The sequence below is a fragment of the Garra rufa genome, chromosome 22 (assembly GCF_049309525.1).
Source record: "Garra rufa chromosome 22, GarRuf1.0, whole genome shotgun sequence".
Lineage (NCBI taxonomy): Eukaryota > Metazoa > Chordata > Actinopteri > Cypriniformes > Cyprinidae > Garra > Garra rufa.
The window spans coordinates 6,295,495-6,439,673 of record NC_133382.1 but is presented as its reverse complement, the minus strand read 5'-3'; the positions used below and the strand labels follow the sequence as shown (position 1 = coordinate 6,439,673).

The 144,179-nt window shown below is 37.1% G+C and overlaps 5 protein-coding genes and 2 long non-coding RNA genes across 12 annotated transcripts in view; 5 read left to right on the top strand and 2 right to left on the bottom strand.

Moving 5' to 3' along the window:
• LOC141297905 (KAT8 regulatory NSL complex subunit 1-like) overlaps nt 1-18,165 on the bottom strand; it is a 43,971-nt gene extending 25,806 nt beyond the window's left edge. For all 3 annotated transcript variants that reach the window (XM_073828373.1, XM_073828374.1, XM_073828375.1), the window contains exons 1-2: nt 17,818-18,165; nt 11,672-13,024 (exon numbers count right to left, since the gene is read on the bottom strand). In XM_073828373.1, the coding sequence (XP_073684474.1) occupies nt 11,672-12,954 (1,283 nt within the window). In that variant the 5' untranslated portion in view covers nt 12,955-13,024; nt 17,818-18,165. The remainder of the gene's footprint in view (nt 1-11,671; nt 13,025-17,817) is intronic.
• On the top strand, nt 17,945-18,487 carry LOC141297906 (uncharacterized). Its single transcript, XR_012341484.1, has 2 exons — nt 17,945-18,080; nt 18,159-18,487. It is a non-coding gene; the product is annotated as an uncharacterized lncRNA (long non-coding RNA).
• A 1,940-nt stretch (nt 18,488-20,427) lies between these two features.
• On the top strand, nt 20,428-24,099 carry LOC141298331 (uncharacterized). The gene is made up of 3 exons (XR_012341561.1): nt 20,428-20,587; nt 23,496-23,598; nt 23,802-24,099. It is a non-coding gene; the product is annotated as an uncharacterized lncRNA (long non-coding RNA).
• Nucleotides 24,100-28,889: 4,790 nt separating this feature from the next.
• On the top strand, nt 28,890-70,253 carry brsk1a (BR serine/threonine kinase 1a). 3 transcript variants are annotated; one of them, XM_073828466.1, is made up of 19 exons: nt 28,890-29,823; nt 29,914-30,008; nt 33,254-33,339; nt 33,450-33,590; nt 35,624-35,740; nt 38,700-38,733; nt 38,834-38,902; nt 39,094-39,240; nt 50,686-50,717; nt 50,936-51,100; nt 51,995-52,092; nt 52,848-52,998; nt 53,096-53,155; nt 57,328-57,911; nt 59,968-60,016; nt 62,041-62,164; nt 62,574-62,781; nt 65,411-65,500; nt 65,555-70,253. In XM_073828466.1, exons 1-19 carry the CDS (start codon nt 29,739-29,741, stop codon nt 65,755-65,757), a joined length of 2,538 nt encoding a protein of 845 aa, XP_073684567.1. In that variant the 5' UTR covers nt 28,890-29,738; the 3' UTR covers nt 65,758-70,253. The 3 variants fall into 3 exon arrangements, with proteins under 3 accessions (XP_073684567.1, XP_073684569.1, XP_073684568.1); XM_073828468.1 differs by having other exon boundaries at nt 53,096-53,156; nt 57,632-57,911; XM_073828467.1 differs by having other exon boundaries at nt 53,096-53,156; nt 57,338-57,911; nt 65,576-70,253.
• A 5,915-nt stretch (nt 70,254-76,168) lies between these two features.
• On the top strand, nt 76,169-101,112 carry prr12a (proline rich 12a). Of its 2 annotated transcripts, XM_073827731.1 has the most exons (16): nt 76,170-76,861; nt 76,993-77,180; nt 80,054-80,211; nt 80,982-81,143; nt 82,930-87,470; nt 88,137-88,322; nt 88,413-89,103; nt 89,266-89,762; nt 89,861-89,977; nt 91,553-91,686; nt 92,145-92,590; nt 94,463-94,585; nt 94,681-94,778; nt 97,869-98,000; nt 99,591-99,686; nt 99,768-101,112. In XM_073827731.1, exons 2-16 carry the CDS (start codon nt 77,098-77,100, stop codon nt 99,900-99,902), a joined length of 7,599 nt encoding a protein of 2,532 aa, XP_073683832.1. In that variant the 5' UTR covers nt 76,170-76,861; nt 76,993-77,097; the 3' UTR covers nt 99,903-101,112. The 2 variants fall into 2 exon arrangements, with proteins under 2 accessions (XP_073683833.1, XP_073683832.1); XM_073827732.1 differs by having other exon boundaries at nt 76,169-77,180; nt 94,466-94,585.
• A 4,288-nt stretch (nt 101,113-105,400) lies between these two features.
• Nucleotides 105,401-123,431, top strand: irf3 (interferon regulatory factor 3). Its single transcript, XM_073828066.1, has 11 exons — nt 105,401-105,586; nt 108,845-109,047; nt 115,911-116,088; nt 116,174-116,205; nt 116,337-116,379; nt 116,479-116,541; nt 118,515-118,793; nt 118,888-118,987; nt 119,091-119,356; nt 120,080-120,201; nt 122,824-123,431. Exons 2-11 carry the CDS (start codon nt 108,883-108,885, stop codon nt 122,935-122,937), a joined length of 1,362 nt encoding a protein of 453 aa, XP_073684167.1. The 5' UTR covers nt 105,401-105,586; nt 108,845-108,882; the 3' UTR covers nt 122,938-123,431.
• A 152-nt stretch (nt 123,432-123,583) lies between these two features.
• Nucleotides 123,584-141,626, bottom strand: LOC141297636 (chaperone Ric-8A). Its single transcript, XM_073828065.1, has 14 exons — nt 141,470-141,626; nt 140,268-140,353; nt 140,060-140,107; nt 138,164-138,181; nt 136,000-136,086; nt 135,315-135,910; nt 133,360-133,495; nt 129,639-129,827; nt 129,379-129,473; nt 128,036-128,186; nt 126,518-126,613; nt 126,280-126,424; nt 124,418-124,697; nt 123,584-124,341 (listed from the first exon to the last, which is right to left on the bottom strand). Exons 1-14 carry the CDS (start codon nt 141,477-141,479, stop codon nt 124,212-124,214), a joined length of 2,067 nt encoding a protein of 688 aa, XP_073684166.1. The 5' UTR covers nt 141,480-141,626; the 3' UTR covers nt 123,584-124,211.
• Between the last annotated feature and the right edge of the window lie 2,553 nt (nt 141,627-144,179).

Here is a 144,179-nt window from a genome sequence, read left to right as displayed (position 1 = left end):
GGGGGAAATTTACACATGCACCACTGAGCCCTATGAACCACCATCACACAGGAGATATTCAATATGATCACACTGCTCTCTGGAATACTTCGCTCTGATTGGTCAGTCTCAACTCAAATGTTTTTGTATTGTACAGGGTTGTTATAGATAACTAAAACACTAAACTTGAAAATAAACTAAACTTATTTCAGCTGATCTACTTGTCAAAGCAACCTCTTATTTCATTTAGTTTAACCTGAAATACTAAAAAAAGTACTAAAACCAATCTGGTTTCTGGCTTCCGGTCTCAAACGTGCAAGTTATTTTTAGAAAACCAAACAACTCATTTTGCTGCTTGATATGGCAAATTGGTGCGTCTTACCATATTATTTTAATGTATTATCTTAATCATGAACACACTGGTTTGTAGTGCAAACAGTTTTACGGTTTACTGCGCATTGTTACTCTTCTCCTTATTTCCCTATAGTGGCTAAAAACTGCAGAACTGACATAAATCATACTACTAAATTACTACAACTTTACCTGAAATTAAAGTGAAAACAGGAAACCAAAAAAACAGTAAAAAAAAAACAGTCTAGTAATCATTAAAACAACACTGTTGTATAATGACTGTAAAATTCACTGAGTATCATGTGTTGTCTCTTTCTTCACACAAAATGCATTCATTTAAACTCAAATCAACTTCTATTTAGATAATTACTCAATGAGTATGGGGATAATGTAGTTAGGTCATCATATAACATTTATTTTGTATTAATGGTCAAAGTGTACACTTCCATGTAGTATAATTTCAAGAACCAGGCCTACAGAGGGCAACATTGAGTCCTGCTATAAATGAAGTGACCAAATTATTCATGCTAGTTTATTGAAGCAAATTTTCATCATGTGATGCTCTCCGGCGTATTTAAAAAACAAACAAATTTAAAGCTGTCACTAATGATTATTTCGGTAATTGAGTAATCGGTCGACTATTTTGACGATTAATCGAGTAATCGGACAATTATCATTCGATTTTTTTTTATGTGCGTGTGGTAATAAAAATAGACCTAAGCGAACAACAGTCTTTTAAAAGTACCTGAATTCTGTAATAATTAACGATTAACTACATTATCACTTCCATCTAGTATAATTTCATAAGCCAGAACTACAGAGGGCAACACGGATTCCTGCTACAAATAAAGTGACCAAATTATTCATGCTAGTTTACTGAAGAACATTTTAGTTGTGTGATAACGTCTCGCTCTCTGGTGTATGTTTAAAACAAATTTAGAGCTGTCACTAACAATTATTTTGGTAATCGAGTAATCGGATATTCTAATATTTTATTTTGTTTGTTTGTGGTAATAAAAATAAACCTAAGCGAACAACAGTCTTTTAAAATTACTTTAAATCTGTAATAATTGACGATTATTACGATTGTACATTATCACTTCCATGTAGTAGAATATCAAGAGCCAGGCCTACAGAGGGCAACATCGAGTCCTGCTACAAATGAAGTGACCGAATTATTCATGCTAGTTTACTGAAGCAAAGTTTAGTTGTGTGATATAACATCTCGCTCTCCGGTGTATTTAAAAAATTTTTTTTTGAGCTGTCACTAACAATTATTTTGGCAATCGAGTAATCTGTCGATTATTCTAAAGATTATTCGAGTAATCGGATCATTCTAAAATGTGTGTGTGTGTGTGTGTGTGTGTGTGTGTGGTAATAAAAATAGACCTAAGCGAACAATAGTCTTTTTAAAAACATAAAATTAGAGCTGTCACTACCGATTACTTTGGTAATCAAGTAATCGGTTGATTATTTTGATGATTAATTGAGAAATCAAATTTTTATAATTCAATTTTTTTGTGTGTGTGCATGTGGTAATAAAAATAGACCTAAGCGAACAATAGTCTTTAAAATTACCTTAATTTTGTAATAATTGACGATTAACTGTACATTATCACTTCCATGTAGTAGAGTTTCAAGAGCCAGGACTACAGAGGGCAACACTGAGTCCTGATAAAAAATAAATTTACCTAATTATTCATGATAGTTTACTGAAGCAACTTTTAGTCGTGTGATATAATGTCACGCATTTTTAAAAACATAAATTTAGAGCCATCACTAACAACTATTTTGGTAATCGAATAATCTGCCGATTATTCTAATGATTAATCGAGCAATCGGATATTCTAATATTTAATTTTTTCTGTGTGTGGTAATAAAAACAGACCTAAGCGAACAATAAGCCTTTAAAATTACTTAAATTTTGTAATAATTGTTGATTAACTGTACATTATCACTTCCATGTAGTATAATTTCAAGAGCCAGGCCTACAGAGGGCAACACCGAGTCCTGCTACAAATAAAGGGACAGAATAATTCATGCTAGTTTACTGAAGCAAATTTTAGTTGTGTAATATGTCACGCTCTCCGGCGCATTTTAAAAAACATAAATTTAGAGCTGTCACTAACAATTATTTTGGTAATCGAGTAATTGCCGATTATTCTAATGATTAATCGAGTAATCGGATACTTATAATAATTTGTGTGTGGTAATAAAAATAGATCCAAGCAAACAATAGGCTTTAAAATAACTTAAAATATATATACAATTACAGCGAGGCAATAATAATTAGTTCAAATGAAGTATCAAAAGCAAGTACTCATGGTTTTATTAAAGAAAATTGTTAAAATAAAACAGAACTAATGTACATTATGAATTAGAGCAAAATACTGCAGGCCGCGTCAGCAGCCTGACGATTGATTTTACACTTAACAGCGCAATCTAATCCTTGTTTAATATTAACTAAACATTTAATTCAAGTGTCTACTTAATCTTTAATATTTGCTTATTTCTTTATGACAGAAATGCTATAGCCACTGTAATTTCTTTAATATGTGGACATCAAAATGTGCAAACTCAGAGTGAGGGTTTGAGCTTTTATTTGGAACAGTTAGCATGTTTAAAAAGGTATTGATATTAGATATTATCAGCAACTATATTTACTATATAGACCAGGGGTCTTCAACTAAAACGGCTTGAGGTCCAGTAATGAACCCTGCTCACCAGCCGAGGTCCGGACAATTATATATAAAAAAACTATTTATGTTTTTTGCAAGACCAGGGTATCTGCAGCATATTTTATCTTAAATTCTAGACATTTAAATACCTTTTTTAAAGACCTGAACAATAAATAAATAAATAAATAACTGTAAAAAAAAAACATGATTTACAATTTAGATGCAGGTTTCACAAAACAAAAAAGATTTCTTAAATTATAAACTTCACATTCCAGCCTTCAAGAATCAAAAGTATCAATTCTTATATTAATTTAAACAATTATTGTCAATCAAGTATTTAACATATACATATATTTTACTGCCTTAATTGTTTAAATTTGTATAATACATTATCTTGTCGATCCATCAGCTTACATTTACAACTCTGCATGTTTGCTACTTAAAACCATGGATTGATTTTTTTTTACATTTGTCTTTTTGACAACAGCAGACGTACAAGCTGATTAAAAATGGCAGATCATTCTCTTCCAGCAGGAGGCGCTATCAGAATGGTACACAAAGCAGCGCCGCAGCTGACTTTCAAACGTGCAGCGCTCACATTTATTCAATGGATAGCCGTTTAAAGATTCATCGCAATTCTTGCCTTTTAGTCCCCAATTTAAGACAACCTGAAATCATAATTAAGACTTTCTTACCAACTAATAATAATCATTAATGAAAATTAAGAGCTTTATTTTAAACACCGACTTTCAAAAACAACCCTTAGCCTTCACAAAATACGTTTCTTTTTATTTTTTCCCCACTGTGTTCGGCGCACAAGAGAAATATTAGGAAGTAAATTAATATCAGCATATGAAGTATATTCGTCTATCATTGTCTCTGAGAGAATGTGCACGTCAGATGCTGAAGGCGCTGTTTTTACTTTCACTTTAACATATTGCGCAGTTTTCACTTTGCTTGTGTGATATCCATTGGCTCACCTTCATGGTTTAAAACATAAATATGTATAAAAATACAGTATAAAAAGATATATTTACAATATTTTGCGACGTTAACGCCAACATAATGCGTTTGCCATCAACATTTTTCACTCACTGAAAGCTACATCTGTCTGCACGCAAAGCGCAGATCTCTGCCCTCATCACTGCACGGAAGATTGCACCCAAACGCTGACCCTGGTGTGCTTGATATACATTTATTTATTAGAAATTAGCGTTTGGCATTTTTTAATTTAATTATGTCAAAAGCTTTCACGGTCCGCATGGACGCATCTTGCAGTCCGGATCCGCCAGTTGACGACCCCGGATATAGACTATATTCAACAAACAGTTGACGGTAGCCATTGACTTCCATACTATGAAAGCCAATGGCTACCGCCAACTGTATGGTTGCCAACATTCTTCAGAATATCTTCTTTTGTGTTCAACAGATGAATGACACTCATACAGGTTTGAGGGCGAGTAAATGATAACAGAATTTACATTTTTGGATGAGCTATTCCTTTAATTGTTGTCATCTGTCCATCCAAACGTGCACGTGTGCGTTTGGACGACGGGGGGAGCGACAACAAAGGAGCCGTCCTCCCTTACTGCGCCTGCTGTGAAGTGAATCATCTCGTAATTGTGTTTCATAAATCACATTGGGCTGATGGAGGGAGTACAAAGACAGAGTCGTTTAGCATAAATGTTCTGCTGCCTTTGTTCTTGGGTTTCAGACTGTGAGACGGAGGGACTGGATGAACCAAAACACCGATAAATACCAGCCGACTGACACACTGGCTTAGCAAACTGTTTTATATGGAGCCCTGCCTGTTATTTTTCACTCATACAGATCAAGGGCTACACTGTATTTTAGGTTAAGGAGAAAATGAAAGCAATTATAACAGGGAAGAATGAACTTCTATGATATGATAGTGTGTCTACTGACTGCATAAGCAGTTGGCTTTCAAGGCAGCATGCTAACTGAAATAAAAGCTGAATAAATGACAGACTCTGCATGGGAGACTTGACTTCCAAGTGATTATGATATTTAACATTAGCAAATAACTCGATTCTGGAACAGAGCTGCACGCAGGGCTGCAAAAATGAATCACTGTGTTCATTTACACGTGAGCTGAATTTAAATTTTAATATTATTTATTACTATATTATATAGTTTAAATATATCTTTTCGATATTACAGATATTACAATAGCTATAATTCTTATTTTGCTTTTATTCAGTAATTTTTATTTAGTAGTAGTCATTATATTGTTATTTTATTAAACTTTAATTGTAATATTTTCATTATTTATCATTCATTTATTATTAGTTTACAATACATTTTAAATCACAATTTGTAATCTGAAAAATCACTTTTTTGTATCTATGTTCTTTCTATATTTGGGGAATTATTATAAATTATAATTATAAATAATATATTTTTAATTGTACAGTTAAATATTATTCTTATTATTCAATTCTTATGCTTTTATTTAGTCATTTTAATTTTACAATTATTTGCATTATTTATTACAGGTATTATATTGCTTTACAATAAATTTTTAAATGCCAATGTTTAATTAGAAAAAAACATTTTTGTATATTTCTATATTTGAGGAATTATTATAAATTATACATTATAATTATAAATAATAATAAATATGTTTTTAATTGTACAGTTAAATATTACAAGTAACAATTCTTATGGTTTTATTTAGTAATTTTAATTTTACAATTATTTTTATTATTTATTACAGGTATTTTATTTTATTACTTTTCAATACATTTTAAAATCCAAATTTTTAATCGGAAAAATCAAAAAACATTTTTGTATTCATGTTCTTTGTATATATTAAAAAATTTTAAGGAATTAAATATAATTATAAATTGTAACAGTTAATAATAATAATAATAATAATAAGTATTTTTTATTCTTTAGCTAAATATTACATAGTAGTAATAGTAGTAATTCTTATTTTGCTTTTATTTACATTTTTTAATTTATTAGTAATAATCAGTAAACATTTTATTAAATTATAATTTTAATATTTGTATTATTTATCATTAATTTTATATCACAATTTTTAATAAAAATAATCGTATTTTTATTTACTTATTTTTTGTATTTATGTTCTTTGTATATTTCTATATTTGGGGAATTAATTGTAAATATAAATTGTAATAGTTAAAAATAATAAATATATTTTAATTCTACAGCTAAATATTACAATATTAGTAATACTTATTTTGCTTTTATTTAGTTTTTTTTTTATTTAGTAGGAATAATCATTAGATTGTTTTAAAATTGTAATATTTTATTATTGATCATTTGTTTTCTATTACTTTATAATTAATTTTAAATCACAATTTTTAAATTGTTTATTTATTTATTTGTATTCATGTTCTTTGTATATTTCTATATTTGAGGATTTTACTTCCCCAAATACAGACCAAGCTGTAAGTTTAGGCTCGTAGTATTTGCAAATATATGAATCAGAAAGAATCCACGCAAATCGGATGCATATTTTCTATGGGGGTCGAAAGCACAGCTGTAATTCTTGAGTCATGACGCGAAGCAGAGCAAAGACGAGAGCAAGAATGGAACAGATGGATGGAGAGAAAGAGAGAGGGGGATAAATAGAGAAGTATGTGAGGTGGTTAGGCTTGGCAGAGAAATGCAGAGGAATTATGGGGGAAAGATGGTGAAAAAGGGGTGGAGGAATGCAAGACGAAAAGAAAGAGTGAGTGAGAGAGGAAAAGGTTACGTAACATGAGTGGGCTCGGCTCAGACGGCGAGAATGGGAGGAGGAAGAACATAAGAGGACAATAGTGAAGAAAGACTAGAATGAAGAGAGAGACAGACATAACAAAGGAGACAAAAGAACAGAAAAAAGGAAAATCCTGAAAGTCCTAACAAGTGTTTATGATGGTTTCCAAACATCTAGGGGCATGCATACCCACATAATCCCGGACGAGCCCCCACTTGTTACGCGCCCCTTTTTAAATTTAAGGGTAAGAAATGGTGTGTAACTAAAATAGGTCCCAGGGAAAATCCACAAAAATGCTCAGCAACATGAATTTTAAGAAAAAAAAGAAAGAAATTTTAATAAATGGACTGTGGGAAACAATGAAACAAAGGCTTCAGGAAGGGGAAAGGCCAAAACAATAAACAAAAAGTATATTTTTCTACCAAAATAAAATACAGAGATCCTTCCCTGACTCCCTCTCTGATTTGAATGAAGCTTTTGTCAAAGGCCAACAGCAAATATAGGGATATTATGAATAGCTGAATTATTTTTGTCCACAGTTTGTGCATGAAGGACTGAATCTGGTTAATATTTCTCAAACACAAACATACTTGTCTTTATCAGATCGAAAAGACACTTCCTGATCAGCTTGTCGTTTCTCACATACATGCGTGAATCTAATGGAAAGAATACGTTGGGTTAACTTTTAACAACATTTTAAACTCTTTTGTATTTTTTATTTAATGGTAGAAAAATGGCACTGGAAACATTTATGACTTTCTTTCTTCTGTAGAAGGCAAAAAATAAATATTTTGAAGAAGTTTGTGACCACTGACTTTTTTATTGTAATTGACATTTCTCAAAATTTCTTCTTTTAGGTTCCACAGAAGAAAGGCAGGTTTAGAGTTACATGTGTATGAGAAAATGATGACCAAACTTTCATTTTTGGTAGCCCTTTATACACTACCAAAAGATTTGATATTTTTTAAAGAAGTCTCTTCTGCTCACCAAGCCTGCATTTATTTGATCCAAAGTACAGCAAAAACAGTAAAATTTTGAATTATTTTTACAATTTAAAATGGCGGTTTTCTATTTGAATATATTTTAAAATGAAATTTATTCTTGTGACCTCAAAGCTGAATTTTCAGCATCATTACTCCAGTCTTCAGTGTCACATGATCCTTCAGAAATCATTCTAAAATGCAGATTTTCTGTTAAAGAAACATTATAATAATAATAATAATAATAATAATTATATTTAATCCAAAGTACAGCAAAAACAATAAACAAAGAAATATTTGTACTATTTAAAAAATGTTTTCTATTTGAATTTTTAAATGTAATTTATTCCTGTGATTTCAAAATTGTATTTTTAGCATCAAGTCAGTCACATGATTCTTCAGAAATCATTCTAATATTCTAATTTGCTGCTCAAAAACATTTATTATGTTAAACAGCCAGGTCGAACTTTTTCAGGTTTCTTTGATGAGTAGAAAGTTCAGAAGAACAGCATTTATCTGAAATACAAATCTTTTGTAACATTATAAATGTCTTTATCATCACTTTTAATCAATTTAAAGCATCCTTGCTAAATAAAAGTATTCATTTCTATAAATTCAATAATGATCTTTCTATTCAAAGAATCCTGAAAAAAAAAAAGTACTCAACTGTTTTAAATATTGATAATAATAGAAAATCCGCATATTAGAATGATTTCTGAAGGATCATGTGGCACTGAGAACTGAAGTAACGATGCTAAAAAAAATTCAGCTTTGATCACAGGAATAAATTAATTTTAAAATATATGCAAATAGAAAGCAGTTATTTTAAACAGTAAAAATATTTCACAAGATTACTGTTTTTGCTGTACTTTGGATCAAACAAATCCAGGCTTGGTGGGCAGAAGAAACTTCTTTAAAGTCCAAAAACTGGTAGTGCAAGTCGTATTTGCTTTATGCAAATGTATTCTTATTTATTTCATTCTGATTTTGAAGTGAAACGTGACCAACATTGTTTTTGAGAGATTCAGCCACATTATTATGTCTTTACTAGCCAATAACTGTTCCACAATCCATCAACATACTCGTAAAAGAAAAATAAACAATTGTGTTCTCAATATTTTTAGCGACTTTTTGAGCACAGACCATTAAAAAACCCCATCTCTGGATTAAAGTGCTCTTTAAATTGCAGTAAAAGTAAATCTTCCATTTGCATAGCAGCTGTGTTCCATTAAAAGCCTCCAATAATGAGTGTGGGTGTTTGGGATCAATGTCCCTGGATGCACAAAGTTTAAATTCATCTTGATTTAACTGCAGTCAGAGGTCAACAAGCAGCAGTTCCTCATTCTCTAATTTCCCAACCATCACAGCGTGATGTCATGAACAAGTGCCGAGAAAGATTAGTCAGAGAGCGCTGCGAAGGACGAAACGGAGCTGAACAAAAATCACTTATTTAGTAGAGCAGGATCATCACAACACACACCCTGAATGGATTCAAGTGTGTGATAGGAGAAACTGGAGCTTGTTTCAGTGCGCTCGAATTTGACATCCAAAATCTGCATTCACGGATGCCTGATTATTTAGGTCAAAGGTGCAAAACTAAGTCAGCAAGCTGCTAAATGGCTCCTTTCGAACAGCTTTCATTAATAAATCAACCTAGAATCTTACCTGCCACGTATCTCCCTAAATTTTAAATCAGCAAAAATGCTCATTGTGCTAAACACCAAAGGAAAATGTGAAAAATCTAAAATGCATTCTGTTAAGCAAGAGCTCACAATGTTGCTCAGGAAGTAGGAACAAGAATTACACATGAAAGTGAAACAGCGTTTATTTAGCAAACTGTATTTTTTTTTTTAAATCCCTCACCTGTGGTTTACTTTGATTTTAATATTAACCTAAACATCAGGGTTCTCGGTTTCACCCTCTCTATTTTCACCTACGATGAATCAGACTCTCCCTCGGGGGCCGAACAGGAAATTTAACCTCGCTGAAGTTTTCAAATAAGACCACAGCCGAGGAGGACAGCTGAAATGACTTTAGACTAGACTGCGTTATGACAACAAGATCTATGATCTCACAGCACAAACAAGGTCGGACTGGAAATTAACAGTGACTCTCTACAAGGTTCAGGGCATGAACACACAGGCCTACAGTCACAAACATGCCCCCACACTCCCTTGGGACTCCTGTGAACAGCCCACATAACGTGCCTGCTTCACCATAGCAATGCTGTAATGGCTTAATAAGACTAAATCAAGAAGTGCGTCCCACATCACATACTTATGCATTTTTGCAATGAGTGCGAGTAAAAAAAATAACACGTGTACTTCAAATATCTGGAGGGTGTGCTTAGTTAACCAAAAATGCTTTGTGTGCTCAACTGTTGCAGCTTTCTTTACCTCACAAAAAGGGAGGGATATCAGATTTTTGGTGCTAGATGACAAAATAGCTTTATATAATTCACACACTACAGGGTGGAGTACATTGTGTAACATTTTTACACTTTTAAAAAGGATTTTTTTTTCACACCAATGCCATTGAAGAACCATTTTGGGCTCCCTAGTTTTTAAATGATTTTTTTTTTTAGTGTGAAGAACTTTCTCTCACTTGTGGAATGGAAAGATTCCAGGGATATTAAAGGCTCTTGATGGAACCACAGATGATAATAAAGAAGCTAGTAGTGTATATAGGACATCTAGGGACATGATAGTTGACACAAAAATGAAAATTCAGTCATTAATTACTCACCCTCGTGTCGTTCCAAACCTGTAAGATCTTTGTTCATCTTCAGAACACAGATTAAGATATTTTTTAATGAAATTGTTGAATAAAGTTGTTATTTTAGTTTTCTTTGAGCACAAAGTTTTCTCATAGCTTTGTAAAATTAAGGTTGAGTCAGAAAGCTCTCGGATTTCATCAAAAACATCTTAATTTGTGTTCCGAAGATGAATGAAGGTCTTTTGGATTTGGAACAACATGAGGGTGAATAATTAATGACAAAATGTTCATTTTGGGGTGTACTATCCCTTTAAAAGTACGCCCACTACCAGTCAAGAGTTGAATGTGTTTTTTTTTTTAAGTCTCTTCTGCTTACCATGCCTGCATTTATTTAATCCAAGGTACTCTTTGAAATAAAATTTTGAACAAGGTAATTTTTCTATTTAAAATAACTTTTCTATTTGAATATATAAGTCATTCCTGTGATTACAAAGCTGAAATTTCTTCAGTGTCACATGATCCTTCAGAAATCATTCTAATACTCTGATTTGCTGCTCAAAAAACATTTATTATTATTATTATGCTGAAAACAGCTGAGTAGAATTTTTTTCAGGTTTCTTTGATGAATAAAAAGTTCAGAAGAACAGCATTTATCTGAAATAGAAATCTTTTGCAACATCATAAATATATTTATCATCACTTTTGATCAATTTAAAGCATCCTTGCTACATAAAAGTATAAATTTCTATCAATAAATACTGACTAAAAGGCTTTTGAGCGGTATAGAGTAATAATGTTACAAAAGCTTTTATTTCAAATAAACGCTGATCTTTGGATCTTTCTATTCAAAGAATGCTGAAAAAATGTACTCAACTGTTTTAAATATTGATGATAACAGCAAATCAGAATATTAGAATGATTTCTGAAGGATCATGTGACTCTGAAGAGTTGAGTAATGATGCTAAAAATTTAGCTTTTTTTAAATACTAAATATATTTTACAATGTTACTGCTTTTGCTAGATTTTGGATCAAACACATGCAGGCTTGGTGAGCAGAAGTGCAACAGATTATCATGAAATTAAATATTTTGGGTGGGACACGGCTATTAATTGGATTTTGAGGTGTGGGCGCAAAAGTTGAAGCAGATAATGAGCCTGCTGGACAGGGTTTAAGGAGACTTAATGTTAAAAAACAAATCGCATATAAATACTTGGCTTACAGTTTAATGTGACGCTGTTCAACATCCGCCCTGGCCAGCTCCTCCTCCTCGACATCACTCTCTCCTCCCGAACTGCTCTCTGTGGCGTCCGAGTCGAACTGAGCCTCCGTCGCTCGCAAATGCGTGGATCCACTGAGATGCAGTTGCTCCAGCTCTGTCGCCACCCTACCGCCCTTCAAAAACCGACTCAGATGATGTGCATGGGTGTCCACGGAAGCGCGGGACCCTCTCCATGCCCCTGGATCCGCCCTGCGGCTAGATGTCGGGGTCAAAGAGCGGTCCAGAAAGCCAGAGAGCTGCTGTTTGAAATGCCGTTCCACCTGTTTGGCCTGCACCACCTGCAGCCGCTTGCGCAGACGCAGCAGGCGGCCTTCGATGTCTGTTTGCCTGTGTTGGCTCTGCTGAGCCCGATCTCGGAGCAGAGTCTCCAGGTTGGGAGCCGAAAGGGACGAGTCATCAGGGACTGGGGAAGAGCTAAGGGACGAGGGACAGTCAACGATGGTGTTACTGTTTGTTTCAACCACCATTGCATCAACAGGACTCTCCGATTCTGTTTTAACCTCTGCGCTTTCAGACAAAGCTGTGAGCTCCCTATGTGATGACACACCGTTCTGTCCACCGGTCGTAAAGGTACCGAAAGACTTGGAGGACACCGATAACAACGCTTCCCCATTGGTGGAAGGCTGGTTGCTGTCTCCGTTCACGGTGGCCACGCTGCCTTTCTCAGCCACGGCGGCACTAGGTACGGCCACTTTCTTAGAGAGTCCGTTCACAGGCACCATGGTGCTCCCAGCGTTGACAAGGCTCTTCAATTGACCTCCGGTCAGCTCGAGTGCGTGGCGCTTGCGCAGCAGGAAGTCGCTGCCCGCAGCAGCGCTCGGGAATATGGAGCCGCTCAGCAGGCCGTGGTTTTTCAGCACCGACTGCTTGATGAGGACACCTTGCAGCTTCAGCGACTCCTTGACTTTGGCGGACGATGGTTTGACATCAGAGCACAAGTAAGGTGCCAGCTTGCCCAGAGATGGGGCTTTGGACAGGGGGTCCTGCTCCTGACCCTTGACGCTGTGGTAATGGGCGAAGCTCTGTCCGTCGTCGGCGTTGACGTGACACTTGCCGTTGGTGTGGCTGCCGGCAGAGTCCGAGTCGGAGATGAGGATGTTGCTGGCGTTGCTGTTGTTCTCGGTGCTGCCGGGGGACAGGGTGGATGAGGGAGAAGCGAGTTTGAAGCGGATGTGGCGGGCTTCGGCTGGGGCGTCGGTCAAAGCGGGCGCCATCGCAGCCATGCAGGGCCGAGGAATGGGCACGGCAGCCTGCACCTCCAAACCTTCACTCCAGCCCACCTACACAGCCTGGCTACAGAAGAAAAAAAGAAAATTAATAGATTGCAAATATACAGAAGATAATAAAAATGAAGATAATTAACATAAGTTTTAAATCTGAGAAAAAAGCCATTTAAACACTTTTACCAGAAAACACTAAAATACACAGTTTGCAACCCATTGCACTTGTGCAATCATCAGATGTATGATTAAAACAGGATATTCAATGGGAGGAGCACGATTTTATCCATTTATATGGGCCATTCTACAGAATTGGTGCAAACTGCTGTCCCACAACCAAAAAACACATTTAAAAAGCTTTTAAGTATTCAAATCTTAGCTGTTTATTAAAGAGCTACTTCACCCCAAAATGAAAATTGTCATTAATCACCAATGTCGTTCCAAACCCGTAAAAGCTTTGTTCGTTATTTTGAATGAAAACCAGGAGCTTTGTGGCCGTCCCATTGACTGCCAAGTCAAAAACACTGTCAAGGCTCAGGAAAGTATGTAAGACGTCATCAAAACAGTCCATCTGCCATCAGTGGTTCAACCATTTTAACGTTTATTTACATTTTGATTCGAACAAAAACAGCGTACCCCCACATGACGCAGCTGACAGAGAACAGCGTACGCCAAAATGGCGCTACGGTGGCACGGAGGAGACTAAATGTTGAATAAAGTTGTTACTTTTTTTTCTTTGCATACAAAGTATTCTCGCAGCTTCGTAAAATTATGGTTGAACCACTGATGGCAGATGGAGTGTTTTGACGACGTCTTTTATACTTCTCTGGGCCTTGACAGTGTTTTTTACTTGGCAGTAATGGGACAGCCACAAAGCTCCTGTTTTTTTTTAATCCAAAATATCTTAAATTGTGTTCCGAAGACGAACAAAGCTTTTACGGGTTTGGAACGACATGGGGGTAATTGATTAATGACAAAATGTTCATTTTGGAGTGGAGTAATCCTTTAAGATCCTTCTGTTACCTATTGAAACCCACAATAATATTTAAAATATTAGGAAGGAGCCCATCCCTAACCCCTAAATTTCACTAAAATTCATTGAACTTATGAAAATTATATTGAAATACCTTTTGTATTTTTTTCCATTGTTGATTTTAGAAGTATCCTTTTGATTATTTTATCAAAATATATATTTTTTTCTTTGTAAGTTATAAAACTTCATTTTAAAAAATGTGTCCCGCATTTTTCAAGTCACTACCGAAACGGTTTATATTTTCAGTCTGTTGGCTGAGACTGATTTTAACTAAACCCATACATTTATGATCATGTGTGGGAGAGGACAAATTTCCCAAAACTTCTGATAAATACAATATGAGAATAAACTGCAATTACTAGAAATGTGTACCTTGGATATTATACAATTTCTGTGCATACATATTTTTTGGAAAAAGACATTTTATTTCAAGCTGTTTCCAACGCCGTTCTGTAGAATGGCCCACAAAGCCCAGAGTTTCAGCAAACCTCCTTTTGTGCCTCAAAATTTGGGAAATAAGCAAACATGAAACATAAATTCAATCCAGAAAGGCCTTCAATAAGATTTTTTGTTCCCTAGCCTATTCATTAAACTTTAATAATAGTCTGGTGAGACAAGCTATTTAGTCCACTTACTGTCTAATAATGAAATAACCATTGCACTTGTGTAATCTGCCTATTTATGACTGTAACAGGATATTCAGCGGGTGGGGCTTTTTATTCATTTTTCCACATGGATTGTCTAAGGAGCTTTCTTATCTTTAAGGTTTTCTTACAACGGCCCATTTCAAGGCATTCATGAGTAAAACACCTGAAACACAACTGCAATCTCTGTCTGATAATCCTTCTTCAAAATTTAAGACAGAAGGCCTCCAATAGGATTAGTTTTTGGGATAGGGAATATTGTCTTGGGAGGGAAACTCCCTGGAATAAAATGCGCTGTTGAATCATTTACAGTATAACCAAGAACGTACATTACACCATATTGACTTTTATTTTAGTCACAATACACTGAATAAACAAAAATAAACACACCAGAAAATAACTAGTGATCGAGTGAGTGGACACAAACAGGAATCTGCATTATCAGTATTTCCTGAACACGAAGGCTCTTCGAATGCTCAAAGCAAAAAAGGGACTGAGAACTCATTGACCTCAAGTGAGCGGGGACCATTTCCATAGTCATTAGTAGGGAAAGACCTACTCTATTCAAGCTTACGTAACAGCAAGCCTCCTCATTGTCCCCTCCTCCTCAGCAGACCATCTGTGTCAACGGAATTAGGGATATGCCTTTAGGCCTCAACAGATAAGAGACTATCTTTTCATAAGTACATGTAGATGGTTCGACTCGTGAGTTACCAAGATACAAATACCATACCTCAGCTCCAAGGAAAACAGCTGTAGAGTGTTTTACTACTAACTAAACATCTCAGTGTGGCTTCATAACTATTTTAACAGCCATAGCGACATCAAAGGAAGTATACTGATACATTGACAGAGCGTGAAGGATGATATTTCATTTTACTGATGATATATTACTTGCCAGGAGTCTTACATGAAAAGTACACTCAATAAGGTTTAAATTGAGCTAGCTTTTGTCGCAATAGAGTGTTTTCACAATGGAACTGATTGTAAACTATGCCACTGAACCAAACGAAACTCTCATATTTAGCTGATTATCACTGCTGAAAATGATCAATTGTCATCATGTTTTGGGCTGTACTAATCGGTTGGACCAGGAAAAACATTTGGAGTACTACAGACTGCCAAAGGTTAAAACAAATCAAGGAACAAACGGTGTTTGTGTTTGGCCAAACTGTACCAGGATTTCCAGGTCAAGAATCTTGACAACATTTGTGTCTGTTCTTACCATTTCCAGTCAGGCGAGTGAAATATTAGGCTAATAATTAATACTGCTTGTATGTATCTTTACCCCCTATTGATTTTAGTTTGTCAAAATATTGCACCCTTTCCTGCTTACAAAGTCCTTCTCTATATGTTTTAGCAGCTTCCACACATTTTTTCTAGTGGTTTAGACTGCATAAATTTGCAGAACAACATATTCAGTAGTACATTAACCATGCAATCCGAGTATCACCAATATGGCCATGCATTCGGGTAACTGACCAAACCTTAAGTGCAAACCCTCTACCAATGGTGACAAATTATAATAGAGGGTTTGCACTTATGCCACGGTTTGGTCAGTTACCCAAATCCCCGGCCATATTGGAGATAATTGGATGTAAACAACAGCAAGGGTTGCACGGTTAATGTACTACTGTTTAATGTACATGTTTATGCTATATATGGAAGCTGCTAAATCATATAGAGAAGGACTTTGTAAGCAGGAAAGGGTGAAATATTTTGACAAACTAAAGTTAATAGGTGGTACAGATACGTATGAGCAGTATGAATTAAAATATTAGCCTAATATGTCACCTAAATGACCAGAAATGATAAGAACAAACACGAATGTTGTCAAGATTCTTGCCCTGGAAATCCTAGTTCAGTTTGGCCAAACACAAATGCATTTTTGCACTCTTCCCCTTGACTTTTGGCCGTCTATAGTACTCCGGTCCAACCGATTAGTACAGGCCAAAACATGACAGTAATTGACATAATTGAAATAATCAGCAAAATATGCAAGTTCTGTTCGGTTCAATGGCATTGTTTACGTTTTGTGAAAACACTATTGTTTACTAACTGCTGCAACTTCACACAAAGGCGTTTTGTTTTTGTCCCTGCTGTTAATATATTATTAATAAATGTATTATTAGTAGTAACTCGGTCAACTGCATTACGAAATGACCTGGTCATGTGATCACAACACTTTTTTAGAACACTGACGTTTTAATTTCAAAAAGTAGTGTTCGATTTTTTTAATTAGCAATTAAGTAATATAATCTTTAATCTAAAAGATTAAAACAAACCACCGTGTCTGTTATCAGACAGTTAAAGATTTAGAAAAGCCTAACTAGGTTAATATGTTAAAGGTAAGGGTTAAGGTTTAACAAAAAACGGTCGAAGGTAGCGTAAAGAACGTTTTGCGTAAATAAAAATCAAACAATCGCGCGTTTTCTCCGCATGACTGCGATAACAAGCTAAGTCCTCCAGTACACACAATACAGGAAATACCGGTATAAATACGCACTTTAGATCTACAGCAGCTAATGTGCATTGGGTTAATGTTAAATTCGTTCACACAGATGCCTAACGTTAGCTGCTTACAACCATAACGCACAAGTGCAATTTTCCGCTTTAACAAACATATGCTGAACAGACCACATGAACATTCACACCACTTCCGTGCATAAACGAAGGAGCTTTTCAGCTCAGACTCGAGGCTAGACGTAGAAGCTCATAAAATCCACTGTATGTCGTTTTTAATGCATTGCTAAATGCCTCTCAAGTCTCATGCAGTAAATAGAAGCATTACAAATCTCGTAGCATGCTCTCAAACGGCCTTGCTTGCGTTATGCAAGTCATTTTAACCACCAATTTAAACTAGAACCGGCTTTAAACGGAGTTAGTAACGTTACTAAGTAAGGTTGCGAGTTGTATTATCAAAAACGAGGAAGATAGGCTATATAACGTAGTTAAATAGAGGGGGGGGGGGTCATAAATAAGCAAGCGAGTTTATTGCATGGGAAAGTAAACCGACCACAAGCCTTCAAACCAGCATAAATAAAATAAACATGGAATGATTTCAAATAGATCAGTTTACGGTAAAATGAGTTAAACTGGGAGTTCAAACAGGTTTGCAGGATTAGGTTTATGTAACATAAGTGCTGCTGCTAGAGATCGTCCACTAACAAAGAAAAAGGAGGAACCTACCACGTGACGGGCGCGCGATCCGAGGGAATTTCAGCAACTATTCCACCGACCTTTGGCTTCAATAGCACAATAATGTCACGAAAGCACGAAATAAGCCGTTTGGTCAAGCAGCCCCGCCGCCTTTGCCATATCCGTGTCCGCTTGGTGAAAAGCAGCCCGGTTTCAGGAACCCTTTTCGTTATCGGCTCCGGAATCACGAAATGGGCGATACTAGACAACACCTTGCTGCTGCTGTCCCCTTCAGTGGATTATGGATAGCAAATGTATATTTTTTTTCTGTATATTATGAGTCGATGTTTTGCTCGGGTACGAGTTCTTTTCATATACGCCTTTATTTACAGATTGGAGGTGGCGTAGACCACCGGTTTCGAGATCATTTTCTCATCGTTGCAGGGAGAAACGCACGAAAGATGGCGCCTCGTTCGTCTCCCTTGGATTTGAGCCTGACAAATACAGATGCAGAGCGTGTAGCGAGAAGCCTGTAGGCAGGAGACATTCTCACGCCCGCCGCTAGAGCGAACGCAGAGCAGCCGTTCACCGACCGGACACTAGAGGGAGACTGTCAATGCACTCAAATGTAACAAAAACGTGGTAGACGTATTTTTTTGACAAGCTCGGTCGTACTGAAAGAAAATTATTTGAACAAATAAAATATTTAAATATTGTTTTATTTATTCTTAATTGTTCTTATAAATAATTAAATATGCATAATATTGGAGTTTAATGTCACATTTTCTAAAAATAACTCACAACAGACTTCATGTAGGCGTACTTCCTGTTCTTGACAGAGCTGCATGTTGTCAGTGAGTCTCTCTCTCTCTCTCTCTCTCTCTCTCTCTCTCTCTCTCTCTCTCTCTCTCTCTCTCTCTCTCTCTCTCTCTCTCTTGTTTATGTTTTACTGTTTTCTCTTTCTTTCTAGGTACTGGAACTGGTTTGCTATAGTTTATTACTAGTTTTAAAACCCATTCATGTCAATTTACTTTACAAAATGTGATTTTTCTAAAAAAAAATAAACAAAATAAAATAAAAATAGAATTACAAGGCAGACCTTCTGTAATAACAATAATAATAATAATAAAGAAATAAAGATGAAAATAAAGTTATATCAAATATTAAAATGTTTACAGATAACACATTTTGCAGCTTTTTATTTTTCAAATTTAAAATTGTTATTATTTTTTTAATAAGTATTTTTAAAACTCTTTAAAATGTATATATAAAGGCAAATAATTATATCTGAGATGTTAAATTTCTATATTTCATTTTGCAGTTTGTTCTTGTTCCTAGTGACCCTTGTAAAGCTGCGCCATCTAGTGTTTGTTTGGGGTCTTTCCTACCATGTCCACATTATATGTTTTAATACTGTATATTTGAAGTCAAAAATGTAAAAAATTCTATTTATTAAACATAACAGTAAACAAATATATAATCATTTCTGCTTCAGGTTGAGAATGTCTCTGGGGACTATGCATTTCTAACATAAAATTGACAATTGAAAAGTACAGATAACAAAAAAAATATTATATAATACTATTTTTTTTGTAATAAACACTAGAAATATTAAATATGGAAAACATTTTGTAATATTTTTACCAAATCATACCAGGAAACAACATGAAAATACACTACCAAGTTTTTGAACAGTAAGATTTTTAATGTTTTTAAAGAAAGTCTTTTCTGCTCACCAAGCCTGCATTTTTACTATTTAAAATAAGTGTTTTCTATCTGAATATATGTTAAAATTTAATTTATGATTTCAAGTTATTATTCTGATTTGCTGCTCAAGAAACATGTATTATTATTATTATCATCGTCATCATTATCAATATTTTAAACAGTTGAGTAAATTTTATCAGGATTTTTTGATGAATAAAAACATCCAAAGATCAGCTTTTATCTGAAATAAAAAAAGCTTTTGTAACATTATACACTATACCATTCAAAAGCTTGGAGTAAATTATTTTCTTATTTTTTAAATTAAATTATAGAAATGATCGCTTTTATTTAGCAAGGATGCTTTAAATTGATAAAGTGATTAAAGTGATGATAAAGGCATTTATAATGTTTTATCATATAAAAGATTTCTATTTCAGATAAATACTGTTCTTCTGGACTTTCTATTCATCAAAGAAACCTGAAAAAAATTCTACTCAGCTGTTTTCAACTTAATAATGATAATAAATGTTTTTTGAGCAGCAATATTTAAATGATTCCTCCTCCAAAAATTCAGCTTTGAAATCACAGGAATAAATTACATTTCAAAATATATTCAAATAGAAATTAGTTATTTTAAATAGTAACTATATTTCAAAATGTATGTTTTTGCTGTACTTTGGATCAAATAAATGCAGGCTTGGTGAACAGAAGACACTTCTTTAAAAAAAAAAAAAAAACATTAAAAATCTTACTGTTTAACAACTTTTGACTGGTAATGTATATGCAGTATTTACCTTTTTTATTATTATTTAAACTCATCACAGACTACTTTCACATAGTATATTGAAAATGCTCTGAGACTGTGTTCAGGATAATTTCGTTCCGAGTCACCTTTACTTTCATTCCTGCCCTCCCTGACACTTTTGCAACCTGTTTCTCCTCCCTCTCTTCCTCCTCCTTCCCGCACAGACTGGGAAGTAATCCTATATATGTTCGTTCACCCTGTACTTCCTTAAAGACTCTTCTCAGCTCACCGACATTGTGTCACACAAAGAAAAATGCCAAAAGAAGTTCCTGCTCAGTGCAAGGTTCCCAAAGAGGAGCTGGACAAATGGTGAGTCATATTTTAACAAGGAAATAGTGCATTAATGCAACACTGAGCTTTAAATACTTCAAACATCCGGTGTTTCTTTTTTTTATTTAACTGTTGCATGTTTTATACCTCAGCATGAATTTGTTTTAATTATAACATCTGTATGTATGTTATCTGTAGTGGTTTGTGAATGAAACTATGTGAAAGACTAGTTAAAATGTGTGTTGGATACAGGACTGAGCACATGGTTTGGGAAGTGATGATGCATGTGGAAAATTACCCATGTTAGCCATCATGTTGCTAAGTTTAAGCATGTCTCTGGAACACACACTCCCCTTGGTGCTTGCATTTGATGTCAACAGAGCTTTGGAGAAACCTATTACAACAGTTTCGTCATTTTCCAGCATCGTAGGCTTTCATGCACAAATGATGAACCTCCATCTATCATTGATAACAAAGCAAAGTGCTCTCTTTCTAGGTCAAAAGGTCAGAGGTCAATGCACTCACATAATGACACAATATTGTTAACTTTACGGTGGGTTGCACAAGTTGTACCATTTACAAGAGAAGCGCTATCTACTTGCTATCTATCTCTTAACTGATTTAGTCAAGAGGTTATCATTTGTGGTGCATCACTTTTGGCTTAGTTGCTTGCACATAAAATGTACCAAGTATTGCGTTATGTATTAAATTAATTAAATAATCATTCAGAGATCAACAAAATGAACAATGCATGAATGCATACAAGTCAAAATATAATTATAAAACATGCCTCATATTTGTATGCACCATTCAAAGCTATATGCCAAATGCCAAATATAGCATGCACTTTAGTAATGTAAAGCTGTGATGTAAATATAGCCCGGTTTAAAATAGGCTCACACATGGAATGGGTGAGGGAGTGGAGGTGTGCTCACAGCTCACATTACTTCGCCTGTATAGCAATGACTGTGTTATTTATGAGGGTAATATTTGGCATCACGTGCAAATCTGGTCTAGACTTTAAAGTCACCTAGTGTGTGAGAATTATATATTGTCTTTTTTTATAAGATCTTAGCTCAGTGAGAGACTTCAAACTAGTGAACTAAGCTAGCAATAGTTCTTCCAAAATTGAAAATATGTTGACATTTACTCACCCTTAGACCGTCCAAGATGTAGATGAGTTTGTTTCTTTATCAGACTTGGAGAGATTTAGCATTCCATCACTTGCAGTGAATGGGTGCCATTAGAAAGAGAGTCCAAATTGCTGGAGATAGATAATAAAAACATCCACATGTAATCCACATGAATCTAGGCTAAAATACAAGCCCTCAATCCATAATATTGAAAAAAAATGATGGAAATAAGTGAAAAAATGGTCTCATCTGAATCAGGGGAGAAGTATGCTCAGATAAAGTATTGTTTATAACAGTCCAAAAAACAAATATGGGTTGATTTTGATGTGAGAGAATAACAGTGGAAGGCCACCGAAGGAAGGATTATTATGAATTAGAGACCATATTTTGGCCAGAAGCAACAGTTTTGTAGTTGAAACACCTTTATGATAGATTTGTTTCTCAGAAACAAGCAGCTTTTCACTTCAAAAGATGTTAATTGGTGGATTGGAGTCATGTGGACTACTTGTGGATTATTGTGATGTTTTTATCAGCTGTTTGGACTCTCATTCTGACGGCACCCATTCACTCCAGAGAATCCATTGGTGAGTAAATGATGTAATGCTAAATGTCTCCAAATCTGATTTGATGAAGAAACAAACTACATCTTGGTTCATTTTGGGGTGAAATATTTCATCAGTGAGGTCCTAAAAGTATCATATTTTTACAACAATTAAAAAATACAGTTTACAACAGTTTTAGTTCACTTTCTAAACTAAAGTAGAATCTGCAAAATGATAAATATTTTACCAAAATAAGAGGGATCATACAAAATGCATGTTATTTTTAATTTAGTACTGGCCTGAATAAGATATTTCACAAAAATATGTTTACATATAGTCCACAAGAGAAAATAATAGTTCAATTTATAAAAATGACCCTGTTCAAAATTTCACATAACTTGATTCTTAATACTGTGTTGTTACCTGAATGATTTTTTTTTAAGTAATAGTTGTTCATGGGTCATTTGTTTGTCCTGAACAGTTAAACTGCCTGCTGTGCTTCGGGAAAAATCCTTTAGGTTCCACAAATTCTTTGGTTTTTAAGCATTTTTGTATATTTGAACCCTTTCCAACCATGACTTCAGATTTTGAGATCCATCTTTTTACAAAACCCTAACTGGTGCACTTATATGCAACTATTACAGAAGCTTCAAACGATCACTGATGCTCCAGAAGGAAAAACGTAGCATTAAGAGCCAGGGGGTGAAAACTTTTGAACAGAATAAAGATGTGTACATTTTGCCTAAATATATATATATATATATATTTTTTTTTTTTTCATTTATTACTGGCCTATAGAAGCTACAGAAGCTACATACATATTTCCCAGAAGACGAAATAAGTTCAATTTACCCTGATCTTCAAATTCAAAAAGTTTTCACCCCCTCGGCTTTTAATGCATTGCTTCCTTCTAAAGCATCAGTTAATATTTGAACCTTCTGTAATAGTTGCATATGACTCCCTCAGTTGTCCTCAGTGTGAATAGATGGATCTCAAATCATACAATAAGTTGAAAAGGGTTCAAATACACAAAAATGCTGAAAAAAACAAACAAACAAACAACTATCTCTTGTGGACTATATGTGATAGTCTTTTATGTAAAATATCTTTCACTATTTTATGTGATGAAGTAACAACGCCCTTTGACTCCAAAGAATGTGTCCCTTAACATGAGAAAAAGCCAATGCACTGAGACATTGCACAGCAGAATCATATTCTCATAGGTGTACACTATTTCATTGCTAGCACTAAACACACTGTATATGTGTCCAGTGTTCAAGGGAAGGGTGCAGAGGGCTGTAAGGAGCTACTGGAAGCTTTTGAGGCCTGTGTGAAGAAGGCCACGGCAGCCTCTTGAGGGGTCATGGATTTACACGTAAATATCAAATAGTGTTTATAATAATGTTTTTTAATTTTAACTTTATTTTTTTTTATTCCCTTTGAAATGTGTCTGCTCGGAATGTTTCATTACAGTAGTATTGTGAAGTGATTGTGTGTATGTTTGTCCTCTGTCTGGATGAATGCATTGATTTGTTGATTCTGATATTGTCTGATTTTCTTCTGCTATTTTTATCTTAGGTCCATCCTTTCTGGGTCCTCCAATGTCCTTGCATTCCATCACATTGCACTGGACTAAACCATTCAAAGGACAGTGAAAGGGGTGCAAGTGCTGGAAAGCAGTGGAATTGTTTATTTTTATCCTGGGCAGTCTTGTTGGTGCTTCTCATGTTGTCCATGTTATCTGTAGAAGTTGTGGAAGAAAGAAGAACCCAGTTTTATTATTACTATGATTATTATTTTCCAGATTTAACACTGTAAAACAACAGTGCATTTTATTTGAGTTTGAATAAAGTACTGTTTGTTTATTTTGCCTTTACTACACAGTCTGACAGATTTTAGCACATCAACAAAAAACATGACAATTAACAGGCAGACTACATAACTGTGATCACTAAATAACTGACACTAAATAGCTTCATAATATTTAATTGCTTGCAATGATTGATTGACCTTTAACTGCAGTGGTCTGCATACTACATTACTAATGCCGAGCACATTGGCAGCGCTGCTCAAGCGGTTTCCTGAAAGTGGGCCTGTAGACACAGCAACTCACTGTCAGCACCATCTATTGAAGAAATTCTGATGGTGTTGACAACCATTTTTATACTTTTCATCACATATTAATCATGCATTTGTCATGACAGTTTTATAGTACTGCTAGCTAGGACCAACATGTGACAATGGTTGTGACAAAAAAATAATAATATTAATAACAACTATATATATATATATATATATATATATATATATATATATATATATATATGCACAATTGTGTAAAAATAAATGCATAAAAATAATTATAATTAAATATTTTCAGTTTTTATGTTGGGATGATATATCACGGCTGTGACAGAAAATATAAGCACAGTGACATAAAATAACAACAATAAAAAAAAAAAGAAATATAAAAGTAATAAATAAAAAATAACAAGAAATAATAAAAACCTGTGTGACATTGATGAACTCATTTTATTTTTGTATTTTTTTGTACCAAAAGATGTGAATGCTTATATAAATAATTTTCAATGAAATAAATAATAATTTTTATTGTTCAATATTTTATTTTTTATGGTGGGGTTGTGACAGAAAATATAAGCACAGTGGCATAAAATAACAACAACAATAAACTATTTAAAAAAAAAAAAAATATATATATATATATATATATATATATATATATAATAAAATAAAAATAAAAAAATGAAAAATAACAAAAACTCATCCAAGCCTGCGTGAGTAAAACTTTGATATTGTTAGATTTTTTATTTCTATTTATTAATTTTATTTTTGTAATTTTTTTAATGCTGACCAAAAGATGTGAATGCTTACAAAAAAGGTAAATTGCCAAATAATTTTTAAATAAATAAATGAATAATAAAATAAATTAAATTATTAGAATTATTAAATATTTTCTTTTTTTATGTTGAAGTTAATGTATCACGGTTGTAACATAAAATATAAGCAGTGGCATAAAATAACAACAACAATAAAAAATCAAAAAAAATAAATAAATAAAGTAAAATAATAAATGATAAAATAAAACTCATCCAAACCTGTGTGACCTTGATGAATGTCACACCCCTGGACTATCTAAGTTGGTTTCTCTCAGAGTCTCCCCCTGCTGTACTGTGTGTTTCGGTTCCGCCCATCATTAGCGTCATTCCCTACACCTGTCATTGTAATTATGCTGCGTTCCAGGCAGGTTTTTGAGCTTGTAAATCACGACTTCAAATCATGACTTCGTAGCGTTCCAGGCAAGTCACCCCAAAGTTCCTGAGCGCATGTATTATTATTACATTATTATTAATTTGTTTGCAACGCTAGATTGTCCTGAAGTCTATTTTTTCACTGTGTACCACTTGCATAAACACCACACCCGTAGGTGCTGACATAGTGGTTTCGCGGGCTATGTCACGTCAGAACTCGGAACTGGGAGTACATCGATCTAATACGAGTTCACGAGTGGGAAGTCACGGGTTTGACTGCCGTTCGGGTGCACTTTCACGGGTAGAAGGTTGGAAAAACACGAGTAACGGGTTGCCTGGAATGCAGCATTAGTATGTCTTTATAAGATGGTGTCTGTTCTCTGCAGTTTGTCGGACATTGTTGTTGCTACCCTGTGTTCCCTGTTCTCACTATGGATTATTAAAGATTTTTCGTTTATACCACGTCTTTGTTTGTCCGTTCCTCATCTCCAGCGTGACAGTATGTCCGACCAAAACAGTTCTCCGTGTTTTTCCCCGTTTTTGTTTATCGTTCTTTTTTTAGTCTTTTTGTTTCCGTTGTGTGTTCACTATGAATCCCCTACTCCATCCGGAATTCCTCCTCCTAAGACTGAGGCAGGGGGATATACCACTCAAGGGCTACTCTAGAATGTTCCAGCTAATAGCTCACACCACCAGCTACCCGGACGACGCACTCTGTGCGTTTTATGATGCAAGTTTAAATGTGGCATGCAGACCGTCGTCGTCCGAGGAGGGCCCTCGAGCCAATTTCGCTGCCTTTGTGGAGTGGACACTGGCAAGAAATAGATCCTCGTCCCATGCCTGTTCCTTGGAGAATCTTGCCAGTGTCACTCTGGACCCAGAGCCCAGCCAGCCATCACCCCGACATATGGGATACGAGCCAGAGCCCACCGACGATGGAGAGCCTAAGCCCACCGCGACCATCGAGCCATCGCCAGGAGCGACAGAGCTGTTCTTCGCCGCCAAGCCAGAGCTACACGAGCCATCGGACCAGGTGCGTGAGCCGGCCACAATGCCCGCGATGGTGGAAGTGTCAGTGGGGCGTGAGGATGCTGAGGACAGCATTGCCCACTGCACCATCACTGAGGGTGAGCTAAAACTGGACCTGGGACAAACAGTGACGAAGATTTGAATTTTTCTGAGGATGTTGTTATTGATCTCCCTGTACACACTGAACTGTCTGTCTGTGTTAATTTCCCACCCACCCTCCCTCAGTTAACACCTTCTAACAGCCATGCTAGTTCAACCCTGCCACCGTTGTCACCTGTCAGCCCCCCTGCTCACCCTCAGCTCACCATCCGGTTCGCCGCGGATCTGCCAGTCTCCATCGGCTGGAGGATCCCTCACCTTTGCCTTCAGCCTCAGAGTCCTGGACTCCGCCTCGGCCCTCCGACCCTGCGGCTCCACCCCGGCTTTCAGCCCCCTCGTCTCCACCGTCGCCCGTCGGTCCACCAGCTCTACCAGGCTCCATCGTCCTTTCGGCTCCGCCCCGGTCAGTCATCATCCCACCTTCGCCTCAGGACTCTACTCCTCCGGCTGCGCCTTGTCTTTCCGTCCCACCGGCTCCGTGGAACTCCTCCCTCCCTCTGGCACAGCCTCAGTCCTCTGTCGCTCCAGCTCTGCCACGGACCTCCGGATCTCCGCCTCCGCCTCCGCTTCGGTCGCCAGAGCCTTGGGGTCTGCCTTGGCTGATGATTTTTTATGCTATTATGATTTTAATTCCTTTTATGTACAGCACTTTGAATTACCATTGTGTATGAAATGTGCTATATAAATAAACTTGCCTTGCCTTGGCCTTCCGGATCCTCTGTTTCGCCCAGGATCATCGGCTCTCCGTCTCCGCCTCGGACTCTACCGCCACCTGCTCCGCCTCCATCGGTCGGCCCCCTGGAGTCGTCAGCCTTTCCTCCACCATGGCTCCTCCCTCCATCGGCTCCACCGTGGGTTTCCATCATGGCTGCGGTCTGGGTCTCACCTGGCTCCTCCTGCTCCAGCTCCCTCCTGTCTCCTCCCTGGCTCCTCCCTCTGTCATCACCTCCCTGGACTGTTCCGTCTCCACCCTGGATCCTGTTGATCGCCCTCCTCCCAGGAGTCCATTCTCCACCGAAGCCCCTTCCTGACACTTTCTTCAGTTCTTTTTTCCTGTTTGTTGGCGCGAGGACGTGCCTACTGGGAGGGGGAGGTAATGTCACACCCCTGGACTATCTAAGTTGGTTTCTCCCAGAGAAACATTCCCTACACCTGTCGTTTGGAATTAGTATGTCTTCATAAGTTGGTGTCTGTTCTCTGCAGTTTGTCGGACGTTGTTGTTGCTACCCTGTGTTCCTATGTTTCCTGTTCTCACTGTGGATTATTAAAGACTTTTCGTATATACCACGTCTTTGTTTGTCTGTTCCTCGTCTCTAGCGTGACTATGAACTTGTCAAGTATTAAAGCTATGATATAGTTTATAGAATGATATTGTCTATAGCTTAAGGAAAAGATGAATTGGCAAATAATTTTCAAATAAATTGGTATATTGATTGATAATTAAAAAACTTATTATTATTAAATAGTTTCTTTTTTATGTTAAGGTTAATGTATCATGTTTGTGAATGAAAATATAAGCACAGTGGCATAAAATAAACAATTTAAAATAAAATATTAATAATAAAAATAAATAAAAATAATAAAAATTCATCCAGGCTTAAAACTTTGATATTGTTTTATTTTTTGTTAATTATTTAATGCTGACCAAAAGATGTGAATGTTTATAAAAAAAAGATAAACTGGCAAATAATTTTCAAATAAATAAAATTAATATTATTAAATATTTTCTTTGTTTTATGTTGGAGTTAATGTATCACGGTTGAGACAGAATTAAAATTAAAATAATACATTAAAATAAATTAATAAAAAATAAATAAAACTCATCCAATAATGTGTGATCTTGTTGAACTCAAGTACTTGTCAAGTATTAAAATGTTGATATTGTTGAATTTATTATTTTCATTTGTTTATTTTATGTTATTTTTTAATTTTGACCAAAAGATGTGAACGCTTATAAAAAAGATAAATTGCCAATTAATTTTCATAAATGAATAAATACATGCATAATAACATACATACATCAATTTTTTTCTATGACCTGAAACATATATTTGGACAAATGTACCATGCACCATTTATTCTAGATGCTTATGATTCAGTGTCATATATATAATGTTTCATTCCACCATCTGATAGCATGACTGTATCGTACTTTCCTGTGAGGGACAGATCTGTGGCGAGAGGTGCAGTGGGGGAGTGTGTTGGGAGGGAGGGTTGATGATGATGATGAGGAGGAGGGTGTGGGACCCGGATGCTGATGCGAGGAACCAGAACGGAGAAAATAACGCTTTACAACGCAAATAAACCCTCAGGACCCGCAAAATATCAGGGATTAGCGCGCAACGTATCAACCACAATCAAAACGCAAAACCCCTTCAACAAAAGTGCGCAGCGGGCGCGAGCGTGCGCGGGACCGGCGAGCGAGGACACACGGCGGAGACGAGCAGGATGAGGATGCTGCGGTCCGTGCGGCAGGATGGAGCTCAACATCAGCAGCAGAGATGAAACAGATCTGCCAGATCCGCTACAGTGATGATGCTACAGAGGACACAGAGCGACCTGGATCTCCTCACAGCCACAAACTAGTGTTTTGGGTCTTGCTGAATGTGAAACGGAAATAGATTTACCTGTTCGTTTAACAGTAAATGGTAAGATTCTGGCTCATTTACCTGAGATTTAGGCCTAGCACAAGTGTACTAAAGGCTTGTGGTTACTTATATGCTACAAACACAGTTAGGAAGAGGTGTTTTTGTCATGAGATGATGGCCAGCTATTAGATACATCTAGAAACACAGGACCTGGCTTTCTGTTCTGGGAATGAAAAGTCTGATCGATTGACTTTGATTGGCAAAGCTATGAATTAGGCTGCTTCTATGGACTTAACTGTGTCTTTGCATTGCCCTCAGCATCTACATGACAAACAATACAAGTCTGAAAGAGTTTAGAGTAATAAAAGGGCCTGAATGACAGATACTAGGCAGCTCCAAACTCAGCATGGATATTTTTCCGGGTTGTTGCAGACCCTTGGGAGACTATTTTAGACAAACTCAACTCAGAAACGGTACGCTGTGATAACATTGCATGCAGTAGCAAGTTTAACAGGAACCAGGCCGCCACTATGTCTAAGGAATTGTCAGTGACCCAAGCAGCTCAGTATGTGGGGCCGTATCGACTGGAGAAGACGCTCGGGAAAGGCCAGACAGGTAAGTATACGTTGTTTATGTATATTAAATTGTCTTTAAAGAGCGTTTGTCACTGATGAATTGTTTTGTGTATATCTGTGATGTCAATAGGTCTGGTGAAGCTCGGGATTCACTGCATCACTGGTCAAAAAGTAGCCATCAAAATAGTCAACAGAGAAAAACTCTCAGAATCTGTGTTGATGAAGGTAAAGAAAGAATGTTAATGTACTTTTTATGCTGTATAGTTTTTATAAAGTTTCACTCCAACACTAATAATAGTCAAAATTAATATTCAATATTTAAATTAAGTTATAATAGCTGTTAAAAGTAATATGTGTCACTATCTTACGGTAATGTTTTAGATATTACGGTACTGTGTGATTACCATATTCCAGTGTTATTTCAGTATCACTGAGATACAATTAGAGCTGCATAACGATTAGTCGCGATTAATCAATTTAAAAGAAAATTTTATGTTTACATACTATATGTGTGTGTACTGTCTATATTTATTACATACAGTGTATATCACACACATGTATACATTTTGAAAAGTATTTGTATGTATTTGTACAGTCAAGCCCGAAATTATTCATACCCCTGGAAAATTCTGACTTAATGTCACTTTTATTTAGCCAGCAATTTTTTTTTTAACCGGAAATGACACAAGCTTCTCCCAAAAGATAATAAGATGATGTACAAGAGGCATCATTGTGGGAAAAAATATTTCTCAGCTTTTATTTACATTTGAACAAAAAGCGGCATTTCCAAAATTATTCATACCTTTTACAAACTGTCACAGTCTATGGGAAAATCCAAAGTTCTATACCATTCCAAATAGTCCAAGCTGTTCTAAAGCATCCTAATTACCCTGATTCATTGGGAACAGCTGTTTTAATCAACTCAACAGGCTAAAAACAAAAGCTCTCTGCTGTTGGTTTGTGGACAATCATTGCTAATACAAAGGAGCTCACTGAGGACCTGTGGCTGCGCATTGTGGCTGCTCACAAGTCAGGAAAGGGCTATAAGACCATATCTAAATGTTTTGAAGTTCCAGTGGCTACAGTGCAAAGTATTATTAAAAAATACAAAACATTTCCGCAATGTGAAAAATCTCAGAGGACGTGGTCGGAAGCCAAAAGTGACACCTGTGCTGGCCAGGAGGATAGTAAGAGAGGTAAAAAAGAATCCAAGGATCACCACCAAGGCCATCCTGATGAATCTGGGCTCTGCTGGTGGCAACATCTCAAGGCAGACAGTCCAACAGACAACCGCTGGGTTCCATGGACGCAGACCAAGGAGGACACCACTTCTCCAGATAAGGCACACAAAAGCCTGCTTGGCTTTTGCAAATCCTCATCTGGACAAAGAAGAAGACTTCTGGTCTTCTGTTTTATGGTCAGATGAAACAAAATTTGAATTGTTTGGCCACAAAGATGTAGCCTTCATTTGGCGTAAAAAAGGAGAAGCTTTCAACCTTAAGAACACCATCCCCACTGTCAAACATGGTGGTGGGAACCTAATGTTTTGGGGGTGTTTTTCAGCCGGTGGACCAGAAAACCTAATCACAGTAAACGGCTCCATGAAAAAGGAGCAATACATCAAAATTCTCAACAGCAACATCAGGCAGTCTGCAGAGAAACATGGCCTTGGGCACCAGTGGACATTTCAGCACGACATCTGACTTAAAAAGTCCTGACTTAAATCCAATTGAGAATCTGTGGAGGGAGCTAAAGATCAGGGTGATGGCAAGCTGACCCTCTAACCTGAAAGAGCTGGAGCTCATCGCTAAAGATGAATGGGCAAAAATACCAGTGGAGACATGCAAAAAGCTGGTCAGCAATTATAGGAAGCGTTTGATTGCTGTTATAGCCAATAAAGGCTTTTATATTGATTATTGAGAAGGGTATGAATAATTTTGGACATGCCACTTTTTGTTCAAGTGTAAATAAAAGATGAGTATTCATTTTTTCCACAATGATGCCTCTTGTACATCGTCTTATTATCTTTTGGGAGAAGCCTGTGTCATTTCCGCTCAAAAAAATATTGCTGGTTGAATAAAAGTAACTTTAAGTCAGAATTTGCCAGAGGTATGAATAATTTCGGGCTTGACTGTATGTAAACACTTTTTACATTTTACATATAAATATGATATATTTTTCCTCAATATATACATAATACATATACACAGTACATACATGTAGTATGTAAACATACACTTTGAATCAATTAATCATGACTAATCGTTTTGCAACTCTAGATACAATTATAGTTTTCAATAATTTTTTTTGTTTTTTATTTTTTTTAATTATTTTTAGTTATGTTTTTGCCCTTTTTACTAGTTTTTTTGTCTATACAATTCTTTTACAATTTTTTATGCATTTCTATTTCAGTTTTAGTTATTTTACATCAAGTTAAACTAAATGAAAATAGTGCTGGGCAATGATTAATCGCATCCAAAATAAGTTTTAGTGTATATATGTGTGTGTGTATATTAATTATGTATATATAAATACACACACGTATGTATATATTTAAGAAAAATATGTTATGTTTATATATTAAATATATTTATATATAATATGTGACCCTGGATCACAAAACCAGTCATAAGGGTCAATTTTTTGAAATTGAGATTTATACATCATCTGAAATAAATAATAAATCCGTTAATGTATGGTTTGTTAGGATAGGAGAATATTTGGCTGAGATACAACTATTTGAAAATCTCAAATCTGAGGGTGCCAAAAATCTAAATATTGAGAAAATCGCCTTTAAAGTTCTCCAAATAAAGTTCTCAGCAATGCATATTACTAATCAAAAATTAAGTTGTGATATATTTACTGTAGAGAATTTTCAAAATATCTTCATGAAACATGATCTTTACTTAATATCCTAATGATTTTTGGCATAAAAGAAAAATCGTTAATTTTGACCCATACGGTGTATTGTTGCCTATTGCTACAAATATACTCATGCGACTTAAGACTGGTTTTGTGGTCCAGGGTTACATTTAAATTACATTAATAGAAATATATACATGTAAATACTGTATGTGTGTGTCTTTATATATACATAATAAATATACACAGTACACACACATATACTGTAGTATACAAACAAAAAAGTTTCATTTTGGATTTGATTAATTGCGATTAATTGTTGCCCAGAACTAAATTAAAATAATCAATAACAATTATTTTTTATCATTTTTTTAATTTTTAAGTAACAAAAATGTTTTCATGGTTTTAGTTTTAGTTAACTATAGCCAAAAATATACTATAGCCAAAAAAACTTAGTATTACCAAGGTATATGTGTAAAGAAATGGGAACACCATGGTACTTTTTTTGTATGTTAATGTAAAACTACTTTTATTGTGCGTCATACACAGTTTGTTATTTATGAAGGAAGAGTGGTAAATATAATCTTTTCTTTTTCTCCTTCAACCAGGTGGAGAGAGAAATTGCTATTTTAAAACTAATCGAACATCCACACGTGTTGAAACTCCATGATGTTTATGAGAATAACAAATACCTGTGAGTTACCATGCTTTCTTATAGACGTTATTCAATGCATTGTTCTTTCTGCGTGTCATTTGTCCCTTCTTGAATCGTTTATTTTGCCATTTCTCTTGCTTTATTCACAGGTATTTGGTATTGGAGCATGTTTCAGGAGGAGAGCTGTTTGACTATTTAGTGAAGAAGGGCAGACTGACGCCTAAAGAGGCACGAAAGTTCTTCAGACAAATCATATCTGCTCTGGACTTCTGTCATAGTCACTCTATATGGTAAGAGAAACAGACAAATACACAATTGTAAAGAAAATATAAGCTTTATGATTTTCAGTTTGGTTGAAGGTGATTCAAATCGAAGTACACGCAAAGTGGTCCCACACTGAGCGCATTACAAATGAGATTTATTGTGAAATATGTATGTATTCACACTGTAGCTCAGTCATTACTGTAGATCATATTGTACTTAAGCAATACAATACAAGATAGTACAGCATTTACTGTTGGTTATTTTGAATAGGTGTTCAACTGTATTTGAATATGGTAACAAAACTATTTTTATATGACCCTTTGCCCCAAGCTGGGAATCATTTTCTCATAAATTGTTTTGATAAACCTTGTATTTTATTTCCTTTTTCACAAATTGCTTCCCTAATATAACTAAATAGCTAAACTAAAACATTGGTACATGAAATAAAATAAATCTTAACCTAACATATAAAAAAACTAAAACATATTTTATTTCCGCTAGATGCCAAAACAACATTTCTCATTTTCATTTAGCTTAACTTGAAGACTACAAGAACTAAAACCTAACTAACACATAAATAAATAATCAATAACTAATAAAAACTGTTGATTAAAAAAAAAAAAAAAAACATTATAAAAATAAAAACAATGAAAACACACAGGTAAAATTACTAAAATTAATTTATACTCTACCAAAAGTTTGTAAACATAAGACTTATGTTTTTTTTTTAAAAAAAAAAGAAGTTTCTTCTGCTCACCAAGCCTGCATTTAGTTCATCCAAATTACAACAAAACCAGTAACATTTAAAAAAAATTACTATTTAAAATATGTATTTTAAAAGGTAATTTATTCCTCTAAATTTTTAGCATCATTAGTCCAATCTTCAGTGTCACATGAGCCTTCAGAAATCATTCTAATATGCTGATATTATTATTAACATCAATATTTAAAACAGTTGAGTCAATTTTTTCATGTTTTAGAATGTTTCATGATTTTTTCTTGTATTTTTAGCATCATTACTACTCACATGATGCTTCAGAAATCATTATAATATTTTAATTTGCTACTAGGTTTCTTTGATAAATAGAAAGATCAGCATTTATCTGAAATAAAAAGCTTTTGTAACAATATACACTATACCATTTAAAAGCTTGGAGTCAATATATTTATTTATTTATTTATTTATTCATTTGTTAGGAAAGAAATGATAGAAATGAATACTTTTATTTAGCAAGGATGCTATAAATTGATCAAAAGATGACGATAAAGACATTTTTAATGTAACAAACAATTTCTATTTCAGATAAATGCTGTTTCTCTAAAATTTCTATTCATCAAACCTGGAAAAAAATGTACTCAGCTGTACAATAATAAATGTTTTTTTGAGTAGCAAATTAGAATATTAGAATGATTTCTGAAGGATCATGTGAGTAGTAATGATGCTAAAAATACATGAAAAATATCATGAAATTCATGAAATCACAGGAATAAATAACATTTTTAAATATATTCGAATAGAAAACAGTTATTTTAAATAGCAAAAATTTTTCAGATGTTACTGTTTTTGCTGTACTTTGGATCAAATAAATAAAGGCTCGGTGAGCAGTACAAAAAAACCATAAAAAATCTTAATGTTCAAAACCTTTTGACTGGTAGTGGTTGTGGTGGTTCTAGCTCAGTGTCTACAGGCAGTGTTGCCAAGTCCACAGTTTTCCTGCAGACTTGGGCTACATTCATATTGTTGCTACGCATTGTTTTTCATGTTCGCGGGTTGAAGCGACCCCAATAACATAATATTTAGCCCCTGGAATGCTAAATTTACCATAGGAACCCCACCACAAAACGTGTATTTTACCCCCTGAAACAAGGATTGGGCTACTTTTTGAGTAGCAATTGGGCGGGTTTTGTTGTGTAAACCTGGCAACCCTGGATACAGGTGTGTGGTACTGTCAGTGAAGTATTATTGTTTTGACAATGTACATCTTCCAAAGTATGTTTTGTGTGGAAGGTTGTTGGTGAGCGACGTGTTTAGAGCCGGTTGTCCTCTGTGCTCTTGTAGTCATAGAGACCTGAAGCCAGAAAACCTCCTGCTGGATGAGAGGAACAATATCAGGATTGCAGACTTTGGCATGGCCTCACTACAGGTGGGAGACAGTCTGCTAGAGACAAGCTGTGGGTGAGTATTGTGTATGCATGTGGATTATAATGCTGTTTGCTTGCTTTATTGCACTTCAAGCTGCATGCATTGCAATGTGAAATGGATAATTTTGATACATGACCGATCAATACAGTTTTCCAGCAGCGGTAAAATATACAATGTAAAGTATTTGAACACTAGAGCCACACTTCAAAATGTATGAATGTCATTGAATTAAACAGATTAACAGATGGAAGTTAATAAATCAATCTGTTCAGTAATATAAATACATTATGGCTTGACAGTTTTCTGTTTTTACTGTATCTACTATTTACATGCTTTAGCACGGTTAGATATTTTTAGCATGTTTTTCATCATTTCATCACGTTGCTAGCACATTTTAGCTTGTTGCTGGCATGTTTAGCACTTTGCTAGCATGTACATGTTTTAGCACTGCTAGCATGCTTTCACATTGTATTAGGCATTGTTAACATTTTAACATAAAGCTAGTCAATTTTAACATGTTCCTACTTCCTAGTATGTTTTTAACATGTTTTTATTTATTGCTACCACGTTTCATCACGTTGCTAGCTCGTTTTAGCTTGGTGCTAGCAGGTTTTCAGCTATTCTTAGCCTTTTTTATCATTTATGTTTTAGCTGCTAGCATGATTTAACACTTAGCTAGAATGCTTTAGCTAGTTTTCGTTAACTAGCAGGTTTTAGTTGCTAACATGTTTCTGCATGTTTTATCATTTTGTTAGGTGTTGTTAACGTTATGTAGCATGAATGAAGCTAACATGATTTAGTATGTTGCTAGCATGTTTCTACCATGTCTACATTGCTACCATCATCTTGTTTCTAGCACATTTTATATTGTTGCTAACGAGTTTTGACGTGTCCTAGCATGTTTTACAATTAGCTAGCAGGTCCAAACATGTTTTAGCACTTCTAGTATGTTTTCACATTGTATTAGGCATAGCTAACCTTTTAGCAGCTTTACCATGTAGCTAGCATGTTTCTGCTATATTTACATTGCTACCATGTTTCATCTTATTTCTAGCACATTTTATATTGTTGCTAGCAGGTTTCCAGCTATTCTTAGCATTTTTTAACACTTAGCTAGCATGTTGCTAGCAAATTTTAACATGTTCTAACGTGTTTTATCACTTTATTCGTTTTTTTGGTTAACATTTTGTTAAGTGTTAACATTTTGCAACATGGGGCTAGCATAGTTTAGCATGTTACTAGCATGCTACCATGTTTCATGTAGTTACTAGTGCACTTTATGTTGTTGCTAGCAGGTTTTAACATGTACTAGCATGTTTTAGCCTTCAGCTAAAAGGCCTTAGCATGTACCAACATGTTTTAACACAGCTAGTAACACTAACACTAACACTAGCCAGTTTTAACATGTTGCTAGCACATTTTAGCTTGTTTATCTTGTTTACATCTCTACCATGTTTTTTCTTGTTTCTAACACATTTTATCTTGTTGCTAGCACATTTCATCACGTAGCTAGCATGTTTTAGCACTGCTAGCATGCTTTCACATTGTAATAGACATTGTTAACATTTTTAGCATAAAGCTAGCCAGCTTTACCATGTTCCTAGTATGTTTTAGCATGTTTTGTATATTGCTACCATGTTTCATCACATTGTTAACACATGTTGTTGCTAACATGTTTTAGCATGTAGCTAGTAGGTTTTAATAAGTCCTAGCATGTTTTAACACTTTCAGCATGTTTTCACATTGTATAAGGATATTTTTTAGCATAAAGCTAGCCAGTTTTAACCTGTTGGTAGCATGTTTAACATGGTTTTATATATTGCTTTCATGTTTCATCACGTTTCAGCATGTTTTAACATGTAGCTAGCAGGTTTTAGCATGTCCTAGCACGTTTTACCACTACTGGCATGTTTTCACACTGTATTAGGCATTGCTAACATTTTTTAGCATAAAGCTACCCAATTTTAACATGTTGCTAACATGCCTTTATATATTGCTACCATGCTTCATCACGTTGCTATCTCATTTTAGCTTGGTGCTTGCATGTTTTAGCAAGTAGTTCGCATGTTTTAGCATTTTCTAACATGTTCAACACAGCTAGCATGATTTAACACTTAGCTAGCAGGGTTTAACATATTTTAATAACATATTTTAACATTCTAGCATGTTTTATCATCTTGTTGGGTTTTACATTTTGTTAGGTGCTGTTAAGATATTTAGCATCAGGCTAGCATTTTTTGCATAAACCTAGCCAGTTTTACCATGTTGCTAGCATGTTTTTATACATTGCTACCATGTTTCATCACGGTGCTAGCTCGTTTAAGCTTGTGGCTAGCATATTTTAGCAAGTAGATAGCAAGTTTTAGCATCTTCTAACATGTTTTAACACTCTGCTAGCATGATTTAACACTTGGGTTTTTGTTAGCAAATGCTTATCATGTTTACATCATTATCACCATACTTCATCCAATTTCTAGCACATTTGATCTTGTTGGTAGCACATTTCAGCACGTAGCTAGCATGTTTTAACACACTTCTAGCCAGTTTTAGCGTGTCCTAACATGTTTTGCGCTGATAGAATGTTTTAGCATTGTTTTAGGTATTGCTATAACATTTTTAACTTAAAGCTAGCCTGTTTTAACATGTTGCTGGCATGTTTAAACTTGTTCTAGCATTTTTAGCATGTTGCTAAAGAGCCTGAATATCTGTGCCAAATTTGGTGGTCAAAGCTTGAAAGTTCTAGGTCTCATTACATTTTAGTAATTTAGTCTCCGAAGAAAAAGAAGCTTGAATAGTAGATTAGTATTTTGACTTGTCAAGCCAACATAATTATTCACAACTTACTACAACTCCTTATTGGTTCGTTGTATTTTCAGTTTCATTTAAATAAATGCCTCGGAGTTGTTTGTAAATTAAATGTTATGCTATGCTATTAAAAACAAACTATAATTCTCACATCTTTTCATATTCTGTTTTCCCAAATTATTTGCAGATCTCCTCATTATGCATGTCCAGAGGTTATCAGGGTAGGTTCATAGATCCAAAAACTAACCTGAATGTTTTAGAGCATCATTCTGTCTGAAGGTGTACCATTGACCTTACTGCTACTGTTGGCTTCTACTGTAGGGCGAGAAATACGACGGTCGACGGGCTGATGTATGGAGCTGTGGAGTCATTCTCTTCGCTCTGCTAGTGGTGAGGAAACGGCTTCAGCTTTAGGCTCCCTCTGTTTCTCTCAGCTTGTCGGAGAGCATTTTACTTTCCCCCACTTATCACCTATTACTCATTTTTAGCTCACAGGCTGTTAAGCAAATAACTGAAACACTCCTTGCTTGTCACTACCATCTGTGTCTTTGTATCTGGGACTTTCTGTCCGCTGTCCTCAGGGCGCGCTGCCCTTCGACCACGATAACCTGCGGCAGCTGCTGGAGAAGGTGAAGAGTGGAGTGTTCCACATGCCCCATTTCATCCCACCCGACTGCCAGGCTCTGCTGCGGGGCATGATCGAGATCAACCCTGAAAAAAGACTCACGGTGAGGGAGTACTGTTAACTGTGATTAAGCATTCTTGTTAGTTTTGCTTGCACATTTACCTCAGTCGTTAGAAACATACTGTACACAAGTAAATGCTTGGCCAAGGCACTGCAAATGGATGATCCTCATTTCTACATACTGTTCTTGCCATGCATTCTTGCCCTAAGGCCCTCATTACTGTGGTGTTTAGTTAAATATGTCAAAGTTGAATTAACTTAGTGGAAGTTTTATGGGTTTAGGTGTGTTTATTACTTTTAAAAGCATCTGCACAAGGCCTACTATTTAAAAGTTTGGGGGTTGGTATGATATTTTAATATTTTTCTTCTTCCACTCTGGAAGTCTATGGCAGCCCATAGAACCGTTTGCGGGAACGTTATGAAATTTGGCACATCGATAGACGATAGTCTCAATATTAACCATAGCAAATTTGGAATCTCTATCTCAAACTGTCTAGCGCCACCAATAGGCCAAATTTGCACTCATATTTCTGCTAATAACTTTTGAACTGTAAGGTTTAGAAACAAAATTTTTCCTGTGATTTCTTGGCTCATGCCGAGTCAAATGCATACCAAATTTTAAATTTCTGCATGTCAAGATTTTTCACAATTTTAAATTTTGTGGAATATCTACTTTCTCCGAGCTCCTCCTAGATGGTTTTCACCAAAATTAGCTCAGATCATCTTCAGACAAAGCTGGCCAAAAGTTATCAAAAGCTTTTTGATATACCAAACCATTTTCATAAAGCGTGTTAACGAATATGACGAAATTTGTGCAAAAATTGACATTAAGCTATCTTCCCAATGCTTTAGCGGATTCAGGCCAAACTTGGTCATTGTTATACCAAGCATGACCTGAGGGAACATGAATAGTTTTGACCATCTACTGGTCAAAAGATATAACAAATTGACATTTTTGCTTATAATTTCTGACCAGTTTGTTGTTAGATTCGGAACGGCATGCTGAATCAAACAATACTAATTATCCTGTGTCTGCCTTTTTGGGCATCTGCCATTTTGAGTTTTGTACAAAAATTCTGTATCAACGAATGTTTTTAACAATACTGCAGAGTTCAACTTCAACCCTAATCCAACACACTTGAACCAGCTAATCAAGGTTTTCAGGGCTACTTAATTACAGACACAATTTTGAGTTTTTCAAACTTGTCCTAGACGGTTTGTCCGATTTTTACCAAAATAGGCTCAGATCGTCTTTAGACAATGCTGGCCAAAAGCTACCAAGAGCTTTTTGATATACCAAACTGTTTTCAAAAAGCGAGTTAAAGAAATAGAGTAAATTGTTGCAAAAATGGACATAAGGCTATATAACCACAATGCTTTAGCGGATTCAGACCAAACTTGGTACGAGTTATACCAAGTATGACCTTAGGGCACATGAATTGTCTCAGCACAGCACCACCTACTGGTCAAAAGATATAGAAATGTAACATTTCTGCTTAGTTCTGACCACATTGGCCAAAAATCATAAGATTTGTCTTCTTGGATTCGGAACAGCATACCGTATCAAACAATATTAATATATTATTTGAAATATTACTACAATTTAAAAGAAGCATATATATTTTTTTCACAGTTCTAAATTCATATCTCACAATTCAGTCTTTTTCATTTTTCTTGGCAATATATGAGCTTTAACTTTCTAATAAAAATCTGACATTCTTTCCTGTAATTTTGACTTTTTGCTCTGAATTCTGCTTTAAAATCATTCACAAAATAAAAAATAAAGAATGTAATTGCAACTTTTTGTCTCACAAATTTTTTCTTGCAGTTGCAAGTTAATATTCCACAATTTTTTCTTTTCTACTCAGAATTGCGAGTTTATGTCTTGCATTTCTGCATTCCTGTCTTATAATTCTGAAATTATATCTTGCAATTTTGAGATATTCTGAGCCTGAATTGTAAAAAAATTGTGAGAAGAAAGTGATTTGTGAGATGAAACCCACACGGAAATAACCTATATAAACATATGTTTTAATATAGGTTTTTAATATATGTGACATATAAAATTGGCCGTTTTCCTATATTATATGTACATATATGCACAGATATGTGTACATATATACGTGCATACATGTACCTATATAGGTACTTATACTACAGGGCCGTTGAATGCTTGAATCTGATTGGCTGACGAACGTTCTAGAGGTGTGCATTATATTCAGGGAAACGCACGGCGAACGTAGTTCCAGGCAGCTTTTAGACCGCAGTGCATGTCTATATCACTTCGCCTTAAGATTTCAGTTATTTCAAAGGTCCTTACAGCCCAAAACAGCAAAACAACTAAAACCCACAATGACACTGGCCTAACTAATAAATACAGTAAACATCAGGATAAAAACGACAGATTATTTCCATGTTTTTTTCCACAATATATTACGTTTTATTATGTACGGAAAGCACAGACTCCATTTCTCGCTCTCTCTCACTCACGGACGCACACACACACACACACACACACATAACGTTACAGTTAGCACTCGTGCTAATGTTGTTAGCGCTGCTCTGACGATGAACAACTTAAAAACGACATGAAAGCTCTCACAAGCGCGGTTACAACGGCGTGGTCTTGAAGAAAATGGACTTAAAGTTTAACTGTTAGTAGAGACGATGCTGCCAGTCACCTTTGAGAGACACACAGACTTGAGAGAGGTAATTCATGCAGTTAATATCTTTCTCCATCTCTCTGTCTGTCTGCTTGTCTGTCGGTCTGTCTAAACTTGATTATTAACGGCATTATTTTGCTATTAACAGCCCAAGCGTCGTTACTAGTTCTCTTACGAGAGGTCTCTCGTACTGCGTAAGCTAAGCTTACGCTTGGGGAAAATCCTTTCCGCGAGAGATATTGAAGCCAAAAAATTATCCTTAATTTTGTATTAATGTAAAACGCGTTGCCGCAGTGAGCAGACATAGGCGAGGCGTATTGCTTGCCTATTGGCTGCTCTGCAGCAACTGCAGCACCTATCGAGCGAGGCTTGGCGCGAAACCAGCTCCAATGAGAGCCTTTCGCGCCTAATACGTCATCTCCCGCCGAAAGTGGCGTGATCCAAGCCTATAAATATCGCTCGAAGGTAGCTACACTCTGATTTTTTCATCCTTCAAGCGAAGCTCACGCATCGCTGGAGCCGGAGAAGAAGCCGCCGTCGACTGCAAGCATCTCAGCGGGACGAGCCATTGGAACTGCTGGCCACGCCGCCTTCCGTGCCTTCCTGCTGCGCTTTCCGGCGCCTATATCCTTTATAATCATTTATAATCTACAGTGTGTGTCGCCGCTGCGATACACACTGTTTCTCTAAGAGAGCAAAGTGTCTTTTTAAAGATGCTTTCATACGGCTCGTGCAGATGCCAATGGCGACTCTGAGGACTTGCCTTGCCTTCTTCACTGAGACTGCTCCCCCGCCCGCGCGGTGTCGCGCCGTAAAAAGCGCTGTGCCCAGCGGGCCCCGGACCCTTCCTCCAGCCGACAAAGCTCGCCGGTTCGCCCGCCTGCTTCATCGACCTCGTCAGCCTCTGTTCCGGACGTAAAGCGGCCGCTGTATGCCACCGCTTCCATCGACGCCGCTGACGAGGGGGGCCATGAAGGAGGAAGAGGATTTCCGTTTCCCGCCAAAGCGGGAACGCGCATGCTGCTCAGAAGAGGCGATAGCAGCCCACTTATGTCTGCCCTCCGCTGGACGGCGTGCTAAGTCGGCCCTCCCCTCTAAAGCTTGCCGTCAGACGTCAAACCTGCTTCGCCGCGCTCTCGCCGCCGCCTAGCCGCGTCAGCGCTGCGTAACATGGTCTCTCACCGTTGCTGAGAGGCACCCGTGGTTAACGCTTTCTGACGTTTTTTCTCGTCTGGCCGCCGCCCCGCCAGACGCGGCCCGCGGCCCAGGATTGAGTTGAAACCTGAGCCTCCGAAATCGTCCTGGCACATCTGGGAAAACGACAGTGTACGAGTCCCGCGGTTGCCGGACCCCCACCAAAGTTATTCGCTCGTCCAGTTCCAGGAAATGTGACTGTTCCAGTGTTTTCTGCAGCCAACAAACCGGCTCCGTTGCCCGTTTGCCTGCACACAAAAGTCGTTCCCACGGCTACACAGATATACCCCCAATAAAGTGTACTATCTGGTGTCCCGGCCACGGCCGATGGTGTTTCATGTGTCGTATGAATATGCCCACTAACCAGTGCTCATCTCTACACACAAACACAGCGCACATAAAATCGACTCAGATCGATTGCGCGTCACACGTGGTAAAGTGCCCACAGACACCACATTATGCACTGTTGGTTTCTGTAAAAACGAAACCAACAGTGCATTAACTCTATGCTTTGGGATGTTAAATGTGCCCGCTTCACAGTGCTCACAGACACCTCATTATGCACGTCAACCGGTTTCTGTAAAAACGAAACCAGGAGTGCGTTCGCTCTATGCAGGCGAACGCTGTTTGGAGTGTTGAACGCCGGTGCGCGAGTCCCGCGGCTGCCAGACTCCCACCGAAAGTATTCGCTCGCTCAGCTCCAAGAAATGTGGCTGTTCCAGCGTTATCCGCAGTCATCAAGCCGGCGCTGCAGCCTGCTTGTCTGCACTCAAGAGCCGTTCTCACGGCTACCCAATTAAATCCTCAAAGGAGTGTATTTTCGGGTGTTCCGGCCATAGCCGAAGGTGTTTTGTGTGTAGCTCGCATGCACATACACATGAGCACATCCTGTCATACAAAACCCGCGCACATAAAGTCGACCCGAATCGGCTGCGCTTCACATGTGATAATGTGCCCACCCTAGAGTGCCCACACATATCACATCAGGCAGGTCTTACGGTTTCTGTAAAAACGAACCGGACGACGCCCCGTCTACACGGCTAAAGGCTGCGCTGAGTGTGTTGAATGTGCCCGTTACTACGCAACCACATATACACACAAAGATAGCAGTCCCCGCGGTCAGTGTACCCCGAGCCTCGAATGTCACAGTCACTCGTGCGTCACAACGCACCGAAGCGACTCCGTTATTGACAGATCGGAGCGCGCTTCGCACCTACCCCCTTGCGTTACAGGTAAATGCATGGGAAAAGCTCCCAGGGGTTTCACAATGGGTGCTGGACATTATTAAAGGAGGCTATTCGCTACAGTTTCACCGACTTCGCAGGTGTTATATGTGCCCACCTCAGAGTGCCCACACATATTACATCAGGCAGGTCTTACGGTTTCTGTAAACCGGACGACGCCCAGTCTACGCGGCTTAAAGCTGCATCGAGTGTGTTAAATGTGCCGTTACCACGCAACCACACATACACACAGAGAAAGCAGTCCCCGCGGTCAGCGTACCCCGAGCCTTGCATGTCACAGACACCGAAGCGGCTCCGTTAGTAACAGATCGGAGCGCGCTTCGCACCCACCCCCTCGCATTACATGATAGATGCATGGGAAAAACTCCCAGGGGTCTCAAAATGGGTGCTGGACATTATAAAGAGAGGCTATTCGCTCCAGTTTCGACGACGCCCTCGCCGTTACACGGCGCGCGTCGAGACCACGATAAAGGCAGATGCAGCACACCTGCTACGAGCCGAAGTGACCACTAGATCTAAGGCAACTGAACAAAGCGCTAGTGAAGCGAAAGTTCAGAATGCTCACAACCAAGAAAATCCTCGCACAAGTGTGCCGAGGAGACTGGTTTGTGTCAGTGGATCTGAAAGACGCGTATTTTCAAATACAGATAGCGTCGCGTCACAGGCGATTTTTGAGATTCGCCTTCGAGGGCCAAGCTTATCAGTACACAGTCCTGCCATTCGGTTTGTCCCTAGCACCCCGTACATTTACAAAGTGCATGGACGCAGCGCTCGCCCCGCTCAGACAGAAAGGCGTGCGAATACTGAATTATTGGGACGATTGGCTGATTTTAGCGCAATCTCACTCAATGCTCAGGGAACACACGACCATGTTACTCGATCACCTCGAGAACTTGGGTTTGAAAGTCAATTGGGAGAAAAGCTCGCTGAACCCCAGCCAGAATATCTCCTTCCTGGGCATAGAAGTGGACTCGCTGGCAATGACAGCGAAGCTTTCGTCAGTGCGCGCGCTGAACGTTCAGAGCGCAGTGAGCGCGCTCTGCCGCAGCAAGTCTGCCCCGCTCAAGACCTTTCAAAGAGTGTTAGGTCTTATGGCCTCAGCATCATCAGTTCTACAGTTAGGGATGCTCTGCATGCGCCCACTGCAGTTCTGGCTGAGAGCGCGAGTGCCGCGCCGAGCGTGGGCGTCCGGTCGACTCCGTCTCACGATCAATCAGAGATGCGTTACAGCCCTGATGCCGTGGAGAACAGCCGGCTGGTACCAAACAGGTGTCACTCTAGAGAGACCCTCGAAGGTGAAAGTAGTGTCCACGGACGCGTCCACCTCGGGATGGGGAGCGCTGCTAGACGGCAGACCGTCGTTCGGCCAGTGGTCAGAACGCGAGAAATCGCTGCATATCAACTGCCTCGAAATGATGGCAGGGGAGAATGCGCTGACATATTTTCTTCCCTTATTGAAGGGAAGTCATGTATTAGTCCGCTCTGACAACATATCGGTAGTGGCTTACATAAATCGCCAGGGCGGTCTCAGGTCCAGAAAACTACATGCACTTGTAGAACGCCTTCTGGTATGGGCTCATCGCAACCTGCGCTCGCTGAGGGCAGCGCACGTGCGGGGGACCCTAAATATAGGACCAGACAGACTGTCCAGGAACAGTGTTCCGGCGGGCGAATGGTCGCTGCACCCTCAGACGGTGCAACTATTATGGAAAACATTCGGCAGAGCGGAGATAGATCTATTTGCATCTCAGGACAACGCTCATTGTCTAGAATTCTTTTCCAAAGCCAAGGACGCGCTAGCCCATGCGCGGCCCCACCGTCCTCTTTATGCTTTTCCCCCAGTCTCTCTCCTACCTCAGGTGATAGAGAGGGTGAAGGAGGAAGGGTGTGCAATACTGCTAATAGCGCCGTTTCGGGGGAACCAGCCACAGCGCTGATGCAGATGACGAGCATCTCACCGTGGCCAATACCTGTGAGGAGAGACCTCCTCTCGCAGGCGGGCGGCGCGATTTGGCACCCTCACCCCGAGCTGTGGTCCCTTCATGTATGGGTCACCAGGGAATATATGATGAACTCCCCACAGGAGTGATATCAACGATCACACAGGCTAGGGCGCCATCTACTAGACGGCTCTATGCCTCGAAGTGGTCGATATTTGCGGACTGGTGCACAGCCCGCGGATCCTCACCCACAGACTGTGGAGTGACAGATGTACTTTCCTTCCTACAAGAGCTGCTGGACAAGGGCAGGTCCCCGTCCACGCTCAAAGTTTATGTGGCGGCCATAGCAGCGTTCTCGATGACAACGCTAGGTCAGTCAACAGGGAGGAATGATTTAATCATACGCTTCCTTAGGGGAGCTAAGAGATTAAATCCACCCAGACCGCCTTCAGTCCCAACTTGGGACCTTTCTGTGGTGCTGGACGCTATGAAGGGCGGACCATTCGAACCACTACAGGCGGCTGAATTAAAATATCTGTCTCTTAAGGCTATATTCCTCCTAGCGCTCGCTTCAGTGAAGCGCGTAGGAGATTTGCATGCGCTCTCCGTGGGCGCGACATGCATGGAGTTTGGACCTAACGACTCTAAAGTTATACTCAAACCCAAGCATGGATGTGTGCCAAAGTCTATTAACACACCGTTTAGAGCACAGGTCATCGCACTGTCTGCTCTGCCGGTTGGGGATGATGAGGCTGACGCGAGACTCTTATGTCCAGTTAGAGCGCTAAGAGTCTATGTGTCTCGCACGTCTGCTTTTAGACAGACAGAACAGCTGTTCGTCTCGTTTTACGGGCATTCTAAAGGAATGGCTGCGTCAAAACAGACTTTATCCAGATGGATAGTGGATGCTATTGCACTGGCGTACGAGTCCAAGGGCATGCGATGCCCGCTGGGTGTCAGAGCACATTCCACGAGGGGCGTGGCCTCGTCGTGGGCTTGGTCGAGTGGAACTAACCTGCAAGACATTTGTACGGCGGCAGGCTGGGCCTCTCCGTCTACATTCATAAGATTCTACAACTTGGAGGTTCCCGCCCTACAGGCCAAGTTGCTATCGGTCTAGATATTAACAGATATCTAGACTCATGTTCCAAGTTTATCCAGGTCGTTTACCTGCCCGGATATACCAGGAGCCAGTGTTTATAGGGTCCTAATCCCCTTATATGTTCAAGCACGTTCAAACACTATATGAACCCCGGGCTATTCGCCCTCGGGTCTATGGTATCAGATCTTGGCATGCACGGCGTTTTACATGGGGTCCCCAAGCGTAAGCTTAGCTTACGCAGTACGAGAGACCTCTCGTAAGAGAACGTACTCGGTTACTAACGTAACCTCGGTTCTCTCAGAGAGGGAACGAGTACTGCGTACCTTGCCGTGCAAGCGCGTGCTCTGGGCGCTTTTATGATGAAAAAACCAGAGTGTAGCTACCTTCGAGCGATATTTATAGGCTTGGATCACGCCACTTTCGGCGGGAGATGACGTATTAGGCGCGAAAGGCTCTCATTGGAGCTGGTTTCGCGCCAAGCCTCGCTCGATAGGTGCTGCAGTTGCTGCAGAGCAGCCAATAGGCAAGCAATACGCCTCGCCTATGTCTGCTCACTGCGGCAACGCGTTTTACATTAATACAAAATTAAGGATAATTTTTTGGCTTCAATATCTCTCGCGGAAAGGATTTTCCCCAAGCGTAAGCTTAGCTTACGCAGTACTCGTTCCCTCTCTGAGAGAACCGAGGTTACGTTAGTAACCGAGTACGTTCTAAAATGACGTTTTGGAACTAGCAACGAAGCTGTTGGATAAGCTGCGTAAGAAATTAATCCTACTCACAAAAGCATTTTAAGGATAAAAACCGGACGAATGCCTTGAAATATATCATTTGATCGATGTCTTGAGGTGTGGTGACTGTAGTATAAGCGGAATAATTGACTTCGGTCCGTAGAATTCCTAGAAAATAATGCACACCCGAGGTGTAACGGCCACTCCGCTTCGCGTCGTGACCGCATCACCACCTCGGGTGTGCATTATTTTCTAGGAATTCTACGGCCCGTCGTCAATTATTCCTTACATATATGCATGTATATACAGTATGTGTGCACATATGCACATATATGTTCACATATATGTTTATCTATATATTAGTAAAATTATTAAAATCCATAGCTGCTAGACAACATAAATAAAAGCCCAAAATGTAAAATTTTTTATTTTTTATTTTCTTAAGAACAATCAAATAGTAAAAGAACAAAAATATAGTACAAGAACAAAAATAAGACAAAAAACTGAGCAGGAAGAAAAATATAATTATTTTGAGGATCTTGTTCAATTCAAGTTTATTTATTTGTATAGCGCTTTTTACAATACAAATCGTTTCAAAGCAGCTGTACCAAAAAAAAAAAAAATGTAGGCTACTACAATATATTTAGTAGCTTATTAGTGGTGACTACTGTATGTTAAGTCGATGTACATATGGTATAAATATTAAAAACAGTAATGGTGTAATCAAAAACTGATGATGAACACTAATAGTAATGATTATGTGTTGCAATCAAACTTGTAGAAAAATGGTGTAGTGCTGTATGTTGTTTCAAGGCTGGCATCATCGGCGGTCCTCTGGGGGGGTTGGCATCATCTCTTCTTCTGAATCCAGGCTGAATCTTGTGTAATTCCTAGTTACCGTGGCAGAAACAGGAAAACAAATAGAGAAATAATTAGCGTAGCTGCTGTTCCAATCAAGCAAAAATTATGTGTTTTACACAAGCTGAAGAATGTTGATGTGCATTTGATCAGATGTAACAGAAGTACAACGTTATGAGATGAATTATGTGAATGCTTGGCTAACGAGATGAGTCTTTAATCTAGATTTAAACATACTGAGTGTGTCTGAACCCTGAACGTTATCAGGAAGGCTATTCCAGAGTTTGGGAGCCAAATGTGAAAAGGCTCTCCCTCCTTTAGTGGACTTTGCTATCCTAGGTACTACTAAAAGTCGAGAGTTTTGCGACCTTAGGGAGCGTGAGGGATCGTAGCGTGGCAGGAGACTAGTTAGGTATGCAGGAGCTAAACCATTTAGGGCCTTATAGGTAAGAAGTAATATTTTGTAAGTGATACGGAACCTAATAGGTAGCCAGTGTAGAGACCGTAAAATTTGGGTAATAATTTTACCCCAATCTTATCAGCTCCGTGAGCTTTGAATTGATAGATGTGCATTTTGCATTGCATTTGGTGGATGTAACAGTGAATGTGTGGATGTGTATGAGCTGTAACGTGAATCTGGAAGTGACTTGAAATTGGAAAAAAGACTTGATTGACAAAATAAAAAAAAACGACAAACCATTTTGTTATTCATTTCCTTCTTTTCCACTATTTTCATACAAGAAAGAATTGACCTTGTAAATGTTTCAGGAAAACGTGTAGACATCATAGCTTTCCATCTCCTCCATATTTGCCATAGTTAAATTCCATAACATGCCAATTACATGTGATACCAATTTCACGTGTTCGCACATAAGTTTTTTTTTTTTTTAAGTTAGTTCTTAGATATTGCCTTGATAATAGAAAATATGAGCTAGGCATCATGTATGACAGTTGCCAAAGTGAGATATGAGCTAAAATGACCAGATCCTGCCATGAGCTATATAGGAGACATATCTTGTATGTACATATAGGGCTTATATGTGTATATAAAGAACCAATACAGAAGACCTATATGGCCTGTATATGCACCTCAATTTTGCCTATATGTGGCACATATACGCATATATGCAGCATATATATTATCATATATGTGCATATATACTGCATATAGGTTTCATATATGCACAATTATCCTCATTTAGGTTCTTTCCATGTGGGAAGTCACATTTTTCTTTTTAATTTTGTATGTTGTGGTGGAAACAAGCTTCTGTAACATTTGAGTTTTAAAATGTAATTTGTTCCTGTGATGCAAAGCTGAATTTTTACTCCAATCTTCAGTGTCACATGATCCTTCAGAAATAATTCTAATATGCTGATTTGCTGCTACAATACAAGAAACATTTCAAATTATTATTAATATTGAAAACAGTTGCTGCTTTTTTGTGTAAACTGTGATGCATTTTGTTCAGGGTTATCTGATGAATAGAAAGAGCAAACAAACAGCAATTATTTATGAATCAGTGGTTTGAAGCACATTACATCATGTTATTTAATGATTTGTAAATAGCTTGTAATAGGTGTCTGTATGCATGTTTGATCAGTAGGGTATGTGTAGTGAATGCTTTGAAACACTGAATCATTTTGCAAAGCAACTGATTCAATTAATTCAGATTTTCAAAAAGCTTCCGCTCATAGCGTTAGAGCGCCATCTCCCTGTGAACTGACTCCACTAATCACACCATCTGTTGTCCTTCTGCAGCTAGAGGCCATCCAGAAACATGCCTGGTATCAGTAAGTATTGATTATTTATGTTGTTGATTATTTATATTCTCTCTATCAATGTAATCAGTCCACAGAGATTCAGTGACAGCATATAACGTGTGTGTTTATGACTGTATTTCATCTGTGCTTATATTAAAATGTCAAGAAATGATTTCAGCTTGCGTCTTTTATGATGATTTGTGCAAGCACCTCACAGTTGTGCGTGTGTTTGTTTGTGTGTGACGCAGAGCTGGACGCAATGAGCCGTGTCCGGAGCAGCCACCCCCGAGGCGCGTGAGCATGGGACGGATCATGTCTTTTACAGAGCTGGACCCAGATGTGCTGGACAGCATGTTTTCTCTGGGCTGTTTCAGAGACCGGGTTAAACTGGCCCAAGACCTGCAGCGTGAAGAGTGAGTGTACATCAGCACTTTTGCATCATTTTTATTTTATTATGTTCCGAAATGCAGCAACAGCAGTTATAGTTTTCTAAAGTTTTCTATTTGAATATATTTTAAAATATAATTTATTCCTGTGATCAAAGCTACGTTTTTAGCACCATTACTCCAGTCTTCAGTGTCACATGATCCTTCAGAAATCATTCTAATATGCTGATTTTCTAATTAAGAAACATTTTTATTATTATTAATATTATCATAAATATTTTAAACAGGTGGGTACTTTTTTTCAGGATTCTTTGAGTACAAAGATCAGAACATTTCACAGCATACCATTCAAAAGCTTGTAGTCAGTATATTTTTATTTATTTATTTACTATAGAAATTAATGTATATTAGAAATGTAATATTATAGAAATTAATACTTTTATTTAGCAAGGATGATTTAAATTGATCAATAGTAATGATTAGGACCGTTAGAATGTTACAAAAGATTTCTGACTTTTCTAGTCATCAAAGAAACCTGAAACAATTCCACTCAACTGTTTTTAACATAATAAAAATGTTTTTTATTAAGTAGCAAATCAGAATATTAGAATGATTTCTAAAGGACCATGTGACCGGAGTAATAATGCTAAAAATTCAGCTTTGAAATCACAGGAATAAATTACATTTTAAAATATATTCAAATAGAAAACGGTTATTTTAAATTGTAAAAATATTTCAAAATTGTACTGTTTTAGCTGTACTTTGGATCAAATAAATGCAGGCTAAGGGAGCAGATAGACTTATTTAAAAAAGCATTACAAATATTGCTTTTTACAAACTTTTGACTCATAATGTATAACAGACTATTTGCATATACATATCAATTGTTTTCTCTCCTCATTGTCTCATTCTTTTCCTCAGAGATAACCAAGAGAAGATGATCTATTATCTCCTGTTAGACCGTAAAGAGCGCTATCCTAGTTATGAGGATGAGGATCTTCCTCCCAGAAATGACATCGGTATGTGGCATTTTCCCCGCAGTGTTCATTAACACAGTTAAATAAATCTACTTCTTCTGTTTTTAACAGGTTAACATGTAGTGTTCAGCATCTGTCAGTCACTCTCTCGGTTTACAAAATTAGCAGAGGAAGTTATTGTTACTCACATTAAACCATATGGCCTGTATTTATTACATTTATACTTTTGGCAGACGCTTTTATCCAAAGCAAATTACTGCATTTTCCGGAATACAAGTCACCTTGTGAAATGTGCTGCAACTTTTATAATGCAATTAAAGGGATAGTTCACCTAAAAATGAAAATTCTGTTAATATTTACTTGCCCTCATGTCAATTAAAACCCATAAGACCTTTGTTCATCTGTGGAACACAAATTAAGACATTTTGATGAAATCCAAAAGCTTTCTGACCCTGCATTGACAGCAAAGCAACTACCTTGTTCAAGGACTAGAAAGGTAGTAAGGATATCTTTAAAATAGTCAATGTGACATCAGTGGTTCAACCATAATTTTATGAAGCTATGAGAATAATTTTTGTGCACAAAGAAAACAAAGATAACAACTTCAATAACAATTTCAACAACACGAGGGTGAGTAATTAAGGATAGAATTTTAATTTTTGAGTGAGCTATCCCTTTAAGAGTGCATAAATGTTATCATTAATGTATTTCCTGGTAATTGCTATATTGCTAGTGCTATACTCTACTGTTTGATCTCTAGGCACACTGCATACTCTGTGTTTTGTATTTCTATATAGACCCTCCGCGAAAGCGTGTAGACTCACCCATGTTGACGCGTCATGGCCGCTGCCGGCCAGAGAGGAAGAGTCTGGAGGTGCTGAGTGTGACGGAGCAGGGCTCTCCCACACCCCCGCGCAGAGCGCTGGACACCTCCGCTCACAGCCAAAGGTACACGTGCAGTCATAGACACATTTTCATGCATATATGAAACTTTGTAAATATTGATTTAGCACTACTGACTCCTGACTGCCACACTTCTGCATAGATCTCGATCTGTAAGCGGAGCATCAACGGGCCTCTCGTCTAGTCCTCTAAGTAGTCCCAGGGTAAGTGTCTGTCTGCCAACCTTTCTTTTTACTTAAGAGATACACTAGTTCACCCAAAAATGAGTCACTCAGCAGCACTGTTTTCCGATACCAATACCAGCTGCACTTTCTTACACCCCTCTTATCTCTGACAGTGTGTATTTTAAAGGGATAGTTCACCCAAAAATGAAAATGCTGTCATTAATTACTCACCCTCATGTCTTTCCAAATCCGAAAGACCTTCGTTCGTCATCAGAACACAAATTAAGTTATTTTTGATGAAATCGGAGAGCTTTCTGACCCTTTATAAACAGCAACACAACTAACACATTCAAGGCCCAGAAAGGTAGTAATGACAATGGTAATTTTACAAAGCTACAGGAATACTTTGTGTGTTTATTCAACAATTCTTCTCTATTACCCTAGCGCCATTTTGGAAGGTATCGCGATGCATACGCGCTCTTTCCTCTGCATGCGTTGTGATACTCTCCAAGAATGCTAGGCGCTATGGTGACTCAGAGGAGAAGAACTGTTGAATAAAGTCTTTTTTTTTTTTTTTTTTTTTGTGCACAAAACATATTCTCGTAGCTTCATTAAATTACAGTTGTACCACTGATGTCACATGGACTATTTTGTCGATGTTCTTGGTACCTTTCTGGACCTTGACCGTGGTTGGACTCTTGCTGTCTATGGAGGGTCAGAGAGCTCTCAGGTTTCATCAAAAATATTTTAATTTGTGTTCCGGAGATGAATGAGAGTCTTACAGGTTTGGAACAACATGAGGGTGAGTAATTAATGACAGAATTTTCATTTTTGGATTAACTAACCCTTTAAATACCAAGTATATAGTCTATTGTGCTTAAGAGTGAAACACACACCACTGTGTTTATTTACATGTGAGCAACTGATCCAGTGTTTTCAGAATCTTAAGGCCGGGACACACCAAACCGACTTCACATAACTAGTCGTGAAAAAAGCCAACACCACCGTCGCTTTGTGTCAGCATACCACTTATTTTTTTATTAAACGTCTTTAAATTACTTTTTTCCCCACATCAATTTACACTCCATACACCATATTGACAAAGTAAAAACAAAATTGTCACAACTTCGTAATTTTGTAAGAAATAAAAAAAACTAAAATAAGTACATTGCATAAGTAATAAGTAACTCAGTACTTAGCTGAATCACTTTTACAGCCCCAAGTCTTTTTGGTATGATGTGACAAGCTTTGCACATCAGCATTTGGCAACTATTTGCCATTCTTCGCCTCACCTCTTCACCTCTCAAGCTCTGTCAGGTTGGATGGGATGCAGTTGCACATTTTCAGGTTTCTCCAGAAAAATTTGAAGTCTAGACTCTGGCTGGGCCACTCAAGCACATTCAGTTGTCTATAAGCCACTCTTGCTGTGTGCTTAGGGTCATTGTCCTGTTGGATGGTGAACCGTCTGCCCAGTCTGAGGTTCTGATCTCAATATTTTGGTGCACTGAGCTTTTCTTCTACTCTGATAAGTCCCTCAGTCCCTGCCGCTGAAGAACAGCCCTACAGCATGAGGCTTCTACCAGCACAACTTATTTTTGGGATGGTACTCTGCAGGTGATGAGCAGAGCCTGGTTTTCTTCAAACATGATGCTTGGAATTGAGGTTCATCATATCAGAGAATCTTGTTTCTTGCAGAGGGTCATTTAGGTGCTTTTTTACAAATTTCAAATGTGTTTTCATGTGTCTTTACTGAGGAGAGGATTTAGTCTCGCCACACTACAATAAAGTGGAGTGTTGCAGTGATGTTTGTTCTTCTGTAAGTTTCTTCTATCTCCACATATGATAATGGAGCTCAACTAGAGTGACTATCAGCTTCTTCCAAAGCTCTTCACCATCAATTGCTCAGTTTGCCCAGGAGGCCAGCTCTAGGATAAGTCGTGGTTGTTTCAAACTTCTTCCATTAAGGGTAATGGAGACTATTTGTTTCTATAAAATTTCAATGCAGCAGATTTTTTTTCTAAACTCTTCCCCAGATGTGTGGCTTGATGCAGTCCTGTCTCTGAGCTCTACAGGCTGTTTTTTGACATCAGGGCTTAGTTTTTGCTCTGATATGCATTTTCAGCTGTTAGACCTTTTATTAAGACGTGTCTGCCTTTCCATATCATACCTATTCAGCTGAATTTGCCACAGGTTAACATCTCTGGAAGTGTAGATAAATCTACAAGCAATATGAATGCTCCTGAGCTAAAGTTCAACTGTCCCCGATAAGGGTATGAATAATTATGCAATGGAATTATTTAAGTTTTTTATTTTTCATAAATTCACAAAGATGTTAAAAACTGTTTTTTAACTTTTCCATTATGGTGTATGGAGTGTAGATTGATGGAATTTAAAACAGATTAACTTAAGGCTGCAACATAACAAAATGTGAAAAAATGAAGGGGTAAGAATACTTTTGCTAGGCAGTGTATTAGTCATTAAAAATAAGAAACCAAAACAAGGATATACAAGCTATACTGACATATAAGAAATGTAAACAAAGCAGTGCTTGCTTACCATTTTGAATATCATGTCATGTTATAAAAATATTTGCATATTGGAATGCTTGGGTAAGATCACGTAACATTAGAAGAGTCGTCTGTTTGTTCCGCCTTCATTTACTTACTCGTTATCATCACTTTTGCTTTAATTCTCCAACACTGACTTATACGCTAAACTGAGCATCCAATCAGAGATTTTACTCGCGCCAATGGCCTTGACACCAATTCAACATATTGAATCGGGCAGTCTCCCACCAATGTGAGCCAGACGAGAGCCGACGTGTGGAACAAACCAAACAAACTAGCCCGATACACACTCACCGGCAGCCCGATGGCAACTGAAGGCTTGGTGTGTCCCGGTCTTTAGAGTATCTTAGTAAAGTAAATGCAGCAAACTCCACCTTTGCATGTTTAAAGGGTTAGTTCACCAAAAAATGAAAATTAGCCCATTATTTACTCACCATTGAGGCATCCTAGGTGTATATGACTTCCTACTTTCAGATGAATCCAATTGGAGTTATATTAAAAATGATCCTGGCATTTCCAAGGTTTAGAATTGCATGGGCAGCTGTTTCTCTTCATCAGTCCAAAACAAGTCCAATAATGTGTATCCATTCATAATAAAAAGTGCCTTACACGGCTCCGGGGGGCCTCCTGTTCCGAATTGATGCATTTATGGAAAAATACCCATATTTAAAAAAGTAATGATCACTTTTAATCTAGCTTGCGCCAACTTGCCGTACATGGAAGCCCTTCCAGGCGGATGACATGGGACGTCCCGGAGCTGCTTCTGTGAACGACCAGTTGGCGCAAGCTAGATTAAAGTGATTATTACATTTCAAATATGGATATTTTTCTTACAAAAATGCATTGATTCGCTACAAGAGGCCTTTATTCACCCTCTGGAGCTGTGCGAGGCACTTTATAGATTGATGCACTTTATTGGACTTGTTTTGGACTGATGAAGAGAAACACCCGCCCATGCAATTCTAAAGCTTAGAAATGCCAGGATAATTTTTTATATAACTCCAATTGGATTTGTCTGAAAGAAGGAAGTCATACAAACATATAATGCCTGGAGGGTGAGTAAATAATGGGCTAATTTTCATTTTTGGGCAAACTGTCCCTTTAATGCGCATTTTTAGTTTGACTTTCTACTGTGAAATCTCAGCCCAAGCCAGTGTTGCCACCTTGTGGAACAGCTGATGAGTGCAAAACAAATTCACTGTGTATGTGTGACCTATGCGTACAAAGTATGAAGGGTTATAGAAATCGGGTGGTGTGCGTACCGTCCTAGTGACAAAATCTGCATCATGCTCACTGTATGCTATGCAAACTCTCATGTACGCATAAAAACCAAAGCATACTTGAGACCAGGGGTGCCTAAACTCGGTCCTGGAGGGCCAGCATCCTGCAGAGTTTAGCTCTAGCCCCAATTAGACACACCTGAACCAGCTAGAAACTTCCCGGCAGGTGTGTTGAGGCAAGTTGGAGCTAAACTCTGCAGAACACTAGCCCTCCAGAACCGAGTTTAGGCACCCCTGCACACACACCATCACTGTGCACTAAAGCCGTATCACCTGCCATTGCTCATTTTCACTCCTGTTTCTCTTTCCATCTGCCACGGCCTTCACTCTTCCACCCCTCTTCTCCTCCTCCTCCTCCTCCTCATCCCATCAGAGCCCTGTTTTTACCTTCAGCGAGCCGGAGGTAGTTGCCGCTACCAAAGCGGCAAGCGGCAGCACCGCCGCTCGTCCCAACCGATCGCATGAACCCAAAACGCAGACGCTTCCATCTAAAACCGCCCCCGAACGCCCCCAACTCCAGTCCATGAAGTCCCTCCCCCTGCCCTCCTCCTCCTCACGCTCTCCCTCCCCTTCTCCCCTCCTGTCGCCCATTCCCCGCTTCCTCTTCTTTCCTTCTCCATCTGCGGTGCTGAAGTCGTTGACTAAAAGCTTGTATCCCATGTCTCAGGTCACCCCTCAGGGCTCTCCCCTGCCTACCCCACTGGGTACCCCCGTGCATCACCCCCACCCCCCCACCGCTACCCCACCCTCCTCTTCCTCTTCCTCTTCTTCCTCCCGAGCTGAGGGAGGAAGTGTGGGCGTGGGCTCACTCTCCTTGACCCCACCCTCTAGTCCAGGGGGAGGTGGCGGCATGGCGGCCAGTAGCTCCGCCCACTGGCGGACACGCCTCAACTCACTGAAGAATAACCTGTTGGGGTCGCCGCGGTTCCACCGACGCAAGCTGCAGGGTGGGTGCCGATAACTTACCTTTTTAGTATTTAATGAAATAGTGAAGGAGTTTTCAAACTTTTTGATGCTGTGGACTAAAGACCCATTTTTGTTATAAGAAACTTATATGGAATTCTATTAAGCTGACAATGTAATAGTTTACAGATTACCCCTAGTAAAAAAGTAATAGATTTAAAATGCATTTAATTCATACTATATATAGTTCAAGTCTATTAACGTATTTACTGACATATTGTTTGAGACTTACTGATTAAAAAATTCTAATAAAACTTTATTTGGAGTACTACTTGTGCACAATGCACAATTCTTAATATTAAGCCAACAATATGTTTTAATGACTATTGATGAGGATTGTCTTTAAATGCTAAATATTTAAAGTGTACCTAAAGTATACTTGCAATAAATCCACTTTGGCACAATCAAATATACTGAAGTATATCTTTATTTGGACTTTAGTACTACTTCCAAACAATAAAAGTGCATTAAGATTAAGATACAAAAGTAGTTGTTGCAATTTAGCAGACTTTAAATATACCAGTTTGGTATACTAAAAGTACAACTGCAGGGTATTTTTAATAAGTACATAAAATGCAAATGTATTTGTAGTGTACTAAGCATGAAATAAATGTATTTTTAATACATTTTAGTATATTTATTTTTCCACTAGGCACAAGTTACCCTTTTTAAAATGTAATAAGTAGTGTAACTATTTCAGTTGCTTTATTAAAGTAATGTAACTGATTGCATTTGATTACTTTTTGATTATTTTCTAAAATTCTAACAAATGTTTTTAACTGTTAATCATTTTAGATTTTCAAAATCCATCATCTCTTGAATTAAGGATATAATCATTTCATTTTAAAGCACAACAACCACAATATCAGACTTTAGCAACTCTTTTTTTACTCTGAGATCATTCTAAGATTAAGAACAGATTTAAAATCATAACAAGAAAAAATAGATATTAATATAAGAAATATTCAGATCCTCTGTAATCGTAAACATTTTCATAAGTAACTGTAATTTAATTTCACATTTACAAATTAAATAACACCATTACACTACGCCATAAACCATAAAACTATATCTGCCAAATAATTGATTACATAATTAATCATATTATTTAAAACTTGCTCATTAAAGTAACTTAAACTAAAATTAAAAGCATAAAAAAACACATTTTCATAAAGCACATAGTAACTGAAATAAAATATAATTGAAAAGCTTTTTATGTCAGTTCATTGCCGAGACAATATTTCTCATTTCAATTTAGTCTATATGTAAATTATATAATATTAAAAATAACACTGCTTGATATATGTTTGTGTGCATATTTACTAACTTATTTTGTCACTTTAATTTTCTCTAAAATCCCTTGATGAAAGAACTGATTTTCTAAACTAAACTTAACTAAACTAAACTAAATTTATTTTATTTCAGCCAGCTACCAATGTGACATTTCTTATTTTCTTAAAATTACTAAAAGTAATAAATAAAATGTATTAAATACTATTTAGACATATAAAAATTTTTTACAATACGGTTAACACTAGTTAACGTGAACTAAGAATTAACAATACTTCTATAGCATTTATTAATCTTAGTTATTAATTTCAGCATTTACTAATGCATTGTTAAATCACAAGTTTGTTAACATTAGTTAATGCACTGTGAACTAACATGAACAAACAATGAACAAACAACTGTATTTTTATTAATTAACATTAACAAAAATGAATAAATAGTGTAATAAATGTGTGCATTGTTTGTTAATGTTAGTTAATACATTAAAGTTAACAAATGACACCATACTGTAAAGTATTACCAAAAAAAAAACTAATAAAAATGAGAAAAACACACAATAACATTACTTAAACTTTAACTACAATGAAAAAGTACAAAAATGTAATTTAAAATATTTTTTAAAAACTATATAAATTATACTGAAATAACACTGTTCGAGGCCTCTGAAATGTAAAATTGTCAAATAATTGATTTTAATCAGTGTCATGTTGTATTTGGCCTATGCTTCATTCTTACTCTTATTCCCAACAGTGCCAACCTCAGAGGACATGTCCAGTTTAACACCAGAATCAAGCCCAGAGTAAGAAACACAAACAAACCCAACCCAAATAAACATGTATTTTGCCAAGAAGACTGTCAAGTAATCATCTGGAAAGCATCGCATTCTTTTTTTAAAGGGCTTATTGTATGTTTCATTAATTTATTTCCTGAGGTCCACATAAAATCTCCAAAAACAGCAATAATTTACCTTTTCATCTCTGACTGTTTATGCTACTGTGCCTTTAAATAACACCTGCTTTGAGCTCAATTCGATTCACATACAGTGAGGTCAATAAGTATTTGATCACCCTGTGATTTAGCAAGTTCTCTTACTTAGAAATCATGGAGGGGGTCTACAATTTTCAGCATAGGTGCATTTCCACTGTGAGAGACAGAATCTAAAAATAAAAATCCGGAAATCACATTGTATGATTTTTTTTTTTTTTAACAATTTATTTGTGAATTACTGTGTCAAATAAGTATTTGATCACTTGCTTATCAGCCAGATTTCTGACCCTCAAAGACCTGTTATTTTGCTTTTAAATAGTCCAGCTACACTCTGCTCATGATGAGGTTGTTAGCTGTCATAAAGACACCTGTGCACCCCACAATCAGCCAAAGTCTAAGTAGCAACATGGACAAAACCAAAGAGCTGTCAAAAGACACAAGAGACAAAATTGTAGACCTTCACAAAGCTGGAAAGGGCTACCGGACATTTGCCAAGCAGCTTGGTGAAAAAAGAACAACTGTTGGAGCAATTGTCAGAAAATGGAAGAGGCTAATGATGACTGTCAATGTCCCTCGGACTGGGGTCCCATGGAAGATCTCTCCTCGTGGGGTATCAATGATGCCAAGAATGGTGAAGAATCAGCCCAGAACTACACGGGAGGAGCTGGTCAATGCCATGAAGAGAGCTGGGACCATCGTTTCCAAGGCTACTATCAGTAATACACTAAGACGTCATGGTTTAAAATCTTGCATCGCACGGAAGGTTCCCCTGCTTAAGTCAGCCCATGTCCAGGCCCGTCTGAAGTTTGCCAGGGACCATCTGGATGATCCAGAGGAGTCATGGGAGAAAGTCCTGTGGTCAGATGAGACCAAAGTAGAACTTTTTGGTCTTAACTCCATTGTTTGGAGGAAGAAGAATGATGAGTATCATCCCAATAATACCATACCTACAGTGAAGCATGGGGCTGGAAGCATCATGCTCTGGGGGTGTTTTTCTGCACCGGGGACAGGACGACTGCACTGTATTAAGGACAGGGCCATGTATTGTGACATATTGGGCAAAAACCTCCTTCCCTCAGTCAGAGCATTAAAGATGGGTCGTGGCCAAAGCACACAGCCAGGAAAACCAAGGAGTGGCTCCGTAAGAAGCATATCAAGGTTCTGGAGTGGCCTAGCCAGTCTCCAGACCTAAACCCAATAGAAAATCTTTGGAGGGATCTGAAACTCAGTGTTGCTCAGCGACAGCCCCGAATCCTGACAGATCTAGCGAAGGTCTGTATGGAGGAGTGGGCCAAAGTCCCTCCTGCAGTGTGTGCAAACCTGGTGAAGAACTACAGGAATTGTTTGACCTCTGTAATTGTTAACAAAGGCTTCTGTACCAAATATTTACAAATTTTGACTCAAGTGATCAAATACACAGTATTTCACAAATAAATTGTAAAAAAAAAAAAATCATACAATGTTATTTCCGGATTTTTATATTTTAGATTCTGTCTCTTACAGTGGAAATGCACCTATGCTGAAAATTGTAGACCCCTCCATGATTTCTAAGTAAAATCACAGGGTGATCAAATACTTATTGACCTCACTGTACATTCTAAATTCTGTCCCTTCTGTTTCTAACATCCAAGAGGGAATGTTTAAGTGATATCCTGCAGATCCTAAAAATGAAATGTTCTGGATGACAATGCTCATAGACGTCATGATGTGCTATTCAGGGAAATGTATTAACGATAATGACCTCCAGCTTTTAATTCTTTAGTGTGCTGTATCACTGTGATGTGATGAGTCTTACAGATTATCCAAGTGTCTGTCTGTCTGTCTGTGGTCCGACAGGCTGGCTAAAAGGTCCTGGTTTGGGAATTTCATCAGTCTGGAGAAAGAAGAGCAGATTTTTGTGGTCATCAGAGACAAACCTCTTAGCTCCATTAAAGCGGATATCGTCCATGCCTTCCTCTCTGTGAGTCTACCAGCTGATCTCTGCAGCTGGATATTAAATGATTAAGCATTTTAATAAAGTAAATGGATCGCATATGCAGTACCGTTCAGACATTTGGGGTCAGTTAGATTTTTTAATGTTATGAAAGTCTTACCAATACATTAATATTGTGTAATATTGTTATGATAAAAATGAACTGTTTTCTAGTTTAATATATTGAAAAATGTCATTTATTCCTGTAATGCAAAGCTGAATTTTTAGCATCATTACTCCAGACTTCAGTGTCACGTGATTCTTCAGAAATCATTCTTATATGCTGATTTGCTGCTCAAGAAATATTATTATAAAAACTTACCTATTATGAAAGGAGAACAGTAATAATGTATACAGCATTAAGGAACAGTTCTTTCTCTCTTGTGTTTGTCTTCAGATTCCCTCCCTCAGTCACAGCGTAATCTCTCAGACGAGTTTCCGAGCAGAGTACAAGACTTCTGGAGGTCCGTCTGTCTTCCAGAAACCCGTAAAATTCCAGGTAGACATTTCCTTCTCTGAGGGGGAAAGAGAGCGTGAGCGGGAGAGAGACAGGGATGGACAGAAAGATTACGGAATCTACAGTGTAACATTTAGCCTCATATCAGGTGAGAAGAATTACTATTGGTTTTAATTGATTTTGGTTATTTTTTGTTTTTCCACTTACATTAAATTGTATCCGAGCGTTTAATTCATAGCACAGAAACAAAACAGAACATGAGATAAAATACTGTTTAAATCACTCAATTTTATATTTCACAGCAGTGGCATTCTCTCCTTTGTGTCCATAGTAAAATAAAAACTTGATGCTTCACAATATATGCTTATTACTTGCATGGTCTATTTAAATGCATACGCTATATGCTATTTAAATGTCATTGAAGCAGAATTCTGAAGCAATGTTCAATATTATAAAAATATTTTTTAGATTTTTTTATTATATATATGTGACCCTGGACCACAAAACCAGTCTTAAGTCGCTGGGGTATATTTGTAGCAATAGCCAAAAATACATTGCATGGGTCAAAATTTTAGATTTTTCTTTTATGCCAAAAATCATTAAGAAATTAAGTAAAGTTCATGTTCCATGAAGATTTTTTTGTAAAATTCCTACTGTAAACATATCAGAATGTAATTTTTGATTTGTAATATGCATTGTTAAGAACCTAATTTGGACAACTTTAAAGGTGATTTTCTCAGTCTTTTTGATTTTTTTGCATCCTCAGATTTCTGATTTCAAATAGATGTATCTCAGCCAAATATTGTCCTATCCTAACAAACCATACATCAATAGAAAGCTTATTTATTGAGCTTTCATATGATGTATAAAGTTTTGTCAAATTTAACCTTATGACTGTAGTTGTTCATGAGGCCCTTGTTTGGCCTGAATAGTTAAATTTTACTTATTTTATTTTCTGGGAAACATCTTCTGTAGCTTCTGAAGGGCAGTATCAAATGAAAAAAAGAAAAGGGTACACATCTTCATTCTGTTCAAAAGTTTTCACCCCCAGCTCTTAAAGGGATATTTCACCCTAAAATAAAAATGTGATGTTTATCTGCTTTTCCCCAAGGCATCCAAGATGTAGGTGACTTTGTTTATTCAGTAGAATACAAGCTAAGATTTTACTTACTTGATAACTCAAACCGATGCAGTCGGCAGTCGTAAAATGGCAGTCAATGGGCACCAAACTTTAAAAAGTAAAAAAAAAAAACATGCACAGACAAATCCAAATTACACCTGCGGCTTGTGACAATACATTGATGTCCTAAGACACAAAACGATCGTTTTTTGTGAGAAAATGAACAGTATTTACTGTATATCACTATTTACCTCTAATACACAGCAATATCCAACTGTCCTAAGCCCGTGCTCAGCATCCGGCGCATTACCTGTGTACGCGCTCTGGTGTAGTATATGCAAACGCCGGAAGGGGAAAAATGATCGCTGCAGACCCTCCTAAATGTTACTAAGTTTATTGGTGTGTTGATATCCAGCCGAAGAGCAAGCAACCATAACTTCAAGCGATCAGGCTAAGAAGTTGGGAATCAGTGAAAAGTCAACAGTCCTGGATGAGTTCACGCAAGCAAACGTAATCTTTTAACTTCAAATCGGTTTGAACAATCAGGACAAGTGCAAGTAATTACCATTTTGAATAGCCCCTATTCCCACAATCTTGTGCACTGTGTAAACAATGAGTGTTGTATACATGCGACAGATCGCTTCCGGTTGTGTACACTACACCAGAGCGCTAACACAGGAAACGTGCTAGATGCTGAGTCATATAACTCTCGCCACGAACCGCAGGGTGTAATTTGGATTTGTCTGTACATGTTTTGTTTTTTTTACTTTCAAATGTTTGGTGCCCATTGACTGCCATTATATGACTAACAGACTCCAACGATTTGAGTTAAAAAGCTTCCTTTGTGTTCTACTGAAGAAACAAAGTCACCTACATCTTGGATGCCTTTTAGGGTGAACTATCTCTTTAAGAGCTGGGGGTGATAACTTTTGAACAGCATGAAGAGGTGTACCTATTTCTTATTTTGCCTAAATATCTTTCTTTTTCATTTGGTACTGCCCTTTAGAAGCTACAGAAGATGTTTCCCAGAAAACAAAATAAGTAAAATTTACCCTGATCTTCTGAAGAACAGCAGGCAGTTTAACTGTTCAGGACAAACAAGGGACTCATGAACAACTTCCTTCTGAAGCTTCAGTGAGTGTTTGAACCTTCTGTAATAGTTGCATATGAGTCCCTCAGTTGTCCTCAGTGTGAAAAGATGGATCTCAAAATCATACAGTCATTGTTGGAAAGGGTTCAACTACACAAAAATGCTGAAAACCAAATAATTTGTCAGACCTGAAGGATTTTTCGGAAGAACAGCAGTCAGTTTAACTGTTCAGTTTTAAGAATCAAGTGTATGTAAACTTTTAAACAGGGCCATTTCTATAAATTTAACTATTACTTTCTCTTGTGGACTATATGTAAACACCTTTTATGTGAAATATCTTACTCAGGTAAGTATTAAATAAAAAATAACGTCCATTTTGTATGATCCCTCACATTTTGGCAAAATAATTAACATTTTGCAGAAAAGGTATAGGTAATGAATTCAGAATATTTCTATTCAACTAAACAACACTCAGACCCATAGAGGGGATTTCACTGCCTCATTTCAGAGAACCACTACACCACTAAATTTATACAACTATATTTGTGTGTGAATTTGACTTTTTAGGTCCAAGTCGGAGATTTAGACGAGTTGTTGAAACGATTCAAGCCCAGTTGCTCAGTGCTCATGATCAGCCCATGGTGCAAACTCTATCAGGTAAGAACGGACCCACATTATGCCTTATTGAAGCATGCTTTGACTCTTCAAAAGCTTTTTTTTGCCCCACGCCAGATGAGAAGAACGGTCGCCCTCCTAGAACACCAACCAGACAGAACTCCCGGCGCTCAGAGGGCGGAGCCGATCGCTGCGAGTGGGTGGAGCGCGGAGAGGGCGGGGTTTTACTCCAGCGCAGGGGGTCGGGAAGAGAAAGAACCCGCCTACTTTCCTCCAGTGGAACGCAATCACAACCCTGAGCGAGAAATATTGTGAATAAGTCTATCAAGATATGAGCCATGATATGAAACTAAACAACTCAAACGTTCCTTCTCCCCTTCTCACCTCAGAACAGCATGAAGGTAAAATGTGTTTTTAAAGGAGTCTAATGAAACCAAATACTGATACACATTGTGCAAGAACACGGGATGCAACAAAACAAGAACCGTCTCCGTTGAACGATTAACATAAACTTCTGGGAACTTTATCTGAAACGTATTTAATTGATCATCCTGGACAATGCTTTGATTTACGCTGTATTTTCTCTCATGTGATGTGGATGTAATGTGCAAAACTTGAGTTTATAAAGACATTCGTGAAGGCATTCGAGGTTTCAGTTGGGGGTAGCTCACCATCTGTTCCTTACAGGCCTGGTATCCGTTTCAGCAATCGAGTAATTATAGCAACAGAGACGTTAGTCCAATTTAGTCTGACTTTTTATCCTCCAAGAAAATACGTAGAGATCCAGATCCAAAAGCTATCAGCACCAAGAGTCTGCTCAGTCATATGCAATAAATATCAATAAGCTACAAAAGATTCAGTCTAACAAAGCTGCACATGCTGAATCTTTTAAAACATGATTACCTCCTTGAGCAGACAGACTCACGACGATTTTACGACCGTAAATAACTACCGTTGCTCACCAGCCCTGAGTCATTATCTATAAACAACTTCATTTTCACTCTCCATAGAAATGCTGCATGCTAACTAACGTCAAGCTTCAGCCCCTAATGACTGATTGCGATTGTAAAACATTTCTGCGAGCGTTTACACTTCTAAATCTGGCCTCGATTCACCCTTTTGGCAGCTCAAACGTACAAGAGCGTCCAACTAACGGAGGATTCCCATGACAGTATAAAGGAACGAAAATCTTAATATGAAAGGATGTTCATCCCGATTCTCTGTTGCTGCAAGACTTTTGGTTGAAGCCAACCAAGTGAATGTCATTGACTATTTTGTGAATTTTGGTTTACTGAAAATAATTTATTTGTATATTACTCCTGAGGATTGAAAAAAAAATGGCCATTAGGTGTACATATCTATGTTTAAGAAAAAATGGAATGTCTGAGGTATTAAAAATACATATTTTGGGGGAATTGCAACAGAATCTATGGCAAAAGTCACTTTTCTTTTAAAACAAGCAGAGATATGTGCTTTTGACTTGTGTCTTAACATATTTTGAATTTAAAACTATAATTATTGGTTTTAAAAATGAAAAAATACTCTTTAAGGATGTATACATTTTGTGTCACAAGTAACCGAAATGCAAAAATAATTAGATTTCCTAAACCCTCCCCCTCATCTGTCAATCAAACAAATAGCCACACCCCAAACTCACACCATTGGTTGGGCCATAGTTGCTTTTTAATTTAAATTCTCCCTACATACAATCTAGGTTCTCTAAAACTTTTAACTCCATGGAATCTTTCCATTCTTTACAGCTGAAGTCAAAAGTTACATTCACCTTGCAGAATCTGCAAAATGTTAATTATTTTAACAAAATAAGACGGAAATGCGTGCTTTTTTATTTAGTACTGACCTGAATAAGATATTAAAAGACAATAGTTGAATTTATAAAAATGACCCCGTTCAAAAGTTTACATACACTTGATTTCTTAATACTGTGTTGTTACCTGAATGATCCACATATGTGACCCTGGACCACAAAACCAGTCTTAAGTCGCTGGGGTATATTTGTAGCAATAGCCAAAAATACATTGCATGGGTCAAAATTATAGATTTTTTTTTTATGCCAAAAATCATTAGGAAATTAAGTAAAGATCATGTTCCATGAAGATTTTTGTCAAATTCATATTGTAAATATATCAAAATGTAATTTTAGATTAGTAATATGCATTGTAAAGAACCTAATTTGGACAACTTTAAAGGCGATTTTCTCAGTATTTTGATTTTTTTGCACCCTCAGATTCCTCATTTTCAAATAGATGTATCTCGGCCAAATATTGTCCTATCCTAACAAACCATACACCAATAGAAAGCCTATTTATTGAGCTTTCATGTGATGCATACATCTCAGTTTTGTAAAATTTAACCTTTTGACTGGTTTTGTGGTCCAGGGTCACATATGTGTTTTTTGAGTCCCTTGTTTGTCCTGAACAATTAAACCGCCCACAGCTCTTAAGACAAATCTTTCAGGTCCCACGAATTTGTTTGTTTTTTCAGCATTTTCGTGTATTTGAACCCTTTCCAACAATGACTGATTTTCAGATCCGTCTTTTCACACTGAGGACAACTGAGGGACTCATGCAACTATTACAGAAGGTTCAAATGCTAACTGATGCTCCAGAAGAAAAAACAATGCATTAAAAGCTAGGGGGTAAAAACTTTTGAACAGAATCAAAATGTGTATTTTTTTCTTATTTTGCCTAAATATATTTTTCTTTTCATTTAGTACTGCCCTTCAGAAGCTACAGAAGATACTTCCAAAAGACAGAATAAGTGAAATTTACCCTGATCTTCAAATTCAAAAAAGGTCAAAAGTTTTCACCCCCTGGCTCCTAATGCATTGTGTTTCCTTCTGGAGCATCAGTGAGAGTTTGAACCTTCTGTAATAGTTGCATATGAGTCCCTCAGTTGTCCTAAATATGAAAAGATGGATCTTATAATCATAGACTCATTGTTGGAGAGGGTTCAAATACACTGAAAAGATTTTAAAAAATGCTGAAAAAACACAGAATTTGTGAGATTTTTCTAAAGAACAGAGGGCGGTTTAACGGTTCAGGACAAACAATGGACTCATGAACAACACAGTATTAACAAACCTGCATTTGTAAAGTTTTAAAAGGGGTAATTTTCATAAATTCAACTATTATTTTTTTCTTTTGGACTAAATGTAAACATCTTTTATGTGAAATATCTTATTCAGGTAGGTACTATATAAAAAATAACATGCATTTTGTATGATCCCTTTTATTTTGGTAAAATACTAAACATTTTGTAGATTCCTCAAGGTGTACGTAAACTTTTGACTTCAAATGTAGATGATTCAAATGTTTCTCACACTAAGAAAAAATGGTTCTTTTAAGAACAGTTTACTGAAAGGCTCTTTGGGGAGCCAAAAATAGTTCTTCTACGACATTGCAGCAAAAACCCCCTTTAGTTTTTAAGAATAAAGCGAAGTATTTTAAATTTCCCGAAAAAATCACACACTTCACCTTTGAGAAGAAAACAGTATCACAGAAAGGAACTCTCCCTTGCTTGTACGCCTGCACACAGTATTACCGTAATGACAGCGAAAGAAAGACTTCCTCTGGACATTATCTGACGAGGAAAATCTGTACCTTGCGACCTAAAGAGGAAACTGAAAATTGAAATGGTATTTGAAACAAAATAAGCCATTGTCTAGGCCACGGACCTTGCTCGCACCATCACGAATATGTACTTTCACATCAATTTGTCTCTGATTATAATTATGATACAGTATGAAATATGAAATTGATCTCTTTGTACAGCACTGCTTTGTCATTGGGCTTCCGTGCAGCGGTTATGCAACTGATCCAGCGTAATATATCCGAAAGAGGGACACTCTCTCTGTATAAATGGCTTTTCTGCTCAACAGTCGTCATGAATCCTGTAAATGTGATCCAGTTTTGTGCGTCTCTGTGAATTTTAAGTTGTCTGTGTGTCAGCTCACTATCTTTTCGATTTATTTTTGATCAGGCTTACTATATCATGTGACAGATGTACCATCATATCTTATCATATTTATAAAATACACATAGGTTTGGAAAAGCAAACCGTGATCATTAAAAACTGTCCAGTCCAAATCTAAGAAAAGCACGGTCCATTTATGCTGCAAAAAAATATTTTTGCATCAGGTATTGGCACAAATATTGATGTCAACAACTATTTGGATATATCATAAGTTGTATTGTCTTTGCTGGCTATCAGCTGGTTAACATCAGCATTTGTATTTTTAGGAGTAACATCTGGATGGCTTAGGAACAGCATTGCCAATGCAATATACCAAGTTTCATTTACTCAGTTTCTGTAGTTATGTATGTATGTATGCGTGCAATGTGTTTCCAGCCCCTCAATGGAAATTGAACTATATCAGTGAGTATATGTTGACATCTCATTCGCTGAGAGTAACTGGATCATAATCATGCATCTGGAAGTGTGTTCACAATGCACAGAGAGTCATATGAGTGTTCTGCATGTCAGATCACATTGTTCGTTGTAATATCTGCTTTGAAAGTATACATCTGTGTGTATGGATGTGCAGTTGGAATGCATTATGCTATTGTGCACGTGTGTGTGTGTGTGTGTGTGTGTGTGTGTGTGTGTGTGTGTGTGTGTTTGTGAGAGAGAGAGAGGGAATCGAAATGGATTCAGGATGGTCTACGTAATCAGTTTGATAGGCGTCAATAAAAATAACCAACAAGGTTTACAAAGCAACAGCTTTGTGTTGTTACTCATCTGCATGGATCAGCTTTTCCCCATCCTTATAATTATATGAAAATATAAAAGTATAATCACAGAATTTATATATTTCCTCATCAAGGATGACAGTAGTATTGTGAAATATTTTTACTATTTAAAATAAATGTTTGCTATTTGAATACATTTTAAAACAATTCATTTCCTGTGATCTAAACTGAATTTTCAGCATCATTACTTCAGTCTTCTGTGTCACATGATCCTTCAGAAATCACTCTAATATGCTGATCAGCTGCTCAAGAGACATTTCTGATTATTAACGACGCTGAAAAGAGTTGAGTACACTTTTTTTCATAATTCTTTCTTGAATAGAATAATAGAAAGATCAGCATTTAGCTTAAGGAAAAATGATGTGTTAAGAGCTGGGGGTGTAAACTTTTGAACAGAAATAACAAAAAAAAATAATAATTTGGTATTGGCCTTTTCAGAAGCTACAGAAAACACTTACATGTTTCCCAGATAACAAAATAATTTACATTTACCCTGATTTTAACATTCTAAAAGATTCCTGAACAGTTAAACTGCCCACAGTTCTTCAGACAAATCCTTCAGGTCCCATAAATTTGTTGTTTTTTCAGCATTTTTGTGTATTTGAACCCTTTCCAACAATGAATTTTGTTTTTAGATTTATTTTAGATTTACATTTTTCTTATTTTGGCTAAATATCTCTCTTTTTTTTTCATTTAGTATTGGCCTTTTCAGAAGCTACAGAAGATACTTACATGTTTCTCAGAAGACAAAATAAGAGAAATTTACCCCGATCTTCAAAATTCAAAAAGGTTCAAAAGTTTTCACCCCCTGGCTCTTAATGCATTGTGTTTCCTTCTGGAACATCGGTGAGTGTTTAAACCGTCTGTAACAGTTGCATATGAGTGCCTCAGTTGTCTTCAGTGTGAAAAGATGGATCGCAAAATTATACAGTCATTGTTGGAAAGGGTCTAAACACACAAGTATGCTGAAAAAAACAAAGAATTTGTAGGACCTGAAGAATTTTTCTGAAGAATTGTGGGTTTTGACCTCAACTGTAGGTAACATGAATAGCAATGGATTTAATGAATTGTATGTGCATTGTGTTGTGTTTTAAGTTTAAAAGAAATGGTTGTAAATTTAACAGACTATGTCCAAGTGGAACATTATATGTATCTGTTTTCTGTGGTTAAAATTATTACCAAAAACATTCATTAGTAATACTTATTTAAAATCAACACGGAAACAGTACAACTGAAAAACATGTACAATTTAGTTTAAAACAAATTTAAAATTGCTAGTAATTTTTGCATATAGCTACAAAAAATGGCATTGAACTAAACATTTTTCATTGGAGCTTTGTGTTCATCTCATCTGCATGGATCAGCTTCCTCCCATTCTTATAATTATACAAGAACATAAAAATATAATAACAGAATGTATATATTTGCTCATCAAGGATGACAGTAATATTGTGAAATATTTTTACAATTTAAAATAACTGTTTGCTATTTGAATACATTTTAAAACATAATTTATGTCCTGTGAACAAAACAGAATTTTCAGCATCATTACTCTCGTGTTTAGTATCACATGATTAGATCCTTCAGAAATCACTCTAATATGCTGATCAGCTGCTCAAGAAACATTTCTGATTATTAACGATGTTGAAAAGAGTTGAGTACACTTTTTCCAGGATTCTTTCTTAAATAGAAAGATTAAATGATCAGCATTTAGCTTAAAGTAAAACAATGCATTAAGAGCCGGGGTGTAAACTTTTGAACAGAATGAAGAAGTGTACATTTTTCTTATTTTGCCAAAATATCTCTTTTTTTTTTCATTAAGTATTGGCCTTTTCAGAAGCTACAGAAGATACTTACATGTTTACCAGAAGAAAAAATGAGTGAAATTTACCCTGATCTTCAAAATTCAAAAAAGTTCTAAAGTTTTCACTCCCTGACTCTTAATGCATTGTGTTTCCTTCAACAGCATCAGTGAAGGTTTGCACCTTCTGTAATAGTTGCGTATGAGCAACTATTTTTGCATATAAATACAAAAAATGGCATTGAACTAGACATTTCTCATAGACACCAATTAAAATATGCAATAAAAAATGACTTCCTGTTTTGGAGTTTGCTCCAAGACACATTTTTTGTAGGTATCGGTGTGTTATATATGTGTGCCGATTTTTGTGCATGTACGAAAAAGCTGGGGGTGTAAACTTTTGAACCGAATGAAGATGTGTACATTTTTCTGATTTTACCAAAATATCTTTTCTTTTCATTTAGTAGTTGCCTTTTCAAAAGCTACAGAAGATACTTACCCAGAAGAAAAAATAAGTTATATTTACACTGATCTTCAAATGAAAAAAGTCTTATAATTATACAAGAACATAAAAATATAATAACAGAATTTATATATTTGCTCATCAAGGATGACAGTAATATTGTGAAATATTTTTTACAATTTAAAATAACAGTTTGCTACTTGAATACATTTTAAAGCATAATTTATTTCCTGTGATCAAAACTGAATTTTCAGCATAATTACTCCAGTCTTCAGTGTCACATAATCCTTCAAAAATCATTCTAATAAGCTAATATGCTGCTCAAAAACATTTTTGATTATTATCAATGTTGAAAACAATTGAGTACATATTTTTTCAGGATTCTTTCTTGAATAGAAAGATCAAAAGATCAGCATTTAGCTCAAATATAAATCTCTGTAGCCTTATAAATGTCTTTACTGTCACTTTTGCTCAATTGAATGCATCCTTGTTGAATAAAAGTATTCATTTCTTTCCAAAAACCAAAACCAAATCTTACTTAGCCCTACTCCAAAATGTTGAACAGCAGTGTATAATGGTACAAATACATCCAATTGCAATTAATTTCATGATTTTACAACTATATGTTCTTTATATATGCAGGTTGAGGGATCAAAAAACTGAATAAATAAATAAATAAATACAAATCTTTGTTCACCTTAGTTTTCAACGCTGGTAAGCCATTTTGTGTGAATGTGCGAGACTTCCGGTCCATTATCCGCTAGGGAAATAATGAGAAGAATATCAACGTGCTGTAAACGCTAAAACCGTTTGCACTACAAACTAGTGTGCTCATAATTAAGATAATGCATTAAAATAATATGGCAAGAAACACCAATTTGCAATATCAAGCAGCATTAAGATGTTTTGTACAGCTAAAAAATAGCTGAAGGCAGACGAAAAGCCAGACCCATAAAATTTATCGGCTAACAGAGAATATTACGCATTCAATATGTAGCCTAGTAACAGACAGACATCACTTGTACTTCATTATTTACATTATTTTGCATATTGAATTGTGATTAGTCTATCTTGAATATACATATTCATAGCCACCTCAACGTTGAAAAAAATATCGCTGTTGTTTCTGTCTGGTGAAGTGGCTCTGATTTGGCATTTCAGTCACAGAACTTGCTTTGCAAATCGCTGGTATTTCCTTCAGGAAATGCAAATCAATTTTTTTTAATTAACGTTACTCAAAGCTCTAATGGAAATTTTACCCGTGAGCTCTGGTAGGTTATGTGTTTCATATGCATCTTAATGAGATAAACTTAAATTAAATGCGCAGGAGGGGATTAGGGGGCTTGCTTTTTACGTTTTTTTTTTTTTTTCACCTATTGATTCGCCTTTCATCGAGCTGGCAGATGTTGCTGTATTCTTCTGCCACCGCTGGATGTCAGTGAAGCTTCCTGTGGTCAATATAGAGATACATAGAGCGCCTCCCAGCGGTCACGATGAGAGTGGTATCCTCATATGTTTACATTGAACAAGACATTTATTTTACTATAACCAAAAAGTTCTCAGCTAAACTTGTGGTGCCTGTGTGTATTTTCCAAATAATCCACAGCATATGGGTCAATACCAACGTAATAGTGTTTTTTATACACAAAAATATCCTCATCTAGGATATTCAGTTAAAGAGTATGCAATATATTCCTAAAATTCTATTCTGAATTTTAATGCCCAAAAATACTGCTGACACAGAAAGCACCTATAATGCCCAAAAGTATCTGGTGCACAGAATTATAAGCTTAAATCTACACTAAAATGTCAGTTGATAAAGTTTCACAATGTAAATGTATAATACATGATAATAACACAAACACAGATAAAGTAAGGTTGTGTTTATAGCTATGCTCAGTGCAACACCTTTAAGCATGAGTGATTAGTTTTGGATAGTTATAAATGATTAAAGCTTGATGCTACATCAGGGCATCAGAAATAGGCTGGTGAGCCTCTATTTTGTTTTACTGTTTTAATGTAAAAATGTCACAGGCAGTTGAGGTCAAAAGTTTATATACACCTTGAAGATTCTGCAAAATGTTAATTATTTTAGCAAAATAAGAGGGATCATACTAAATGCATGACATTTTTTATTTAGCACTGACCTGAAATTCCTGTAAACATTAAAGATGTTTACATGTAGTCCACAAGAGAAAATAATAGTTGAATTTATAAAAATGACCCCGTTAAAAAGTTTACATACACTTGATTGTTATTACTGTGTTGTTACCTGAATGATCCACAGTTTTTTTAGTGATAGTTGTTCATGAGTCCCTTGTTTGTTCTCAACAGTTAAACTGTCTGTTGTTCTTCAAAAAAAAAAAAAAAAAAAAAAATGGCTGTATGACTTTGAGATCCATCTTTTTACACTGAGGACAACTGAGGGACTCATATGCAACTATTACAGACGGTTAAAAAGCAGGGGTGTAAACTTTTGAACAGAATGAAGATGTGTACATTTTTTCCTAAATAATTATTTTGCCTAAATATCATATTTTGTTCATTTTGGATTGGCCTTGACATGTTTCCCCAGAAGACAAAATAAGTCAAATTTACCCTGATCTTCAAATTCATCTCTTAATGCATCAGTGAACGTTTGAACCTATATGTAAATTTTACATATAATTAAAAAAAAGTCACTGAATTATACATCTATAAGTAGAAAGACTAAAAAAATACTCATTCTCATAAAACTCACCTCAGTAATCTTATTTACAGCTTTGAAAAAATAATTATAAAGTTTACACTGAAAACAAAATTAGTGCAGATTTTTACTCAGAAATTGCTAGTACAAGTAACATGGACCACAAAACCAGTCTGAAGTAGCACGGGTATATTTGTAACATTAGCCAACAATACATTGAATGGGTCAAAATTATTGATTTTTATTTTATGCCAAAAATCATTAGGATATTAAGTACAGATCATGTACCATATGCATTATTAAGAACTTTTAAGTTTTTTCCCCAATATTCAGACTACAGATTTTCAAATAGTTGTATCTCGACCAAATATTGTCCTATCCTAACAAACCATACATCAATGGCAATTAAAAAAATGACCCTTATGACTGGTTTTGTGGTCCTGGGTCACAAATGTTGAAGCAGAAAGACTGAAATAGTATTTTTTTACATTGCATAATTAATTCTGTAGCAATATGTAAACATCTAACTAGTTTTCAGCCACAATTATTTTTATATATTTTAAAAATGTATTTTAATGATTCACTCCTTTTGTTTACTATTTTACATGTAATGCATTGCAGTATTTGTGTAGTTAAAAAAAAAAAAATTAAATAGTGTTGTAAACAAAACCACATTAGATTAGGCCAATACAAGTGTTTTAAATGTCAGAACAGGTAGAACTCTCCCATTTTCCCTGGTATAACTGTATTATTACAAGGCCTGCAATTACAAAGCCATTTCATCCGGCGTGGGGCAGCAGGCTGATATGTAAACATATGCTAAATGATTTGTCACCGTTCATGGTCATTGTCAAAGGTGTATGTGGGGGTCGAGGGGGGGGGGGACGACTTTACCACAGCAGCAGCAGCCCACAATGAGTTTCCAACGAAGGCCAGACATCTCTGAACGTGCATCTGCGAGCGTCTCCCCCTTCTCTGGGCTCTGACCATTTTGGTTGAATAAGAGGGAGCAGTGTGTGTTCCGGGAATAGCTTCTGTTAGTGGCTGCCGTGGAGGCCGAGGGGAGGCGGAGGTGAGGTGGACCAGACTACGCGTGAACTCGAGTATGAGAGAGACAGAGGGGAGGGAGAAGGGAGAGAAACAGCCGCCTTCAAAAATGGCGTCTTCGAGGGAAAATGACTAATATTATGAAAAAAGAAGGCCTTGCGCTCGGAGTTCAACCGAACCGTTTGGGACCCGCACGCAGCGTCGGCGTTTAAAAAAAGTCGAGTCGAACGCAAAGCGAAGCGCTTGAAAGGAAACGAGCGGGATTTACCGAAAATATAGGCTGCAACCATCTTATTTTGATGCGTCGACGAGGCTAGCGCTCAGTGCTAGCTCACAACAACAACTCTGTGGGTGGAATTTAAATGTAGCGTTTGCTCTTCCTCCAGATTCGTTTGCAACATGGTTGCATGCGTAATGTAGCAGTTGTTTAACAGCCGATGCCCCTTGCTCGTTGATGCATATTTCATACAAGTAAAGTAAGTGGAGAAAGGGGAGGAGAAACAAGGGAAAGGACGTATACGGTCATATGCGTCCGTCGCTAATTTATCGGTAACCAGGTCAAACCGAATTCTTCGCAGCCCGCTAGGAGCATGGCATTACTTGATGTGGTTTTAAACGAGAAAAGGCTGAAAAGGAGGTGAGTTATTTCTTTGGAGGTGGTCGGTGAACACCCCCTCTATCACGCACTCTCATCTCCTCCCCTCCATTTCCCTCTCCCTTTTCAATATGCTATTTTTCACTCTTATGGACTTAGTCGTCTCTCACCAGGAAGAATGATTAAAAACTGACAACGGAATTGCGATCGTGTTGTGCAAACGACAGTTTTGCACCGAAACCGTTCGCTCGCATCCAGCCGCGCGTTATTGCGAAGCGATGGACAGAAATTACCCGGGAGCTGGCTTCGGTGATTTGGGCGCAGGAGCCGGATGGAGCTACGAGAGATCAGCCAAAGCAAGGTAAGCATGCAGCCATGCTGAAAACACGGAATGATGTTGTCCGCTCTTTGACTGTGAAAAACCCGTGCGTTTGCATCTGACTCTGACGATGCATTTGCGTAGGATGTCATAAGGTATTAGTGTAGCTATTGTTATTCAAATAAGCGAGGGATTGCAGCTTTGGAAATTCAAGTGTGATTGATGGACTAATGTGCGGTTTGGGGAGGAGAGGGAAGAAAAAAGGTGGGGGGCGGGGTGAAGTCTGCTCGCACGATTTTATCACAGATCCCCTCGTAGATTCATTTAGCATCCCCAATGAAAGAGGGGCTCGGGTCAGGTCTTCCTAGAAAAGAGCGAGAGGTCGACGTCGCTAGAAAGAAGGCGAACCGCGACGTCGGAGATGCTGCAGCTTTACCTGCGCTCTTTTATTTGCAAGAGTTTAAACCACACCACTCATATTAAAATATTAAACGTACCGTTAGCAGTTGCATTGGAAATGCACGTTTAGGTTCATAGCATATTTTTGCCAAGGTAGCGTGTTTTATAAATCGTGGTGGAAACAATGCTACGCGGCCTCTGGTGATGAGGGGCTAACGTTACAGTCAAACCTCCCATTCAGCTGACGTTAGCTAACCTCATCATGCTATTGTCGCATGTGGGCCTGCTATTGATTTAACGTTAAACAAAAATGTATACACGGGTGGTAGATTTTATTTCAGGCCTGTAAGAATAAAAACGCCCATCTTGTTAGCTAAAACATGCCTAAGCTAGCTCTAGCGCTTGTTCTCTTGAAGATGGGAGCGACCTGCGCTGCTTTGCTAGCGAGTTAGCCTCCAATGCTATATACTCACTGTCACACACTAGGACGTGAATTCCAGTCAACAAATCATTGCGTTAATAAAACCATTATTTCCTTTTTAATTAAAATGTGTGTTTAAATGCGCGTTTTAATGTTTTCAATTTCAAAGTACTTCACTGACATGATTGTTTTTCATACATCATCAGCAGACACACATAACACTGACAGGAAAGATGATTATAAAAAATCCAATACTGCTAATAAAACTATTTAACAAAAGCATAATTGTAACGTTACAGTGTGGCAGTGGCTGTTGTCTGATGGGATGTATTTCGGATTAACATAATTGCTTTTATTTGTAATTGTTATTAAATATCTCATTATATTATTTAGGTGCTTTATTACATAGTCCTCCTATCTTAAAATCTGAGAGGTTCAGTGCTCTGTAAGAGATCCTAAATGAAATACCCTTGATAAGATAAGGATAAATTAACCCACAGTATCTAAATATGACTCTGGACCACAAAACCAGTCATAAGGGTACATTTTTTGAAATTGAGATTTATACAAGCTGAATAAATAAGCTTTCCATTGATGCTTAGTTTGTTAGGACAATATTTGGCTGAGATAGAATGATTTGAAATTCTAGAATATGAGGGTGCAAAAAAATCAAAATATTGAGAAAATTGCCTTTAAAGTTGTCCAAACTATTTTCTTAGTAATGCATATTACTAATCAAAAATTAAGTTTTAATATATTTACAGTAGGAAATTTATGAAATATCTTCATGGAACATGATCTTTACTTAATATCCTATGATTTTTTGGTGTAAAAGAAAAATTGATAATTTTGACTATTGCTACAAATTTACTTGTGCTACTTATGACTGGTTATGTGGTCCAGGGTCACATATGATAATAATTACAACAATATTAATGTTAATAAACAGTGTTAATCATTTACAATATAGAATATATTTTCCAACAAATCATTATAGCACATTAATAACTAAGCAGTTTCTCATGGCACATTTTTCAAATCAAGATTTGTTTCTACATACGTTTTTGTAAGTGTAAATTCAATATCTTAAAAATGCTGTTCAGGTTTATTATAGTTTATTGTATTAGGAAGTTATCCTAAATTATCCTAATATCTGAATGAGGTCCTAAGTGAAATGGCTATGGTTGATAGATAAGATAATAAGTTTGGGTGTTTTTGTAATACAGATCTAGATATCTAAATATTAGGGTTGCACCATTAATAAAGATAATTATGTCAGACCAGTTTAGGAATTCAGAACATTATAACAGTACATTATAAAATCTGGATAACTATTCATCTTGAGATCTAAACATGTCAATAAAAACAACAAATAGACATTAATAATGAACACATTCGTGACCCTGCACCACAAAACCAGTCACAAGAAGCACTGCTATATTTGTAGCAATAGGCAACAATACATTGTTTGGGTCAAAATTCTACATTTTCCTTTTATGCCAAAAATCATTAGGATGTTAAGTAAAGATCATGTTCCATGAAGACATTTTGTAAATTTCCTACTGTAAATAGATCAAAATTTAATTTTTGATTAGTAATATTCATCGGCAAGAACTTAATTTGGACAAAGGCGATTTTCTTAATATTTAGATTTTTTTTGCACCCTCAGATTTCAGATTTTCAAACCAAATATTGTCCTATCCTAACAAACCCTACATCAAAGCAAAGCTTATTTATTCTGCTGGAAGTTTACCCTTATGACTGGTTTTGTGGTGCAGGGTCACATTTTATAGTTTTATTTATCAAATAATTTGTGTAACAGATCTACAGGTCTCATCAAGGCACTAGTACAATTGTGATTTGTCTGATACATAAATCTACATTCAAAATTTTGAATTATGTATTAATTAGAAATTATGAAACTTAACTTGCAATTAAATTCTATTTTGCTATGTGAATATTGCTCATTAACAACTTTGGTTTCGCATTACTGTACACAGAGAGATTACCATAGGAAAACTTTAAGTTTTTACACTTGCTTCACACATCATTGATAATTAATGCTTATGTCACTGGTGATCTTTGCTCTTGTCAGCTTGGTGTATGGCAGCACTAGATCATCGCATCCAGAGTCTGAACTTCTTCATCGCCAGGCCTACGCCACTCCCCATCCCCTGCAGGGTTATGCTACCAATCACCATCCTGGAGGATCTGGCCAGGGTGGGGCTTGGGGTGCAGCTGGAAGGAGCCTGGGTGAGTGACACTACTTTGACTTTCACATTCAAACATCTGGTTGACATGTATAGTACCACAGCACTTGTGGAATATCTCATTTTTGTTAATGATGTATGCTGATAATTTATTGACATAGTGATTGATTTGTGATCAGATGAAGCGATCACAGATTGTTGTTTAGCACAGCAAGCCCAGAAAAATGTTACACGTGTACTTGTTTCGTATTTAATTTCTGATAATTGTGATGTTGACACACTTGCATAAAGATGACACACTGCATTCCTGAGGTTTTGAAGCACAGTGTGCCCAAAAGTAGCTTATCACATGATCTTATCCTACCTTCAAACTACCATAATTGATTTGCAGCAATGATGTGTAAGTCACGACTAGGCTTGTCACACACAATAACAAAATTTCAGTCATCAATACTGATATCAGCCTAATATTCCAGCCATTCTAGTCATTTAAAATATTAATGTAATTAACTATTTATTGAAAACAAGCAAACAGACTAATAAAACAAACAGAGACACAAATGACAAGCAATAGAATAAGATAAAAATGAAGTAAACAATGCTTGCAGGTTGTCAAGTATCCAACAGCGGGGTCAAGTATTTAATTAAATGTTCAGAAATAATCAGAGACTGGTATTGTTACTTTTATATTTTTATTGTAGTATTGACTTATTATTGAAGCACCAATACTTTTGATGATTGATCTGTGTTTTGTATAGAATTAAAGAAGTATTTACCAATTACATGCTTATTTTTCCATGTGTTTTTCCTTAGGCCTGTCTGGACTTTTTGATGCTGGGCTGCACCATGCAAGTCCGTCAGGCCCAGATCCATCGGTTATGAACCTCATATCTGCACTAGAGTCCCGGGGTCCACAGCCACCTCCTTCTGCCTCATCCCTCCTATCTCAGTTTCGCACTCCATCATGGCAGACAGGTAAGCTTAGCTGAGTTGTATGAAGTTTGTATTGCTGTGTTTGTATAATGTATAATGCAATGAAATAACATATTTGATAAGCATTAGATTAAAGGCACAATATGTAAGAATTTTGTAATAAAATATCCAAAAACCACTCACACAGTGTTATATATTTCATGCAGTTGAGTAATTTGGTTATCTCAGAAGTTCTCAAAGATTTGTAAATCCAGAGAAATTCCAGTTTTAAATAATGACTCGTCCCTGGTCATTGTCGCCTATCAATGACGCAATATCCGCGCTATCCTCGTTTCCGCTTAGGAATACTATGGCAACACATGTGGACAAATGCAGAAGTAGTTATACCGCATGTAGCGCGCTGCTGTTGTGCATTTTCATTATCACGATTAAGTATGGAAAATAATAATAATAATAAAAACATAGACATACACCAACTGAGGCAAGAAGGCATTGGGACAAACACAGAAATAAAACTAGAATAAAAATCGGCTTGAAATGGAGAGAGCTTTGCGAAAACCTAGGACAGGACAGAGGCTCTCGCCTGTGTTTTAATAGACAGCTAAGCAAATATATATATAATTTATTGTGCAAGTAATAGTCATGTACTGGTGATTTAAACAGACATAAATGAAGTTACTCTAAGAATTAAAGAATGTTACTGTATTAAAACGATTACTATCATTATAGGTATTTCTTAATTGACGCGTCGCAGTATGTAAGGGTGTAGTCACACTAGACGTTTTAAACCGTGCCCAAAGCCCGGTTCGTTTGACTTGTGTAAGTGCTCCGTGCCGTGCTGGGGCGCGGTTTGTTTAGCTGGCCCTGGCCCGGCTGAAAGAGGTGGGCCAGAGAGCAGTTCAGTTGGGCTCGGGCGCGGTACGCATAGTGTAAGCGCTAACCACGTCGGAGCACGAAACAGATATTATTTTGTGTCTACTACTGTCATCATTACGACCGCAAACATATACTATTATTACCACCACCACACTACACTTTTCAAATAATTTAGTTCAATAAAGTATATTTAAGTTTATAATGGGTCTGGTTCTCTCCTTATTGATGAACAGGAATTGTAGTTTGCGAGTAAAGCTGCAAATTTTTTCACTAACGTTCGTATCCTTTCACTCTCTGTAATAACTCTCTGATACATACAAGTAAAAATCATTGAACGGCATAATCTCCATTATCTCGTACATGACGTAAACGTGTTTCGGCCGGAGTTTAAGTGCAGGCCAACAGGGGTAATCGCGCTCACGCTCGGTTCAAGGCAACTGTGCCTAGTGTGAGTACATCCTAAGTGTAAAGTTAAGCAGTTCTCTGTTAGACCTGGAGTGCCTCTTCAAACACTATCTACAATAGCTTCTTCCAGTGACACTCAATCATATTGGTAGGCAAAAAAGACAGTATCTCATCCGTGAACATGATTTGTGAAAACGACATTTCCCATTGTTCCACGCTCCGTAATTGCGTCATCGAGCGTTTTAAAAAATGCGACCTCTAGCTTCGAAAACTTACATATTGTGCCTTTAAGAATGCATAGTCATGGTTTGCTTCAGATGGACTGAATATATGGTGAAAATGCTGTAAGTGCATTGAGCCAGCACTGTCAATACTGTTGCCGTAGCAACAACTTGTAAGCCACATATTAAAAAATATTAATTGGCTCTTGTAATAACTCACAGTGTGCACAGATGTTGAAATCCAGTATTGTATTTTATTAATGTGTTTTCTCTTAGCCTTAGATTTTGTCTTTTCTTTGTGTTTTTTTTTTCTCTCCAAATTTTAGCCATGCACACGCCTGCCCCTGCAGAGCTCTTCATCTCTGGCGCCCTTCCTGGATCTGGATCCTTCCCATCTTCCTCTGCTTTGTCTGCCTATCAACACCCAGCATCATTCTCAGGGCGGTCCTTTCCTGGTGTGACCCCCTCATTGTCCTTACAGGACACACCCACTTTCAGCCCCACCTCCAACGGCCTCCTGTCACCCCATGATCCTTTACTCCACATCAAGACTCCTTCTCAGTCAAGTCTGGGTTTTGACCGCCTGTTGTCATCACAGGGTGCAGCTGCGGCTTACCGTGGAAGCCATGATCCAACTGGGGGTGGGGTCACATCTGCTCAAGCCTCCTCCGCAGCTTCAGTTTCTGCCCGCCATTTACCGTCTCATCAGTTCAACTTGTTGTCCTCCCAGCTTCAAGACCAGTCCTCCCAGTTGTACAGTGCCTCTGTGTTTTCCTCCACCCCTGCTCCACCTCAGCCAACATCCCAAGAGCGGACAGTACCAAGACAAGACAGTGTAATTAAACACTACCAACGTCCCTCTCCAGCACAAGCCCCTTCATCCACTCCTCACCCCCTTCAGCACTACCTTAGCTGTGGGGTGTCAGGATATCAGCAAGCCACTCATACTCGCCATGCTGGCCTCTCCTGCAGTCCCCTAGGTGAACACAGTCCTTCCTCAGACCATAAACCTTCCCCCAGGACTGAGCAGTACAGACCGATAATTCAGCCTTCTTATGGCTCCTCATCATCCTCATCTTCTGGTGGGGCTGGAAAGGGGACAAAGAGCAGCTCCAGTAGTGGTTACTCCTCTTCTGGATCTGCATCCTCTTCCAGAACCCCCCACACACCACCCTCTGCTTCTTCTGCTTCATCCTCATCTTCATCCTCTTCCTCCTCCTCTGCATCTGCTAGTGCTCGTCAGTCTAATTCCATTCCAACCTCCACTTCTGCCTCTGCATCCTCTCGGCAACAGCCACCAACCCAAACTGTACCTCCTCCACCTCAGTCACATTCCCAGCCCCCTCAGAGCTCCTCTAACTCCACCCAGCAAACCCTTCCCAAGTCGTGCCTCTCGGGTTATGGATCCCCAGTGGCTCCGGTCAAGTCATCGAGTGGTCTAACGGGCCAGACCCCTCCTCAACCACAACCCCAGTCTTTCTCTCCAAGTCAGCCTCCCCCATCACACCTTTCCCAATCATATGGGGGATTCAGTTCTCCACAGACTCATGATCTTCCTTCAGCTAGGACTTCTGGAGTGGCTAAAGGGTATGGGAATTTGGGAAGTCAGTCGTTTTCAGCAGAATCAGTCTATGGGACTGATTCAGGTTATGGGTCCCTGCCACCATCATTAGGGGGTGCTGGAAGTCCCTCAATGGGTTATGGTGCATCAGGACACTCCCCCGCCCTTCTTAGGTCAGGAGCAAGTGGTGGAACAACCGGTGGTAGTAGTAGTGGAGGCAGTACAGGAACTGGAGGCAGCGGTAGCGTGGGAGGCGGAGGAGGTGGTGGATCTTACCACATCCCTGATTCAAGCCCATCTCCATCTGGCAATTCTGGAATCATCCGCCCTGGTCTGCATTCTCCTGCACCTTCACGACCAGCTCAGTCGCCTGTTGGAACAGGATCTAACAAGTATCTATCTTCTGTTCTCTCGCCGTCATTTCTGCCTTCTCCACAAGGTTACCCAGACACTAGAGGACCTCGATCACAACCCTATCACCCATCTGCTCCTCCCAAAACAAAGTCTGATAACAGCATGCTTGGTGTAACAGAGTCTAGGTCACAACAGGATGATGATGTTGACGATGATTTCCTCATCCAGCACCTTCTTCAAGCCCAGAGCCCTGCCCCTCAAGCATCCCATCACCATCCTCCTCAAAGCCATCATTCCTCACAGCCCACCCAGCAGCCTCCAGTCATTCCAGCTCAGGATGGAAATAAGGGGCTTGCTTATGAGATGAGCAAAAGCTCAGAAGAGAGGTACCACCTTCAAAGTGTTATCCGAACACATAGTGCCACCTCTAATGTTGCCGTCTCTGGCACAGGGAGTGGAGCTGGACTGGACAGTCAATTGGAGATGTCCCTAAAGAAACAACAACAACAACAACAACAACAACAACAACAACAGCATCAACAGCAACAACATCAGCAGCAGCAGCAACAGCAGCAGCATAAACAACAACATCAACAACAACCACAGCAGAAAAGCAACAGAACTGTAAGCGATGGAGGACGAGGGAGTTCAGATCAAACACATTCCCTTCCTCACCATCATCATGATTCTCTGGGATCAGTGGTGCATTATGGGCGGGGTGACCCGTATTCCCAACACTCCATTTCTCAACACTCCTCCTCCCACCATCAACACACTCCACATACGCCCACGCATCCACACCTACACTCTCACCCACATATGGATCTTCAGAAAAAGCCTCAAGATTCAGGAGATATGGCTTACATGCGTAAGACACCTGATCTGCAGCAACATCACCATCAGCATCAACAGGCACATCAACAGCAAACTCAACATCATCAGTCCCATCCACAACAACATCAACAACAACCGCAGCAGCAACAACGTCACTCCCAGTCACAGTCACTTATGGACTCTCCCACTGACCAGTCTCGCCAACCCCCTCATTTGTTGCAGTCTGTGTTGTCCCACACCCGCAGCAAAATAGACTCTCAGCAACAGCAGCATTCTGTAAGCCAGCAGGCCCTTATGGAAGCCACTGGGGGAGCAGAGACCCATTCCCAACCTCAGACATCCCAGCTCCAACTCCAGCTTCAGTCTCAGGCTTTGGAAGCAGCTGGTCACTATGGTCATAGTACCCAGCAGCAAGACCAGAGCCGCCCTAAGTCTAACACAGTGTCTTCACTAGACATGCTGGAGCATTCCCTCTCTCGGACATCTAGCCAAGAGGGAGCAATGGTGGATGAAAGGACAGGAGGTGAAGGAAGCAGGGGAAATTCTGGAGCAGCAACAGCAGGAAGTGTAGAAAGGCGCCAGTCACAGGAGCAACAAAGACTTTCATCTCACCACACAACGCAGCACCATGCTTCAGAGTTACACTCATATCTTCCTGAGCCAGACATGAGTTTATCAACAGCTTCCCATGGACACCACCTATCCCACCATCACCACCAACAGCAACAATCATCGCAAGGTCCTCAACATCCTAACTCTCACCATCAACACCCTCACCCCTCCCATGCTAATCAGAGCCATCATCATCTTCCTCAACAGGCTTCCTCAGCAGCTTCTCAGCAACAAGAGCAGACTCACCCCTCTCATACTTCCCAGATTCCTCAACCTCAGCTTGACCAGCATCAAGGAGAGCCCCACTTTGACACCAGGAATCAAGCAGTGAAATCAAATCAAAACCAAAATCAAAGCCAACAGAGCCAGAGGTTTGTTCCATTAACATCCATCTGCTTCCCCGATGCTCTTCTCCCAGACGAGGACCGCTCATTCTTTCCTGGAATGGAGGATATGTTCTGCCCAGAGGAGTACAAATCCACTTGCTCAGGAGGAACAGGGCAGGGTCAAGATGGGGTTGCACCTGGCCAAGCAGTGCAGGAAGGAATGGAAGGAATTAAAACAACACCTGGAGGAGGAGATAATTCAGGTCCAAGTTACGACATGCTTGGCCATCATAGTGACCAGGGGTATGGGCAATATTGCCATGATCTTTCAGAACCTGACAATGGAACCATGCATTTGGATCTTGACTCCTTGAAGACTCATGAACTCCCATCCACAGTCAACACAGAGCAGCTTGGACTGATCCAATCTCAACCAGCCAACCTTGGAATGGGGACAACTGGGACAGTAGGGGAAGGATCTGGTGCCAAAATGGGAGGTACTGGGGGATCTGGGTCTGGATCCGGGGGTCTTACGTCTCCCATCTTCTGTTCCTCTCGCCCAAAGAAGCTCCTGAAGTCCAGTTCCTTCCATCTGCTGAAGGAAAGACCTGATCCAAACTCCTTGCCTAAGAAGAGTTATGCACAGGAGTATGAATTTGAAGACGATGAGGATAAGGCGGACGTCCCAGCTGACATTCGCCTCAACAGCCGAAGCCGACTTCCTGATCTCATACCAGACCTTGTGTCCAGTTGTCGCAAATCAAGTGGTGTGGGAGGGGGAACTTTAAGCCCTTTAATGGGTGATCTCGATTTCGGATACCCATCTCTTGGTCCCCCTCCACAGATGATTCCTCAAGATGGACCGAAGAAAAGAGGCAGGAAGCCTACAAAGCCTAAAAGAGAGGGACCTCCAAGGCCACGTGGACGACCCCGTATACGCCCATTGCCGGAACCTCACCACTCGAGGGGTATGATGGGAGAGTATGGAACAGGATATGTTCCTGAAAGAGGCAGAGGCAGAGGAAGAGGCAGAGGCAGAGGTAGACGGGATGAATCTGTGATGGACATGGAGATGGCTAATAAAGACCCAAATCAGATGTATCAACAACACATGCAGCAGCAAATGCATCACCAATCACAGCAGCAGCCACAGCATCAGGAGCCAATCAAACCCATCAAGGTAAGCTACTCATCCCCATGTCAACCAAGATGTTCATGGCTTTCTTCAGTTCAAACGATATTAAAGTTTTTGAGGAATACATTCCCAGATCTAAATAGCAGTTTCAATGCAGCCTCAAAGAGCTCTACACAATCTTCTCTGGAATCAGTGGTGCATTAAAGGAGGCATTATGTGTATTATTTAAGCTAGTGCAATATTAACATTTCTTGTTTAAAAGTATAATTATTTTTTTTAGAAGATGACCAATTATTTCACTAGATAATACTCTTATTCTTCTTATTCTTGATACTTATTCCTTGACTGGGATCATGAAAGTTGGACCTTCAACCCATTAATCCCCATTGAAGTCCACTATATGAATAAAAGATCCTAATATGTTTTCCTCAAAAACTAGTAAACTAGTCCTTTAATGTTAATTTAAACATTCGTTGTTGAAGATGGGCAATATATTGGGACCATATCAGTGTTGTGTTTTTAAAAGTATTGTTCAGTATTGGATATTTGATATTGCATGCTCATCATAAGCCATAACATTAAAATGATTATCAGGTTATCAGTGTCTTCCAGAATTGTATAATCGGTGCATTCCTATTTGTTGCATAATAATGGGACATCTGCTTTGATCACTTTCCATGTTTTCTATAATGTTTTGTTTTCCTTCACTAGATTAAACTTCCTATTGGAACCATGTCATCTTCTGATGCCTTGTTGCGGACAGACTCCTTGTCAGGCACTGATCCGGCTCTCTCAGATGGCTCCCTAGGTTCAGCACCCTCTTTGGGATTGAGCCCTGGCACTCCCGGAGTGCCTGACATGAACAGACCTCTAGACAAGAAGTCCAAATCTCAAGAGGTATGATAATGAATTTAGATCACAGAGTTGTGTTTGCAAGCATATTTTAAAATTTTTATCTAACGAAAAATTCTATCCTTTCATATTTAGCTGGACGAGAAAGAGTCGGAGAAGACTGGCTTTGTAGCCTCATTTTTGGATTTCCTCAAGTCTGGAAAAAGGCCATCAGGAATGTCAACGGGCTCAGCTGACAGCGCTGGAAATGAAGACGGCTCTCCTGGGAAAAGTGGAGGCATTCGCCCATTATCCCCTCAACCGCCACCTCCCCCAGCCGCTGCAGCCGTATCAGGATATGGAGATGGCGAAAGTGATGGAGGACTCTCTTTGGGTGGCTGTCCTAGCCCATGCAAGCGCTTGGATGAAGAGCTGAAAAGAAACCTTGAGACGTTACCCTCCTTCTCATCCGATGAGGAGGACTCCGTTGGAAAGAACCAGGACCTCCAAAAGAGCATCTCCTCTGCAATCTCTGCTCTGTATGACACTCCTCAACTCACCTCCTCAATGCAGCCTCCTTCACTTCCGCCACCCCCTCCTCCACCTCCTCCGGAACCACTGACACCTACACAACAGCCACCAGCCCTCAGCCCTCAACCGCCACTGCATACACACCCGTCCTCACACGCCCACACCCACTCTGTTGAGCATGCTAGATTGCAAGGAGAAGAGCAGGAAGATGAAATGGAGGAAAAAGAGAAGGACCTAGACGAGGTGGTGGAGCAAGACAAGGAGGAGAAAGAGAAAGTCCCAGATATGGAGCTGCTGAGTGTCTCAAAAATTGGAGGTGAGGGTCATTTTTGGAAAGTAGGATGCATTAAGCAGCTTTCGCAAAAACACCTGCGCTTTCTTAAAATAGAGCATCAAGACAATTGAAAACTTGTTTGCTGTTTTCTATGTTAATACTGTAGTTGGTTGGAAAATTTAACTGTACCCTTCTCTCTTGCAGACTCACCCAAAGAAGCAATTGAAGCCCAAGCTCCCCCATCTCTCCCACCAGTTTCCCCATCATCCCCTGCTCCCTCCTCCACCTCCTCGCCATCACCGCTTCCTCCCCTCCCCCTTCCCTCTCCTCTCCCTCCACAGGAGGACAATCCTTCCCCCTCTCAGAAATCGCCTCTACAACAGTCCTCACCTCCACTCAGTCCTGTGGCTTCCTCTGTGCCTGTACTCTCTCCTCTACCTCCTCCTCTTCCTGTAGAGCCTGCTCTATCCTCTAGCCCTCCTTCGCCCAGTCCACCTCCGGTACAGGAGTCCATCGCAGAGCCTTCCTCTCCTGAAGAGCCCCCTGCGCCTCAAATTCTACCGTTGCACTTGGCACAGAAGCAGAGCGGTGCTGCCATTGTTGGCGAGACTGATGAGGATGAGAGTGAGAGTGGAGGCGAGGGTATTTTCAGGGAGAGGGATGAGTTTGTAGTGCGGATTGAGGACATCAGGAGTCTGAAGGTACAGCAGTCCATTTGGTTTCTTTTCAGATCTTTGTCAGGATGAGTATAATATATATGTGATGCAGAATGTAGGTTTAATTTTGCGTGTCTTTCTAGTTGGCCCTGCAGACAGGACGAGAGCCCCCTCCAATTTGGCGTGTACAGAAGGCTCTGTTGCAGAAGTTTTCCCCCGAGATTAAGGATGGCCAGAGACAGTTTTGTGCCACTAGTAATGTGAGTCACGACCGATCACATCACGCAATGTTTGCTACCTATGTTTTCTTCTTATTCATCAGTGCTGTTTTCATTTGTGAACATCACTGTTTTTATTAGGGTTTAACAAAATTTCAGTTTGTGAAGTTACTATTAATTTTTAGAGAATCAGACTTTCTATCTTTGTCTGATGGATGATGAGACAGGCTACGTAATCTTAATCACCTATGCAACACTTTTTCAAACTACCATTTTAGTAGCCACAAAGCAACATAATGCCAACCACTCAGAACATTCAGCACTGTGGCATTAAAGGATTAGTTCACTCTAGGATTTTAATTTCCATAAAATGTACTCACTCCTATGTCATCCAAGATGAAAAGAAATTAAGGTTTTTAAGAAAAACATATAGTGCACTTCAATGGAGATCATCGGATTGAAGAAAAAAAAAGTACATTTTAACTTTTTAACTTTCAAAACTCCTGTTCAAAAAGGTAGGGTAAGACGAAAAACTGCATCTCCTTTTCTCCTCCAACTTCAAAATTGTTGTTTTGCCTTTTTTTGTAAAGGGCGTTTGACTTTTTTTGCACTTTCGCTTTGTAACCACTGGGTTGTTACTTCCGTCTACGTCATGTGTGATCCTTTCAACGTGTCTACATAATGCGTGAAGTCGAGTTAGTGCAAGATGAGCATTTGTGGTTACAAAGTATATAAATTTGTATTTTTCTTAGAAAATGGCAAACGGTTTTGCTAAGGCCCTTGTTCCACAGCTAGGATCATGTAAAGCCCTTTGAAGCTGGATTGAAACTGTAATTTGGACCCAAGTCCGCTATATGGAGAAAAATCCTGGAACCTACATTTCTTTTCAATTGAAGAAATACATAAACATCTTGAATGACTTGTGGGGCGAGTGAACTGTCAGGAAATTGCATAAATCTAGCATTCTTGTAGCGCAAACAGTAGAGCATTTTGCTAGCAACACCAAGGTCATGAGTGCAATTGCAGAATGCATGAACTGATAAAACGTATACCTTAAATGTGAAGTCGCTTTGGATAAATGCATAAATGTGATCCTGGACCACAGAACCAGTCATAAGGGTAAATGTTTTGAAATTGAGATTTAAACATCATCTGAAAGTATGATTAGGATAGGACAATATTTGGCCGAGATACAATTATTTGAAAAATCTGGAATCTGAGGGTATAAATAAATCAGAATACTGAGAAAATCACCTTTAAAGTTGTCCAAATGAAGTCATTAACAATGCATTTTACTAATCAAAATCTACGTTTTTATATATTCACGGTAAGAAACTTACAAAATATCATTGAACATGATAATCCCTAATATCCTAATGATTTGGCATAAAAGAAAAATCAATAATTTTAACCCATACAATGTCTTTTTGGCTATTGCTACAAATATACCCGACTGGTTTTGTGGTCCAGAGTCACACATGTAAATAATCTAGTAATTTGTGATGGGTGTATCTGTGCTTTCTGGTTCTAAAACTGCATTTTAAGTGTCACAATATGTTTCTAAATGTTGTGTCCTCTTTTGTCGCCTTTCTCCTCAATTTTTCCGCTTTCTTGCAGTATCTGGGTTACTTTGGGGATGCTAAAAAGCGCTACCAGCGGCTGTATGTGAAGTTTCTGGAAAACATAAACAAAAAAGACTACGTGAGGGTCTGTTCCTGCAAGCCCTGGCACAGACCTTCTGTCAACCTGAGGTATTTCGACCCCTGTATCTATCTTGCTGTCCTGTCAAGTCAACAGGGCAGACAAAGGCATTTTAGTACACAGGATATTGTGCAAGCATTAAATTTGCATGTCTTGTTGCCTCATCGTACTACAAGTGAGGCCAGCATTTTTCAGATTTCAGACACATCCTATTTATCAGGGTTGTAAAGGGCTGTTCACACCAAGGACCATAACAATAACGCTTTAATAATCATACTAATTTAATGAGAAGGGTAAATCCACAACTATAAAAACAAGGACAAGGAATGATGTAATCAGAATCACTTTTCAGAATTTTTTTTCCAGCTGATGAAGGATAAAAACATTGACAGCCAATCGGCCCTTATGTTTATTCATCTAGGGTTGTGTAATTTGTGTTTGTACTGCTTTTGTACATTTACTATTTAGAGGTCTGTATGCAACCCTCCTGTTGTTTTTTATTTTTTAGAAGACAGTCTCAACCACTCCCGAAGTTAGCGCCACCTCCAAACAACCAGACTCCTTTAGAGAGGACTGAGAAAGAAAAAGAGAAGATTAAGGAGCCGCGTGAAAGCCGAGAGAAGAACAACATTCGGCCAAAGGAACAGCGGGAAAAAGAAAAAGTGGTTAAAACCAAGGAGAAGGAAGAAAAGAAAGAGAAAGAAAAGGAGAAAGAGAAGAAAGCTTCACCTCCACCTCCACCACCTCAGAAGCCTGAGAAAAGGGCAGCGGTGACAGAACGAGGGAAGGTGAAGGAGGAGAAGAGGAGCACTGCGCAGGAGAAGAAGACTGAACGCTCCGCCAAACCTCAGCCACCAAAGGTGAAGGCTGAACCTCCGCCTAAGAAACGAAGGATGTGGCTGAAGGAAGTACCCTCATCCTCAGATTCAGACTCCTCAGCAAGTGCGGATGAAAGTGAGTAGGCTTTTAAAATGAATGGCAACTATTTGCCGTTTACGTTTCTTATGTAAGCAATTTATATTGCGTCATCTAGAATCTGCACTTTGCATGTATTGCGGAGAAAAGAAAAGCCTTTAGTTCATTACATTATTATTCAGTATAATATTTTATTTCTAAAATGTTTATATATCAAATTATTTATTACTTTTACTGCCTGTATTAATAGTATTACTGTATTATTTTTCTTAAAGTAACTTAAAGTTACTTTTATTCAACCAGCAAGTTTTTTTTGGACACAGGCTTCTCCCAAAAGATAATAAGACGATGTACAAGAGGCATGTCTAAAATTATTCATACCCTTTGCAAACTGTCACAGTCTATGGGAAAATCCAAAGTTCTATACCATTCCAAATAGTCTAAGCTGTTCTAGAGCATCCTAGTTACCCTGATTCATTGGGAACAGCTGTTTTAATCAACTCAACAGGTGAAAAACAGAAGCTCTCTGCTGTTGGTTTGTGGACAGTCATGGCTAAGACAAAGGAGCTCACGGAGGACCTGCTGCTGCGCATTGTGGCTGCTCACAAGTCAGGAAAGGACTATAAGACCATATCTAAATGTTGAAATTCCAGTGGCTACAGTGCAAAGTATTATTAAAAAATACAAGACGTTCCGCACTGTGAAAAATCTCAGAGGACATGGTCGGAAGCCAAAAGTGACACCTGTGCTGGCCAGGAGGATAGTTAGAGAGGTAAAAAAGAATCCAAGGATCACCACCAAGGCCATCCTGATGAATCTGGGCTCTGCTGGTGGCAACATCTCAAGGCAGACAGTCCAACGGACACTGCACACTAGACGCACGGACGCAGACCAAGGAGGACACCACTTCTCCAGATAAGGCACACAAAAGCCCGCTTGGCCTTTGCAAATGCTCATCTGGACTTCTGGTCTTCTGTTTTATGGTCATATGAAACAAAAATTTAATTGTTTGGCCACAATGATGTAGCCTTCATTTGGCGTAAAAAAGGAAAAGCCTTCAACCCTAAGAACACCATCCCCACTGTCAAACATGGTGGTGGGAACCAAATTTTTTGGAGGTGTTTTTCAGCCGGTGGACCAGAGAACCTAATCACAGTAAATGGCACCATGAAAAAGGAGCAATACATCAAAATTCTCAACAGCAACATCAGGCAGTCTGCAGAGAAACTTGGCCTTGGGCACCAGTGGACATTTCGTCACGACAACGACCCAAAACACACAGCAAAAGTGGTGAAGAAATGGTTAGCAGACAAAAACATTAACGTTTTGCAGTGGCCCAGCCAGAGTCCTGACTTAAATCCAATTGAGAATCTGTGGAGGGAGCTAAAGATCAGGGTGATGGCAAGGAGACCCTCCAACCTGAAAGAGCTGGAGCTCATCGCTAAAGATGAATGGGCAAAAATACCAGTGGAGACATGCAAAAAGCTGGTCAGCAATTATAGGAAGCGTTTGATTGCTGTAATAGCCAATAAAGGCTTTTCTATTGATTATTGAGAAGGGTATGAATAATTTTGGACATGCCACTTTTTGTTCAAGTGTAAATAAAAGATGAGTAATAATTTTTTCCACAATGATGCCTCTTATACGTCGTCTTATTATCTTCTGGGAGACATCTGTGTCATTTCTAATCAATAAAAAACTTGCTGGTTGAATAAAAATAACTTTATTCAATCTTGGTCTGGTTAATTAGTGAAATATAAATTATTTTCAGGGGTAAAATGTGATTAGTTTTTGTGCAACTCTTATGAAAAATGACTTTTTACACAGATAAAAAATGCAGCCATGTGACAAAATGGCAAGTAGTATACAGTTATGTGAATATAACTTGATGTCCGTTGTGTTTCAATCCAGCAGTCTCAGTAAAAGCAGGCCTGAACACACGTGCAATGCGTGAGATGTACCGGAGCTACGTGGAGATGCTGGTCAGTACGGCCCTCGACCCGGACATGATTCAGGCTCTAGAAGACACAGAAGGTAAGTGATTACCTCCTAAACAAACTGTACCGCTCTGTCATTATCAAACCAAAAGTTGAAATTCACTCTTCTTCTTGTGTTATTGGTTATTTCAGATGAGTTATATCTTCCTCCAATGCGCAAGATCGACAGCCTTCTCAGTGAGCAGAAGAGGAAGCTTTTGAAAAGAGTCAATATGAACTCTCTGCACCAGGTACTTCACGTTATTATTTGTGCTGGCTTGATTTTTTTTTTCTTTTTTATTCAATTGCTCAGTTTGTCTTTCATGTCCCTTAGCAACAGGGTTCTTACAGGGACTGCGTTTTGAAAATCAAGGACTTTCAAGCACTTTTTTTTTCAGCAGCATTTTTTATCAAGGACTTTATATATTACATTTTTCTTAGTTTATTTATTTCTCATGTTTCCTTCAACATTCATAGAAAATAAATGAAATATAATATATGAAAAGAATTCAGACTAAGGACAGAATATAAACTAAAGTGAATGTTTATAAAATACTTCTACAAATTAAATAAACTCAGCCAGTTGATGGCTACCTCGAGAAAATGTGTAAAATAAAAGCCTTTTACTGATTATCCAGTATGTTAAGTTACCCACTCGGAAATTACTGTATGCTGAATTCTTATTTTTTTAAGAGACTGTAAATAATTTACCTTGTTATAGACACAAGTTGCATTATATGCAGTGTTTGCTGCTGTGTATTCACAGTGACAATTCACAACACATTTTTAGTTGCTGGATAATTAAAAACAGAAAAGAGAGACTTAAGCCTCGTTCAGACTGTCAGCCCAAATCCGATTTGTATGCAAATCCGATTGAAATCCGATCATATTTAGGTAGTCTGAACAGCAACGAACTACATGAAATCTGATTTGGTCAAATCCGTTTCGAGCTTCATTCGTATGTGGTTTGGAATCCTATTCAAATCGGATTTCTGCTTTTTCACGTTTTCATGCCACATAAAACGTAAACACGTCAGACGTTTTTGTGGAAAACATAACAAAAGTCTTTGCAGAAACAAGCTTGTGTTGCGAACTGCAAATCAAGCGGGAAAAGACAATATACAGCTAGTATACGCACCTCTTTGAGTTTTGATACCAGTAGAGACGGCAGCACAGAATAATGTCGCACATTCCAGCTTCCTGCGTTTCTGCCGCTGCTTTAGAAGACAAAATATAATCCAGCGCGACGGCAACGTTGTCATATCGCAAGACAGCATCTATATTGCAAACTGTAATGCTGTTATTGTTTTTAGCGTTGGCATAATAATGCAACGGCATTGCCATAGAAACCAACGCACATTCCGTAAAACGAAAGAACGCTTATGGACACACAAATCGGATTTGAACAGTTGCGATATGACTGTGTGGACAGTCAGTTGTTCAAATCTGATTCCATCCAGATCTAGACAAAATCGGATTTGGGCTGACAGTCTGAACGAGGCTTTTTTGACACTCATTCATGCATTTTATCTCATTTCAGAAATAAACTGATCTTGAATGTGGTTACACAACTGCACAGTAAAGCATTGTACTCACATGACTCAGAGTGTAACGCGAGCCCGGAAGCATCTACTGCATGAAATACTCGTTTATCCAAAGCAATCTGTGACATGCTACTACTAGATCTTAATCACACTTGTTGTGTCGCTGTAATTATGAATATCACAAATATTAGACCTTTTATAGTTTTCCAACATATAAGAAGATCTGTCATTGAACTCTAGATGGCACAGGCAGAATTACTACTAAATTAGTAGAATTTAGTTTTAGTCATATTTTAGTCTTCTGAATGGGTTTAGTTGTAGTCAACTAAGTATCATAAGATTTTAGTTGACTAAATCTACAGTAGATTTCATCTGCTAAAATCGAATGGGTTTATATACAGCGTAATGCATTTATTAGGCATTTCTCTAAAATTACCAAACTCATTGTATAGGTTTGATATTAAGGTTTTATCATGATAGACACAGATTTAACTGCTGTGACACAGCATCACTTTATAATAAAATTAAATAAAACCACTTTTAATAAAGAAACAAGAACATGGTATTCTTTTTAATGAAATGCCAGTGGTTATATAGGCTAATTATGCATTCTTTAACTTGTTTACCATATTCTTCATTCTTTTAAGCAGACATATTTATTTATTTATATAAATAAATTTAGATTAATCTTTATTAGAGCTACTAAAGTGATTCAGTCAAGAGCAGTGAGTGAACTGTTTGCGTTTACCTAAGTGCTTTATGTAAATACTCATCAAAACTGACAATTGAACATCATTTTGTGTGTATTACTCCATTAATGAGATGCGAAAAATGCTTTTCTTACTTAGATTTTTTGTCTTGTTTCCAGCCAAAATATCTACAAATCCTTAAATCAAGATTTAAGGATTTTCTAGACAAATATAAATGTTATGAAATTAAGTGCATTTTTGCATGAAAGAAGCAAAATAATCTGCCAATGGGGTAAGAAAAATAATCTTGTTTTCTGTTTGAAATAAGATTTTTTTTTTGTTTACCCAATTGGCAGATTATTTAGCTTGTTCTAAGCAAAAACTCACTTAATTTTGACTTCTTTTATTTTTTTAATTTTTAATTTTTTGAAAACAAGAAAACAATTCTTTTTTTGTCTTAAAAAAAAAACTTTCTTGATTTAAGAATTTTTTTGATATTTTGGCTGGAAACAATACAAAAAATCTTAAGTAAGAAAATAATTTTTTGCAGAGGACCCAATTGAGTTCCATTTTGCTTTGTCAAATTTGTCCATATTTCTGCTGTTCTCTTACTCCCAGATATTGACATTTTTTAACATTTTATGAGAAGTGCAGCAAATGTATGCCAGCTTGTGTCCAGCTGAATAGATGAACAGGCTATGTTACAGTTCAAATGTTTTATTCAGTAATGAAAATGTAAACAGATTTTTCATTCAAAATCAAGTTTTTGTTTCGTTATCGTCTCGTTTTCGTCAGTGAAGAAATATTGTTGACGGAAATTATTCGACAACAAAATTAATACTGCTACATTGTTACAGCAGCACGTCTGTGGATGTGTTGGCAAGTCTTGGCAGATCTGTTCCGCCAAGAACGAACACATTAACATCGGCATGTATAGTTGTCATGACAAATAAATTTGTTTCTCGTGTGCAAACGGAATTAACATATTTCTTATAAATTTAAATAAAGACTTTAATCGTCTAAAAGCTAAATTCAAGCATTGTAAGAACATTGTGCGAACCGTTTCGCAACCATTGTTCACTGAAGTTCCTCTGTTTCTGCTCCACAGGAAGCTCTTCACACTTTCCCGCAGATAACAGCGGAGCCTCTGGATTCGGGTACAGTAAGGGTCAGACTGGGTGGTGAATGCTACAACCGCAAAACCCTGAACCGCATTAAAAAGAGTGTTCCCAAACCACAGGTGAACAAAAAAAAACTTACTTTTCATACTGATTTCTGAATCTGATTTAATTATGGTGGATTCTCATGGCCCCAGCCTCTTTGTTTTTTGTCACATTTAATAAATAAACGTGTTTTTTACATTTTAAGCAATAATCATAATCATTATAGGCTTTCAGTGTTATACTGAAACATTTATACAGAACACTAGTTTAGCTAAAAAATGGTTTTAAGTCAGTTATTTCTCTTTTGCTGTAGTGTGTCAGTAGGAAATATCAGTTAACATTTCCAAGCAGTCATTTTGCCATTAATTGTCATAATCCAGTGAGATTTTTTTTGTTTGCACAAGGAGTCTGACAACAGAGATCTGATCTCATCCTCATCCAGTCTGTCTGGAATGACATGAAAAAAAAACAGAACAAACTGAGACAGACCAAATCCAGAAGAAGTGTGGCAATGTCTCCAAGATGCTTCATGAAACCTACCTGCAAAGCTACCTGAACAAAAAAAACTATGCACAAGTGCACCTAGGGCAAAAGCTGCTTTAAATGCAAAAGATGGTCACACCAAATGATCGATTGCGGTTGATTTAATTTAGTTAATAGAAGTTCACTGACAAAGAAAATCTATTTATGACATTAATTTTGACAACATCCTCACTTTACAGCATTTTTACACAAGTGCCTAAAACTTTTAACAGTACTGTAGCTTTGCAGGTTTCTTGAAGTATTTTGGAGATGTTGCCGCAGTTTTCTAGATTTAGTCTGTCTCAGTTTGTTCTGTTTCTTCATGTCATTTCAGACAGACTGGATGTTGATGAGATCAGATCTCTGTGTGGAGCACTGGCTGTTGTCAGGCTCCTTGTACAACACAAATCTCACTGGATTATTACAATTAATGGCAAAATGAATGTTTGGAAATGTAAACTGATATTTCCCACTGACACACTACAGCAAAAGATAGAAATAACTGACTTAAAACCATGTTTTAGCTGGTAGCTAATAGTTTTGGACACCACTCTATACATACATAACGTAAGTTTAGGGACTGTAAAATATTTATTTTTATTAAAGGAATAATTGTAATACTTTTATTCAGCACTGACTCTTTAAATTAGTAAAAAGTGACAGTAAAAACAGTTATATTGTTACAAAAAAATGCTGTTTTCTGTCCATCAATCTTAAAAATATCCTGAAAATATCATGGTCATGTATCATAAATATAAAACTATTTTCAACATTGATAGTAAGAAATGTTTGTTTAGCAGCAAATCAGCATGTCAGAATGATTTCTGAAGGATCATGTGATTGATGCTGAAAATTCAGCTTTGATCACATGAATAAATTACATTTAAAACGATATTACAATAAAAGACAATTCTTTTAAATTCTAATCATATTTCAGATTTTTTACTCTACTTTTGAACTGCTGCATATTTAATTAGTCAGTACTTTAGATGCAATATTAACTTGAGTTTTTTGTTTTTATTTAGCTTGTAGAAAAAATGTGAGCATCATTTCATATAAACTCCATTTGAATCCGTTAACGGGCACAATGTAGAAACAATAAAAAGGTTCAGTTACTAACATACCACCATTCCTGTCTTCTCCAGGACCTCAAGTTGTCAACAGAAACATGTCGACTCTACAGTCTCTACCATTCACTGCATCATTATAAATATCATACTTTCTTACACTGTAAGAAAGAGGTAAGGACTCAACTATTCAACTACATTTCCTGTACCAACGCTATTCAGATATTCAATGGAATTCTCTGTCTTTTCTTTTAGACGAACACTATAGAGCAGGCTTCAGAAGATCCTGGACAAGAGGAAGTTGTTCAGCAGTGCATGGCCAATCAGAGCTGGCTGGAGACGCTCTTCAACTCCTTCTTAGAGCTGATGACCCTCAGCACCAAAGCTTGAGAGCGAGAGAGAGAGAGAGAGAGAGAGGAAAAGAAGGGAAGGGGGAGCATGAAAAAGGAGAAACATTGAGGAATCAAGGAGGCCTCGATGTACAAAGAAGCTGGATTTATTGTTGCCTAGCTCTCCTGTCCTCCTCCTCCACGGTTTTACAGAAATGTTTCTTTTAAACGGCGACAGGAGAGGACCGGGCGAGGAGCCCAGCAGGTTGCCGGTTGGAAAATAACTTTATTAACTCCTTACAAACGTCTGCAAAAATGCAGGATCCCTCCTGAACGTTCAGGCAAACGGATGTGACCAAACTGAGATCCGATTTTACCGAATTTTCACCGAAGCAAATGGTACACAAGAGCCATGGAGCAACGGTTGAAGGAATATACTGTGTTGGAGTCTTTATACTTTGGAATGGAGGGAATAATTGAGAGGAGGAGCTCGCTTCGCGACGACACTAGGGGGAAGTCTGTTACTGAATTTTACACGAATGATTTTTTAAGACAATAGCAGTTTTATTCCAGCTTTTTTTCTGAAACGAGCGCGAGAGAAAGAATAAGCGACGGTTCTGTTTTCTAAACGAGTGCAGATGGGAAAAGCGGTCATGGGAAGATGCGTGCAACGACATGTGATGACATTCAACGCTTTAGTCTACACACGTGAAACAAGTGAGCTAAAGTAATACATTTTTATTATTTATAAAGACATTTTTAACAGGAGTTCGCACATACAATACAAACCAGTGATGCTTCATATAGAACGGTTCAAATAATGTTATAAATGGATCTTATCGCCACATTCTGAGCTGTCTTCCTTTTTGCTCATCCGAGGTGGGTCGATACCATGGAAAATGTATTATCGTTTTTATCTGTTACAGAAGAGAAGAGAAAGACAGAGTAGAACAAACTATTTCGAGCTACGCAAGCGGTATTATTGCAGTGCATTCTACAGAGAAAATAAATGGAATCGAAAGCGAGAGCGAAGCGTCTGGTTCCCATTAGGGAGGGATTATGTATTAGTACTATTTAAAATGGAAATTTGTTTTTATTTGTTTGTCTTTTGTCTGTATTCTGAGTATTATTTTGGAACAATCTAATACTGTGCTTCTTTCAAAAGTAAAGCCTTTGTGTAAATATTGTACAGCTCTTGACAAAAATCTCCCAGTTCTTCTGTACATGGACTATCCCTGTATTTGACAAACAAATAAAACCATCAACGACTACATTGTTGTCAAATAAGAAATCAACTGTTGTGACAGGTGAAATAATCGCAGATCGTCTGAAAGCTTTTTTTTTTGTTCTTCCCTAAATGACCAAATGCCTAAATGCCAAGGTTTGTACTTTTTCTTGAACTTTGGCCGTGACTTCATTACATTTCCTCTTTTAGCTGCTATTGTTTATTGTTTCTGTTGTTATACACAATGCGTTATCTCTGTCCTAAACAGTTGCTTATCTTTGCAGCAGGGTTTTCCAGCCTGGAACTTTAAAACAAAAAAACAAAAAGTAAGAAATGTTTAGCTTTTTTTGATAATTAGTCAGAAATGGTTTGGAATATTTTCAGAAAGTATAACCAGAAAGTACAACAGGTTACATATATGTGCAAAGTCAAAAAGTAAACTGTCACTGAATTATATTATATGATATTATAGTAATATTTTTCATGATCCTAATAACCATTGATATAAAGACATGCTTACATTCTTAGTTTTTTAGAGTTATACACTATCAGTCAAAAGTTTTTGAACAGTAAGATTTTTAAAGAATTCACCAAGCCTGCATTTATTTGTTTCAAAATACAGGAAATGTAGTTAAATTGTGAATTTTTTACTATTTAAAATAACTGCTTTCTATTTGAATATATTTTAAAATGTATTTTTTTTCCTGTGATCAAAGCTACATTTTTTAGCATCATTACTCCAGTGTCACATGATCCTTCAGAAATCATTCTAATATGCTGATTTGCTGTTCAAAAAATGTTTAAATTATTATTATAAATATTTTAAACAGTTGAGTAAATTTTGAATAAAAAGATCCAAAGCTTTTGTAACATTATTCACGACTATACCATTCAAAAGCTTAGAGTCATTATACATATATTTTGAGGGGAAAATAAATTATAGAAATTAATACTTTTATTTAGCAAGGATGCTTGAATTTGACCAAAGGTGATGATAAAGACATTTATAATGTTATATAAGATTTCTATTTCAGATAAATGTTGTTTCTGAACCTTGTATCCATCAAAGAAAAAGAAAATTCTATAAAATGTTTTTTGAGCTGCAAATATTGGAATGATTTCTGAAGGATCATGTGACTGGAGTAATGATACTTAAAATTCAGATTTCAAATAACAGGAATAAATTACATTTTCAAATATATTCGAATAGAAATGTTATTTTAAACAGTGAAAAATATTTCACAATTTTAAATAAAAATAAATGCAGGTTTGGTGAGCAGAAGAGACTTAAAAAAAACCCATTAAAAATCTTACTGTTCAAAAACGTCTAATTTGTAGTGTAAGTTAGGACTACATTTTTTAACAAATGGAAAAAGCAGTTTTGATGATTATCCAAAATTGCGGAAAATATTTAAAATAGAAAATACGACTAGGCCTGTCCAGGTTTTTGGTGCATTAATTATGCACTTTTTAAGACGAGACACTGCAGGTGAATAGTGTAAAAATAAAAAATAGTTATGACCTTACTTACCCAGTTGATTGATTACATTGATAATTGCAAACATATTACAAGTTTTCTCAAATGTTACCTTTAAATATGCAAATAAGGAATTATTTAAAGGGATGGTTCACCCAAAAATGAAAATACCAGAGCGCGTTCACATGTAACGAGCCGGATGATGAGCTCGTGCTCAGGACAGATGGACGTGGCTGTGTATCAAAGGTAATAATTGATATAAATACTGTTCAGTTTTTCGCAAAAACCGTTCGTTTCATGTCTTACGACATCAATGTATCGTCACGAGCCGCAGGGTGTAATTTGGATTTGTCTGTGCATGTTTTTGTTTGCTTTTAAAGGTTTGGTGCCCATCCACTTCCTTCTGAAAAAACAAAGTTACCTACATCTTGGATGCCCTGGGGGTAAGCAGATAAACATTTTTGGGTGAACTATCCCTTTAATGAAATATGCCCTAATTTGCATACATTTCTAAAGCAAAAATCTAAACACTGGATGAAGTCCAGAGTCATATTAGAGTCAAAAGTTTTTACAGAGGGAATTTTGGGTATCTCATTTTGTCACTTCATAATTCAGAAAAAAAAAAAACAGGAAACAGGAAAACTATATTTAAAAACTATATAACTGTCATGATCGGGGCTGTGGGTTTTCCCTCAGCCACCTGAGGTCGCTGTTTGCACTGCACTCTGATTCTTCACGTCTGTTTTGTCATTTGCACTGATTACACTCACATCTGTCCACAATTATCTGGTCTATAAGAACACTCATTTCCCACTACTCATCCTGGCTGCATTGTCTCCTGTACTGTCTTCGTGTGTGTTATCCTGACTCCTTGACCGTGTTCCTGTTTTGTTTATTTTTGATCTTAGATTCTTGTCGTGCTGTGCCGTGTTGGCCTTTTGTTTTGTTTATTTTCTGTTAATAAAATACTTACCTCCTGACGCGGCGGTGACCGCGCTCTCTGTTCCGTACTCGGCGGTGACCGCGCTTTCTGTTCCGGACGCGGCGGTGACCGCTCTCTCTGTTCCGGACGCGGCGGTGACCGCTCTCTCTGTTCCTGACGCGGCGGTGACCGCTCTCTCTGTTCCGGACGCGGCGGTGACCGCTCTCTCTCTGTTCCTGACGCGGCGGTGACCGCTCTCTCTGTTCCTGACGCGGCGGTGACCGCGCTCTCTGTTCCTGACGCGGCGGTGACCGCGCTCTCTGTTCCTGACGCGGCGGTGACCGCGCTCTCTGTTCCTGACGCGGCGGTGACCGCTCTCTCTGTTCCGGACGCGGCGGTGACCGCTCTCTCTTTTCCGGACGCGGCGGTGACCGCGCTCTCTGTTCCGGACGCGGCGGTGACCGCTGACGTTCCTCTGGCGGCGAGGCCAGTTCGCGTACCTCTGGCGGCGGTGCCCGCGGACATTCCTCTGGCGGCGAGGCCAGTTCACGTTCCTCTGACTGCGGTGCCCGCGGACGTTCCACTGGCGGCGAGGCCAGCTCACGTTCCTCTGGCGGCGAGGCCAGCTCACGCTCCACTGGCTGCGGTGCCCACGGACGTTCCACTGGCGGCGAGGCCAGCTCACGTTCCACTCGCGGCGAGGCCAGCTCACGTTCCTCTAGCGGCGGTGTCCGCTCACGTTCCTCCGCTGCACGGGCCTGGCCCGCCATCCCTCCCCCTGATGCACCTTCCACCGTTCCTCCTCCCTCCAGAACTTTTGTTTTGGGAACGTCTGGTAGCCGTTCCCTAGAGAGGGGGTACTGTCATGATCGGGGCTGTGGGTTTTCCCTCAGCCACCTGAGGTCGCTGTTTGCACTGCACTCTGATTCTTCACGTCTGTTTTGTCATTTGCACTGATTACACTCACATCTGTCCACAATTATCTGGTCTATAAGAACACTCATTTCCCACTACTCATCCTGGCTGCATTGTCTCCTGTACTGTCTTCGTGTGTGTTATCCTGACTCCTTGACCGTGTTCCTGTTTTGTTTATTTTTGATCTTAGATTCTTGTCGTGCTGTGCCGTGTTGGCCTGTTTGTTTGTTATTTGTTTGTTTATTCATTAAAAACTTACTTACCTGCATCTGGACCCAGACCTCCCTGTGTGATCGTGACAATAACACTATATTTAAAAAAAAAAAATTAAGGAATAAAACGTATAAAATTAAACAAATTATAAACAAACAAATCCCTCTGTAAAAACCTTCAGGATGTAGACAGGAATAAAAATGTAAAGTCTGGTGTCTGTAAGCGCTACTGAAGTCGAGATTTATGGCTCAGTGTAGGAGAAAAACTCTTTTGGAGAAAGCAGCCTTTAAAAATATGGATTGGAATTGAAATTTATTGACACAAATAGATAAAGTGCTATAAAATAAACACTTAACAGTGTCTTTTGGATGTTTTCTTTCCACTAGTCTAAAAAAAAACACTATGAAAAACCAAAAAGGCCAAAATCTCAAATTTGACAGGTGTATGAAAAAACAGCATTTTGCCTGCAGTGTCTCTCCTTAATTTGGTGCATTGTTAAGCACTTGTATATATAGCAGATTACTAGAAAAGCAGCTCTGCACCAAATTGACTCTAAAATAAATAAAAAATAAATCAGTGTACTGATCTGGAACCTATTCAATTTAAATTCATACAACAATGTATTTAAAAATGTCGTTTTTGATTTGCACGTTGTTCAAACCTGCCATAATTATTTAATACACCTATTAAAAAGACCAAATAAGAGATTTTCTTTGTAATGGTCGTCTCCGCCATCTAGTGGTCATCTCTGAGGTACGAAACTCATGGAGGGACGTATGCAATGACGTCAAAATGGGAAATCGAAACTGACATGGATTTCCCGAGTAATGTTCAACACCTGATCGTAGGACACAATCTGTAAATAAAGTACAGTATTAAAGCAGCATTGACAAGCAAGTCCGTCTCATCGTTTAAAGACTTCGCTGAAAAACACAAGAGGCCTTCAGCTTGAGCAACACCCTTGTCGCTTTTGCTTTAGTCGATTAAAGAAAGGTAAGGGACTATTAAATGACATGTTGTGTTTGTTATTATACTCACGGTTTATTATATGAATCCTGAGGTTGTATTTTTCATTATATGGGCTGTCGTCGCAAGCTGGCTTTTAAAATAAACATGTCTGTGATATGTAAGAAAGTGTTTATAACTAATGCTGTTTAAGTTCACGAATTCAGTCAAACATTGACGGTATAAAAGTAAAGAAATAAAGTATCGTATTTAAGGGTTTTTGTTAAAGTTGTGAGAGTTTGTGCACTGGCGATCAAAATTAGAGAACAATTTATAAACAATTGAACTATTCTGAAATAATGTCATCTTCACTGCTCAACAGTTGAAGGAGTTTTTGTCCCGTCTATACCATGCTACCAGAACACCTTTTCCACAAAATAACTAAGGCATTTCAACAAAAACCATTATTTTGTAGAAAACACACGACAAAATTTTCTGAAGGTTACAACAGTCAGCAATTAGTAGGAAGTGTACAGGCCTCTGCTCTGAATGACTTCAGCACATCTGCGGCCACAGGACAGCACTAGTCTCACACTGCTCTGGTGTGATTTTGGTCCACTCTTCTTCCAGTCTCCTCCACAGTTTGGTGACTGTAGTGGGTTTCTTGGCCATAACTTTGTCGCCAAGGATTTTCCAGAGGTTCTCTATTGGGTTGAGATCAGGACTCTGGGCAGGCCATGTCATTATTTCAATGTTTTCAGTTTCAAGGAACTGCTTTACCCGTTTTGCTGTGTGACATGGAGTGTTGTCCTGCATGAACACTGCAGGCTGATTGGGTGATGAACGCAGGGAAGGAACCATATGTTGCTGATAAACGTTTGCATTCACTCTGCCATGTAGCTGTATAAGAGGCCCAACTCCTACTGCAGAAAACATGCCCCAAACTAGGGCTGCACGATTTGGAGAAAAAATCTAATTGCGATTTTTCTGATCAAAATTGCGATTTGCGATTTAAAATGCGATTTACTACTATTTCATAAAAGAGCTACAGGTTTGATATGGTGGTTTTAACAGCACCAAAGAAAGACCAAGCATAATCACAAAGTATGCTACACTGTTCTACTGTTTATTTAAAACCTCTTAAACATTGTTGCCTTTTTTAAAATAAAGTTGTCAGTTATCATGACAAATTAAGAAAATAACTACAGTATCTTAAATAAAATAAAATTAAATTAACAATTAAAATTATATAATAAAATATTATTAAAATCTTAAACTTTTAGGAATCCAAACACACTGTAAACAATTTTACATCAGTAAAACACTGATGATAACCTACATTAAGAGACACTTTGTTGGGAAGTTAAGCCGCTGCTCCCGCTCATCTTTTCCAAATGGCGTTAACGTTATTTGCTCAGTACATGCAGTAGAGACCTGCACTCCTACGGGAGTATATAGCGGGACCCGACGCAACCGACTGCAGCGCGGGACAAAACTTGATGGACGAGTGCGGCTGTTCGGGACGCGGGAAAATAAAATGATTCGCGGGATCCCCGCAAAATAGAAATATCTAAAGAGCAAAATATTGTTATTCATCTATTGCACAAAAGCAGCAAGAACAACTAGTATACAACTTACAGCTATTATCAGGTGTTTAAGTTAGAATCAACTCACTGCTCAAACATTCTTGCACAGTGCTGAATATTGCGTGCTCGCGAATTAAAAAACACACGAAGTGTAGACATTGTGAAAGATTCATCGTGCATAATATTCATTGTGTTAGAGCTTTATGAGATCGCAAATGAAGTGAGATGTCAACTTTAGCTTTGTCTGCTTGCATTCTGCTCTGGATACACACAGTAGCTCATGCTTGCTCTTAATTCTGTTAAGAATAACAGTGGTTTGTGAATGTTGATGCTTAGCCTATATAACAAATATTTTATCGGGGACGTTTATGCTGGGGTTTTGTGAAACTTACAAGATGTTACAAAACTGTTTCATGTAAATTCAATTGATGTACTGAAAAAAACTATATAGGTTACTTTTATGCGGGCAGGAGCGGGACAAAACATGAATGTCGAGGTAGGAACAGACCGAGATAAACATATTTCTGCGGAGGCGGGACTGAAAAATACGTCCAGTGCATGTCTCTACATGCAGTGTTAAAATGCCCCCTATTGGTTAAACTCTGCATCAAACGTAATATAAGCATGAAGACGTAATATGCACTTGAAGTGACCTGTCAAAAACGACTTATATGCTTGTTACCACATTTGATAATAAATCGAAATAATCGCAGCTCTTGCGATTTGAAAATCGCACCCTTTCAAATCGCGATTTCGGTTTAAAAACGATTAATCGTGCAGCCCTACCCCAAACCATGACATTTCCTCCTCCACTTTTCACTGACTTCTTTACACTCTTTGGGTTCAGTCTTTCTCCAGTTTGTCGCCGAACATAATGTTTCCCGTCGGACCCAAATAAATTAAACTTGCTTTCATCACAGAAGTGAACTTTGGACCAGTTCTCCTGTCCACAGTCAGCAAACCTTTTGAGTCTTTCTGCTAATGAGAGGTTTGGTCACTGCAGAGTGGGCTCTCAGTCCAAATGCTCTTAAACGTCGAGACACTGTATGACAAGACAGATCCTTACCCTGTTCAGCGCTGAACTGATGAGCAATTCCAGCTGCAGTGTGGAAACGATTGCCCATTGAGATCCTCCGCAGTATCCTGTCCTCTCTTGTATTTGTCTTCCGTGGACGACCAGCCTTCTTGGGGGACTTGAATGAGTTTGTGATGTTGTAAAGATTCAACATTCTTGAAATCACAGATTTGGAACGACCAGCTTGTCTTGCTATGGCTGATGGGGTCATCCCTTTGGCCTTCATCTTGACAACCTGCTGCCGGAGGCTTTCAGTCACTTTAGAACGGCCCACCATCTTGCAGAATCAGTGAAACTGGAAGTTAGGCTGCCAGTTAAATAGGAGTTGACAGATAATCAAGGAAATTAGCACCAGGTGCCAGATTAACACCAATAACTGGGAGGTATCTGAAAGGTTTCTCTAATTTTGATCAGTGTGTTTTCTGCAAAATAATGTTTTTTCTTGAAATGCCTTAGTTATTTTGTGGAAAAGGTGTTCTGGTAGCATTGTAGGTATAGACGGGACAAAAACTCCTTCAACTGTTGAGCAGTGAAGATGACATTATTTCAGAATTGTTCAATTGTTTATAAATCGTTCTCTAATTTTGATCGCCTGTGTATGACTATAAGGATATTTCAGCATGCTTTTTGGTTGTGTTCATGCAGGTACATTGATGATTCAGTGTGTATAGTGGGATTGCATCATGGCCCAACCAAAACCACTCTTCGTGCCCTGGTTGTATGAACAAATCCAAAGTGGACGTTATCCTGGAGTTTCTTGGACCAATAAAGAACAAAGACAGTTTAGCATTCCCTGGAAGCACGCTTTGAGACAGGACTCCAACAATGTTGATGTTCTCATATTCAAGGTAAAAATAAACATTATTCGTCATACTGCATCATAAATACATGTATGTAGAAGACTTAAATTGTAATTATTTTCACTATTGTGCTTACTATATTTATGTGGCATCCATTGTGAAAAAGATTTTTTTAACTATATATTAAATGTGCACTGGCAGTACTTCAAATCTTAGATGTATATTTAACTCCAAACTCTTACAACTGTTGAGCAGTGAAGATGACATTATTTCAGAATTGTTCAATTGTTAATAAATTGTTCTCTAATTTTGATCGCCTGTGTATGACTATAAGGATATTTCAGCATGCGTTTTGGTTGTGTTCATGCAGGTACACTGATGATTCAGTGTGTATAGTGGGATTGCACCATGGCCCAACCACTTTCATAACTGTTTTAAAAAGTGCACTTGTTATAATATCAAATTAAAAGTGCTTTAAAATACACTTATTTTAATGTGTTGATTAACATACTAAAACACAAGTATGTGATTGTAATTTTAACTATAGTATGTTATAACTGTAGACCAGTGTTGGGGGTAACGCATTACAAGTAACGCAAGTTACGTAATACTATTACTTTTTCCAAGTAACTGGTAAAATAATGCATTACTTTTTAATTGACAAAAATTACTTTTCAAGTAAGTAACGCCAGTTACTCCCCCCCCCCCCCATTTATTGATTAAAAGCTCTCCTGCCCCCATGTTGAGAGAAATTGTGCAACATGCAAAAAATAATCTCAGTCACTAAAAAAAACCAAATAAGATATTTCTCAAAATGAATAAAAACAGTGAACACAATGCAAACCTGCAATAATTAAATATGTTTTAAATAATACAAATATCCTTTATTTTATTAACCAATGTTTTTGCAGCGTCCTTCGATGAACCAATTCATCCATACTAATAAGCAAAAATTACTCATTTGTTTTCCTTTTTTATTGCTGAAGAGTTGACATTTTTTCTTCTGCGGTCTACTGTACAGACGTGAATTTATTTTTCTCTAAGCCTGAGGCTTTTAGTGTGAAAAGGCGTTTACATTTGCAAAAATAGAACTTTTTATACTAAAAACAAACAAGCAAGCTCTGCCCAGATTTAAAAAGTAATGCAAAAGTACCGTAACGCATTACTTGCCATAAAAAGTAACTATGTAATTAGTTACTGTTTTAGGGAGTAACTCAATATTGTAATGCATTACTTTTAAAAGTAACTTTCCCAAACAGAGCTGTTGACTATATTGAAAGGTAATATTTTTAAATGTACTAAAATGCAACTTTATACACATCACTACATATCTGTAATTACACATTTGTAACACTGGTACAAGTCTGTAATTACAATATTTTAGTGTACCATAAATGCTTGTCAGTACATTTGTCAGTGCACTTTAATAAAACAATATAAGTAGTTATGAAATTACATATAATTACATGTACTATATAAATGCAAGTGGAAAATGAATGTACTTTTAAACTATAAAACCTTTTCATTTACATTTTTTTTTCAATCGCTAACAAGCGCTTACCCATACTTCAGATACTTTTTCTAAACTCTTAACACCGACTCGCACCTACAAAACACAATTGGCCAAATGGATAATTTTCTTCTCAAAAATACATTTTGTTAAATATATACTAACTCTTCATTTCAAATCAGAACACATCTTTCTCTGCACACACTAACTTTACCAAAACACTGGAAATCTGACTCAAGATGAAATTATTCTGTCAAAGATTAACACTTGTTTTCACTTCACAAGGTACATGCAGATATATCAGCTGAGATATATTTTTGATATTGTTTTTGAACTGAAATCATTGCAGAAGCAGAGGTTTTTATACTGTATCTAAGGTTTGGAATATTGTTTTTGCTATTGTGGGATGTTGTGTGTTAACATTCGTAAATACTACAAAAACAATCCATAATTTTGTTGGGAGGTATAGCTTGTCTGTTAAGAAAATGTAAGCATTGTGGAAATGTGTTCACTGACTGCATATTGGGTGAAAACAACATGAAATGTGTGAATGGTATGGCCATAAAAGACAGATGCTGTGCTAATTGTGTTTAGAGTTTTGAAAATGTGACAACTGTTTGGACAAACGCTTGTTAGCGACTGAAAAAAAACTGTAATTGTACTTAATTATTAATATTTAAATACCTCAGGTTGCTTCAAATATATGATAATACTATGGCAATGCAATAGTATATTTAGTATATTGTCTTCTTAGATTTTTTTTTTCTTTTTTCGACTACTTCCACTTCGACTTCTGACTTCTTCTTGGACTTCTTCTATTTTGACTTTATTGACTTTGGAGACTATATTGACTTCTTTAATTTTTCTTCTTTGATTTCTTCTAATTTTACTTCTAAGTTCTCTTTCGATTATTCTTCTTTGACTTTTTCCACTTTGACTTCTATTTCGATTTTTTCATTTTGCAATTTAGACTTTTTCTTTAATGCTGCGTTCACACCAAACGCGAATATGCGTCTGGCACGAGTGATTTCAATGTTAAGTCAATGGTAAGACGTGTTTACGCGCGTCTGGAGTTCTTGCGGCGCGAATCGGCGTTTAGTGCGGTGCGGTAGACGCGAATTCGCCTCATTCGCGCGAATGGCGCGCTACGCGCGAATACGCCTTAGGGGCCGTTCACATGAAGCGTCTTTTGCGCGCGCAAGTTCGTTATTTCAAATGGAGACGCGCGGCTTGCGCGCGCATTTTGGAAGCGACGCGGTCGCGACGCGCACGCGGTGCGACGCGCTCGTTTTTTCCGGGCGCGTCCGCGCCGCATCGAGATAAAAACATCTCAACTTTTCAGAATGTCGCAAGCGCACCGCAGCTTGGAGCTAGAGCGCAGCTGATGGTTGCTTAGAAACGGCAGACGCTTCCGGAGCGCAAGCGCCTGAGCGCTTTGTTGACAAGGAAGAAAGCGGCACGCCTAGCGTTTTCCACGCGTTTTTAGGCGCGACATGTGAACGGCCCCTTATTCAGCCCGCCGCCATTTTGAATCGAAAACGAGGCTGTGAGGGATAGCACTGCTATCATAGCAGTCCAGCAGCGCCCACTGTGGCATATTGTTGCGTACCGGGACGTAGATTGTTTAGTCATAAAAATAAAGAGAAAATATCATTTCACTAATTTCCACAGGACAAAGAACTTCAGAAAATGTGTATTATTAAAGTTCGACAGGGCATAGGACCTAACTTTCAGGTAACAATATTGCATTTATTTAAGAAAATGACTGTGGAAACTAGCCGGTTGGCTAATTGCTAATTTATAATGTGAGCATGTTTATCTTCCTTTAAAAGTTTACGCAGAGCTAAAATGTTATGTTTTACTACAACTACTAAACTAAATATCTACATTTTGTATAGATTACAAAGAACACAAGAGTGTGCTCCTAACATTTTACTCAGGATTGTTTTTCAAAAACACTGACTGGAATTAGGAAGCTTAAGGAGGGTTCAGCTCCGTCTGTGTTTAACGTACTTGAACTCAAAGACCTCACGAAAAGAAAACCTTGCGATCGTAAATGAAAAAGATATTATTTTTAAATGACGTTTTAAAAATTAACATGCTTAATAGTTTGTGTTAAGAGCCTGCAGTTAGATCGTAAGCCTCTTTCAGACAACATGTTAAGTCATACAAAAAACAGTGGGTAGAAAGTTTATTTTTATGCAAAGCGATCAAAAGATAACATTTATTTATTAGTTTGCCGTGTAGAGTTTGGGGTCAACCCCTTTTAAAATCGCAAAATGATATTCAGAACATTATTTTTTGTTTCTGTTTTGCTTTAGACAAGGAAAACGTCATGTTTATCGTAATTTCATAATAAAGGTCGGGAAGACGCTTATGACCTAGCTGCAGGCTCTTAACACAAACCATTAAGAATTTTAATCTATATAACATCATTTGAAAAACTCTGTATAAGCGTTTAAAGGAAGATAAACATGCTCACATTAGAAATTAGCAGTCTTTCCACAGTCATTTTCTTAAATAAATGCAATATTGTTACCTGAAAGTTAGGTTATATGTCCTGTCGAACAATCCACGTTTTCTGGAGCTCTTTGTCCTGTGAAAAAATGTGAAATGACGTATTATTTTACGGTTATACAATCTACATCCCGGGACGCAACAATACGCCACAGTGGGCGCTGCTGGACTGCTATCCCTCACAGCCTCGTTTTCGATTCAAAATGGCGGCTGGCTGAATAAGGCGTATTGTGCTTTTTGTGCATCACGCGTTTGACGCGAATTCGCGTCTGCCGCCCGAGTTGAAAAATCTGAACTTCTGCGTCAATTCGCGCCGCGTTAACCAATCAGGAGCCTGCTTGATGCTGTGGCGGCAGGCCCGCCCGGAGTCACTCATTCAAATATGAAATATGACTAAATGCCTAGTGCGGTTCTAATGCACAACAAAGCAAGTGTTTTATCACATATATGACACATATTCATTTTGTATTAAATGCTATTTATTCCATATCTAAATCTTAATTATATGAAACATTATTATAGTGTAGTGTGTCTACACTATAATAACAGAACAATAATAACTATAATAGTGTGTATACTTTAGTCTGGACAGTGTTGTGTGAGGAAAATAAAGAAATCACAGGACAGGTTAAATACTTTTGGAGGCTGGCTCCATTTATCATCAAAACAAAAATAAATAACAGATTTTACAGTAATAACCTGAACAAAGAAATGGCACAGACCTATAGAATTATTATACATCAAAGGAGGAATGACATTGTTAAAGGAGTAGTTCACTTTTAAAATGAAAATTCTGTCATCATATACTGCTCCAACGCACAGAGGGAAGTTCCACCGCTCCCGAAATCCCCTCGCTCCGATGCGGGACAGCAGGTCATCGAACTGGGCGCGGGACAGGCGGAAGTACCGCTGAAAGCGGCCGTCATCCAGGCGCGGCTCCTGGAGCAAATGATGAAACTCGCCGAACTGGGTTCGCCTCCGAAGGGTCTGGTGGACCCAAATACGGCGACGATGATCCCTACGCCGCTGTTCTGCTCTCCAGAGCAAATAGAGAGCGGTGACTCTCTCGATAAATGACCGATCAATAACAGACATCCTGTAAAAAGATGGCCGCCAACGGGGTTTGAAACTTTCGCCTCTGACGCGCGTGACGCGCGTAAATTTCGCTTCAAACTTTTGTTTTTACGCGCGTCGATTTCGCTCTTGACGCGCGAATGAACACAAAGTGGTCACGCGTATAACTAGACGCGGCAGGCGCGAATTTAGACGCATATTCGCGTTTGGTGTGAACGCAGCATTAGATAACTTCAATCTCTTCAATATTGTTTTCGTCTATTTCTTTTTTTCGACTGCTTCCACTTCGACTTCTTTCACTTCTTCTTGGACTTATTATATTTTTACTTCTAAGTCCTCTTTCCATTTCTTCTTCTTTAAATTAACCAGTTCAACTTCTTTAACTTCTATTTAGATTTTTCCATCTTCGATTTAGACTTCTTCTTAGACAACTTCAGTCTTATCAATATTTTGACTACTTCCACTTCGATTTCTTCTTGGACTTCTTCTATTTCGACTTTATAGACGTAGACTATTTTGACTTCTTTTTTCAGTTTCAATTTTTCCCTCTTCAACCTCCTCGATTTCGACTTCGTCCTCTTAGACTTCTTAACTCTCTTCAATTTTCCATTTTCGATTTCTTTGCCTCTTGCCTCTCCAACATTTTACTTTGACTTTTTCCACTTCAAATTCTTTCTATTTAGATTTTTCCCTCTTCAACTTCTTTGATTTCAGTTTCTTCTTGGACTTCCTCTATTTTGACTTTATTGACTTTGCAGACTATTTTGACTTCTTTCATTTTTCTTCTTCGATTTCTTCTGTTTTTACTTCTACATTCTCTTTCTATATCTTCTTTGACTTTTTCCACTTTGACTTCTTTGACTTCTATTTCGATTTTTCCCTCTTCAACTTATTCGATTTTGACGTCTTCTTCTTGGACTCCTTCAGTCTCCTCAATATTGTCTTTTTTTTTCAACTACTTCCACTTCGACTTCTTCAACTTCTTTTTGGACGTCTTTTATTTCCACTTTATCAACTTCTTTTTCATTGACTATTTTGACTTCTTTAATTTTTCTTCTTTGACTTCTTAGATTTTTTCTTCTAGGTCCTCTTTGATTTCTTCTGTTTTGAATTTTTCCACTTCAGCTTCTATCTAACTTCTATTTAGATTTTTTCCTCTTTGACTTCAATTTTGACTTCTTCTTCTTCTTAGACTACTTTAGCCTCTTCAATGATTTCTTCATTTTTTTTTCCTGTTTTGACTTCTTTTAGACTACTTAATTCTGTCCAATCTCTTGCCTCTTTGATTTTTTTTCTTCTTTGACTTTTTCTACTTTGACTTCTATTTTGATTTTTCCCTCTTCGATTTCTTCGCTTTCGACTTCTTCATCTTCTTCTTCTTAGTCTACTATAGTTTTATCAATATTGTCTTTGATTTCTTCAATTTTTTTCTTTTTCAACTGCTTCCACTTCGACTTTTTTCCTCTTAGACTACTTCCTTCTATACAATATTTTCATTTTTGATTTCCTTGCCTCTTGCCTCTTCGATTTTTTTTTCCACTTCGACTTCATTGACTTTTAATGAACATTTACACATTTTATATTCATTACAATCAAGAAACACTGTATATTGCGTTTAATGTAAGTAATGCATCATTTAATTTTTTGAAGTACCTTGGAGTACCAGGTAAATATTACCAGTATAAATCATTCAGTACTATAGTATATATATAAAAAAACAAGGTATAACCATCAAAGCAGGCATGTTATAACCGCAGTACTTTTTTTTAGAAGTACTTTTCTTCTGATATCTGTATTTTGTCATTGTCAGGCGTGGGCTCAGACGAGTGCAGCGGGAGATGGCAGGATAAACGGAGATCACTCTGTTTGGAAAAGAAACTTCCGTAGCGCTCTTCGAGCTAAAGGCTTCAAAATGGTATTTGACAACAAGAACGACACCGCTAATCCACATAAAGTCTATCAGTTTCCATCTGAACCTCATTCTGCAGGTAGGAAACATCACACTAGTGGTTGATGTCATTAAGAAGATGGATTGAACTGTTAAATCTGATATTTGTTTTCTCTCCTCTCCAGCTTCGGGATCCGAGGGCTCTCAAGAGACCGATGTGAGTGTCTGTTTCATCACGTTCAATCTGTGTTTGTCTGGCTTTGCTTTAAAGCAATCTCAAACAGACAGCCTGCGGCATCAGATAAGACATACAGACACTGACTTGGTAAATTTGTTTTCCATTTTTAGTTCTCTCCAGAACTATATGTGGAGGAGAACGACGTGTTCTGTAGTAAGGCAGCATTTTTATACCCAGTCATGTGTTGTTATATATTTACGAGGTAGGCCTTTCACTGTGATGACCGTATGCTTCACTTTTATATTTTTTTAGCACACCCACAAGGATTGGAGCAAGATTTCACGGGACTAAACCTTCAGGAAAGTCCCTCACGAGGTAGATTGAAAAAAAAAACTGAAAAGATTATGTATTTTTCTTATAGTAGGCTGTGCTACAAACATAATGTGATATAGATTATATATATACAGTGCCTTGCAAAAGTATTCATACCCCTTCCTTTTTTTCAAATTTTTTTTGTTGCAGCATTATGTTAAACTGCTTTAAATTAGTTTCTCCCCACAGCAATTTACATTCCATACACCATAATAATGACAAAGCAAAAATCAGGTTTGCAAATTTTACAAATTTATTACAAATAAAACACTGAAATAAGTACATTGCATAAGTATTCATACCCTTAACTCAGTACATAGTTGAAGCACCTTTACAGCCTCAAGCCTTTTTGGGTATGATGTGACAAGCTTTGCACATCTGCATTTGGCAATTATCTGCCAGTCTTTGCCTCACTTTTTCACCTCTCGAGCTCTGTCAGCTTGGATGGGGGCTGGCAGACATTTTCTAGAGTCCTAGTTGTTCCACTCGTCTTCCATTATGGATAATGGAGGCTACATGCTTCTGTGAACCTTCAATGCAGCAGATTTTTTTCTGAACTCTTCTCTAGATCATTGCCTTAACACAAGTCTGTCACTGAGCTCTACAGGCAGTTATCTTGACCTCAGGACTTGGTTTTTGCTCTGATATGCATTTTCAGCTGTTAGACCTTTTCTGAGAGGTGTGTGCCTTTCTAAATCAGACTCATTCAAATGAATTTGCCACTGTTTAACTCCACTCGAAGTGTAGTAACATCTAGAAGCAATATGAATGCTCCTGAGCTAAATTTAGAGTGTCCCAGAAAAGGGTATGAATACTTATGCAACGGGATCTTTTTAGTTTTTTATTTTTAATAAATTTGCACAAATGTTAAAAACCTATTTTTTGCTTTGCCATTATGGAGTAGGGAGTGTAGATTGATGTGGGAAAAAAAGTAATTTAAAGTACTTTAACATAAGGCAGCAACATAACAAAATGTAAAAAAATGAAGGGGTATGAATAATTTCGCAAGTCACTGTATATATATATAATTGAAAAAATTGCATTTTATTATATTATGGTTAAAAATAATTGTTTTACTTATATATATATACACACACACACACACAATTGAGGCCAAAAGTTTTCATACACTTTGCAGAATCTGCAAAATGTTAATTATTTTTCCAAAATAAGAGGGATCATACAAAAAATTAAAATAAATATATCTACACACTATTTGTCAAATGTTTTAAATAATTCTAGATATATTTTTAAAGATGTCTCATATGCTCAACAAGGTTGCATTTATTACCAAAAAATTTTGTGAAATATTATTACAAATTTAAAAAAAAAAACTGTTTTCTATTAGAATATGTTTTCAAATATATTTTTTCCTGTGATGCAAAACTGAATTCGGTGTCACATGATCATTCAGAAATAATTGTAATATAGTGATTTCATGATTTTTTTAATTTCATGCTCAATTATCATTGGTACTCAATTAATAATGCTTCTTATTTTCAATGTGGAAAACAGTTGCGTTGCTTACTATTTTTGTGGAAACTAATAGATTTTTCAGGATCATTTGATGAATAGATACATTCAAAATAATGGCATTTATGTGACATATAAATCTTTTATAACATTATAAATGTTTTTACTGTCACTTTTGATCAATTTATGCATACTTCATGTACTTTCTTCAAACTTTTGAATAGTAGTCTATCATGCTTTTCACAAAAATATTAATCCGCAAAAACTGTTTTCAAAATTAAGAAATTCAAGCATATTGGAATGATTTCTGAAGGATCATGTGACACTGAAGCCTGGAGTAATGATGCTGAAAATTCAGATTTGATCACAGGAATAAATTACATTTTAAAATGGTTCAGTTTTCAGAATATTGATGTTTTTATTTTAAGTAATACATATAGCACTAGTGAGCAAAAGACACATACAGTCTATAATGATATAAAGGACAGTGTATTGTGTTCCAGTTCATGAAGTTTGGAATCCAGATCAGTTATATCTGGGGCTAGAAGATCAAGTGCTCTTCCAAGAAACCAGTCCATGTCAGGAAACCCAGTATACTCAGATCGGCCATTATCAAATCGTGGACGCTCAGGGACAGTTTTCTTCAGCTGAGGGCGCTGTTGGTGGTTTGGGGCAGATTCCGCCATCTGAGGGGGCGACGGCTGCGAGTCATCATTCGCCAGCTTATCAACCAGATGGTGAAGGTGTGGCTCATCAGGGAAGCATTTCCGGGCCAAAACTGGGTAGGTGGATTACAAAATCGTCACTTATTCACATTGATTACTGGTGTTTGATTACTCACTCTGCTTTACTTCTATTTATATGTTTTCTTCACAGAGACGTTCTTCCAGATTAAGGTTTATTACAAAGGCAAGATGGTGATGGAACAGTTGGTGAAGAATGATGTTGGATTCAGACTGGTGTATCAGGGAAACATGTTAGTATTTTTTTTATTTGATTCATCACTGATCTTTAAATTAGCACCATGGATAATGTTTATTACAGATGAAAACTTAACACTATACTTTTAACTCTCACAGGGACGAGTCCAGTGCTGATCTACCAGTAGTCAGACTACCTTTTCCGGAAAATATTCCGGATCAGGTCCAGGTCAAGCTTACGGCCGATATTCTGAAAAATCTGGGTGGTCTGGAGATCAGGAGATTTGATGGCGTAGTTTGTGGTCACCGTTGGGGATCGAGCAGGATCTATTGGGGTCTGTGCAAACATGAAAATAGCCAAACACCCAGAGAGCTCTCTAAAAACAAACCTGAACCCATCTTCCTTTTTAGAGATTATATATCAGGTGAGTTATACTGTGTTAGATGTCAGATTTCTCCCAGGCATGTTTAATCAAGATCTATTGATTGATTAAATATCAGTATTTAAAAAAAAAAAAGCTAGGTGAATAAATGTGGCAAATGAGAACAAAAAAATGTCAGTTTATTATTATATGTCATATATGAACATAAATAAGAAAACTCTTTACACGTGCACTGGAAAAAATGCTTTTCTTATTTAGATTTTTTGTCTTGTTTCCAGTCAAAATATCTAAAAATTCTTAAATCAAGAAGGATTTTCTAGACAAGTAAAAATTATTTTCTTGTTTTCAGAAAAAACAAGTCAAAATTAAGTGAGGTTTTCGTTAAAACAAGCTAAATAATCTGCCAGTGGAGTAAGCAAAAAAAATATTTTTTTAAACCCCATTGGAAATTATTTAGCTTGTTTCAAGCAAAAACTTAATTTTGACTTGTTTTTTTTTTTCTGGAAACAATACAATAATTTTTATTTGTCTTCTTGATTTAAGAATTTTTAGATATTTTGGCTGGAAACAAGACAAAAAATCTAAGTAAGAAAAGCATTTCTTGCAGTGTGGGTCAGGTCTGTCAACTTTGTTTAGGTTAGACAAAAAGTGAAAAAAATTAAGGGGTTTGAATACTTTTGCATGGCACTATATTTAGTTGATTCTTATATGTTAGACTGGTCACTTGAAACGTGTGCTGGATGTCTGATGCTGTCATTTCTTTAGGTTTGATGGAGTTTATGCAGACAAGCAGTAAATCACCTTCTTACACTCTTTACTTCTTTCTGGGAGAGAAGTGGCCAGACCCCAAGATAAGGCCGTGGGAGAAGAAACTCATCATGATAGAGGTTAGGACTGGGCAAATTAAGTTTTCTGTTGTTTTAATATTAAAAATAATAATAATATTATTCAGATTTTAATATGTACCCTGTAAAGCCTATTTTATCATATGTCATGCGCAAATTTCGAAGGCCTCTAAATTATCAACTTGACCAATTTGCTAAAAAAAGTTGTGTTGTACACAAACACATCTACTACATGACTTCTCTTGTCTGATTGATAGTTTGTACTTAAGTAGTAGTAGCAAGTAAAAGGCATTTTAGTATAATTGTAAAAATGTTGCATTAAATGTTAAAATAAAATCTACAGAGTTTTGATCATAAACCTGAGCATGAAATATCATCTTACGAAGACATATTATTAGGAGATATGGGGTGACAACTGATTTAAATGCATTTTATGTTTATGCATTTATATTGTTATTAAAATAGATAGACATTACAAGCTATCACAATTTCATTTTACATTTTGGGCATACAAATATCAACATCTGCACCATATTGAATATTTCTGCATATAAAAAAAGAGTTTTTTTTTCCCCTACTGCACTAAAATGTTTAAGTTTTTTTTTTTTTTAAAGAAGTCTCTTCTGCTCACCAAGCCTGCATTTATTTGATTCAAAATACAGGAAAAGCAGTAATATTATCAAATATTTTTACTTTTTAAAATTGAATATATTTTTGATTTATTCCTGTGATCAAAGCTGAATTTTCATTTCTCCAGTCTTCATTGTCACATGATCCTGCAGAAATCATTGTAATATGCAGATTTGCTGTTCAAGAAACATTTTTTAAAATTAGTATTATTATCCATATTTAAAACAGTTGAGTACATTTTTTTAGGATTCTTCGATGAAAAGATACCATTCATAAGAAAATGTAGAAATTAATACTTTAATTTAGCAAGGGAGTTTTAAATTGATCAAAAGCAATTATAAAGACATTTACAGTGCCTTGTGAAATTATTCACATTTTGTTATGTTGCTGCCTTATGTTAAAGTACTTTAAATTACATTTTTTCCCACATCAATCTACACTCCCTACAGCATAATGGCAAAGCAAAAATAGGTTTTTAACATTTGTGCAAATGTATTAAAAATAAAAAACTGAAAAGATCCTGTTGCATAAGTATTCATACCCTTTTCTGGGACATTAGAAATTTAGCTCAGGAGCATTCATATTGCTTCTAGATGTTACTACACTTCGAGTGGAGTTAAACTGTGGCAAATTCATTTGAATGAGTCTGATTTAGAAAGGCACACACCTCTCAGAAAAGGTCTAACAGCTGAAAATGCATATCAGATCAAAAACCAAGTCCTGAGGTCAAGATAACTGCCTGTAGAGCTCAGTGACAGACTTGCGTTAAGGCAATGATCTAGAGAAGAGTTCAGAAAAAAATCTGCTGCATTGAAGGTTCACAGAAGCATGTAGCCTCCATTATCCATAATGGAAGACGAGTGGAACAACTAGGACTCTAGAAAATGTCTGCCAGCCCCCATCCAAGCTGACAGAGCTTGAGAGGTGAAAAGGTGAGGCAAAGACTGGCAGATAATTGCCAAATGCAGATGTGCAAAGCTTGTCACATCATACTCAAAAAGACTTGAGGCTGTAAAGGTGCTTCAACTATGTACTGAGTTAAGGGTATGAATACTTATGCAATGTACTTATTTCAGTGTTTTATTTTTAATACATTTATAAAATGTGCAAATTTGGTTTTTGCTTTGTCATTATTATGGTGTATGGAGTGTAAATGGGGTGAAAAACTAATTTCAAGCAGTTTAACATAATGCTGCAACAAAACAAAATGTGACAAAAATGAAGGGGTATGAATACTTTTGCAAGGCACTGTATAATGTTACAAAAGATGTCGATTTCAGATAAATGCTGTTCTAATTTGTTGTTGTTGTTCATAATAACAATAAATGTTTTTTTTTTTAGCAGCAAATCAGAATATTAAAATGATTTCTGAAGAATCATGTGACTGGAGTAATGATGCTAAAAATTCAGCTTTGAAACTTTGAAATAAATTACATTTTAACATATATTCAAGTAGAAAACAGTTATTTTAAACAGTAAAAATATTTCAAAATTGTACTGTTTTTGCTGTACTTTGGTCAAATAAATGCAGGCTTGGTGAGCAGAAGAGACTTCTTACTGTTCAAAAACTTTTGACTGGTAGTGTATATCATGCTATACGGGCCATAAAACCCTGATGTATCAAATATGACATTCCACAAAAGAAAATTTTAAATAATGATTAAAATGAAATACTATAACATGACTATTATTATCATTATCATTCGTAGTGAGGCATTCCGCTTCCTACTGCGGTCAGGAACACACCTTACCTGTAGAATGACTTTAATGAAATGCCTCTTGTGGCTTATTGCTTCATTTGTATTGACAATTTCTTATAGGCGCCAATTATACCAGTAGACATGACTAACCGGTGGAAATTTGTCATCTGGTAGAGATTTTGGACTAAGATCTCTATTGTGGTTATACGCTCACATGACGTTGTGGCCACAAAAAACGTTGTTTGCACACATTTTTAAGCATTGTAATTTAAAACCAAGTGAAAGAGAACTCATTTCACGATGTCTCCCATTCTCTCTCTTGTCATTGGTTTAGGTTGTTCTGACTTCACTGGAGGGTTTAAACGTGATGGCCGTTTCAAACGGGTCGTCTTCACTGCAGTCAGTGGAGCTCCAGCTCTCTCTGGAGCAAATGATGGAGATGTGTTAGAAAGATCGGCTATGACCAAGCAGAAGGACTTGAATGCATATGGTGTACTAAATTAAAACTATTTTTTTTAACTGTTTACTTAATGATGACTCCATGGTTAATTGTATTTATTCAAGGCGTGTGGAACAATATTGCAGAGCGATTTCAATAATGGTACAAGGAATTATCAATAATTCGGTAGATAATAATACAAAGATGAGTTTACAGGTGGAGTCACATTTTAAAAGGATGGCTTTTATAGTTATGTGCCAACATGAAAAAAACAAAACAGAAACATTTAATGATGCTAAAATCCAAGTCGAATATGTTTTTCAAGTCTGTTTTCACACTACTACAGTTCTCTGACACAATTGTGTAATAATGTCTATTTTTCATTTGTTCTTCAATCTTTTCCTGACCTGAATTTTATTGTTATTATATCTTTGACAGTAACCTGAACTGAATGTGAACTGTTGTTTCAGTGACGTGTTGTTTCTTCCTCTTTTTTTTCTTTGTATCATGGTTTCCAGTCACCTGGAAATTTCAGGGATTTTTATGTTTTTGTTTGAAAAATATGCTCTGTTCCAAAACATTTCATTGGAAGGATATTGATTTCGAAGAGTAAAACCTGTTGGCAAACCATGATATCAGATTTGTGAGTGAATCATTTAATTTTGTACTTTTTAATAAATGAATCAAACCGTCTTGGTTTAACATTTAATATTCAGATATGGAGAGGGATTTGGACCAATGAGATTTCACTGTGGGCGGAGCCTCCCAGTGCCACACAACATTAATAAACACCAAGAATGCAACAAAAAGTCCTGTGACCTGTTTCGGACACTAGAGAATAAAACTAACTTACATTAAACAGAAACACTATGGTTTTACAACTGATTGTACATTCACAGAAAATAAAGAAACATTCAAAGGAACATTTAAAGAACATACAGTCCTTCACAACTAACTGAATATTTGTGATGTAAACATACTACATTTGAATGTTTATAAAGTCTCTTATGCTCTTTGCATACAGTAAAAATTGTGAAATATTATTACAATTTAAAATGTTTTCTATGTGAATACATTGTAAAAATGTAATTTATTTCTGTCGTGCAAAGCTGAATTTTCAGCATCATTGCTCCAGTCTTCAGTGTCACATGATGCTTCAGAAATCACTGTAATATTTACAATTAAAGCGTCTTTATTAATTAGATATATTCAGGTAATATTTAAGGGTATGTCTAAGTAATTCTTTTATCTAGTCAGTTTTGATCATCACATCTATGCCAAATCTACTCCACGTTCTCCAGGTCATCATGTTCTTCCTCTGATTTCCTCTCCTCCGTTGAAAGGTCTCTGAGCCCCGAGAGCGGCACCAGCTGACCGTCTTCGTCCAATCCCATTGGCTGAATCACATTATCTCTGTTTAGGAAAAGATGCAAGAGTGTTAAAACTGTATTGTTTGTAAAGCAAGTGTTCTGATAAGAGATTTACTTACTTTGAGAGTTTGTTAAAAAGACTGATGAGCCTGTGAGCCTCCTCCTCTTTTTCCTCATCTGTCATTCCCTCCATGGGATCAGGTTGCTCCTCTTCCACCTGTCCCGTCACAGGATTCACTCGGTCTTTAATTTGCCGGTACTCCTCCGTGTCTGAGTCTGAATCGCTGGAGTACTGCGTTCCTGATGATGTGACCTTTGACCTTTGACCTCCTAGCAAACCTCTAGTGGCCAAGAGCCCAGCAGCATTTCCATATCCAGTGTACTTCACGAAACGACCCACTGGAGTAGCCGAGAAAAAAAACATAGCTACTGTTGAGGTCAAAAGTTCAAAAAAGAATCTGCAAAATGTTAATTATTTGACCAAAATAAGAGGGATCATACAAAATGCATGTTATGTTTTATTTAGTTCTGGCCTGAAAAAGATATTTCACATTGATGATATTTACATAGTCCACAAGAGAAAATAATAATTGAAACGAGTTAAACTGCCTGCTGTTCTTCGAAAAGTCCCACGATTTCTGTGGTTTTTCAGCATTTTTGTGTATTTAAACCCTGTTCAACAATTTTGAGATCCATCTATTCACACTGAGGACAACTGAGGGACTCATATGCAACTATTACATAAACCCTGTTCAACAATTTTGAGATCCATCTATTCACACTGAGGACAACTGAGGGACTCATATGCAACTATTACATAAGATTCAAACGCTCACTGATGCTTCAGAAGGAAACACGATGCATTTGGGGGGGGGGGGGGGGGTGTGTGAAAACTTTTGGAATTGAAAGATCAGGGTAAAGTTAAACTTATTTTGTCTTCTGGGGATATCTTTTTTAGCTTCTGAAGGGCAGTACTAAATTAAAAATATATATATTTTTTTTCACATCTTCATTCTGTTCAAAAGTTCTCACCCCCTGGCTCTTAATGCATTGTTTTTCAGTGAGCACTCATCTGTGAGTGTTTGAACCTTCTGTAATAGTCCCTCAGTTTTCCTCAGTGTGAAAAGATGGATCTCAAAATCATACAGTCATGGTTGGAAAGGGTGCAAACACACAAAAATGCTGAAAAACCAAAGAATTTGTGGGACCAAAGAATTTGAACAACCATCACTAAAAAAAAAAAAAACAGTATTGCAAATCAAACTTTTGAACAGGGTCATTTTTATTTGTGAATTTTATATGTAAATGTCTTTTATGTGAAATATCTTATTCAGGTCAGTACCATTTTACAGATTCTGCAAGGTGTATGTAAACTTTTGACTTCAACTGTAGACTCTAATAAAAACCCTAACCCTAACCTAACCCTAACTCTAACCTAACCCTAACCTAACCTTACCCTAACCCTAACCCTAACCGGTCTTTAACGTCCATAGAAACTTTCCACTGGACAAAAGGATTTTAAAGTGGAAACGGTTTTTCAGATTATTAAAATACATTAAAAATCTCATAATTCAGTTTCAGAATTAAAGAAAAGTCAGAATTGTGAGATACAAACTCGCAAAGAAAAAGTTGCAAATACCTTTAATTTTTTTATTCTCTTGCAGAAAAGAGATATATAAAATAAAAAAATGTCCATGACATTTTTTAAATTTATAATTCAGAGAAAAAAAAGTTTGATGCAAACTCAGAATTGTGAAAAAAGTGTGTGATAAAAAAGTCGCAATTACTTAAAAAAAGCAGGCTTTTATAAGAGCTGTTTGTTGAAAGGTTGAACCCGAAATGGTTCATCCATGGCATTGTTGCAAAAAATACCCTTTGGAACATATTTTTTTAGATTGTAGTGTGTTTTTGAAGGTGAATTCTGTATTTTTACTGAATATTGAGACGCATCTGTGGGTAATAGTGTGTTTTTGCACGTTACCGTTCTCTTTGCAAAGCACGAAGAGCAGGTCAGCGGCGCAGTGTTTGAGCTCAGTGTCCAGGTTGGTCATCAGTCTGACCAGACGATTCCTCATGGTGGTTCCCTGCTCAGGTTTAGTGCTGGCATCTCTTAATGGAGGCAGAATCTGCACTCAACAAGAAAAGAATACATGCAATTTGATACAAAATATTGCAGGTTGGTTTTTTTTCCTGATTATAATGTAAAGTAGCAGTTATACCTGTTGTCTGAGGTAGTGTCTTGTGTCTCTGTGAGCTCTGGAGCACTCAGTCAGCAAGTTCAGCACAGGGGTCAGTCTCTCTTTGACCTTTTCACCCTGTAGTGGAAACACCATGGTGTTAGAAAAGTCACAAAAAACAAGCATAACTATTTAAAACTAGTAAAGACCAGGTTTTATTGTATAAAACCTATTATTACACGGCTCTTTGGAATGCTTGATTCTGATTGGTCAGTTGAGACATTTGCAGGTTCGTTCTTTTCAAATAATCACCGCTCCAAAGTAATAACGCATAGCCGGTACTACTTGTATGTTTAAAATCCCCTCCGTGCCAACAAAGATTACCGTTTGGCGCCATCTTGTGACAAACACTGGACAACCACAATTAACAATGGAAAATTTGGACATTAATCTATTTAAATTGTTTTACTAACGTACATAGTTTGAATGTTAGTCACGTGGTACTATATCGTTTCGCGGAAGGATAAAAATGTTAATTTAAAACAAATATGCCAATAAAAGGTTTCAAATTCATATTCATGTCCAGTTTTATTCCTTATGTGGCAAGTAGCCGTGTAATAAGCGGGATAATGTACAGGCAGCCTGTAGTTATCGCGAAATAAGCCCCTTCAGTGTGATACAAGACCCTCCGCTTCGCGTCTGGTCCTGATCACACGGTCGGGGCTTATTTCTGCGATAACTACCGGCTGCCTGTACATTATCCCTTACTTAACTATATATAAAAATTGTTGTAATTAGTTCCCCCCCCCCCCCCCTCTTTTCTCCATCCTTTTTAACCCTTAGAATTAAATGCTCTTTTTTATTATTTTTATTTTTTATTAATTTGATTCATTTATTTTTACCAAAATAAATTAAAATGCATTTTTTAAAATTGAAGTGCACTACTATTAAAATGCAGTTTTTTTTTTAAAGGAAATTAAGACTTTTTATTCAGCAAGGCTGCATTCAATTGATCAAAATGAACAATACATATATAAATAATGTTACAGAAAATTTGATTTTGAATAATTTGCTGCTCTTTTGAATTTTCTATTCATCAAAGTATCCTGAAAAATCCATAGAAATATAAAGCATGTTTTCAACGTTGATAATAATAATACATTTTTCTTGGGCAGCAAATCATCATATTAGACTGATTTCTAAAGGATCATGTGACACTGAAGACTGAGGAATAAATTACAGTTTAATAGTTCTTTTAAAAACAAATAATATTTGACACTATTTCTGTTTTTACTGTATTTTTTTGATCAAATAAATAAGAAAATTTGTATATACTTCAAGGCATAAATTAGACTTCTAATTATCTGCCATCTTTCACAACACAGCTCAGGATATTTTAGAGAAGAAACTTGCAGTCTGGAAGTTACATTGTGTTTTTATAGATTATTTAATGATTTATTCTCAACATATCAAGGAAATATGATTGATGACAATCTATCCTATTCTCTGTTTTGTCTGGTTTATCCTTTCCCTTATTTCTTTCTTTCACGCTCTCTTTACCTGCTCCAGTTTTCTCTCCATGTACATGAGCAGGCTGTGCACACAGTCCATGTTGGCTCCATTCATCTGGTGTGAGTCTGGACCCAGAGGCACAGATACCAGAACGTCTAGACAGCTCAACGGGAGAGCAGACAGCATATTCAAGGCATGCCTGAGAGAACGACAGAGAGATGAGGACAAGCGTGTGCTTAAATCTGTTCCGTTTCAGGCGAATGCTCCCTCAGTCAGTTTAGAAATCAACTAAAATGTGGGCCTCTTCAGCAGAAATGTACAAATCGTATTTTACATGAATCATTCATATGATTGGAGATGACACGGAGAAAAGCAGATACAGATAAATATGGCTTCCAGAAGAAGTAAGAGCCTGTGCTCACGGTGACGATGGTACAGTTGAGGCACCCTGGCTAAAGAGGCCCACATACTGTGGTCAGTTTAGAGAAATGAGAAAGAAATATTTTGAAATGGTCTAATGATCTTCCTCTTTTTTTTTTACAGTCACAAACAGATCAGAGACAGGTGTTACTGAGAAAAGATGGTTACACATCTGTCAGCCATGAATGAATATTGCACTATAAAAATATCATCTTATTCTTATATTCACTAGTTTGTTTATTGACTCTACAACAGAGTGGTCTTAATATTTATTTTATTATTAATATTTTTTATTTCACTTTATTTTATTATTCTATATGAATATATTTTATATTTTTATATATATTTTTTATATTTATAATTGAAATCCACATTTGAGTGGAACGATTCAAAAATCTATTATCTATTAATCTATTCAGATCTTACTATTGTATACTAAAATGTACTTCTCAATAATAATATTTTTTATAAGGAGAATACTGAAAAAAAAAAAAAATAAAAAAAATAATAATAAAAGAAATTAAAAATAAAATAAAATAAAGGGTAAAACTCTGTTGTGACAAATTTTGCCACCTTTGCCAAAAATTAAAGGAAATGTTCAAATTTATTTAATTACATTCTAGAAGACTAATTAAGTCATTAAGCTTTTGCATGCATTCATTGCAATGCATTTGATTACCAACATTTTTGATAATTATCAAAATAATAAATAAAAATACAAAATCTAGAAAAAATTAGATGACACAGAATTTCTGAAAATAAATAAATAAATGAACACATTTAAAAAACAAACATCTCAGAGCACTTTTACTGTAAAAAAAATAGATATTTGACTTCCACGTTTTTAGTGGGACGAGTTGAAAATCTCAACATTTTCAAATAGTAGATAATTACAGATCCTGTCATCAGGGCTTTTGTTATATTCTTAGCTATTTATTAAAGAGCAATCGATAATATTTATCAACACTAACCCCTTTAATTCATCAGTAGCTTCCTCCTCCTCGCAGGACACCATCAGACAGTGACGCAAAACTGCAGCCAGGCGGCGATAGAGAGACGCATCTTCCTGATCGACACAAAGAGAGCCTTGACTTTAAATGAGTTTATTCAGTGCATGCATAGTGTGGGGTTTTAATCTCAATACAATAGTATAAGCACCTGACACATCATGGTACCGTCATAGTAGCTGTCTGTAAGGTAAGTGAGTGTAACAATGTCTGCATACACTCACCTCTTCAGGTTCTTGAGTATGTGTGCTGTGTGTGATGTTAAAAAGGATCTTGAGTGCCTCCTGAGCCTGCTGTGAGTCCTCCACACGTATAGGAGGCGCTGCAGGATCCAGGATGACCTCATATCGCTCCTTCCACTGGACTGATAAACTCTTCTCCAGCACTGTGGTCAACAGCGGCACTCCTCCCTCCTTCACATTCAGAAAAGGTCAGTATATACATTAGTAAGTTCGGGGTCAGAAATATATTTGTGATTTGTTTTTAAACCAAGCCAAGACTGCTTTTATTTTGATTTAAAATACAGTCAAAACTGTAAAATTGTGAAATATTATTACAATGTAAAACTAGTTGGCTTGAGAAAGCCTGATCAGGAAGTTCTAAAAAGTTTTTACAGTTTTTCAGTGGGAAAAAGATTGAAGTTTAAAGTAGTTTTAAAGGGACAGTTCACCCAAAAATGAACATTTGATGTTTATCTGCTTACCCCCAGGGCATCCAAGATGTAGGTGACTTTGTTTCCTCAGCAGAACACAAACGAAGATTTTTAACTCAAACCGTTGCAGTCTGTTAGTGATTTAATGTGAGTGGATGGGCAGCAGACCTTTAAAAGTAAAAAAAAACAAACATGCACAGACAAATCCAAATTACACCCTGTGACTCGTGACGATACATTAATGTCCTAAGACACGAAACGATCGGTTTTTGTGAGAAACTGAACAGTATTTATATCATTTTTTACCTTTGATACACAGCCACGTCCATCTGTCCTGAGCATGAGTTTAGCATCAGGCACGTTACATGTGTACACGCTCTGGTGTAGAATACGCAAATGCCGGAAGCGATCTGTCGCGTGTATACAACATTCACGCTGCGTCCGAAATCGCATACTGCTTTCAGTAGGTACTACATTTAAATTTGAACGTACTTCATGACCATTAAAACAGTACGTTCTGTATAGTATGAATTAGGGCTGGGCGATATGGCAAAAATGTAATCTCGATAATTTTTTCCCCATATTGAACGATAACGATATATATTTCGATATAAGCTGTTGATGTTGCCAGCTTTCAAATAGTATCCCAACAATGACTAAAGCCACAAAAATTAAAGGGTTCATTAAATTACATTTAAAGTATAGTTTATTAACAAAAACAGATTACAGATTTGGCCTTAAAAATTAAAACAACTTACTAAAATAAATTAAAAAAATAAAAGTTGTGACAGAGTATGGTAAATGAGAGTAAATGTACAAAATGTAAACATAAAATTATTGTAAAAACAATTTGTAACGCAATTATTTATTTATTATTATTATTAACACAATTGTTTATTTTCTCTATTATAGGTTGAGCTATTTAAATTAGAGGTAACCACTGCATTTTGAAACAATCTACAGTATAAATAACAAAAATTACGACACAGTTCTTTCTTAATCGTATTAAGTGCAGACAATTCAGCCATAATCAAAGTAGACTACTCTCTAAATATTCAAAGTGCAAATAGAGACCGAATATTTCAAGCATGATACAGAGCTATAGACATACACAACCTATTATAGCCTACATGCAGATAACAGCCTAGATATGTCATGTAGCCTAATTTGCGCGCATTGGGGAGTCACTCTCTAAACAAGGGGGATTAAAATTGCTTTTGAATGCGCGTGCGTTTTTTGCTTTCGGTTTCAGTTTTAACAATCGCGCCAAACTCTCAGCTGAGCTAAGAGTCACTTTCGAGGTAGCCAAACCACTTATATAACGGAATTCGTGCTACCTTTTTTGTCGACAATTTCAACATCTTTGGATAATAACTCGAAGTTAGTTTCACTTTCGTCGCTGCTTCCTCTCTCTCTTTTTTTTGTCGTCCTGGTGTTAAGTTTGCTTCGCAAAGTGCAGTAGGAAATGAACTTTGTACTTTGACGTGCACACGCACGCTGTACGCCGATTGGCTGTTGTCGCATATTTCTACTGTGTGATTGGCTCTTAGATTAATCCATATTGAGCAGAAAATGTCTAGAGCCTATCATCGTTATTAACATAAATTTTATCGCGATTCGATATGATATCATTTATCGGCCCAGCCCTAGTATGAATATGGGAAGTATGAATGGAATTCAGACGTACTACATCCGCCGCGTCTCCACTTTCCACCATTTTTCGAATAACGACTCCTCTCCTGGAGGCTGAAGTGTCCATGGTATGTGTACTGCAGAATTCGGGCAGAAGCAGTAGGTCATCCGAGTACTTCTCGCCTACTGTATTTCGAATACTATGAATTCGGACATACTACTCGCCTCACATACTGTTTTTCGCATTCTATAGACCTTTTTCCTGAGTAAACGATGAGCGCCGCAATTACAAATTCTAACGTCAGATTGAATGCTTTTCTGTTCCGGTTTCCATAGGAACCCATTCAAATAGCGTCCATCTGTTTTTAATGTAGCTACTGTAACGTCCGCTGCTTCGTGTCATCTACACACTCATGAAAGTGAGGCACTGACAAATGACGGTCATTGCGGCATTGCCAAGTGATGGCGCTATGGAGCCATGCGCTTTTTAAAAACATTTTAATAGGTTTAACATTAGTTTATTAGCTCGGAATATACCCTAATTTGACTAGAAACAATGCAGACCGGAAATGCAAAGCATTCTTTCAGTTAAGAGTCGGACTTACTTCCGTGTTCAGGAAAAACGTCTATAGGGAAGTATGCGATTTCGGACGCAGCGTCATTGTTTACACAGTGCACAGAGATTGTGGGTATAGCCGCAAACTCTTCCAGGACTTTTCACCGATTTCCCCTTCCGGCGTTTGTGTGTACTACGCCAGAGTGCGTACAGGTGTAACGATCCGGATGAAAAGCTCGTGCTCATGACAGATGGACGTGGCTGTGTATCAAAGGTAAAAAATGATATAAATACTGTTCAGTTTCTCGCAAAAACAGACCGTTTCGTGTCTTAGGACATTAATGTATCGTCACGAGTCGCAGGGTGTAATTTGGATTTGTCTGTGTATGTTTTTGTTTACTTTTAAAGGTTTGGTGCCCATCCACTCACATTATATGGCTGGCAGACTGCACCGGTTTTCGTTAAATATCTTCATTTGTGTTCTGCTGAAGAAACAAAGTCACCTACGTCTTGGATGCTCTGGGGGTAAGCAGATAAACATCAAATTGTAATTTTTGGGTGAACTGTCCCTTTTAAAGCTTGAATGCTTTAAAGGCAATAGAGTCTGTCAGACAGAGGGATAAATGGATAGATAGCATGTTACTAGCATGATTGACATTTTACTAGTATGTTGCTACCATGTTTCTAACTTGATTATCATGGTACTAGGATGTTGTTAGCATGTTTCTAGCATCGTTAGCATGTTGACATTACTAGATAGACAGATTGTCTAGATAGATGGTTATATAGATAGATTTCTCTGAATATATATCTCTGTGAATATGTGTCAAAATGAAATTTACTCCTGTGATCAAAGCTGAATTTTCTGCATCATTACTCCAGTCTTCAGTGTCACATGATCCTTCAGAAATCATTCTAATATTCTGATTTGTTACATTTGCTTTCAGGATATTTTGATGAATAGAAACATTGACAACATCATAACCTTGTCACTTTTAATCATTAAATGCATCCTCACTGACCCTAAATGTTAGTGTGAATGATATAATAGCAGATTTGCTCGAAATTCACTAAAATATGAGAAAATAGAAGAAAAAATAGATACTTGTTTCAGCTGTGCTCTGAGTTCAGGTCTCAACGCCGTCAGTAAAAACATGAATCGGAGTGCGTAAAACTGACCACAAGGGGACGACGCAGACTGAAACTCCTTATTTAGCTTTTCTGTCAGACCACAGAGGAGACTGGGAAACAGCAAACAGTTGGAAAAAAGAAAACAGCACAATGACATGCAAATATTGCAAAGATATTTAGTTTCAGTGAATACAGTGGATTTCACCAGCTTTCACTGGTTAGCATGGGAATGCAGATTAAATCCAGTCATTTAAAATTTAATTTACTGTATAACACGGAATGTCACGAAATTTGGCAAAATTGAGACATTTAAATAAAAAAAATAGTGCTGCACAATAAGTGTATGTCAGCAAAAGGCTGCTACTTTAAATGAATTTAAATATTAGCTCCAGTCAGAGCTGCTCTGAGAGTCACTTCATGAGTATTTCACCATTTAATTTGATAAAACTTTGGTCAGAAAGACACTCAAAGGTAAGGAAGCCCATTTCCGCCACTGATAAAAAAAGGTAACTGCAACTTTATATTTTACAATTCAGATTTTTTTTCTCGCAACTGAGAGTTTACATCTTACAATTCTGACTTTTTCTCAGAATTGTGAGATAGAAATGGGCAATTCGGATTTTTTCATTTTTTACTCACAATTGCGAGTTATTAAGTCAGAATTGTGAGATATAATCTCTCAATTCTGAGAACATAGCAGTCTATTTTTCCCCTCAAAATTTAACTTTGTAACCTGCAATTGCAAGTTTTTATCTCAAAGTTTTAAGAAAAAAAGTCAGAACTGTAAGAAATAAGTCACAATTGCCAGAAAAAACAAATCTGACATTTTTTTCCCCCACAAAAGCGACTTCATAACTCACAACTGCGAGTTTATATCACAATTCAAAAAGTCAGACTTGCGAGTTTGTATAATGCAATTTTTTTCAGATTTTTTTCTTACAGTTCTGACTTTTTATCTTAAAATTGTGAGATAAAAACTTGCAATTGCAGGTTATAAAGTTACAGTTTGTGAGTTTATATCATAATTCTGACTCTTTAACTCACAATTGTGAGTTCATATCTCCCAATTCTGAGAAAAAAACTCATAATTGCGAGTTTGTATCATGCAATTCTCAGAAAAAAAGTTAAAATTGTTAGATAAAACGTCACAATAACCTTTTTTATTCAGTGGTGGAAATGGGCTTCCATACAAAGGTCTACACTATAACTACCCAAAATAAAAGTTAGGTTTATCTTGAAGAAATTATGATAAATATATTACTGTTGTATACAAAATTGTACTTTTTAGAGTTATAATAACAAAAGATAAATGAATGAATAAATAAATAAATATCACAATTTTTATTCCCTTTAAAGAGTAAACTTTTTAGTTCTGCCAAATTTTGCCACCTTTGTTTGCCAAAAATAAAAGAAACTGTTTAAATTGAATTTCATTACATTCTAAGAGACTAATTAAGTTAAGATTTTATGCGTTCATTTGATTACCTACATTTTTGATAATAAATTTGTATTAAACCCTAAAATCCAGAAAAATTAAAACAGACGGTATAGAATTTTTGAAAAACAATGAATAAATAACATTTCATAGGGCACAATTACTGTAAAAATGGTTAAATTAGAAAATTTTGTGAACTTATTATGATTCAGTTGAGTTCATTTCTTTTCACTCTATTCAATTAAATTCCTTTTTGATTATTCAAATTTAATTAAACCATTAAAGCAGAATCTAGAAAATAAATTTAGTCAAACCCCTGCTGGTAGATATTGTAACTACACAGTTTGATGCATAAAAAAAAAAAAAAAAACTCTTTCTGCACAGGCAATTCAAGGGGAGCTTGCGAAAGAATCACATTCTCGTTTGCATTTTTCACAGTACTGATGAGGAAAGAGATGTTTGAGTTTGAAACTGTAAGTTGAAAATGCTCATACCTGAGTTCACTGGCTCTCTCTTGTGCCCAAGGACTATTGTACACAATATTACAGAAGATTTTCATGACCTCCTTCCTGCTGACTTCATCATCAACTTTTTCTTCTTTTTCTTCCTCTTCCTCTCCTCCTCCCAGACTCCCTCTGCTGTCTCTTTTACCAGGCGTGAGAGCTTTGAAAACGCTGCTCCTCCTGCGAGAAGGTCCGAGGCTCATGTTTGAGAAGGTGCTGGCCTTGCGCTCACCGCACCAGTCATTCGGGACCCAGACCGTGAGGTCGTTCACATCCCTGCTTACGGCCCCAGAACCATCGTCTTCATCACCAGCATGGTCATCCTCATACGCTCCACGCGGTTTGCTCTCAGAAATAACCTCGATTATGTCATTATAGGGGTCAGCTTCACTGTCGGTGTCGTCTTTGGGAACGGGTGCGTGGCTGATGTCGCCCAGGTGTGCTAGTGTAAGAAGCGCTCTGTCAGTAATCAGAGGGCCCAAAACCTTTTTGTCCCTCGAGAGAATCCGTAAGGATCTCAGGCATACTTTGAGCACACGCCCTTGCGGTTCAGTCTGGAGGAACCTGATCAAAACCGTAGCCAGAGCCTGAGGGAGAATGAAACAAATTAAACAAAGGCGGAAACTGGTTTTAAAAATGGTTTAGGTGTGTATTTGTTTAGAAGAGCCAAGGTTACCTGTCTCAAAATTACATCTGGGTTACTGGATTCGTCGTAGTCTGAATCGGAGTCTGACACATAATCCCGCACTTTATTCTTTCGGAACTGTGGTTACCAAAACAACAACCACAACAAGTATTATGGGAACAAATCACAAATAATAGGTGCCCTCTGGTGTTCCTCACTTCAAAACAGACCGAAGACAATGGGCGTAACATTTATTTATTTATTTTAAAGGATTAGTTCACTTCCAGAATAAAAAAAAATCCTGAATTTACTCACCCCTACACTGAAAAAAGCAATAAGTAAATTGACTTAATTTTTATTTTGCAAGTTTTTGCACGCATAAAATTTAAGTATGGAATGAAGTAAAATCTGCTTAACTAAGTAAAGTAAAATTAGCAAAGGAAATAAGTAAATTTAACATGTACAGTTAGAGTTTGATGAGGAATTTCTACTTAATTATTTTAAGTTTACCGTGCAGTCCTCAAGTACAACAGTTTGTAAACTTTACTCAAACATCGTAGCACTGAAAATAAAAGGCCATTAAAGCATGTGGTTCACTTACAAACATGCACGCAAGCAAGTAGACGGCTCCTTATTGTTTCTAAGGTTATATGTTGACTTGATGTATAGTTACTAACCAAATTAACACAGAGACCTCAATACTTGGCACACACAATGACGGTAACAATCAATGAATAGTTTTTGAGTATGAATGGGTCATTTTGAGTAGAAAATGAACTCTAGATGTTACAAAACTGCAAGTTACTTAACCTAACAACAAAAGCAGCCATAAAACAGTGTAAATGCATCTCGAAAACAGCAAAAAAATGTAACCTTATTAAGTGCATGAAAAGTACTTATAAGTTCAAATTTAAAAGCGTAAATTGAGCTTAATATTAAATTTACTCTACTTTTATTCTAAATTAAATGATTTAATGTAGGCATTTCATTTGTTTTTCTGTATTATTTACTTCACTACAAAATAATTTTTATAAGTGCATTTCATCCAAGATGTTCATGTCTTTCTTTCTTCAGTCGAAAAGAAAGGATGTTTTTTGAGGATTTTTTCTCCATGTAGTGGACTTCAATGGGAACCAACGGGTTGAAGGTCCAAAGTGAAGTTTCATCGGGATCTAAATGATCCCTGCCAAGGAGTGAGCATCTTATCTAGCGAAACAATTCCTCATATTCTAAAATAAATTACATTTTTATCCTCTATTTCTTTTCGACTGAAAAAAGAAAGTCATGAACATCTTGGATGACACAGGGTAAATGATCAGGAACATTTTATTCTGGAAGTGAACTAATCCTTGTATTTTCAGAGGACAATATTTCTCTTTAAGATATGTATTTATGTCTATATATAAAGTAATACTAACATTGTTTAAAATTTAATTGAATTAATGTTTAATTAAATTAATGATTTATGCATTAATTACCTAAATGTTTAATAATAAATATGTCTGTGTAATTTTTTTAATTGGTAAAGTTTTATTAATTTAATTGATTAGACATACTTTTATTGAAATTTAATTGAAAACAAAGAAATTGGGAAAAAATAAAATGGAATTTGAAAAACAAAAAGGATGTCATACATGATTTAACCCCTGCTGGTAGATTATGTAAATGCAGAGTTTAGCTGGGGAAAAAAGTATTTGTGTATACAAATATTAAAAAAAATAAAAAAATAAAAAATAAAAATACACAGGTGCCATCTAGTGGGAGTAATATAAAAAATAATAATACCAAAAATAAATAATAATATAACCAATAATAATAATACCATAATTTTACCACTGGATGCCTTTATAGTTTCTTATAAGAGTATTTCCAGACATAATTACTTACTTTTAGTAGGTTAGAATTTTGAAATAGATTTAGACACTGTATAAGTTTCAGCATGGCTGATTTGTAGATTGAACACCCCAAAAAATGGCTTTAGATTTTTGTATGGCCTATTCACAAAGAACATAAGTGTGACTATTTTTTAAAGACCGTTTAGTATTTTAAATAGCATGTGACACAAAAGTCTATTAAAATAAAGTTAAATAAATAAACATTCAGAAGGTATGCTTTTTTGGTTTAAAATGGCTGAAGACAACCAGAGGATTAACAACTTTCAAATCCATTTAAAAAAAAATTCAAGAATGTAGCTTTCAGAAAAATAAAATAATACCTCTTCCAGCTCCAGCCTCTTTTCAGATTGAACAAGCAGTCAGACAACAGAAAAATAAGCAATTATTAAACCAACCCAAATGATAAGACAAAGAAAAGATGAAGTCTAACAAATGTGTGTATATTATAAGTGTGTGCCTTGTTTTTGCACATTATAACAATTAGTAACAGAGCTAAAGGACCAGGAAGACAGAAATATATACCAGATATTGATATAATCTTGAGTTTTCACCCAAACCATCATTTTGGTTGAGATTGAAGTCTCAAAGAGGACATATTATGAAAATCTGACTTTTTCTGCGTTTAAGTGCTATAATTGGATCCCCGGAGCATTTACCAACCCAGAAAACGTGAAAAAGCCCAACCCAGTAACTTTGTTTTTGGTAAGCCTTTCTCCTAAAGTATGTAAAAAATCTGAGCCGCTCAGATTTCACTCCCCTGTTGACGTGGAAAGGGGATCTTATTATAATATTACCACCCCTTAAAATGCATGTTTCCACCCACGCCACTATTTTATTCTTGCAATGTCTTGCATTTTTTGTTTTCTTGTGATTTCAGCTATTTACCTTTACAGACATAACCGACTGTGCTTTTATAACTTAAGTCTGTTTTTAACATAAACTTGTGTGTATTTGACAGTTTAAGTGCAATAAGACGTGAAAGAGAACTTAGTTAGCTTAGTACTTCTTACATGCCGTGTGACAGCCGTTTTCTGTGTGCGTGCTTTGGATGTGTGTGCTCAGACAACCCTATATCATATATTTAACCCTTAAATGCACGACTGTTTCGGGTCTCTTTAGCGACCCAGGCATATATGTGACCCTGGACCACAAAACCAGTCATAAGGTTAAATTTTACAAAACTGAGATGTATCCATCATATGAAAGTTCAATAAATGAGCTTTCTATTGATATATGGTTTGTTAGGATAGAACAATATTTGGCTGAGATACTTCTATTTGAAAGTCTAGAATCTGAGGATGCAAAAAAATCTAAATACTGAGAAAATCACCTTTAAAGTTCTCCAAATTAAGTTCTTAACAATGCATATTACTAATCAAAAATTACATTTTGATATATTTATAGTAGGAATTTTACAAAAAATCTTCATGGAACATGATCTTTACTCAATTTCCTAATGTTTTTTGGCATAAAAGAAAAATCAATAATTTTGACCCATACAATGTATTTTTGGCTATTGCTACAAATATACCCCAGCGACTTAAGAAGGTTTTGTGGTCCAGGGTCACATATATCAAGCACATGTGAATCTCTAACTGATATGGCTTTAAAACGCATGATTACAGCACGATATACATGAATATGAATATCAAAACCAGATGTTTTATAGCAAAGTATCTGAGGTATAAGCTGTAAAGGCACAGCTTTATTCTGGAAAAGGGGGTGGGGAGCAGCGGCTCATTTGAATTTAAAGAGACATGCACAAAAAAACAGCATGTTTCTGCTTCCTCTCAAAATAGGCATTTTCAAAATGATATAATAAAAATGATCTATGGGGTAGTTTGAGCTATCTTGTGAAAAGAGGCAAAAAAGGGGCCTTGGTGACGTTAACATTGTTTTTTGTTGTAATTTCAACATTGTTTCAACATTTGCTGAGGGTGTAAAAATTATACTAAACATCACCACTTTGTAATATTAATTCAATGCATTTAACTTACACACACATCAACACTGACTTGCTATCTGGGATGGATTTAGGGAGATTATGGTCTAAATATTAATGAGCTGCAGGCAGAGGATCAAGTCAACTGCAATATCAGCAAACAATTGAGGACATGCAGGAACATTTCCTGCTCAAAGAACTGTACAGCGTTCATATATAAAAAAATATGAAACATATGTTTGTGTATGTGTAACTGCATTCAAATAACTCTTACTTTTCTCCTCTCCCTCTCCTCCAAATCATAGAAGAAGCACTGTGCATACTAGGAGAGAGTGAAAATGTGTAATTAGAAAAGAGCAATAACATAAAATGTGAATATTGAGTAAACAATAAAGTAGATTGTTTTGTAATGACAGGCATTAATACATTGGTTTTGGAGCCACTGGACTGAATATAATCAGTCTTTGGTTAATTGTAAGTACCTCTCGATTAAATTGCTGTAGTTCTGCCTTCAGTCCTTTCTGATCGTCCTCTTTGATACACTCAATAATCCTCTCTATATTCAATGCTGGATGAAAACACAAACACACATACATAAGCAAACAATAAATCATTTGTCAAAAACATCTAAAGCTGGATACAGACACCTGAGACCATTTAAAACCAATGATTTTAATGAAATACGCAGTTTTATTGGAAAGAATGTAATTGAAAAAATGAATAAAAATTTATGGATTTTTTGTTTATTAATAAATTAAATTACTGATCGGTGTAATCAATCCATTATTAAAGTAAAAACAAAAAAAAACTGTTGATATATAACATTTTCAATTTAACTTTTGATGCAAAATTCATAATAAATGTAATAAATATAATTATTCATATGCAATGTAATAGACATAATGTAATCATTAGTAAATTACATAATACTTTGGATTCAAAATTCATAAGAAATTTAAGAAATATAAAAATGTGTTTTTAATGTAATAGATGTATTCATTTATAATTTACATAATAAATGTTAATTCTAAATAATCTATAAATAAATTTATACATATATACATACACACATTTTATTTTAAAATTACATACTGAAATACATTTTCAAACAACTTTTGATTCAAAATCTATACAAATCAAATACATGTAATAATTTGTAATTTAAAAAATATATTATTTAATATATAAAATACAATATTTTATTTTTAAAATACATCCTGATGTATAACATTTGCAATACAACTTTTGATTCAAAATTCATAAAAAATGTAATACATGTAATAATTAATAATCTATTAATTTGTAATTTAAATATAAATGCAATTTTATACATGTAATATTGCACTTAATATACACACACACACACACATATATATACATATATATATATATTGCGATATTACATTTATACAATTACATATAATATTATATACAATTTTGTGTGTGTGTATATATATATATATATATATATATATATATATATATATATATATTATATGCATATAAAGATATTAACATATACATTCACAAATAAATATTTTATATTAATAATATAGTAAAATAACTACAAAAATTCTTATCAAGACAAAAACACAAATGTGTGTATATAAGCCAATTTAAGATTTCCCTCCACTCCAAACAAAACATTTGTCTCCTTCATATTTGTTTTAGTTCATCCTCTTACCTGTGAGCATGTCTTCTGCGGAGTGTGCTATGCAGGATGCAGTGCGCTGGAGCCTTTCAGTCTTGAATTTCTATAGGATTTGAATCAGTTGCTCAGTGCACCTGCAGGCCTTTTATCTAGCTCTCTCTCTGTCTTTTTCTGTCTCTGTTTACCTCCAGCTCTGTCTCTACCCCGGTTTGTCCATAATCCTGCAGTGCATTAGTTATGCTCTAATCCTTTAATGTCTTTTCACTTCATCTCTATTCACTCACACTATAAATAACCTTACAGCAGATCCAGATGATGTGCAGTGACTTACAGTAACCACAAGGTGGCAGTTCGATGGTAGTGACTCAATGGCCACTGTATAAAAATCATTTAACATAATTATTGACAAGTCAAAAGACTAATAAAGATAAGATAATAAACTCTAGATTGTATTTGTTCATAACAGTAATGTACAGTAATACATACTATGATTTAAAAAAAAAAAATTAATAATGTAATTTTTTTCATTTCAGTTTTAATTTTAGTCCTAAGCCATAGTTAACATTTTATTTAGTTGATTTAAAATAAATAATATTGTACTATATATATATATATATATATATATATATATATATATATATATATATATATATATATATATATATATATACAGTCAAGCCCAAAATAAAATTATTTTTGAAATGACACAGGCTTCTTTCAAAAGATAATAAGACAATGTACAAGAGATATCATTGTGGAAAAAAATAGTTCTCAGCTTTTATTTACATTTGAACAAAAAGTGGCATGTCCAAAATTATTCATACCCTTTGCAAACTGTCACAGTCTTTGGGAAAATCCAAAGTTCTATACCATTCCAAATAGTCCAAGCTGTTCTAAAGCATCCTAATTAATCTGATTACCCGGAATTAACCATTTTATGGTAAAATCCAAATCAAGAAAATGTGTAATGTAAAAAAAAATAAAATAAATAATAATAATAATAATACATTTTTTGTCAATGTAATCAATCCATTATTAAAACAAAAAAGGGTACAGATTAAAAACAAAAACAAACCAAAACATTTTGGTATGTAACATTTTTAAATCAACTTTTAATTCAAAATTCATAATAAATCTAATCAATATAATTATTAATTTGTAATTCTTCCAAAAGATAATAAGATGATGTACAAGAGATATCATTGTGGAAAAAATATTTCTCAGCTTTTATTTAAAATTGAAAAAAAAGTGTCATGTCCAAAATTATTCATACCCTTTGCAAACTGTCACAGTCTATGGGAAAATCCAAAGTTCTATACCATTCCAAATAGTCCAAGCTGTTCTAAAGCATCCTAGTTACCCTGATTCATTGGGAACAGCTGTTTTAATCAATTCAACAGGTGAAAAACAGAAGCTCTCTGCTGTTGGTTTGTGGACAGTCATGGCTAATACAAAGGAGCTCACTGAGGACCTGCGGCTGCGCATTGTGGCTGCTCACAAGTCAGGAAAGGACTATACAACCGTATCTAAATGTTTTGAAGTTCCAGTGGCTACAGTGCAAAGTATTATTAAAAAATACAAGACGTTCCGCACTGTGAAAAATCTCAAAGGACGTGGTCGGAAGCCAAACGTGACACCTGTGCTGGCCGGGAGGATAGTGAGAGAGGTACAACAAGGCCATCCTCATGAATCTGGGCTCTGCTGGTGGCAACATCTCAAGGCAGACAGTCCAACAGACACTGCACACTGCTGGGTTCCACGGACGCAGACCAAGGAGGACACCACTTCTCCAGATAAGACACACAAAAGCCTGCTTGGCCTTTGCAAATGCTCCTCTGGACAAAGAAGAAGAACTCTGGTCTTCTGTTTTATGGTCAGATGAAACAAAAATTGAATTGTTTGGCCACAATGATGTAGCCTTCATTTGGTGTAAAAAAGGAGAAGCCTTCAACCCTAAGAACACCATCCCCACTGTCAAACATGGTGGTGGGAACCTAATGTTTTGGGGATGTTTTTTAGCCGGTGGACCAGAGAACCTAATCACAGTTAACGGCTCCATGAAAAAGGAGCAATACATCAAAATTCTGAACAACAACATCAGGCAGTCTGCAGAGAAACTTGGCCTTGGGCACCAGTGGACATTTCATCAAGACAACGACTCAAAATACACAGCAAAAGTGTTGAAGAAATGGTTAGCAGACAAAAACATTAACATTTTGCAGTGGCCCAGCCAGAGTCCTGACTTAAATCCAATTGAGAATCTGTGGAGGGAGCTAAAGATCAGGGTGATGGCAAGAAGACTCTCCAACCCGAAAGAGTGGGAGCTCATCGCTAAAGATGAATGGGCAAAAATACCAGTGGAGACATGCAAAAAGCTGGTCAGCAATTATAAGAAGCTTTTTAGATTGCTGTAATAGCCAATAACGGCTTTTCTATTGATTATTGAGAAGGGTATGAATAATTTTGGACATGCCACTTTTTGTTCAAATGTAAATAAAAGCTGAGAAATATTTTTTTTCCACAATGATGCCTCTTGTTCATCGTCTTACTATCTTTTGGGAGAAGCCTGTGTCATTTCCGGTCAAAAAAAAAACTTGCTGGTTGAACTTTAAGTCAGAATTTGCCAGGGGTATGAATAATTTCGGGCTTTACTGTATATGATTCAAAGACGTTAAGATGTCCACATCAAAAGAAATTTACAAAAGTGATTTTATGTCCATAGAAAGCACATTAAATGGAAGTA

Bases quoted from the DNA above. Each gene is read 5' to 3' on its own strand.
- brsk1a (XM_073828466.1), top strand. From the start codon at position 29,739: ATGTCTAAGGAATTGTCAGTGACCCAAGCAGCTCAGTATGTGGGGCCG. The intron at 38,734-38,833 runs GTAGGTTCATAG...CTTCTACTGTAG, and splicing joins CATGTCCAGAGGTTATCAGG to GGCGAGAAATACGACGGTCG. The intron at 50,718-50,935 runs GTAAGTATTGAT...TGTGTGACGCAG, and splicing joins CAGAAACATGCCTGGTATCA to AGCTGGACGCAATGAGCCGT.
- prr12a (XM_073827731.1), top strand. From the start codon at position 77,098: ATGGACAGAAATTACCCGGGAGCTGGCTTCGGTGATTTGGGCGCAGGA. The intron at 81,144-82,929 runs GTAAGCTTAGCT...TCCAAATTTTAG, and splicing joins CACTCCATCATGGCAGACAG to CCATGCACACGCCTGCCCCT. The intron at 89,978-91,552 runs GTGAGTCACGAC...GCTTTCTTGCAG, and splicing joins AGTTTTGTGCCACTAGTAAT to TATCTGGGTTACTTTGGGGA.
- irf3 (XM_073828066.1), top strand. From the start codon at position 108,883: ATGGCCCAACCAAAACCACTCTTCGTGCCCTGGTTGTATGAACAAATC. The intron at 116,206-116,336 runs GTGAGTGTCTGT...TTCCATTTTTAG, and splicing joins AGGGCTCTCAAGAGACCGAT to TTCTCTCCAGAACTATATGT. The intron at 116,380-116,478 runs GTAAGGCAGCAT...ATATTTTTTTAG, and splicing joins GGAGAACGACGTGTTCTGTA to CACACCCACAAGGATTGGAG.
- LOC141297636 (XM_073828065.1), bottom strand. The intron at 135,911-135,999 runs GTAACCTTGGCT...ATTCTCCCTCAG, and splicing joins CAGATGTAATTTTGAGACAG to GCTCTGGCTACGGTTTTGAT. The intron at 133,496-135,314 runs GTATGAGCATTT...GCTGTTTCCCAG, and splicing joins GAGAGAGCCAGTGAACTCAG to TCTCCTCTGTGGTCTGACAG.